At 45.2% G+C, this 144,179-nt stretch overlaps 5 protein-coding genes and 1 long non-coding RNA gene across 18 annotated transcripts in view; 3 read left to right on the top strand and 3 right to left on the bottom strand.

Moving 5' to 3' along the window:
* Positions 1-8,844, bottom strand: part of gne (glucosamine (UDP-N-acetyl)-2-epimerase/N-acetylmannosamine kinase) — a 107,774-nt gene extending 98,930 nt beyond the window's left edge. For all 3 annotated transcript variants that reach the window (XM_064337551.1, XM_064337552.1, XM_064337553.1), the window contains exon 1: positions 8,521-8,844. The gene's annotated coding sequence lies outside the window, so the exon portion shown is untranslated. The remainder of the gene's footprint in view (positions 1-8,520) is intronic.
* Positions 1-21,333, top strand: part of LOC135255849 (complexin-1-like) — a 34,482-nt gene extending 13,149 nt beyond the window's left edge. The window contains exons 3-4 of the mRNA XM_064337561.1: positions 15,158-15,336; positions 16,660-21,333. Of these exons, the coding sequence (XP_064193631.1) occupies positions 15,158-15,336; positions 16,660-16,854 (374 nt within the window). The 3' untranslated portion in view covers positions 16,855-21,333. The remainder of the gene's footprint in view (positions 1-15,157; positions 15,337-16,659) is intronic.
* Positions 21,334-75,633: 54,300 nt separating this feature from the next.
* Positions 75,634-117,076, bottom strand: LOC135255844 (polycomb group RING finger protein 3-like). Of its 2 annotated transcripts, XM_064337548.1 has the most exons (10): positions 116,918-117,076; positions 98,910-99,013; positions 97,510-97,627; positions 93,607-93,703; positions 88,953-89,008; positions 88,404-88,514; positions 86,884-86,972; positions 83,865-84,002; positions 82,074-82,154; positions 75,634-81,440 (listed from the first exon to the last, which is right to left on the bottom strand). In XM_064337548.1, the coding sequence occupies exons 2-10, from the start codon at positions 98,922-98,924 to the stop codon at positions 81,393-81,395; spliced, it is 753 nt and encodes a 250-aa protein (XP_064193618.1). In that variant the 5' UTR covers positions 98,925-99,013; positions 116,918-117,076; the 3' UTR covers positions 75,634-81,392. The 2 variants fall into 2 exon arrangements, with proteins under 2 accessions (XP_064193618.1, XP_064193617.1); XM_064337547.1 differs by lacking the exon at positions 98,910-99,013 and having other exon boundaries at positions 116,918-117,075.
* LOC135255845 (uncharacterized) lies at positions 115,572-119,363 on the top strand. Its single transcript, XR_010330293.1, has 2 exons — positions 115,572-115,822; positions 117,923-119,363. It is a non-coding gene; the product is annotated as an uncharacterized LOC135255845 (long non-coding RNA).
* A 2,685-nt stretch (positions 119,364-122,048) lies between these two features.
* Positions 122,049-127,766, top strand: xpa (xeroderma pigmentosum, complementation group A). 8 transcript variants are annotated; one of them, XM_064337546.1, is made up of 8 exons: positions 122,049-122,176; positions 122,484-122,942; positions 123,075-123,182; positions 123,815-123,920; positions 124,347-124,512; positions 125,176-125,293; positions 126,500-126,700; positions 126,805-127,766. In XM_064337546.1, exons 2-7 carry the CDS (start codon positions 122,747-122,749, stop codon positions 126,652-126,654), a joined length of 849 nt encoding a protein of 282 aa, XP_064193616.1. In that variant the 5' UTR covers positions 122,049-122,176; positions 122,484-122,746; the 3' UTR covers positions 126,655-126,700; positions 126,805-127,766. The 8 variants fall into 8 exon arrangements, 7 of the variants coding, with proteins under 7 accessions (XP_064193616.1, XP_064193611.1, XP_064193609.1 ...); XR_010330292.1 differs by having other exon boundaries at positions 122,050-122,176; positions 126,500-126,957; positions 127,017-127,766; XM_064337541.1 differs by having other exon boundaries at positions 122,050-122,176; positions 122,484-122,586; positions 122,675-122,942; positions 126,500-127,766.
* Positions 127,767-129,360: 1,594 nt separating this feature from the next.
* On the bottom strand, positions 129,361-143,280 carry LOC135255842 (nuclear cap-binding protein subunit 1). Of its 3 annotated transcripts, XM_064337536.1 has the most exons (23): positions 143,076-143,280; positions 142,088-142,176; positions 141,852-141,952; positions 141,258-141,414; positions 139,545-139,652; positions 139,317-139,438; positions 138,762-138,831; positions 138,310-138,525; positions 137,877-137,974; positions 137,391-137,454; positions 136,947-137,057; positions 136,234-136,298; positions 135,965-136,027; positions 135,382-135,456; positions 135,119-135,225; positions 134,600-134,722; positions 134,117-134,219; positions 133,138-133,231; positions 132,643-132,746; positions 132,195-132,312; positions 131,694-131,834; positions 130,234-130,347; positions 129,361-129,988 (listed from the first exon to the last, which is right to left on the bottom strand). In XM_064337536.1, exons 1-23 carry the CDS (start codon positions 143,107-143,109, stop codon positions 129,875-129,877), a joined length of 2,391 nt encoding a protein of 796 aa, XP_064193606.1. In that variant the 5' UTR covers positions 143,110-143,280; the 3' UTR covers positions 129,361-129,874. The 3 variants fall into 3 exon arrangements, with proteins under 3 accessions (XP_064193606.1, XP_064193607.1, XP_064193608.1); XM_064337537.1 differs by lacking the exons at positions 141,258-141,414; positions 141,852-141,952; positions 142,088-142,176; positions 143,076-143,280 and adding an exon at positions 140,277-140,330; XM_064337538.1 differs by lacking the exons at positions 139,317-139,438; positions 139,545-139,652; positions 141,258-141,414; ... (1 more) ...; positions 142,088-142,176; positions 143,076-143,280 and adding an exon at positions 139,181-139,201.
* Positions 143,281-144,179: the final 899 nt, after the last annotated feature.

Below are 144,179 nucleotides of genomic sequence, written 5' to 3'. Positions count from 1 at the left end.
GACGCATCAGGTTCGTATAAATTAAAGGGAAGACCACAGTCGGGAAAACTGGACCCTTACTGACCTGGAAAAGCCGGATGGTAGAAATCAATTCAGTTAAATTCAGTTTTATTCGTATGGTGCTTTTTTTTACAGAGACACTGTCACAAAGATGCTTTACAGAGGAAACAGAAAGGAAGCTTTAAGCCAAAATGAGGTCTGAACTCCACGAAAAGCAAACAACTGAAGTAACAAAAAAAACTTCCAATGGGAAGAAGAACACTCAAACGGTGGCAAGGAAAAACTCTCCAACTCGGAAGAAATCTCAGGAGGAAGCTGATTATCGAGGGGGGATCAAGAAGGGCCAATCAAAACAGTTCCATGATAACAAATTACCAGCAGCAGAGTGAGTCAAGGGTGTCGAATTCCACAGAATTAAAGCATTCTCAATTCTATCAATTCATATTAGATTATGTTCTCTCTCTAATCCCTTAAGAAATCCCATACGTATGAACGTCAGCGAAAATCTATTGCGGCGCTGTTCTCATCAGTGGCTGTCAGACTGTTCCATCCGCTGTTCTAGAATCTAACAAGTCAAAGAACAGGAAGGTTGCCGCACATTCAAGGAAATCCACCATGCGATCGGCCCAAACGAGTCTCATCGCCGTGCGTTTAACACGAGCAAACATCATTAGGCATTCTGCTCAGGGAGGCATTCTGGTTTCATTTCATTTCCTCAGTTCTGCGGTAATTTGCGGAGTTAAAAAAAAAAAAAAACGTTTTTATTTGCACGAAACGAAGAGGCTCCGTGACTTCCGTATTTACAGGTGAGGCGCTATGCCGGTAATTTAATAACAGAAACAAATAAACTGAGGAACTTTAAAGGGCGTCTAACGGTGTTCTCAGGAGAAGAAAAAAAAGAAAGAAAGTAGCGTTTACATTGAAAATAAGCAATGCTTGTGTTTGAGTTAAAGTAAAAGGTAGATACTTGATCACAGGTTCTTTGATCACTATTATTAGATGCGAGGCAAATTTTAGGGACCATGAATTACTGGATTTCAACCTCTTTTAAAGGTCAGGTTTCAGAAGGGTCACACCTCCCCCCTTTTATGCTTATTGCTGGTTGGACCAATCAAAATTGATTGGTTGGTTACTGGCAACCAATCAAAATTCCTTTTAGAATCTTTATGCAAATGAACCCAGTCGTGAGTGTCACCTGCGTCTGTGCCACATAGTCAATAACACTGACTGCATCTGGAGCGAAGAGCTAAGATATGCGTCCAGATCCAATACTTTAACGGCCCGTGGACTGAGGAATCAGCGGCACGCTTTGTACTCCTAAACAACGGGACCGTGCTATCAGGGACACCCATACCCTTCCGCGGTAATTTAGCACAAAGTATACACCGATAAACGCAACAAAAGCGGGACAAAAACCCCAATGTGTACAGGCATGGATGCGATAACTCCGTGCAGTGTGTGTGAAGGGGGCGTTCATTCGATAAGGGAGAGCATAACTGGGGTGACCGGCACTTAGAAAAACCATTTAAATCCAGCTCATATCTATAATCTGATACATGAAATATATATTTTTAAGATTTTAATAAAAAATGTTTATCTTTTTTTTTGTTGAGAAAATGCAGAGTGAGTGTTTCCTCTGAAGATTGGGAATAGCAATTGGGAGGCACTGGCTGGGAATTGCAAACAGGTGTCTTAAATATTTTATGGACCCAATCTGGGGTATAATATGGATTTTGCAAGAATATGAATCATGCCTGCTGTCAGGTCACTGGGATAATTTCAGCATTTAGGGGGTTGTGTTTATGCCTCTGTGCTGGCAAAAGCTGCATCAGTACTCAGGGTAACGAAACACAAAAAAACACTCCATACCAACCACTGCAGCACTCACACCATTTAAGGGGCAGACAGGCAGTCTCCGTTTGACAGGCAGTCAAAATTGTTATATTAAAAAATTATCAAAATGCAATTGCCATAATCTCAGCGCACCGAATGAACAAATGAAAGAATTTAACGTGATAATAAATGAGGGTCTAAAATCGGTGTAACTGTGACCATTTCATCTAAAGCACGGGCTAAAAAAAAACAGGTTTTGGACCAAAAACAGAAACAGTTAATTATTGAATTAAATTACGCACCACTGATGAGGAGGAAATGTGCTATATTTCTGCTTCACATGTGTGTGTGTGTGTGTGTGCGTGCGTGTGTGCGGGTGTGTGCATGTGTGCCTGCTTTCCTGCGTACCTGCATGTATGTGTTCGTATGTGTGTGTGTGTGTGTGCAGGAAATGTAAAGCATGAATATACAGTAGCACATGTGCGCGCGTGCGTGTGAGTGCATGTGTGAATGTGTGCCTGCGTACGTGTGTGTATGTGTGCGTGTGTGTGTGCCTGCGTGCGTGTATGTGTGTGCGTGTGTGTATGTGTGCGCGTGCGTGTGTGTGTGTGCCTGCGTGCGTGCACATGTGTGCGTGTGTGTGTGTGTGTGTGTGCCTGTGTGTGCGTGTGAGTGCGTGTGTGCGTGTGCGTGTATGTGTGTGTGCGTGTGTGTATTTGTGTGCAGGAAGTGTGCATGTCATTGAGAATCAACATGCCGTGAATAAAGCGTTTGAGTGACTAAACAGAATAAAGGGCCTCAGCTGCTGCGGCAGAGTCTGAGTCTGAGTCTGAGTCTGAGTCTGAGTCTGAGTCTGAGTCTGAGTCTGAGTCTGAGTCTGAGTCTGAGTCTGAGTCTGAGACTGAGACCGAGTCTGAGTCTGAGTCTGAGTCTGAGTCTGAGACCGAGTCTGAGTCTGAGACCGAGTCTGAGTCTGAGTCTGAGTCTGAGACCGAGTCTGAGTCTGAGTCTGAGCCTGAGCCTGAGCCCGAGCCCGAGCCCGAAGATTAGACCCGCCGGCAGCGCCAGGACGGCTATCGCCTCCTGCGCCAATCGAACCGCCCGCACCGCTCCCGTAGAACAGGACGAGGGGGGGGGACCCGCCGAAATCGCCTCTCCCGTTCCCGTCCCACGGCTCATTTCGGCTTCTTTGCCTCGGGTGCGAATTTATAACCGTCTCGTTTGGGGACTGCCCTCTGGGATCGACTCGCTCTCCTGGCCCTCGGGGATTGACTCACTGTCCTGGCCCTCAGGCTTGACTTGCGCTGCCTGCTATTTTTTTGTTTACCCCCCATCCCCCGCCCCCCATAGGTTGCTGGTGTAGATCTACAATATTCCCATCATACAGATCATGCTATCCGCAATATCACAGACCAGTGGAGAGAGAATATTATTATGAAACATATTAGTGATGCAGACATTTATATAATTCATGTTATATTATGGCCGGTTTGCGCATGATGTTTCCTCAGCTAAAACCTTTGAGGTAAATATGAAAAGGCAACACTGTTTCCGCTCATTTGAAGTGGTAAAAATAAGACACAGAAATTGTTCACATGTACAAGCCTGGGAAGGTCACAGTTTAAAAAAAAAAAAAAAAATTATCCTGCCATTTTCTCTCCGATTGTGCTCTTTGCTGAGTCTCGTCTGTCTGCTCAGGAAAGCTGACAGACACACAGACTCCTCTGATGAAACGGGTGATGTGAAGCCGCTATGTTTTGCCCTCCACAGTCCAGCAGTTCTGCTCGCTCAGACACTGAGTGGGTCGAGCAGGATCAGCTGCGTTGGTTACAGGTTACAGGCGAGTCGTTTAGGCTGCTGAAGAGATTTTTATCGTGGTAGAACTGAAGACGGATATTGAGCTTGGAAGCTACCCAAAAGGGTAATAAAAAAGTAGAAGCCTCTTCTTTGCAGTTCAAGCTGCTGTTCACACACAGATTGAATGTGTACGTTGAAAATGTTTTTTTTTTTTTTATGAGATGAGTTACAGGAACAGTAATGACTCCTGCTAATGGTGAACATGTGAGAGCCATAGTACATTAGCCTTGCTGTACTTATTACTTTATTCAACCATTGTCTTCATCAGATACTATATCCATCCATCCATCCATCCATCCATTATCTATACCTGCTCACTCTTGGTCAGGGTCAACGAGAGGTGCTGGAGCCTATCCCAGCATGCATTGGGAAAGAGGCAGGAATATAGCCTAGGCAGGTTTTCCAGTAAATCACAGCAGATACTGCCTGTGGGTAATTAAAGATTCCAATTGTGTGGTGCAGATGAATCAGAAAAAGGGAGCCTGCTTGCCATTTCTCTGAGCTGGCATTCGTTAGCAGTGCAGTTTTTAATGATCTTGATCAGCCATCGTATCCGTTACCAGGGGACTCCTCTCTCGCGGGACTGAATGAAATAAAGGCGCTATAATTACTATCGCCGCGTTCCCCACTTCCTGTCTTTTGTTCCGTCCTTCCAGCAGCGGAGCAAGGAAGAGATTCGGAGAAAAGCAACGGTGCCGCCCGCGCGCGGGGCTCATGAATTTAATTCAGATGAACGGCCCGAGCCCAAAGTCAGCCAAAGGGCTCGCGGTGCGTCGCTCGCCCGCTCCCGCTAAGAAAGAAACGAGGTGAACGAGGCTCATCAGAGGCCGCTGCGTGAAGGTGTTTCAAGGGCGGGGGAGCGGGAAGGGGGGGGTTAGTGGAGCGAAAGACCAAAGAGAGGGCATTATGCTTTCATGGATCAATGCGGTTCAGATTGCTTTGGTCTTTTTTTTTTTTTGGGCTCACGTGTCTTTTACTGGATTTTGTCCCCGATAAAGTCGTGCCAGAGAGAGGCTGTTGTGGTTATTATTTGGGGGCAACCTCCACAAAATGTTTGCCTCAGATGAAGTTGTGGACAGAATGACCATGGACCATATATTCCTAATAGCATCATTATAGTTAATAGCTGCCTTCATTTATTGTGAATTGTGTGTCTGTGTGTGTGTGTGTGTGTGTGTGTGTGTGTGTGTGGCTGAACGGTAAGTTTACAGAATTGCAGACAGTACTTTGGAAAATGTCCTAATCCTATTAATGTGAGACTTAAATCGTTTTAAACTGTGAACACTGAAGAGATCTAAGACTGGCCCACTTTCCTCAAACGCACAAGGTACAAAGCTGTGAGAAAAAATATATAAATATATAAATTTATTTCAGGAGACTGCGTCACAGCTGAAAATAGAACTTAAGAACAAAAACTTTACTGACGGAATTCCACCACGGTGAGGAGATCGCGGAACGACAGCACAGAAAGAGCGTCATTTAGAGGCACGCGCAAAACGAGCACTGCCCGGCTGTAAATATTCGGCTCACCCGCATACGCGGACACGCGCACATTATAGAACGCGAGGTAGCCGAGAGTTACACAGCGTCTGCGCGCGAGCGGCGCGGGAGGATAAAGAGTTATGATTGAAATAAAATGGCATTATCTGTCCCCGAGGAACGTATTGATTTATGACCGTCGAGTGGAGCCAGCGAGGGCGGATGATCATATAGGTAGCGGACTCTGATTGCTATTGCGATCTAATGCGAGCCGTCATGCATACTGCTGCTGGTGGTGGTGGCGCCGTGAAATGACTCGGGAGTGAATCATTAGCATTTTGGGCAGAAAATGGAACTGGCTCTTGCCTAAAGGAATTAAACAGAGACAATACCTGGAGAATAATATAATATAACACAATATAATATAATATAATATGGTTTCGTTTCTGTGAAAAATATTGATGAAAGTTCGGTTGTAACTTGGCAGCATTTTGAAATCAATAATTTGGCACACTGTCAAAGTTTTAGAGAGTTTTTGTGTTTTAGGCTGTTGATCGTATGCATTGGGAGCATGAGAAACTTGGCGCTTTTACCCACATTTTTGTGCAGAATTTAAAGTCTTATCCACTTCAGAAATTCACCATCCCGGCTGATGTAGCGGGGGTTTTGCTTTGCTTCTTTATCAAATTCTGAGCTTTAAAAACTCAAGTTTCAAAATTGTATTCAATACTTGCCTCTCTTATCAGGGCATAAATACTGAACAATGAGGTTTTCCAGCCACCGCTAAAACTCCCCGTATTCCAGATTTGCATTTCAGTAAGCAGTTCAGCACGCATAACAGATTCACATGTGCCCAGAGTTAGTGCTGAAACCAAGTACCTGGTTGTGTCCTGGGATAGATGCACAGTGCAGAGCATTTTATTACCTGGGGTAAATGAGCAAGGCTGATGCCCTTCCGACTGTACATTTTCAACATAACCGGTGAACTGAAGATGGGATTTCCTGTTGGATAATGACACAGTTACAGGATAGCTGTGTAAAAACAAGTTATGCGTATAATGGTACTTTCCTCAGTTTCATTGCGAGTTGTTTGTTATTTACTGCATATACAGTAAATGGGCCCCTGTGTCCTTTGGTGATACCACATTTTTGTATTTTTTTGTTTATAAATCTAATGTCTGCTATTGTATGTTGCTCTGGATACGAGAGTCAGTCATGTGATTGTAATGTAAATTTTGGGTTAAAAAAAAAAACCGTTGTAATTTAAACACTTTGTTGCCATGGAGTCTGGAGATTATGACACTGTTTACGGTGCCAGTTGGGAAATTTATTTTTTAATTTATACACATAGATTATAAAACGATGCGAAATAATGACACTGCGGCCGGTTGCCATGCAGTCGAGATATTTATAGCGATGCGCGCAATTCTCCGGTGGCGCCTGCGGTTCTCTGCAGAGTCGCGTACGCGCGTGCCGGAGAGAGCGCGTTCTCAGTTCGAGCGTATGAAGGCCTCATCTGCAGCCTGCGTTCTCATGGCGGACCGGCTGTGAAAAGGACAAAGGCGCACATCGCACATCGCGCTGTTCGCGATTCGGCGGGTGGCGGGCGGCGGCGGGAAACGAACGAGTTGCGTTTAGCGGGGACAAAAGTTACGGCGCGGCGGCGCGTTCACAAAGAGCGGGCCCATTGTGCCGGGAGCTGGAGGCTAAGCGCCATTCTGCACTTCTACAAGTGAGATGAGGTGACATGGTTGCTGCTGTGTTCGTCTGCCTGGGGTTATCCAAGTCTTTTGAGAGCACACACACACACACACACACACACACACAGAGTTGGGGGTAAAACTCAGGTTTAGAGGAGGGATACTCAAGTTTGGGCTTCTAGGCCAATCACGGGCTGAATTAGACCTGGGACACCCAATCAGAGGCGCCTCAGGCCAATAATTGACATTAATCAATCGATTCTGTACTGAGTAGAAGAGATCAGCAGTAGTGGTGTAGTAGTGTGTGGTCTGTAGAGTGTAAAATAGTCACTAGCTCTCCTGTAGCACTCTGTGACCTGTAGGGTCTAAAATCGTCTCCGGCTCTCCTGTAGTACTGTGTGACCTGTAGGGTGTAAAATAATCACCATCACCACACAAGCAAGTGAATTTAGCTAATGGCCACATCCCATTTGCTGCAATACTCATTGTGTAGATGTGAGTGAAACCACAAAGCCGTGTTGAAATCAAAGCCATTATATTAGCCATTACAAATTGGGGAAGAAGAAAAAAAAGAATATTTTTTTTAATGAAAAGGAGAAAAAACAAAGCTAAGATGAGCTGCAGAACTACAAAAGGAGACGTGTATGATTTTGGAATGGGGGGAATCGCTCTGACTCCATCCTGTCTCCAAACGACTGAAATTCAATTACAGCCTCAGTCCACCGGCAATCCAGAAAAAAGCAAGCGGGCTTTAGAAGAGGTCTGCTGGCTCTGAAAGCGCCTTTCTGCCGGAGCGGGATTACTTTGCGGGAGAATGTCAGAATGTGGAACTCCCAGGTGGCCGAGTGTTCCGTCCGTGCGGAGCAGGCCTGGGGGTCAGACAAACTGAAGGTCCCTGTAAGCTGCCAGCTACCCCGGCTGACCACTCCGTTGAACCCTGCCGGGCAGTTAGTCACAGCGAATCTACCTCTACCCGCGCGAGGTTGCTGGTTTGATTCCCAGGTGGGGCACAGCCATTGTGCCCTTGAGCGAAGGCACTTAAGTGGAATTGCTTCAGTAAATACACACTGCTTTATAAATGTACTGTACATGCATGTAAAAATCAAAACAGAAAATTTAAACTGAATCTGTACTAATTTGCATTGCCTGTGCATCTTTGTAATATTTAAAAAAAACTCTCTGTAAACAGGCAAGATCTAATCTAATGAATCTAAGTGGTTAACATCAACACCATCAACAGTATTGCATTGCATTATGGGCCTGCTTAGTGCTTAGAAGCTGAACAGGTATGTGCACTTGCATATTGTGATTAAGCCAGTACTAACTACAACACTTCAGGCAACCCCCCCCCCCAAAATAAAAACAAACAAAATAAAAACAACGAGCAGGAGGATGGCCAGTGATTAAAGGCTTTTCTCCATCGGGAACATAAACATAGGTTTCTATAGAACAAGAAGTCAGATTTTCACAGTGAACCTACCAGGCTTTTATTTTGAAAATTGTTAAATGAGGGGGAACCCTGAGCTCACAGTTTGGACTAATTATAACGAAGACATTCCCCTGCTATTAAACCCAGCAGCTAAGCTGCTTACTGGTGACAAAGACATGAGAAAGAACAGGAAATCCCAGAGACACAAACAGAGGTACTCACTCACTGGGACGATTAGCTTCTATTCCGGTGGTCTGTCAAACTGCCCTCTTTCCTTCTTGCCCTTTTCCTTCTTGCCCTCTTGCCCTTGTCCTCTTGTCTTCTCATACTAATAGTGATACAGCACCTACACAAGCACTTTCTGTATACCTGAACGCTTCTTCTGTCTCCTAACGAGCGGCAATCCCCGTCAGGTGCCGCCTCAAACGAGTACTTGGTGCCTTCAGGTGGGAGGGGGGCGGAGCCACAGGTGTGGAATGCTCTGTCCCTCCTCCAGCGCAGCTGGCCAGGTTGTGCCACAGGTGTGAAAACTGCAAGAACAGAAAGAAACACAAGAAGAAGAAAAAAAAAAACTTGGCTCTTCCATTGAATTTTGGCCCAAATTCACATCACAGTTTTGTCATCAATTAAATTTGACACTAAGACAATGGATGTATTTTCCTGGCACCCTTGCTTCCTTTGATTAAATATTGGAATTTGCAGTTATTGGCTTGAAATGCTTTTCCCTGATCAATAGTTCAATGTTTTGAAATCAGTGCTAGGTAAAAATCCATATAGTTATCAGATATGACAGAATTAACCTTTTTATTTCAAGGACTTTGTTAAAAGAGTGATCCAGTACAGGGTGCTCAGAAGCGCATACTTAAGTATGCTCATTTACAAGCTGCCTGTCATGTTGTGGAAATGTACTGGTTTGGATCAGGGCTGCCAGCTTGAAGATAACAGGGTCTACTCCCACTGGAACACTGTCGCTGTACCATTGAATAAGATGCTTAGTTATTGCTAAGATGTTATTGCTGTACATATCGGTACATATTTGGCTGTAAACCACGCTTGTTCACATTTGCATCTGAAAAACTCATCAAAATGTAATATAACACTGAGCAATACATTTAACTGAGCTTTCCTTAACTTTTGTATTAAGCTCTTGGGCTGCCATGACGACGTGTTTAAACTTAACATACGCTTAAACTTAAAGTTAGGCTGCCTAGAATGTACTGTACCCACTTCCTCCCCATGTTAAAATAGTGTGGCTACCTTCACAGGTGTAGCGCAATAGGCAGGCAGGTAATACTGCGTACGCGCTGCAGGTAACACCTGACTAAAGGTGACTAAGCGGTTCGAGTGCATTTGTGCCTGACACCCATCTTAGAGGGGAAATCTTCACCCTTTCCGGACCCCTTTAGGACCAATCAGTAGCTCATCTGAGGGGTCGATGTGCCCCAGAGACACAGAAAAGGCTTTAAAAATGTGCCCTCTTGTCACTCACTGGCCAGTTTTCAGACTTTAAACAGAAGACCTTGTTCCCAGTAATGAGCCTCCCAGCCAAAGATTATATAGAGCGACAAGATACCTCCTTATTTTTGACATTTAAAGTTCAGTCTCCCTACAGTTTCTGCTGAAAGATTCCAATTTGATGCGTTTTTTTTTTAAACCCATCAAGTGGTGTGGCTAAGTGCACTACTGTGGCAGTAGATATTTTGTACTGTATAATATAGCACAAGAAACACCTTATAATAATACTCTTATTTTTATGGCACCTTTCATGAACAAAAACAGGAAGAAGAAGCTTTAAGTACAAGCCCTTTCAGAAAAGGTGATTAAGTATAGAAAACAGGTTAAAAACAAGGTAAGGTAAGGTAAGCAAACAAGTTCCAACTGTGGCTTTTTAAAAAAAGGCAAGAAAATGGAAGGCTGGAGCTGACAATTCCATTATTTGTAAAAACACACAGTAATGAGAGGCTCACTTTGAAGGTCAAATTAATGGAAATGACGCAGCTAGGCACATGAGAGGGCTCCACCCACTTTGGTTTGGTAAAGCAGAGATGCAGTCTCTCGTAAGGAGTGGGTTGCCTTCTCTGTGCTGTGACAGACACCCCACGCCAGGGAAACTCGAGTCTGGCCCTGAAAGCCAGTAATACTGCTGGTTTTCATTCATCCCCCCCTCTATTCAGGGACTGATTTAAACCTGACGCTCCAGGTGAGTTAAATCTCTCCGGCCAATCTGTGGCATTAAATGATCAATTAACTATCGAGCGTCCGTGCCCTGCTCTAAGTCCCTGCCACAGAGTGATGTATTCAGCCTCCTGGCTGTCTCGCCAGTGTGCAGCTGCAGGGAACAAAAGCAGAGGGGCTGTGAAAATGGATCATGAAGACAAATGCTAATGGACACCCCCTGTTAATGCACACCCGCTGATAATGGATAGCCCATCCTCTGATAATGGACACCCCCTGATAATGGACATCCTCTGATAATATACGCCCCCTCTGCTCCTTTCAACTCTCCCTTTCTTCCCTCTGAGATTGGAATACCCCTATATCCTTCTAAGACCTGACCAATAATTTATGTCCCCTGTAGGGGGGACATAAATTAATCTCATAGCAGAACCGTATATTCTGCTGTGCTGAAACCGACACTAGAAGAGACGTTCGGTAAAAAATAAAAACTTTTTTTCTGCAGGGTCTCAGCAGGATTTAAAAACTGCACTGGCTGCACTTCCTCAGTGTTGAGTTTTTATATGGTGATTTCTGGGTTGTTTCCTCCGAGCGTCTCCTGTAATATTTCTTGTCATTTAACGTCACAGAGGAGCGCGGCACAGACTCGACACACAGGCCTCAGTCTGTGCTGAGCTGAGACACGCAGGGGGCTCAGGAGCGCGCTTTTAATAGAACTGCTTACACCAGCTCCCCTGTGGGGCTGTAAGATTACTCAGCCATTATGGAAGGACTGTTCAACTGGTGCCCCACAGACATACAGCCAGGTACAGGCACAGACCCACTCTTACACATACAGCCAGGTACAGGCACAGACCCACTCTTACACATACAGTCAGGTACAGGCACAGACCCACTCTTACACATACTGCCAGGTATAGGCATAGAGCCACTCTTACACATACAGCCAGGTATAGGCATAGAGCCACTCTTAGCCTTTCCATCCATGATAAAACAAAAAGTATTAATCGGCTACGTTGAAAACTGTGACTGAGTTTTAAGAGTGCCAATGTATCTCCTCACCAGTTTGAATTCAATGCTAATGAATGTATTTATTTTCACCAAACAAGAGCTAATCTGAATGTTTCTCTGAGATATATGTAACTCCAGGCTCAATGTAAGATTGAGAATCGGGAATCGAGGCTAAAGCAGGTGCCAAGCGGCCTTTCAAAGTGTCCTGAGCATATCCTGTTTCACTACGTCTTTAGATTCAGGCGAAAACATGCAGATTACCTGCATTACATACCACAGGCCTGAAATGAGCAGGACATACATGTACACTCGCAAATTCAGCACAGCCTGTAAAATGGCCATAGAAATAGGAGCAGTTTATTGGATTTATTGGATTGGTAATCAGTGACAATGCGTGATGTGGGTAAGCTGTATGAAGTATGCGGCATATGCTGAGTCATTGCACACTTATTTGGAGCTTTCACTGAGTGCATTAATCGATTGAATTATTTCCCATAATTGGATTTATACCCCAGTAAGTTCGTCTTTAATTATCTGAGAGCATTTTGTTTTTGCTTGAATCAGCTAAGGAGCCGTCAATGTGCATGCCTGAAAAAAGTTAATTAATTAAAATGGGGGAAAAAATAAAATAAATAAAAAACCTGGAATAGCAGCTGCCAATTAACAGTGGAACAATGAACAAATAGAGAATTTTCAGGGGGTTTTTTTTCCACAGTTAATTTTCAGCTCAGTCGTGGTGTTGTTGCTGGAGTGTCTCTGGGCTCAGTGTATTGCTTTAGTTATCATTTTAGAAAAATTAAAATAACTGTTTCATTTTGAGAATGAGGGCAACAAAAAGAATGAAAAGGACCTTTTTCGAATGACCGCAGAATTAGCCACGGACCAGAGGGTCGTCTGTTCTGCAAAACCCAGCTGGGTCTATATGGTGACATGGACTGGGAGCCTTGTGTCCATTGGCTAGCCTACACAGCTGTGTTGCTGCAGAGGAAGGTGACTTATGAAGAGAGGCTCTTCATCCTTGGTAACAGCAGGCTCAGGGGAAGGCTCTGATTGGTGTAAAAGAGAGGACTCATGAAGGAGGTTCTGCTGGCAAAACCGGGGGGCACAGGTGGAAATCTGCTGGAAAATAAATTTCACTGTGATGCCGGAAACTTATACACACACACACACAATCACTCACACACTCACACAATACACACACATTGTGCCCCCACACACACACACACACACACGCACACAACACACACATGCCCCCACCCCCCCACACACACACACGCACACAAACACACATGCCCCCCCCCCACCCCCGCCCCCACACACACACACTCCCCCACACACATGCACACACACACTCACATTCCGGGCCACGTTCCACACCATGACTAAGTCACAGCAGATTACTCCTTAATGAAATACCAGGCACTGTAAGATACAAATCTCCATAAGGTACCGGTCAGACAGTAGAAGGGTCGGGGATGGGACATGCAGTCAGCTTCGCTAATTATCCTTTACCTCCTTATGCTATCATATAACCGAGCAGGGTTCTGAAATAGCGGTTCACCCTTTTAGATCACAGCAACTAAAAAAAAAATCTTTATCTTTAACCAATCACAGTGTTGGCACTCATGGAGAAGGTGAATGTGTGTTCATTGACTGGAACAATGAGCTGCAGTCAGTGCAGATGCTAGCCAACGATTTTTAGGTCATCATTATGGTTATTGTTCCCACCGGAGCGCATTAGCAGGCATCGCTAGGTTACGTAGGTGAGTCATTAGGTCGTGGTGTTGGCCGTGTGGGCGCTGCACTCTGATTGGACGGCGAGGGAGGGCGAGACGTTGTGGGTTGGGGGGGTGCTTGGGGGGGGGGGTGGTTGATGGATAGCAGGGATTAAGATTAATGGAGTGGGATCGGCCCTCATTATAAAATCCAATTCTCACGGACCAGGGACCAGGGACCACAGGGCTGAAGGCATTCAGTCTCACTCCGGAGATCAGGGGCCTGGTAGTGGGGGGGGGGGAAAGTGGGACTGACTACCCAGGGCCCGAATGGGGGGGGGGGCCCTCGAAAATCCTGGAATGATGCGTGAGAGACATGGATCAAGAGAGGAAGGGGGCCCACAGAGACCGCTTATGTATAGCGCCCAGAATTTTGTGCTACACCCCTGCCTGAGATATTGACGGCAGGCTATAAGAGGGGTCCAGCGATGCTCCCTCAGGCACAGAGAGAGGGACTCTGGGAGCACTGGGCTGGTGTTTGGGCATGTCCTCCCGGGACGCCTCACAACCACACGCCTTTTCAGCAGGGACGTTAGCTCAGGGGGTACAGCGGTCGTCTGACACCTGACTCCTTAATTGCCCTCGACTAGCCGGCTGGGGGCCTTGTATGGCTGCCACACCACTGGTGTGTGAATGGGCGAATGAGAGGCATTCATTGTAAAGCGCTTTGTGTAGCTGCTGGAATACTCGCTATATAAATGCAGTCATTACATTACATTACAGGCATTTAGCAGACGCTTTTATCCAGAGCGACTTACACAACTTTTATACAGCATTTACATTGCATACAGCTGGATATATACTGAAGCAAGTATATAAGTATATAAGTTTAGTACCTTGCTCAAGGGTACAACGGCAGTGTATCGACGTCACAGGGAATCGAACCCGTGACCTTTACAAGACCAGTCCCTTACCCATTATACTACACCGCTGCCCATTTAACATTTAAGATCACTCCCACCGGTACAAAAGATTGACTTTCTGAGATCTGCAATAAGCAATAAGGAGCCAGTTACACACCAAATGCCACCAATACTTGAGGGTACATTCACTGAAGGGCCATTTTTGGTATGTTTTCCACAAATATATTTTATAATGCTGCTTTTTGTATTATTTTGTTGTGATATACATAAAATATGTTATGTTGTGTAACAACATAGGTTGTTGTTGTAATATACACTTTAAGTAGGAATGGATTGTGCTCATATTTCAGTTCTTTGGGTTAAAAACCTTCAGTGGATTTAGGCCACATTGCCGGGTAAATAATTATTATGCAGTAAACCTGACTCTGCACTTGACAAGATGGCCGTCTTTTCTCTGAATGTACACACCTCTGTGTTGATGGGGGAGTTGAAATAACTTGGCAGGATTCATACCAGTTACTGGAACTGGCGCATTAGAGATCAATCCCATTGCAATTCAGTCAGAAAATGAACTGAAATTGAATTAACTCATGGAAAAATCCTCAAAGAATATCACTGGCATTTTTCCAGTTAATTTCCTGAACTGACTGACTGAATTGAAATGGAACTGACTCCCTAAACCTAATTCATAATCCCAAAGCTTTTTATCCACCTGTAATGTAGGATTGCGGTTTTATAGCACCCTTTGTCAACCGCACTCTCTTTCCCCTCTTTATTTCCCCTCTCCCTCCATCTCTCACCCCTTCCTCCTTTGCTCAATCTCTCTCCTTCTCGTAACCTCTGGTCCTCTCCCTCCCTCTTTCCATCTCATCCTCTCCCTTTCTTTCTCCTCCCCTCTTCCCCTCTCTCTCCCTCTCTGCCTATCCCACCACCTTCCACTCTCTTGCCCTCTTTCTCCCCCCCTCTCTCCCTCTTCCCCTACCTCTCTCGCTCTCCCCCTCTCCCCTTCACTCTCCCTCCCTTGCTTTTGTGAAGGGGCCACCAAGGACATGGGTAAGATGTTGGGAGGGGAGGAGGACAAGGACCCCGAGGCAGAGAAGGAGAAGGAGGAGGAGAGACAGGAAGCTCTGCGACAGCAGGAGGAGGAGAGGAAGGCCAAGTACGCCAAGATGGAGGCCGAGAGAGAAACGATGCGACAGGGCATCCGGGACAAGGTGAGACGCACAGGATCTGGCACCCGCCCCCTGCAGGTGGAGGGTCAGTACTGCAGCTCACCGACTGGGCGTGTCAGTGAGCGAGAAACATTGTTTTAGCGACATAAATATCAAATTTCATATGCCCTATGAAAGTCGGGCACTGTAAATCAATGATAATGTTTTAATATTTTTACATACTTTGGATATGATGCATAGTTAAGACATTATGAATGTTGCATATGACCATTTTTACCCAACAAACAATACCTCCCTTGATATAAGCACTACGTAAAGCCCAAATAGACAGGTCATTACAACACTGCATTTATAGATCAGCAGCCAAAATCGGGAGTTATAGAAAATGATGTATGAGAATTTCTTTTCTCCCGTGTTCAAATTCCAACCTTGTGGGAATGATCTCAGAGACCTTAAAACTGTCAGAGCTCAATACAGCTACAACCCAAGTGCATGTAGGTAACAGAAGAGGTGATCAGTCCCTGAATTACCACCTGGGGTTTGGTGCTGTTTTTGAGGATGTCGGTAACGGTGCACGGTTTTTCTGTCTGTCAAAGTGAAGAGAGGACGTACCGTACAGCGTTCCTTCCCTCTCTCTGAATCCCTCTGGAGCTGAAGCAGCTCGTCTTGGGGAAACTGGGAGAACATTCCTCCTCATTACAAACGGTACAGAGCTGGAGTCCTCAGGGGTATCAGCTTTGGATTCGGAAAGGCAAGCGTGCGCACTGAAAACTACGCAACCGTGGAAACCTGAAGAGTGACGAGTTTAGCATCAAAGCGCTTTTCAGTGTCTCTCACAAACCTGCAGCAGGGTATCCTACGGAAATGTCAATCTAAACCTGCATTTCAGGAAGCTGAAGCATCCTCCAGGAACCTCCTCACTCCTCCAAGGAGCATTTAACGGATTGGAATGTCCTTAAATTCGATTGCCAGGTCACACAAAGACAAAGAGGAGATGAGGACGGATAAAATAAGCGATTGGAATGAACCCAAAGTTGCATTCCAAGATGGCTGACTTTCTTGTAGTCAAAGTGGCATTCCAAGATGGCCGACATTCTTGAAGTCAAAGTGGCATTCCAAGATGGCCGACATTCTAGTAGTCAAAGTGGCATTCCAAGATGGCCAATGGTCCTGCAGTCAAGGGACGTGTCTGAATTGGTGTACTTGCCTACTGTTGAGTATACAAGCCTTTTAGAAGTTGTACACAACTTGTATACTCAGTAGGCAAGTGTACTGATTCAGACACGGGCCAAAGAGGCCTTCCAAGATGGCCGACCGGGATTTTTATTCACTGGCTTTTTTGTGCGTTTCTTTCTCCTCTCCCAGTACGGCATCAAGAAGCGGGAAGAGGCGGAGGCGGAGGCGCAGGCCGCCATGGAGCAGGCCGCGGAGGGGAGCCTCACGCGCCCGAAAAAGGCCGTCCCGGCTGGCTGCGGCGACGAGGAGGAAGAGGAAGAGAGCATAATGGACACGGTCATGAAGTACCTCCCCGGCCCACTGCAGGACATGTTCAAAAAGTAAACCGCGTTTAAAGCAACATTAGAACGTTACTGTTGAGGTTCAGCCACCAATTCCATCCTTCCCTAAACCGCCCCCCCCTCCCCGTCCCACCCTCTCTCTCCCCACTCTCACCTCCAGAACCCTTAGAGACTTAGGACATACACATAAATGAATCCACGTTCCACTTTTTATTTGTAAATAGCCTCTGGTTTGAAAAAAAAAAGACAGTAACAATAAAAGCAAGGGGGTAATAATGGAAGGATGTATGTCAATAATACAAATATTTACAAATAACTCAAAGAGTATAAGCCATACTTTACCTTTGGAAAGGAAATCTCGGAATCATATCATGTTATCGAATGAGTTTTTGCTATTTATAATATTTATATATAGGTATATATATAAATATATACATATGTATCTACCTGACCTCCCTCTGTGTGTGACTTAATCGGTATTTACAATTACGTGTCCCTGTTCAAGCATTAATGTAACCTTTCACCACGATGTTGTAAATTGGACACTTACAGTACATACCTATATATATTTATCCAAATGATGTTTTTTTTTTTTTTTGCCAAGCATGCACGGTGATTAAATACTTGTGAAATGTGCGTCAATTCCTTTTTATTTGTTGGTGAATTACATGAGGATCGGAGGCAATAATTCTGTCTTTTAAAGTCGTTTGTCTCGTCGATGCCACTGAGCGCGATACAATAAACGCAACGTTTCATCCGCTCAGATTGAACGCGTTTAAAATGCTGCCCGCTGATTCGTCAGAACGTCCACCGTGAAACCGGTCTAGAAATGGAGTCAGCGGTTTGTTATCATAACAGCCGGAAAACAATTTTAGGATCAACGGGACCATGGCCCAGATTTAGTCTGATGGATATGTGCCGACATTAAAGTGTTATTTTGGTTCATTTCGTTCCCAAGAGTATTCACTTCAGAGTTCGCTAAACTGAATGAAATTCTATTAAAGACTGAAACGCAAAGCACCTTCTGATTAGCTTAAATCTGGCTCTCCATGTCCGTACTCCTTTTTCATGGATGTAAATATAAATTTGTGTTCTTACAGAATGTCATATCTTTTTCCTCACTAAAATGTAAAATGATGCTTTGTGCACATTTAATATAAACAGACAGTGACAATGGTGCAATATTATTATTATAATCATTATCATTATTATTATTATTGAGATTGTCCTGTGTCAGTAGGTTAATTAAAAGGGAATGCAATCCCAAATCAGCAATAACAGACAATCCTTCTCACTGTTGTATGTTTTGCTCGTTCTGTTCAAATGTTGGTGTTCACATACAGTGCTGTCTTCCTAGATTCCAGAAAATTGCTACATGCTGTTGTTGTGGGGTGGGGAGGGCTGGGGAAGTGGCGCAAGGAAGGGGGTAACAGACATAGTTAAATGTTTAAATGTTTTTCAAATTAACAAAATGTAATTAACAGACATAGTTAAATGTTTAAATGTTTTCTCAAATTAGCAAAAACTTATTAACAAACATAGTTAAATGTTTAAATGTTTTTCAAATTAGCAAGAAGTTATTAACAGACATAATTGAATGTTTAAATGTGTTTCAAATTAGCAAAAAGAAAACAAAATTTATTCAAATCAATTAAGTAGGGATGTCTCTTATTAGTTTGTGCAATATATATTATCTAACAAAATATAGAGATGCTGATTAAGATAAGAGACTCGATCAGTCACCATTTAGTCATGAATATTTGATTGTATTCCCTGATTAGAGCACATATATGCCAGTGGAAGCCATTTTCTCAATTTTCTGGCTCATTGACCACAACACATTGCCTGTGTCTCTGACCTAGTGTAAAATAATCTCTGTGGTATACAAGAAGTCACAAAAAGGAAGTGAGGTCACGTAATGCAGAAATATACTTGTAAACAATGCCACTGGCCAGTCTCTTTGAGAAAGGAGCTCTTTGGGATTTTTTTTAGTGTTTTTTATTTTCTATTTTATTTTTATATTCACAGTCGAGGCACTTTGAAAATTACCATATGTAAATTGACCAAAACAAATAAATGGCATAATGTAACTATAATATTACAATATAACCACAGATATAAAAACAAACATGCCAAATATAATGCAACACAAAAATAGGTATCTTATCCCGTCTATGAGTTATCATGTATGCTTTGCACTCATCAACAGATTGTGTTTTTGTGTTTTTGATGTTGAATTTGAACCAAACCCATTGCAAGCTGATTGACAAAACATACATAAAAATGTCATGCATTGGTATGCAGGCCATGAGTATGATGAAATATCAGTCGAATGCCTTGTGCTGTATGTGATGAAAAAATGTTTTTTCCTCCATAGTGTAAATTCCTCCTGAAGGTTTATGAAGCATGTACATTTTCTGGTTCGAGAGATCATACTACAGTTTGTCTGTTCGTGAACCTAAAATTATGTTTGTTTTGTAGTGTTATGTCTGAGAGCTAACCTCACACCAACCCTTTGGTGATCCAATTGCAACATATAATAAAGGGACAGTTCCTAACGAACACACAAAAAAAAAAAAAACAAACAGAACAAATTAATAATTGTGATATATTGACCTGTAGTCAATCGATATTTGCCCTTAACCCCTGGACCACAACCATTATACTTTGTGAGGAAGAAAGGCTATTCTTGCTTTTAATTGTTTGTCAAACTTAAGGACTGATGTTGATTGAATCCTGGCCATTATGGTGAGCTCACACTGTTGAGTTCCACATAGTTTTATTCTTCTTTTTTGTGGCTTAATTTTCCTCAAATGTCCCTACATCTCTCTCCTGTCATTGATCATTTCAGCCACCAGAGTAAACAGCTCAACTGCACATAACCTTTATTTTCATTAATCACTGATCATACTCATTTTGCTTTGAGTTTGTCATATAAAGCAGAATGAGTGGGTATTTCATCAGTAAAAGCAAAGCCGTCTAATTTAACTGAACTCATTCATCCTCCTTAAAGAACCACATCAGCCTAAGGTGATTTGATTAGACTTACGCAAGCGCGGCAGTATCCTGCCAGTTTGGTATTAAGGTTTTGATCATTTCAAGTGTTACGTTATTAGTGGCTCTTAGTCATGTCCAATATTGCCATTACTCTTTGTCAGGTGTGTGTCCTTTTTCCGATCAAGCACTTGTCATCTGAAGCCTATCCCATATTTTTTATTAAACCAAAGACTGGCGTTCTTTCAGCGTTTTGGATGTGAAATTTTATCATATTATTATTTCTCTCTACACTCGGTTTTAAACACAGAATTCTCTCAGGTATGTTTTTTGCATTGATATCATTATCCTTTCCCCTCCCAGACCATGTGCATTTTAAAAAAATTGTTTTTCATCTGAAGTAAGCATGAAATTAGCGGAATGGCCGCATAAGGCTAGTGAAATCGTGGGTACCTGACACGCACGCAAGGTAACCGGGGAAACGGGACATTTTTCTCTTGCCTTGTTGCCGGTTTTCCTGCAGAATGCCCTCGAGCCACCGGCCGTCGGTGAGTGAACTGCCCCCTCGTCTCAATGGGTCTCGCTTCCCACTACCGTTGCGTGAAAACGAGCGCACTCGCAAACTTGACCGATCTCCTCCCAGTTTTTATGAAGTTAGCGAACAATTTAATCTGAGGCGTCTACGTTTCCGTCGCTTGCTTCCTAGACGTTTATCGCAGTACGTACGCCAAGCCTTTCCGCGAAGCACACTCGTCCATAATACCACAAGCGACGGCTTAGCACAAATGTGTTTTGTGATATGAAGTAGAGTGTGATCGTGATGTTACATGCTGACATTTATTCGCCACGGTTAGGGCTTGCGTTCGTACAGACGAGTGAGCTGCATTAGCCCACAGCCATTCATTCGTTTTCACTGCAGGCTAAGACTCGGGTAAAAAATAAAAATAAAAACCCCAAATCCCAGCACTTTGGCTCAAGCTCTTCCAGTGTGACGTCTGACAAAAAGCTAATAACATAATTTTTAAAAAATCACTCTGGTGTGACCCGATTGTAACTGTCTAATGTTTCTCTGCGTTGTCTTTACATGTTTTTCCTACGTGTTGAGAAAAAAAGAAAAAAAATCTGAAATGGTGTACTTTTTCCGTCTGTAAACATTTCTGTTTTCTGTCTTTTTTTGGTGCTTGTATTCAAGAATCTGTAAAATTTTGTGAATTTTTTTGTATTGCGATATCTACTCTCTCCCTCTTTCCTTCTCTATCTCCCTTAGACTTCCTTGCAAACTTTTCTTATTTTTTAAATTTTTATTTTTTATTTCTTTTTATGTGTAAGCATGCATGGCCTGCAATGGCAGCGAGGTTGCTATGGAAACTTCCGTGTTTTTTGTCCTCCGTGTTTATACTCCTGTTCCTGGAGCTCCTTCACTGCATGTCATATCCGCCCCAGGGGATTGTGGGACAGCAATGTTCCTGAGTGGAATCACAGCACATTGAAAAATAAAGTGATTTCATACAATTAATGCACATCTTTATTTGTTGTCGTAGTTTTCATTTGTGTGTGTGTGTGTGTGTGTGTGTGTGTATAAAGAACTTGGGTTACATCTTCTCTGCAGAAACTTAATTCCCCTATTGTTATCTGAGTCCCGTAGCCTGTGATTAAACTCTTTTCCTGCTCCATGGAGCCATTTCCGTGAAAGAAAGAATCCTCAGCTCATGGTCCCAATTATATGTTCATTTCTCGCACCTTTCTGAAATCAGTACAACTTGTCTGTGCCTCTATGCAGTACTGCCGCGTTCTCAACCCTATTGTGTGACTTAATGGCAAATTGTGTGCCAGCACGTTCTTTCAACACGCACTCTCACACACACGCACTCTCAAACACACACACACACACACACACACACACACACACACACACACACACACGCACACATCAAAGGCACACAAACAGCATTAGTGTCATTGAAACGGCACTTCGTCTCCCCGACACACGCATCTCGAAGGAGGCAAAAGCATCAAAGGCTCCCGCAAACAAATGAGAGAAAAATAGATCCTTTAAGCAGGAGGGAAAAAGGCCCCTTTTAGGGGCTGTAAATTATTCCCGGTCTGCATTGCCATGTCGGAGGGGAAGACGGAAACCGAAGATCCGTATTCATCTGCGGCTTCCCATCAGCCAGCCTAAAATCCACCTGTTAGACAAACGACAGCCTACCCCTCATCGGCCCACACGTGGGCTGTGTGTCAGCAGCTGGGGGGCCTGCCAGGCTGGGGCAATAGCTGCTGGGCGTACATGCCCCCGGGGCAAGTTATACACTCTGAATGAGGCACGGACTGCATTTATATAGCGCTTTTAGCCTTTCATTCACTCACACGCCAACCGCGAAAGGCTGTCGCACACGGCACCAATCAGCTCGTTGGGAGCAATTAGGGGGTTAGGTGTCTTGCTCGGGGTCACTTCGACATGCCCAGGGCGGGGGATCGAACCGGCAACCCCGGCCTCTCATCTTTTTCTGCTCACACGCTCGCCGTCTCATTTCCGCATTAAAACGTGTGATTCCGGCAGCGCGTATATTGTGTTTTCTCACCTTTCTGAGTTTTGCAGCAAAGCAGTGCAGCGCTCATTAAAGGAAGGATGTCTTGCTGTTTAAGCTCTCCTCATCGCACACATTTTTAATGAAAGTCTTTGAGGAAACTGTGCAAAAAATTCCACGTGTAAACCTCAGGGTGCATCTCTCTGAAGCCATTTTGATGAGAAAAAAAAATCCAGGCGAGCGCTTCTGATGAATCTTAAAAATCCTTAAATTTCTGCGCGATCTTCATACTAGAAAAACCTGCTCACTGATGCACTGCTGGCCTTCCTCAGGTCATAGGCTTAAGTGCATCACGTGCGCCAGGATGGAAGATTTCCGAATAAATGCCAGTTAGCTGTACAGAGCAATGTGAGGGAGGGGGGGGGGGTCTAGGGCTGGTGCTGGATTTAGGAGGGGGGGGGCAGGTTCACCTCCCTGCTGCCTGGCTACCTTCCATTGGAAGTATTCACCCAGCCCACCCCCCCCCCCCCCCATGATCGCCATAGTAACACAAACCTGGCTTATGTGTGCACATTAGAGCAAAGGGATGCCATGCATCTTTACACAAGGCTAACCTGCAGTACCTCAGGCCTTTTTCCTGAAGCACAGTTTCCCTAAACTCCTCACTTTGGTGTGAGAGCTGGTCTCTCACACCAATCAGCCGCGTTCTCCTCCAAGCGAACGGTAAACACAATCAGCGCTGGAGTTGTAACGCTGCGGCAATGATGGGGGTTCGCGGAATCCAGCGAGCAGTCATAAGCAATAACACAAAGCAAATGGAAGCAATTAAGTTCCTCGCAGGATTAAGTGTGGAGTCTGCGGTAACGACTGCTCTTTTTAATCAAAATCAATAACAAAAAATTAGTCGGGAAACATGTTTGCAATTTAAAAAAAAAAAGAAAAAAAAGAAAATGCATTTTTTTAAAGGAAATATAATTTTCAATCAGCCAGTGCTTTTAGAAGAGGAAGATTAGAATAATTAGAAGAAGATAAACAAATCCACAGTTTTTGACATTCACATATATTGACTCATACTCATACATTTTTTTATTGCTGATCTTCGCAGTGATAACATTAGAGATATGGTAATATTGTGGTCATATCAGTAAACCTAGATTGTGGCTGAAATGATGGCTCAGCGGACATACACTGTAGAGTCAATGTATTTGATCTCCCTGTTCATGCTGTAAATTATGCTGTAAAATGTCATGTTCAAAAAGTGGCCTAATCTTAGTAATCTAATCTTCTTTTATTTTTATCTTTATTTACCAGCCAAACTCATGAGCAAGGCTGTGCAAAGACTCAGTAGTGCTGTAGACTCTCCACTCTCTGATTAATTAGCGAGTTGAAATGTTAAATGTGTGATATTTCACCAGCATTCATATATTTCTTCCATGAATGTGGAAACTTGGTTGCAGTTTGCATTTGTACTGTAATGTAATGACGTGCCATTGGCCAATATGGCCTGACAAGTGTTGATTATTCATATCAGCCCAGAATTTCCATACTGCTAATTATATATCAACCATAGCATTTTCTGTTCTTTACTGTTATAGCCTGCTACTTTTTGTAGCACTGAAAATCAACACAGTACCAATGGCATATCCAGTGAAACAGGTTATATTTTATAATTTGGAGTTTACTGCACTTTGGGACAAACTCTGTGTTTCTCATGTTTCAATGAAAGGTACACTGAGACAGCTTACCCATAAATGTTTCTGTGGACGTGAAGGTGGGCCACGCTAGATCGATATCTACTCTTACCTGGAAATACAGAGAGATCGGAGTTGCTATTGATTTGTCTCAGACAGAACAGCTCTGTCACCACAGCATCGTGGGAAAGAAGTTGCCACAATAGGTATCTAACTTAACTTGGAATAAGAGTTAGCACAAGTGCCCCAGCTGTTGAATACTGAATTTAAGCCAGTGCCGCTGTTTTTCAGAACTTGTCAGCCAAAGTCTGGCAGAGAGAATCTGACCGCTAAAGGGAATTTTTGTTAAATGCAGTGGGAGTAAGTGAAAGTGAAATGTATTGTTAAACCAAGTTACATAAAGTTAAGCACAGCAGGCCATTGTGGAGGGATTAGACTATGTATCTGTTGAGAATTATTGTAGATCTAAATTAAATTTAGTCTCACAGGAAGTGACTCAGACACAGTTCCTTTCAACTTTGGGGGAGACACACTGCAGGACCACCTACTGTCACGTAGACCAACGTCAAGTCTCACCAACATTCTGGCAATTAAATCATACAGAAATATTGGGGATGTCTTGTTTCATGTTTTCCCCTAAACCTACATTTATGAGTGAGTGGAAATATCATACTGAGCCATGGACATCAGACCACATGCTATCCACTGGCAGAGCACTGTGTTCTCATTCATGGCTGGGAATGGCTTTTTAGGCAGCTGGTGTCTGTTCAATCCCACAATGCATCAGGGGTGGACCCAGGTGGGGGTTGGTGGGGGGAACCCCCTCTCCTCCCAATACCCCAGGCCAAAACCATTATGAAACATTCCCACAACCCTTTAACAATTGAGGATAAACCAACAGAACGATTGTGTGAAATATGAGACCATATAACATCACTGGCTGAAGTTACTGAAGAAAACAATGAATCACATACACTTAAATTATTCAGTGGAACTGGAATGATAGACTAATGATCACGCCATTCGTTTCTAATCTGTGGGCCCATTTGAAAAATGGTCATTTTTCACAAATTCCATTTAATTATGAACTACTGCAGGGTCTAAATTACTCTTTTTTTTATTGTAATCATTTGCTAATTGCAGCAGAACGATAGCTGGGAAACAAGGAGACATTTAATTTATCCTGGCTCTGAACTTGAACAGAGGGTACGATCTGGCTCTGTTGCATTAGTCATAAGTGACCACGTTTGTGAGGACTTGTGTCCCACATTGAGTCTTCTGTCCCGCTTCCTGTTCTGTCTACATTGCAACGTTCAACACAATAACCTGAAGGTCATCGCTACAAGGTCATTACACAGTCAGACAGTGAGCGTCACTTGAGCACCCAATAGGGATAAAATGTACTCCATAACAGTGCTTTTCAAACTGGGTCCTGGGGACCCACTGTGTAACCTGACATGGCTAATAACTCCATTGCTTAAGGTTATTGATACCGTGTGTGTAAGTTCTAACTAAATTTTATCATTTCACTTATTCCGTCATATTTTAGGTTTGACTCGCTTGTTGAAATCAGGTGTCCCAACAGTTTCAGCAGTTAGGGCACCAGTGATTTCACCAGTCAGTCGATAAATGACTATGTTTTTTTTTTTTTTTAATAAATATTTGTCATAATTTTTTGGAAATTAAAACATTAGTTCATCTGACTGACTATAAATCCTTGGATGTAAATCTGGAAGATATAATCTTCATGACAGACATTGCTATTTCTGAGATAAAGTGCCCTTAAGAGGCTAAATCATCCTTCAGACATTAAGTGTCTAATTAAGAACAATTAAGAACAAATTACTATTCACGGTTTGTAATTATTGTGGGAACAAAAGCCAGCAAACTCAACGGGTCCCGGGGATCAAGTCTGAACACCCACGGCAACCAGCGCTAATTTCCCTTCTGTGTGTAGGCCATTAGGTTTCTTAAACAGACTACAAATCCCAGCCTACCTCTTAGTTGCATGGTTTCCATGGCGATGGCTTTAAAACAAGCCTTTCATTTCGGTGTCCTTATTGGACAGAGAACCCTGGAAACCCTGTGTGGATCCACCAATATGTATGGTAGTACTCCTCAACTTCTCATTAATGCTTTTTATGCCAGACCAGGACTATACATTCCCATAAAGTGCTGTATAACACACTCACGTTTTTTTAAGGCATACTACACAGGATTGTAGCCTAGCTGTGGTCCTATTTACTATTAAAGAAGTAACCTCTTCCGTCCTCAACCACTAACCTCCATATTTCTGGCTTTTTATATCTCTTTTTGATATTTTGTTTGTATTTTTTGTATATCTCCGTTTTTCGACAGCTGCTGCGAGGAAAAGCAATTCTGAGGCTTAAAGTGGTTTTTGAATGAGTCCTGTCGTCTTGTCGTTTCGCTTAGTCACCTTCACCATTGCAGTAAGTGGCTAGCTACAAACGCTACACTGAACCCCCCCCCCACCCCACCCCCCCACCCCCCCGCCCCCACAACATACAAAAAAAGAGTATCACACCCAGAAATTCTCTGAACACATTTGAGAAGAACAAATACAGGCAGAGGAGCACGTAATAATAACAAATGCGTGTAAAGACCAGGATTGCCAGTGGTGCCTCACAGATATGCCTTTGCGTGGTTATTTTATAGTCTTTCCAAGGTAAAAATCATGCATAGTATGCCTTTATATTGCACACCAGGCTCAATAGCCATAGTACAGCGGGACTGTCTTAGAGCCAAGATGGAGACGTCAGATCCAGAGCATTAAACTTTTTTCAGCGCATTCATTTGGCGACTCGACAGAGAGGAACAACCCCAAAACCTCGCAAATCTCTGCAAAGGAAAAGAAGAAGAAGAAAAAAGAAAAGCGGGAGGTACAATTCACGTTCCTTTTGCTGCCTCACCTCCGCTATTCCACTGTCACAAATCTCCGCAGGCCACCCGCAGTGGAATCACATCGATGTGCGCACGTATGGCTTTCCTGGAGCAGCAGAAGCAGTCACCTACTGATCCAGGTAAACCCGGAATATAGACAGAGAGGCGACACCAGCAGCAGCCACAGCAATGATTTTTGTATTTAAATCCCAGCTACACCTGCAGCTGAGACCAGCCATCCATTATCTATACCCGTTAATCCTGGGCTGGGTCGCTGGGGGTGCTGGAGCCTATCCCAGCATGCTTTGGGCGAGAGGCAGGAATACACCCTGGACAGGCCGCCAATCTATCGCAGGGCACACACACCATTCACTCACACACTCATACCCAGCTGAGAGCAAGAATGTCACAATATTACTGCTGAAACCAATATATCAGCATATAGCTGTCATCATATTTTTTAATCGAACAATGGAAAAACCCCAGTATTAATAAGTGATAGGTTGACACGTTTAAGAGTTTAAATAATCCAAAATGAATTTGAGAGGCATTTCTGTGCAGTTCAGAGTGTAATAATATTAATGCAGAAACGAGTGTATCAGCATATAGCCTTCACCAGGGTTTCATCACACAAAAAAACTCAATATTAATATATAATAGATTGGCACATTCAAGATTTAAAATAATATAAAGGAATTTGAGTAGCAATTCCTGGAAAGTGCATTACAGTTCATTGGAGCTGGCTTAACACTTCATACACAGTAGTGTGAACTAATATATGACTGGCCTTCTTATTCAGAGAGAGAGATATACTGATGCAATTCAGGTAAATTGCCTTTTCTCAAAGTCCAGGGAATCGAACAGTCTTTCAGTCACCGTCCCAATTGCCTAAACATTTCCCCAGGGAACATTTTTATGGTGAAATAATTCAGTGGAACACCATCTAGGGGTTCCTAGGGTGAAAACCTGGCTACATTTGGTCAAAAAAGTGAAAGGTTTTCCAGCCAATTTGGATGTAGCCAAAGCTATATCCGGGAAAAAACCTGAGCTACATTTGGGTTAACCTATCCTGTTTATGTCAAAATATCTGTAAACCTGGATCTCCACCCCCTCTAGATGTCTAAATTCGGGCTTTTTCTCACTGGGTACCCCGCACTGCCACCGCTCAGAGCCGAGACTTTAAAATCTGTCTTTTGTCTGAGTGCTCCAGGCTTCAGAATTAGCAAAGACACGCTGCAGAGAATAATTTCTTCACGGTGATCCGCTGTGTTAAAACTGACACGGAACAAAAGAGCGACACTAAGTATGAGCAGCCATTTGTAAGCAAGATACTCTACTCATAATCACTGTGATTCTTCTGCCGAGACGACTCATTGTATGACTGACAAAGCCGGCTCTCAGAAAAGAAAGGGGGGTGATAGGGGAACAATGGGAAGAATTAAAAAAAAATTAAAAAAAACTATCAGTAGCAAAAACTGTGTTTATTAAAGAGACGGCAATACTTTAGTACCCATCCATCCTGCTACATAAACGACATTACACTCGGAAAACATGGGAGCTGTGCAATTAGCTCTGAATAAAGACACCTCGGCACGTAAATAAATTATATAATTGCATCTCGGAGAAGCATGACTTGAATTCAATTAAGTGTTAAGGAGCTCCTTCAGTGAATTTCAAAGACTGAATATTAATTTCGGCGATAGCTGCAAAAGCATAAGCTTGGCTCGGAAGTAAAGGAACTTTGAAGCATGCCAGTGCAAAAAAATATTTGGTGTCCTATATGGAGACCTATATTCTACACTGGATGTGATGGCGCTCAGTCTCTGTAAAATGTCCTCTGTCTCTGAATTTAGTGAACACCGAGAATTCTTCTGTGACCACTGTTCACTCTGAACGGCATTCCGCTTGCTGGAATTTGCGTCCAACGTTCCGGAATGTGCGCCATAGCAACGAGCGATTTCAGAATCTGCGGACAGTCCGAAGGTTTTCAGGTCACTCTGCACTCAACGTGCTGCACGACATTTCCTCAGTGTTTGTGTGTGAAAATCTCTGCTAGGAAGAACAGCCCTGGAGTCGCTGATTTGGCCACAACCATTGAGGATAGGTTTTTAATTCACGTCACACAAGGCTGCTGTGCATCCTCATCAAGTGCACCAAGCTACAGATCGCAGTGGGATCCAGAAATCAAACAGACACACTGAATATTCATTGCACCACACATGCATATATTATCTCCTATTTGACATGAAAGAATAAGTAAAACTAAAGCTGCTGAATGAAGTTTTTTTTTTTAAACTGACTGTTTTGTTGGATGACACAGAAGCAGTATTACTGGTGTGTCAAAGGCCTCTGCTCCACTTGCATTGATGTACCACACTGAAGCACAACAAAATGGCAACGGACAGACACATTTATTGTAAACTCTTAACAAGAACTAACCCTCTTCCCTTTGTTAAGCTGCTTGGATGATTAAGAGCCGAAAGATCCTGTTTAATTACTTTCACAGTCCTCATCTGTTTTTAAGTTAGGTTTCGGTTTCCAAAAACCTGACTCACGGTCTTCATTATAGACCCCATGGTACTTTTTCCACAAACAGTAGAGGTGAAGTTAGCCCCATGTTTTAGGGAAATTACCCAGAAAAGTGAGTCTCTGTGTCAGCTGGCCACAGAATCATCACCTACATATTTTTTGACTGTGCAGTTTCTTGCAATCCACACCCGCTTCTACAGGCTTTTGCAACAGATAATCGAGCTCTCAATTTCCAACCCCTTTAAATGATGAAGTAAATGACTTAATGATGAAATAAAACTTAATTTCAAGTCAAAGTCTTATGAAATGGAAGTGTGTGTATTTAGCAGAGAATACCAACGATAAATCTGCACTGATTTTTTAATTGTTCACTGCACTGCATATCGTCCATTTGTGCAACCGCGAGGAGTCGGCGCTCTTAATATCTCGTGCTAATTATGAAAAGTGATTAGCCTTGTTTCTCATTATGCAGATGGGGGTTGTGTAACTGCCCTATAGTATGATAGCTTCCAGGTTATCAGTGTAAATGAGTTTTTTTTTTTTTTTTTGGGGGGGGGGGTATTTATCAAGAAGCATGCATCTATATTTAAAGAAAATGGATGTGCAGAAATTACAAAACCTTTGGAAGTAATTTTATAAATAGTTTTGCCACGACCCTAACAGCTCTCCATAAAGAACGAATGGCATTCCACCCTTGTGCATACGGGTGATTAATACACCAGGTTCCTTAATGACCTTCGTCCACCGTTCTCTCAGCACAGTCCTTATAAACTTATTTCCAAGGTCGACCACTTAATTCCGAACAGAACAGGTCGGAGAGAATGAGCTATGAATTAGGTAGCTTACCAGCACTGGGGCAGAAACCATTGAGTCGCCCCCCGGGTAACAAACGAAAGGTTTTTTAAAGGTTTTGTTTTGCCATGAGACTTGTTCAATATGGATGAATTGATTTGCCAGAAGACTCATTCAGTATGGATGAACTAATACCAAATGTCTACATTGGTGATGTCATTTCCACTTTTTTTCTATCGTGTTATGGAACTGACAGTTAGAGGCCAACTATGCAACTATAATCAACTATTACAATGTTTTTGTGTGTTCGTACTGCAACCTGCCTTTTGTCATTTTCTGTCATTTTTTTTAAGACCTGTGAACACCTTGTAAAAAAAAAAGCACTGAATATTAGCACTGATTAGGGAACTGGGCTTGTAACTTATAGGTTGCAGGTTTGATTCCCAAGTAGGATACTGATGCTGTGCCCTTGAGCAAGGTGCTTCATCAGGAAAGTGCTTCAGCACTTATCCAAGCAGTATAAATGAATTTACTATGCAAAAATGCAAAAGCTGTGTAAGCCACTCTGGATAAGAGCACCTGCTGTATGTATGAACTCTATTGAAAAGTCAATAACTCTCTTTCAAAAAAAGCAAAGCATTTTTCAGAGAACAGCCCTAGGTGTCCTTTAAATGTTGAATGAGGGGCGGTTCAATAATTGCTTGCCTTCGTTCAACTCAATTAATTATTGGAATGTTGGGGAACTCAATTACTTGCTCAGCCCATATTGCTGATGCATAGAATAAATCAATTTCATTTTAGCAGTAAAGATCTTCAGTAGAAATTAAGTCAGCCCAACTGGAAATTCCATCTTAAACCAGCTTAAGCTGGTCATGCTGTTTTAAGATGTGTTTTTGAAACTGCCTGCTGGTTTTAGCTGGTGGAACAGCTGGCCAGTTTGGCCACCATCTTACTCTAGCAGCTTAACCAGCTTTGACAAGATAAGGCCAGTTTAGAATCCCAGCTGGAATTTAAACTGTCAGCGGGGGAAGAATAGCGATGATAAGTCATTAAGCTCAGTTCCTTCCTCCTTATCCCGTTTCCTTAAAAACTCCTGCAAAACTTTCAGAGCGAACGTCAAATCAAGTCTGCATTTAAGGGGGAAAAACATCAAACCTGCTCGTATTCATTTCTGTTAGTGCTGAGGAATTGTTTTTGACTGTCAGTGTATGGCCTCCAAAAATGGGTCACGTCATGTCACTTAAACGGGCAAGCATAACGGGCACATCTTATACAGCATTTTTGTGCAGGAAACGAACCGGCTTTATTAATAACACGAGCAGCGTGTCGTTGCGAGGAGACAGCTGACAGATCTACTGCAGAGGATCAGCAAAGGTGCCGTTGCACGTCGAAGCCGATCGGCTCAGCAAAACCTTCCTCATTTGTTCACAATTGAAAGAGACACATTTGCGCCTCTTGGTTTTGAAAACAGACGCCGACACTCCTTCTGCGCTGACGGTGCTGATTCAACCGACGAAGCGAAAGTAACCTTTCGTTTCTTCGGGAAATTCAGCACCCCGATGTTGGGATGAGACGGCCAACTGCCACTGACGCTGATGCGGAAGCAGGTACCCTGCACTGCGGCAAAGTGCAAGTTGAGGGGGCGGAATTAAATAATTGTAAAATAGCCCCACCTGTTAAAATTTTTATTAATAGGACAGCACAGACTGTATTAGATGAACCTTTCACTTGCTGTCCAAACCACAGACTATACCAACTGCTAAAGGTGCAATCGTGTCAGTGAGCTAATATATTAAACACCAGCAAAGCTATGATAGACATGTCAGGTTTGGTACCACACCATTTAAATTCATTATCTAAATGTATTTTACATGTAGGCTAGATGTATTTTACATGTACATATTTTCACAATATATTTGAAAAGTAGCCTACGTAAATACATGATTCAAAAATATATATCATAAATATATAAGCAATATGATTACATATATCAAAATACCCGTAGTTCCCACATATTTCCATCTATAATTTTTCTGTATAGAATATGGGCCGTTCTGTCTCTGCTAAACTGTTCTCTGACAGGCAGCTAGTGAAGAGGGACAGTCCTGTAATTGGAGGCCAGGGCACTCGTTCTAGTGGAAAAACCGCCGTCAAATTAGTCAGTTTTGGAAAACAAGACCGCAACCAATTTTTAGTAGCACACTCCGCATAACAGACATATCTGATGTGGATATATTGTATATGAAATAATATCTCGATACTTTCCGACGGATGGATATTTTTCTGTCTTTGATCAAGCGCTCTTGTCACCGGTGATTTATTATCCGCTGTCAGTAACGCAGTCCTCTCTTTTTTCAGGTCTTATTCCGGGTCCAGGACAGGAACATTGTACATTGTTTCTACTGGAGGTGCTCTATGACGCGTGATTTTTTCTTCTTCTTTCCATTAAGGGTACGGTATCAAATAAAATTCGATCGATTGATCTACCCACGAAGACTTTCATCAAATGCTTTAATATATTAAGGTTTGTTCCTCCTTGAGTATATATGAATATATTTTTGAGGATGTTAATTCTCCAGTCGAGATGCACAAATCTGTGCTCGACAGCTGCCCCATCAGTGATGTCACAGAGCGGCAGTTACAGGAGCGCGTGAAGAAGGCGAATTCAAAAGGGCCTTTGTGAGGGACGCTGGGAATCTCATCCTGTTAAAGAGCAACTTCACCCTGAAATCTGTTTATAAAGATAGCACCCTGATCTGCATCTGTCCACCGATAACACTGTAGAAATGTGTCAATTACAGCCTACCAATCCCATAGATGTCAATCTATACTAGTCACCTCTCCTGTACTGGGGATATTTGCCAGATTTCACCTGTTTTTTTGCCACCAGGGTAGTCACACCTAATATTAATGTAGTAGCAATGCATTGCTGAGTCAAACAAGTTATTTAAAAAAAAATTAAAAAATCTCCTGACAGTGGAGTTTGATCAATGAAATGCCATAACATGGCATTATGGTTCAGTTTCACTTTAAGAGACTGTTCCTGCTGTGTGGGTGCAAAGCGTGTCAGATGAAAGATACGTTTGATTCCCCTTCAATGTCACTTTCCCCGTCTTCAATGAGAAATGTCTCGTCAATACTGCCTCCTGTGTGCTCAGATTGATTTTTGCTCGGAGAGCGTATCTGATCGGCCGATGGCAAAATCCACGAGATCAATCGACTCAGTGTGTTTGACCGGCCAGAAGAAAAAAAGGGGAAAAAAACCCCTGATCGACCGCTGTCTGAGTCGCACAGTTCAAATGCCTGTCTTGGCAAATCTAACTTGGGCCAATGAGACTGCCAGCAAGCCAACCAAGGCTCAGTGGGACCAGCCAATAAAAAAGCAGATAAGATCAACTGGCACAGAGGGCAAGTGTGACCGGCCAATTAGAGAGCTGATAAGACTAAGACCCCCAGAGGCCTAGCCAGGAGCAGACCTGAGCACCCCGCCTCATGTTTGAACAGAGTACACTTTGGGGACCCATGATATCTGAGGGCATAATTCGGTAAAGAGCCGTGTGACTCTGCGTGGGTCAAAGGTCGTCCTTATTTATAAGAAATCTATTGACTGATGTGAAGAGCGTACACCCGGGAGAGGACACCTGTCTTTCAGAGCTTAAATCCATCTCTTTTTTCCCCGCTACAGACAGAGGGGATGCGATTCTTTTACACGGGATATGACTGAACCCTCAGTCTAGTCTTCTGGATAAGATATGACTTGGGCTGGCCACTGAATCCCTAAACTAGCCTTTTTATATTAGATACGGTTTAGTTGATCAGTAAACTCCTAATCTGGGGTCAGGGCATGCTGATGACAGAGGTATATGTTCACCAGCACAATTTGGTAGATTGTGAATGTATGTTTCACTTTTTCCAGTCTGTTTAATTTTTCTCGAAAGGTTTTTTGCAGCCGAAAAGAAGAAGTTAGGAAAAAGCAGGTCGATGGGTTCAATAGCAAGCTAGAATGCTGAAATAATTTCAAGCTCAGATGACACCCCAACCACCTTCTGAAATGGCAGGAGTGCTATTAGACTTTCAAGTGTTTATGGGGTTCATAATAGAATCGTTTTTCTCGTTTTTTTTAATGGTGGGAAGCATTATTTTATCGGTTTTCACTTCTGAAGATCAGTTTTGCTTTTCTTTACATAATTAAACGGCTGTCGGTGAGGACTTGGGGACACGCCACAGTTGAGGACAAAAGAAAGGGGATCGCCATGGTTTCACCACTCCAGTACACCCACGACAGTGTCAAATGACAGAAAAGTCAACAAAAACAAAAACCGGTTTATACATTTTTTTTATCGCTCAAGATGTTGGGTGCTTCTTTTGAGCCTTTGACAGAATGGGGATGACTGCAACAACAATCGATCCTTTTTTTAAACAGAGATGACACGACTAGGAGGAGGAAGTGGAAACCGCAGCTGCGGTTGGATGTCACTTCAGGCGAATGACAGCCACTGCTGGAAAGCATGGCACGCGATGGGGGAACAGGAAGCAAACGCACTCAGTTTACACGGCTGGGAACCGTCACATCCTCACCTTTACCTGTCACTCAGCAGAGCTGATAATAATGCAGATTATGATAAGAAGAAGAAGAAGAACAATAATAATAATAGTCATAATAATCATAATAATAATATTGATAATACAATGCTATTAAGAAGAAAAGATGCCTTGCGCAGGTGAGTTATCCCCCTTGGCTGCTGGTTATTGTGTGTATGTGTGTGTGTGTGTGTGTGTGTGTTGTGTGCTGGTTAGTGTGTGTATGTGTGTGTGTGTGTGTGTGTGTGTGGTTGTTGTTGTGTGTGTGCATGTGGATCTATGGTTATGTGTGTGTGTGTGTGTGTGTGTTTGTTTTGTGTGTGTGCATGTGTGCTCATGCAGTATGAGTCTATCCGTGTGGTGTGTGTGTGTGTATGTGTGCTCATGTGGTATGAGTCTATCCGTGTGGTGTGTGTGTGTGTGTGTGTGCATGTGATGATTATGTGTGTGTGTGTTTGTTTTGTGTGTGTGCATGTGTGCTCATGCGGTATGAGTCTATCCGTGTGGTGTGTGTGTGTGTGTGTGCATGTGTGCTTGTGGAATGAGTCTATCCGTGTGGTGTGTGTGTGTGTGCACGCGTGTATTCATGCAGTATTTCTGTGTGCATATGTGTGACTCGAATGACTCAATTTATTTCAAATAAGCACTAAGACGAGAGGGCGTCAGAGCATGTAGGCTTGCCTTCCGTTTAAATCCTAATGAACCGGAAATATCACACATCACTGAAAATGTATTTCCCCCCCCACTGAGTCGAGTGAGACACTCTATTTTACAGAACGAGGTGACACATTGGTTCAGCATTACCGAAGCCACAGGCTCACCTGAGAAGGGAGATGAGATTAGCCTGTTTTAGGGGAGCGTCATAGAGAGTATCACCACTACAGGCAGGCTTGGCTGAGTGTTCCTCAACCCTCGCTCTGAAGTTAAAAAAGATAAATTCTCTGTTAACAAGGTGCCAACAAGTATTAAACCCTAATAGAAAAATGCGTTTTAATTACGTAATTATTTATAAACAAGAACCCGGTACTTAAGTTAGGACTTCTCTTCCCTTTTCCCAGTACTCTTTATAATTTAAGATGAACAGCATTCACAAAGCTCTCTGTCTTGGTAAAAATGTTGTCCCTGTGGTGAACGAGTCAGTCCTTTAATGAGGAATCCTGTCTGTATCTGCAAAGGGCTCCTGAAACCAAAGACAAACGCAGCTAATATGACTGGAAAAATGTAACTGGGTCTTTCTCCTTTTTAAAAAAAAATAATAATAAAAGCAATTATGAAAGAATAAAGAGTTTACAGAATTAGAATAGAACAAAGACTGTGTGTGCGTGAGGAGACCTCCCACCGACTCAAATCCCTCATTCCACGAGCGAAGCTACAGCCAGTCTTACACGGCTCTGCCAGGCTGCTGGACCCCGCCCGCAATGTAGCCTCTTTTAAACAAAATCACTTTTATTCATTTATTTCTACATTCGCTGTTAATTGGACTCTAAAAGACCACCTGTGCCTTTGGCAGCAGGGTAGAGACTGGGCACACGCCACAGAAACGGCAGTTAATGCTCACGGCTCGCATGAATGAAAAGCTGCCATCTTTCTTTCTTCCTGTTGAGAACTGCGGTGGACAGTCCCCTGCCTCTGTGTTTCTGATTGGAGGATGATTTCCATTGGAGGGTGATTCTGATAGGAGGGTGATTTTGATTGGAGGATGTTTCTGATTGAAGGGTGATTCTGATAGGAGGGTGATATTGATTGGAGGGTGATTCTGATAGGAGGATGATTTTGATTGGAGGGTGATTCTGATTGGAGGATGTTTCTCATAGGAGGGTGTTTCTGATTGGAGGGTTATTCTGATTTGAAGGCGATTTTGATTGGAGGATCATTCCCTCCTCACTGGCTATCACATAAAGCTGCCCAACAGTTGGAGGATTGAACCCAGTTCTGAGCCCCTGTTAGAGGAGTGTGTGTGTGTGTATGTGTCTCTGTCTGTCTGTCTGTCTGTCTGAAGAAGTCATTGGTGAGCACGAATCGGCTTAAATAAAAGAAAACAAAATAATTTAAATTATATATACCAGAAAAATTGCTATGCAGAACACATTATTCATGGGGTACTTATAAAAATTGCAAAGCAGAAAGCACTGTGGAGCGCATGCATTATGGGCTGGAAATACAGTCCCTGGTTGAATGGAGACACAAATAGTTGTATCCATGCGCTCCCTCTTTCTCTCTCTCTTCCTCTCTCTCCCTTTTCCCCCTCTCTCCCCCTCTCCCTCTCTCTTTCTCCCCCCTCCCCCTCTCTCTCTCTGTATAAACAAGTCTCCATCACCTCCAGGTAAAAAAACAAAACAAAATTTTTTTTTTTAAAAGTTCCAATGGTACTTCCTTTCGTCTCTGAAGAGAAGTTAAAGAGCCGGACTGATATTCCTCTCACTGCGCTGTTAGCCTGCGCTGTTAGCCTGCGCTGTTAGCCTGCGCTGTTAGCCTGCGCCGCCGCCGCCGCCGCCGCCGTGTGCCTGAACTGCGCTCCAGGTCGACGGCGAGCCCCCTTTTTATCTTTTCTTTTTTTCCCCATCTTCCCTTCTTCCTGTCAGAAGGTTTTCACGCTGCGGTCAGAGCGCTGCTTCGCTAAGGGGCGCGAGCCGTAACGAGCGCGAGCTGCGCGACCGCAGGGCCCTGTGAGATGTGATTATTTTCCCCCTCTCAGCTCCCGCCGTCTTATTTATTCATGGGCTTCTGTATGAACTTATATGAATTAAGTTTTTGTTTTTTTAGTTGTTTTTCTTTGTCGCATGTACAGTGTTTTAATTGTGATCTGCACGGCCATAACATGGGCAAAGCTGGAGGGCCTGAAAATCATAAGACATCACTGTTTTGAATGAATTCTCTCAGTGCCTTCAGAACAAACAGCTACAAGAGCTATGCAGTGTAATGCAATGCAATGCAAAGATAACCTTGAAGCATTGACAGATTTTGGTTGGTTGTTGAATGCGAACGGTTTTGCCACTGCGGCTAAACGGCTTGGACCACAGCATTGGCTAACACTTGAGCCGCAACAGGGAGAGGCTACATTACGTTACATTACAGGCATTTAGCAGACGCACTTATCCAGAGCGACTTACACAACTTTTACATAGCATTTCACACTGTATCCATTTATACAGCTGGATATATAATGAAGCAATTCCGGTTAAGTACCTTGCTCAAGGGTACAACGGCAGTGTCCTTACCCGGGAATCGAACCTGCGACCTTTCGGTTACAAGCCCAGTTCCTTACCCACTGTGCTACACTCCGTACAGGCTAGAACCCAGCCCTGCTTCAGGCTGGGCAGCCACTCAGATCAAACTACAGAGAGGAGTTCCACCAATCACAGGTCTCCCGAAGGATGCCTGAGCAAGGAAACACGAGTGCATCCTTTGCGGAAGTATTGTTTTTGAAGAACACGTGACGTTTAAATGATCGACCTATGGATCCGGCTCTCTCCATCTGCCACGTCTGTAATTTACGCGGTGTCAAACCGATGCTCGACTCAACGAGGATGTTTCATTGGCCCAATACACGTTTTCTCGATCCCTACATCCTTGTGTCCTTTCCTTCACTGGGTGGAGAGAACACGCCTTGCATTGTTGCCAGGTATTATTTCACCACCACCGTATCTGCCTGACAGTCTAAAAAAAAAAAAAAACAGCTTCCACCCTTTCAACAGCTTTTCAACCTTGTGTGACTCAGTGGCACGAAATTCGGAAAATAAAACCAAGAGCATTAAAGAGCAAAACACTGAAGTCGGAAGCACACACCTGTCGGTACTTCAGTTCGTTATTCGGGTTCTTTTGATGAAGAAATAAGGATATCACTCACCATATTCACTGCAGTTGCATATGTTTTTCTTTTGAGGAAAAAAAAAAAAGAATTTCTTCCAATGTCTTAATATTGAAAGTGTATGCACATCTTCAGACATTTCTGAGACTTTTAAGACTCTTTTTTTCAGAGAGGAGAGACAAGGGGCTGTTGAGAGGGGGCGGCTTTGGAAAGTTCAAAGTTTTCCGTGCCGTTAAATAAGTCCTCACTGACAAAAAAAAAAGACAAAAAAGTCAAACATTTGGGATGAAAACTCCGCAGAACTGATGGAATATTTGAGTACTTTCTGTTTCTGCTGAGAAAAATAGTGTGCCTGCTGTCATAATAGTGTTTTCTTGAGCATTCTGCTGAATGTTGAATTTCCTCCTGGGGGGTCGTGGAATGGCACTGAGCCCCCCACCCCCCCCAGGAGTATTATTCCCCCAGTTGCCGTGCCGATTTGGAGCGGGTAACAGCAGGGAAGAGACAGGGGGAAGCCTCCTAAAAATACACTATTTATGGAAAACACTTCAACATCCAAGTTGGCTGGATCTGCAAGTGTCTGTATGGCAAGAATGCACAACTCCAGTCCAGGAGAGCCTGTCTGCTGGTTTTTCTTCCAACTAGTTACTTTATTTTCAGTTTTCTTCTAGCTGCATAAACTATGCCGGTTCAGTCTTGTACTTGAGGAACCATAGAAATGTCAGATCAAGGTATGACTGAGATAATGAAATAACTGGGCTGAACGGTGGTGCTGTGGGTAGCATTGTCGCCTCACAGCAAGAAGGTCGTGGGCCTCTCTGTGTGGAGTTTGCATGTTCTCCCCGTGTCTGCGTGGGTTTCCTCCGGGTGCTCCGGTTTCCTCCCTCAGTTCGAAGACATGCAGGTCAGGCTAATTGGAGACTCTAAATTATCCAAAGGTATGAATGTGTGAGTGAATGGTGTGTGTGTGTGTGTGCTGCTCAGCGATAGATTGGCACCCTGTCCAGGGTGTATTCCTGCCTCTCACCCAATGCACGCTGGGATAAGAGCAGAAGTTGGCACAAAATCCCAAAACGGAGCGGCCCCTCGTCTTGCACCCCTGCGGTACGGGAACTTCTCCAGAGCTTCTCCTGGCTCCGTTCGCTCACCGGAGTGACGGATGTTAGCAGGTTTTTTTGGGGTTTATTTTTTGGCGAGAATACAGATGAGTGAATACTAATTCCCTCTCCTCCGGGGAACGACAGATTGAGCGGGAGTCTCTTCCTATCCCAGAGGACACCTCTCCTCTCTCCTGGGGACAGATCTGAGACCCGCGCCCCCCCCAGTGCATTGTGGGGCGAGGAGGCCTTTTTTTTTTTTTTTTTTCACTCGCTTTCCACAGGTGCGTATAATGAGAGCCTCGGAGCAAAGAACTTCAATTACCGATTTTTCGAGTGCCAGGAATGATGGGAAGAGGCGCTTCGATGTCAGGTCCTGCCAGCGGCGTGCGATTAGCATGTCGTGACGGAAACCTGGAACAGGCTGTGACGGGCCTGCGCGTGCCGCGCACGACTCCCAGCTCACAAACACGGGAGGGAAGTAAAAAACGCGCGTAAAAAAAGAAAATCACGACCATTTTTTTTACGCAGCGGAAAATTTCACAGTCACAGTTTAATCGTTCATCACGGTTAAATAAAAATTTCAGCCGTGATAAAATAGTCACTGTACTGAAGCTTTATTATGGGATATCATATACTGTATTTTTCAAATAGCACACGAGGCTGCTACATCTTTAAATTCAGAAGGGCGTAAAGTCTGTGCTTCAATCAAGCACAATAAGGTCAATGTCACTATGGTTTTGTTTTACTGGGAGCGTGTACTCCCTGTGGGGGGGGGGAGATGGGGGAGAGAGAGGGGGGGGTGGCATAGGGAGAGAATAAGGATGAGGAAGAGAGTAAGATAATAGTAAGGCAAGGTGGAGGGAGAGAGAAAGGGATATAGATTTGGAAAGGAGAGGGTAAGAGGGATATACATATAACATAAGAACAGAACATAACAGAGAATTTCTCCCCAGAATTCATAACAATATGCCCTGGATTCAAAAACTTTAAATGACCATCAAAAGTTTAAAATGTGATAAGACTAGTCACAAATTATGTCAATGCTTGCCATAAACAGAGGGACAACAAGTAAGTATATTTGGGCAGGCCTATATTTGCCTGTACACTGCATGTCTGGATCTCTGTTTAGGCGCTCAATTGTACATGTTTCTTTCTGTGATTTGGCATGGTATCTTGATATCTTGTCATGCCAATAAAGCATTTTGAATTTGAATTTAGAGAGAGGAGGAGGAGGAGAGAGTGTGAAATAAGGGAGAGAGAGAGAGAAGGCATTGAAGAGAGTAGGAGGATGGACAGAGTAAGAGAAGGGGGAGAAGATGAAGAGACTAAGAGAGAAGGTAGAGGAAGATGGAGAGGGGGAGGAGAGAGAAAGAGAGAGAGCGTGAGAGACTCTGCAGTCTTGTTCTTTGGCATGCAGAGTTCTGGCCCCGCCCCTCGCCTCCTCAGCAAAATTACTGAGTGAGTGGTGTCCTTCAGCCGTGGCTCTGTTTCAGTACGGCTCTGTGTCAGCACCACTGTTTCAGCACTGCTCTGTTTCAGCACCACTGTTTCAGTGCAGCTCTGTTTCAGCACCACTGTGTCAGCACTGCTCTGTTTCAGCACCACTGTGTCAGCACTGCTCTGTTTCAGCACCTCTGTGTCAGCACTGCTCTGTTTCAGCACCACTGTGTCAGCACTGCTCTGTTTCAGCACCACTGTGTCAGCACTGCTCTGTTCAGCACCACTGTGTCAGCACTGCTCTGTTTCAGCACCACTGTGTCAGCACTGCTCTGTTTCAGCACCACTGTGTCAGCACTGCTCTGTTTCAGCACCACTGTGTCAGCACTGCTCTGTTTCAGCACCACTGTGTCAGCACTGCTCTGTTTCAGCACCACTGTGTCAGCACTGCTCTGTTTCAGCAGCTCTGTTTCAGCACCACTGTGTCAGCACTGCTCTGTTTCAGCACCACTGTGTCAGCACTGCTCTGTTTCAGCACCACTGTTTCAGCACTGCTCTGTTTCAGCACCACTGTGTCAGCACTGCTCTGTTTCAGCACCACTGTTTCAGCACTGCTCTGTTTCAGCACCACTGTTTCAGTGCAGCTCTGTTGGCAAATTTGTTTTACAAAATAAGCCTGTGGAACTCATATTTATTGCAAACGTTCATTGGTTTCAAACTAGCATATTACTTCAGTGTTTTTTCTTTCTTTCTGTAGCATATACGCTATTGTGTAGGCCTATAGCCAACTGAGAAATAATGGATTTATGCGACAGCAGATTGCTGAATTGGATAAAGTCATTAGTTTGTGTGGTGGGTGGGTGGGCGACTGATGAGTATGTACAGATTCCGATGACGTCAGAGCTGACCCACGCATCGCTAACATTGATAGATGTGTGTGAATGTGTCACAAGATAATGTCATCGATCATATTCACAGAGATACAGGTGTGGCTATTTAGAGAACACATCTACGCTGGTAGTCTGCTGCACCTTTAAATAGCCTCAGGCGTAACTGCCAGAACAGAGCCAGTGAATCTGCACCCCCACCACCATCATCATCATTTTAATGAGTGTCTCTGAGATTGCTGCAATGATTGCTGGGATATCCTGCATGGGAAAAGAAAGATGGCAGATTAGATGCTGCCCAGTGAAATAAGACCCCCTCGAAATGGATGCGTCTTTGATGACTCGTGTTTGGGACGTGCTTTGAAAGGACAGATGGGTAAAATGATACCTTCACGGGCAGCCCCCCCGCCCCTTGCCACTGAGGCACAGCCAATGACTCCTGGCATCAGTAAAGATTTCATGAAGCTCTTCTGAACCTCCCTGGTAATGTGACAACAAAAGGGGTCATGACCAGAGAACTGGACATGAGGTTGCAGGGTCAAATCCCAGTTTCTACCCTTGAGTAACTGACTTATCTCGATGTAAGTCTAAGTACAAATTTCCACATATTTTATAAAATGTTCGTGCGTTGGTGTAATACTCATTGTAGAATGTTATAACCCTCGTTGCCTAACGAAATATACCGCTCTTACTATAATTACAATTTATTTCTGGAAAGTACGCCCACCACATTAAGTGCAGTAGAGCATATCAAGACTGTAGATGGATGGTAATTTTTTTTTTGTTAAACTGACGCACTCTTAAATCACAGAAAGCAGTCAGAAACAGGCAGGGATGCGCGTTTTAAAAAGCCAAGCCTTCTCCCTGCACCGTGTCAAGAGAGCGGGGATGAAGGAGATTTTTTTCGGAACAGGAAATCGTGAGGGTTGAGCAAGGGCAATGAATCATGCCATCAAATTTTTTTTTTAAATAACAAGGCTGCCTGGCGTCACATTCGCCAAGGCTCATGGGTAATGCCGTTAAGGCCTCTGTCGTCTATGCGATATGGGCAGGGCCATAAATCTGTCGCCACGGCAGCGTGTTTAGCGGAGTATAGACATCTCTCTGCGGGTCGAGATAGAGAACCGCTTCCCGTTTAAATTAAGGAGGAGATATGCTGGAGATGTCTGAACAACACAAAACACTCCACCAGACAACAACCGGTTTTGTTTTTTTTTTGTTTTTTTTTTTTAATAGGCATCTTGTTGTGATGCAGTTTTACAGCAAATCAATTTTCACTAGTGCTGGGAATGTCTATCACTGAATTAATTACTCGCATAATTAATTGAGGAAGCAAACTGCCATAAAAGACGCACAGTATGTGGGGAAAGAGGACGGCACATTGATATGAAAGACCAGGAACTCCAGGAACGCCAGGAACGCCAGGAACGCCAGGAACTCAGGAAGCAGCTCATAAGCAGGCGTGCGCTGGTACACGGATGCATTCCACTTACATTAGCATGGCTACAGATCTACAGACCAAGGTGTTCAGTTTGGGAAACATCACACAAAATGGCCACCCCTGAGAATGACAGCAGCCTGGGAAAATGTCCGGATTGGGAAAATAATGACCCGTAAATGTCTCAAATAAAATGACTTCTATTTACTTGGTATCTGGATAAACAACTTCCAGGTAAAAGTGATGTGATAAAGGTTGACCTCTAAGAGATTGCTGCTAAGCTTCTGGCTTACACTCACTAAAAAAAAAAAAACCAACAATAAAGTCTTTTACTAGTAAAACACCTTCTAATGAACACGCTAGCTGCCTTGAAGAACTGTCTGGGGAATTGAAAGGCAGACTTTCACACAGCGCAGACTGCCTAATAAATGTTATTTCTTGAGTGTGTCTGGAGTCAGTCGTGAAGAAGCAGCAATCATGACCTCTAGAACGCCGAGATCCCCAAAGCGTGCGGGAAAATGGGAGCAAGAGAACGAGTTAACCTCAGCAAATTGCCTGGTCGCCGTGGCGACGAGCAAGGCCACAGGCTTTATACCGTTAAAACAGGTGATTTTCTGATGTTATGGTTCGGAATAATTAGGTGGGGAGGGGACTACAGAGAACTGGCGATAATTAGGCAAGAGAGGCAACAGCTTCAGATGCTGAAAGACAAAATACAAAAAATTTCTAAAGGCTTGCAAAAAAAAAAAAACATCTAAAAATGGTGGCGAGGAGGTGGGAGGCAAAAAAAAAAAAAGAAGGAAAAAAAAGGGGTGGAGCCCCAGGTGGTGGGAGGGTGGAGATTGACAGCCGTAGATCAGTGAGATATTTACAGGGAGAGCGATCACTAGAGAAATGGCTCCAGGGGGAGAGACAAAAAAAAAAAAAAACACTAAAAGAGTAAATGAGCAGAAGGGCAAAGAGAGCGAAAGCGAGAGAGAGTGAGACAGAGAGAGAGAGAGAGAGAGATGACAAACGAGCGCTGATGGATTGCTCGATATCCTTACGTACTGCGGGAGGGCCGCAGAGTGGAGCTCGGCCCTGGGGGGGGCTGGAATCGCACCGTTTGAGCCGCTTTGGCTTCTCGTGTCCCACAGGAGGCCGCTTCAGCGGAAATAAAATACGAGCAGAGGCTCAGCCGACAGGTCACAGAGCCGAAATGCGATTCGTCTCCATTAGTAAGCACAATCAAAATGGAGGAGCCATTAATAAGCACAATCAAAATGGAGGAGCCGCAGGTTTGCATCGGAAGAGGCACAGGGGGATTAACTATACGGAAAAGAGGCAAGAAACTCCTCCTAACCCTAACAAACAAGTAGCTATAGCCAGTGCTTTGTCATAATTAGCACAACCTAATAATAATAAGGCAGAACACTAAAATGGCTGGCTTACCTTTTTTTCCTCCATTAATAAAATATACATTCATTAAAAATGAATAAAGTTTTTTTTTAAAGGTTCACATGGTTTCCTTGCTCTTTCTGTCCACATGGAAGCACCCTTTTGCTCAAAAAAAAAAAAAGGTTTGGAATACATATTTTAATAAGGTCTATATTTCTGTATATTACAAAAACATAATGCACGATTTATGATTTCGGCCCAGACTGAGCTCTTTAGAAAAACATTTTGTCTCTGGCTTTTCGTCCCGAATGGAACAGCCAGGCATATATCTGCAGGCCTGTCTCGTGACCGGGACGTCCCCCAAAGAGGAGCGGCCTTCACCTGCCTCCCCCCACACACCTGCAGCTTCACGGCCCCATCACCCCTGGCCCTCATATTTAATATCTAATATCTATTTCAGATGTATCGAGACAGACTGACCCCAGCTATAATTCAGACAGTTTTTTTTGTTGTAAGAGGGAGACTGAGAATGCAGTGCTTTAAGTGGTGAATGGGTTTGAGGATAGAGTTGCAGTGTACAGTCCTAATGACCCTCATATTTAATATCCAATATCTACTTCAGAGGTATCGAGAGGGACTGGCCCCGACTATAATTCAGACAGTTTTTGCGTACAGTGACTTAAAGGCAGACCGCGTTTGTCATACGTGGACCAAAGCCTGGGGTTTCTGCACGAATGATGGCGCATAGGGAAGCTGTAATGTTGTGAAGGGAGCGGGTCCTATCGCCATTAAGCCTGTTCCACATTAAAGCGTGACTCGTAACGAGAAGCACGGGCCATGTCGCGGCAATTAAGCGTGCAAGGACACGGAGAGAGGGGGGGAGGCTTTATTTAAGACTGATGAATTAAACATCCGGCCCTGTGCAGAGGAGGGAAAAGAAAACCATCAAAAATTAAAAGCCACTCAATGGATCAATGGCTCACAGGAGAGAGAGAGAGTGGGAATTCCAGGAAAGTCTCAGCTCAAGGCTGTTAGCATTACAGCGAGCCCTCTGAACTGCATTTGCACAGGATGTGCACATGAGGAACAGATCTCCGTTTAGCATTTCATCCACACATGTGCCTATTACACACTATCTAGTCTGTAGATAACCAGAGTGTTAATTTAGTCAGGAAAATGGCAAGCATGGTTGGGCTGAATGGCCTCTTGTTTCATGTTATGCTATGCTATGTTGTGTTATGTTATGCTATGTTATGCTAAGCTATGTTGTGTTACGCAATGCTATGCTGTGCTATGTTATGCTATGCTATACTGTGTTATGCTATGCTATGTTGTTATGCTATGCTATGCTATGCTATGTTGTGTTATGCTATGCCATGCTAAGCTATGTTGTTTTATGTTATGTGAGAGATGAACATCAGTTTAGCTTTTCACCCACTCCTTCTACAGACCCCAGTATTAAACCTAAATGGGTCTGTTGGGTAAATTGAAATTACCAGCCAATATGTATTTTATTTTTTTTAAATCACTGTCATCACACATTTTATAACCATATTCCCCAAAGTGGGCACGTGAAGCGATTCCTAACGCCGACGACTCTCTCCCTCCCATAATCGCCCATTAAACCTTTTTTAAAATTAGTTTTCCTCGACTGTTTTCCTTCCTCGTTCCTCGTCCCGCCTGCCTTCGAGCCCCCCCCGTGAAACAGCGTAAATCCACGGGGGGGGGGGGCTACGCGCGAGAAGCGAGGGAGTCTCCGCTTCGGTTCATTACTCTATCTCTGTAGAGCAGACGGGGTCGCGGCGGCGAGCCACGCCCTCCTGCCTGCTGAACGGCAGCCCGGCCGACGGGACGGGCCTGCGGGCCGTGGACCGGGAGAGCCACACGTCCAACGGGCCTTTACCACGCCGGGGCCCGTCCCGGATTACAAACCCAAAACCCCGCGCGACCCTGCGAGCTTTCTTTTTAACAGCTACTTTATATTATTCATAATAACCCAAGGAAAAAATAAAAAACACATTACTATGAGAGCAAGTGCATTTTATTCATCTGGAATATTTGTTTCTTTTTTTATACTGACAACAATAAAAACGTGTCTTTAAATTTGAAACTCAAAATGAAAATGTACTTTGTTTTTTTTTCATGTTTGTAAATCTGAAAAAGTAACTATACACCTTTATCTGGTCAGGGCCTGTGGATTATAGCTTGTACATGGTAAAATATCGCATTCAATAAACTACATCTCCCAGCAAGGCCATAATGTTAGCTTCTCGTAGGATCCGAAAATGGCAAGACATGAATCAGAGGGGTCATTTTTCGTAAGAATGATGTTTTATCCCACCACTTTTTTTTCCCCACCAAAAAATAATTTTCCTGGAGATTTATAAATGGACAAAAGTTAAGCTCCAGCTCTTTCAGCTCCAGTCCCACACCTATCCCCAGCCTGACAAATCCACCCATTGGCCTTCAAATGCATCTCTCATCAGGAACAGAGTCATCCTCGCCCAGCTTCCATTACGTGTTGTCATTGACATTTATGTGCTGTCATTTCCCTGTTTATTATACATGTAATGTGTAATCTAGAGCCAGAGCCAGTCAGTGCCAGACGGACCCCCCCTCTCTGGCCCTGCACACACAGAGCTTTTTCAAAACATTTTGGGAGCGTTCTAGAATGTGTTGGCAATAAAACAGTTGTAGCCTGCGCGTACACACACACACACACCAGTAGGAACTGTTCGCTAGCCACACAATAGCCTACCTACGAGTGTTGAACGATTGGCCTAATCATGGTTTTCGACTCGAGATGCGTTGTACACTACCTCCTGAGCGTGTTTTTGCCACAGTGATTCTGTAAACGTTTTTAGGCGTGCACACGCATAATTAAATTCCGTTGTACCACAAATGCTGTGCAGAATTCATTGTACAACGGATTTGAGAGCCCCATGTTCATAGGATCCCTGAGTTGGGTTCTGCTCGGGGTTTCTTCCTACTATCTGCCTTGTCACTCTTGCCCTAGGTGTGCTTATGAGATACCGTGGTCCAGATAGCATTTAGTGACTGATAAAGAATACTGTATACACTTGTCATTTTTACACATAAAAGCAGCCTTCAGAATTTAGAATTTCGGTGTCACAGTCAAATATTCCGGAACTGACCGAGCTAACTCCGGAGAACACCTGGTAATGAATTGTGCTGGCTGCTGGACTACACTTTTAACAGCAGCTGAAATCTTCTGCGTAAGATGAACTCTGAAAGGAGCACTCAGAAGGTCTAATAAGCAGCCCGTCTGATCCCTGCTGGACCCGTATAAACTCTGTTAAGAGCGGATTTAAGGTGGATACATATGCTGCGTGTAAAGGGGCAGGCTAATTTGACTAATGTTAATACAGAAAATCCTTGTACTCTCTGTGGTGCTAAGGCCTTTTGTAATTTTATCCTTATGTTTATTACCACTTTATTAGAAGCGTGTGACTCTTTGCTATTAGTCCTGCAAGCTTTTTAATGTACTAGTCTTGTCTTGTCTTATATTGTGTTTTTGGCTAAATTTGTGGTGGAAATTTAGTGGGAAGCAGAGACGGACGCACAGGATTCAGAGATGACACGGAGAGCAAAATATATTTTCTATTTTCTCTGTAAGCCCTGCTCTAAAAGCACTTGGCAGACAGACGGGCCGCACTACGTGAAAAGAATTTTTTGCCATTATACAGGCTTAAAAGAGTTTTCAAAGTGCCAGTATTACTGCGCCAAAACCATATCAAGTCGAAATGTGCTTTGATGTAAAAAAATTTAAAAAAAGAAAAGAAAAAAAAAGTCAGGCGAAATAAAAATTCAGCACTCGTTACAGAAGCTCAGTCGGAGCACAGAGACAGTCCCCCGTGCCTGTGCTGAATGCCTAATTTGGCTGCTGTGATTGTGCTATGATCACAGAATGCTAACGCTAACACTGGGAAAATTAACTGAACGGCAGAATACTTCACACAGCTCTTTACTTCACACAAGCCCTTGGTGGAAAGCCCTGCAATCTGCAGTGTAGTATAATTGGTAAGGAACTGGTCTTGTTAACCTAAAGGTCATAGGTTTGATTCCTGGGTTGGACACTGCAGTTGTACCTGTGAGCAAGGTACTTAACCTGCATTGCTTCAGTATATATCCAGCAGTATAAATGCAATGTAAATGCTATGTAAAAAGTTGTGTAAGTCGCTCTAGATAAGAGCATCTGCTAAATGTCTCTAATGTAATGTTATGTAATCTCCTTGCTAATGTGTTTTAAAGTATGTAGCCTATTCCAAATATTGAATTAGTTTTTGTCGTTTGATTCTTTTACTAGTGATTCTTATCACTAGCTCTTATGGCAGTGAAGCAATGTCAAACCTGCACTTTAGAATGTACAATTGTACCAGACAGTATCTTTCAAACCTGAACCCGCAGATCCTATGAGCATCTGTCAGAGAAACTAAAGATCCCATGACAGAGTTGCAATGGTAAAGTTGTAATTCAGAATGTACAATCACAACTACAGCACTGCCTTTGGAAATGTACACTCTCAGGGTACATTGTACAAGCATTAATCTTTTAAAAAGTATGCTCTCAGATTCCTTAAGGATCTTTCACAGAAAAAAAAAACAATCCTATGACATGTGTAGCAATGTTAAAGTTGTAAAAGCAGGACACTCACAATCCCAGCATTGCTGTTGGAAATGTACCCTCTCAGATCCGATGAGTATCTTTTATAACAATCAATAGCTCCTGTGACAGCGGAGAAAACACTTAAACCTCTAATTCTGAACATAAAAACCGTGGGAAGGTTACAGGATGCTGCTAACTGCCGGGGAAACGCTTCCCTATCGCGCAGAGTGAATAGTAGTTATAGCGGGCCTGGGGCTGCCTGCAGCACTGGAACTGCATAAACACGGGCAGCCCACGCACCCCGGCCGTCTTTTGTCCCGGCGATATCGTCCGTTCGCTCGAAAAAAAAAGAGACCGGAGGGCTCCCGTAAATTCCGTTTTGACAGAATCATAGGCTTGCGAACGACCCCACTGATCTCCGAGGGGGAAATTAAAATGGCCGTGATTAAGGCAATTATAAACCTGACAATGCACATTCATTACGGGAATGAAACTCTCCCTCTCTCGGCCTGTGTTCCGCCGATGCTGCACGCGAACGGGCAAATGCAGGAGAAAGGGTATTTAGGCATAATTAAAGCCCTTTCTGAGGTCTGTCCTTTGGGTTGGAAGCACGCCCGTCAACCAGCCTCCGCTCCACCACACACACACACACACACACATTACACACAGTCATACCTACACCCACTCATCATGAACACATATGAACAAACGCACACGCTCAAACTCACACACACACACACACACACACACACGCACACATACCTACACCCACTCGTCATGAACACATATGAACAAACATACACGCTCAAACTCACACACACACACACACACATACTCAGTCACACACACACGCACAGTACTGTCTCAGTGAGAGCTGTGTTTGCAGCCAGTGTGATTGATATTCTACACACAGGCCATTGCAGCAAAGAGGGGACCTCAGCAGAAATCCAGCACTGTGGCATTCCACACAGCACACCAGCCAAGGGATTACCTGTGCTTCAGTACAGACACCTGTACAGCACAACACTCTCACACACACACACACACACAAACACACACACTGACACACACACACACACTGAAACATGCACACACACACACACACACACTCACACCCACTGAAACATGCACACACACACACTCACACACACACCCACTGAAACATGCACACACACACACTCACACACACACCCACTGAAACATGCACACGCACACACATGCACACAATCACACTCACACACACACAATCAAACTCCAAAACACACACACACACACACACACAATCACACTCACAAACACTGACACACACACACACACTCTCACACATGCACACACACTGACACACACACTCTCATTCATGCACACACAATGACACATGCACACTCACGAACACACTCACGCACGCACACCCACATGCACACACTCTCGTACATGTACACACACTGACACATGCACACTCACTCGCACAAAAACACACACACACACACACACTAATAATCAAAGAGAACACATTCCTCAGATTATTCCCTCGTTCATTCAAAATCGTTCACATAAAAGAGTCAGACCTTGAATTTGATGTCTACAGTAACAGCGTACCCCTACAAGGCGAGCTGCCATTCTGTGCTCGAGCTCGAGCTCGCACGGCGGGCAGGTCTGTGTGAAAACACCGCAGTGGGCGTGCGTTTCTAATCTCGCCGCACAGCGTTTTGTCTTCTCAGGAGAATATATTTTACTGGAATCTTTTTAAAACCCTGGGCGTGGCGGGACATGGCTAACTTCTGCGCCAGGACCTGCACATCTCTAGTCACAGCAGGGGAAAAGCAGAAAAGGCTCAAAACGCGTGCGTGAGGTTCTTTGTGTGTTTTGGCATCTTTGTGAGGACCTTTACTGACCGAAGCACCAAAACACACACACACACAAAAGTATAAACTAGCCCGCAGCCTTTCTGCATCGTGAAATGTCGTCCGGCAAAAAACTAAAAAAGCAAATCCACACGTTCACTTTTATTTCTAAAACTACATTGAAGAAATGAATGTTAAAAGAAAGCACAGTGACAAAGGGCCGTTTAGTGGCAATACTTCAAGAAAGCTGCTCATGTGGGCATGACGAAATAAGGGTAGAAATGGCAGTCTCAATTCCGTCCATGTAACAAAAGAAAGAACAAAATGAGAGAGAGAGAGAGTAACAAATCATCACTGACAAATTATAAATAAAGTACAGATATATGATATGTATTTTGTTTATTCAATGCAATTCTGGCAACAAGTTAGTTTCTTTGGTGGTTTTTATCATTATTTCAATGTTTACACTTAAATTTATGCCCACCTGTGTGTTATATTAGGCAGGTATTTCAAATAAAACATTGATTTGAGGGAGAGGGAGAGAGATAGAGAGAATAAGAGAATGAGAGAGAGAAAGATAGAGAGAGAGAGATGGAGTGAGAGAGTATGTATTATTCAGGCAAAAGACTCATCCCTTTCACGTTATAGCGCTGATTGGGTGTAGCATGGCTTTGGTGATAATGAATGAGAGGAGGAGGAGGAGGTCTTGTTGGACTCTGAAGCCACTGACAGCGCCTCAGAACTGCACCGAGTTCTGACAGGAAGGCCCAGGAGACCGGGGAGGTAGGACAGCAAAAAATCAGACAAAGCCACTCAACGAGCCCAACATCTTAAACAAAAGAAAGGAACAATGAAGAATTTTCTAGCGCCACCAGAACGGCACCTCTGGGACAGAAGCAGAGCTCTGTGCATTGTGTCTGGTCTGCGACTGTGAAACAAACAAAACAAAAAAATCTGTGTGACGAGGGAGACTAGGTAATGCGTAAATAAATAAGGACGACCCCGCGGGTTTTTCAGAGCACAGTTTTAATGTTGCTGTCATCATATCGTCTTTGCACTTCGTCCACTTAGAATTTATCCTAAACTGTCAGAGAAGCGATGGCAAAAAAATTTTTATTAATAAATCCACGAAAGAAACAAACTGAAAAATATATTTTTTTAAAAGTCGCACTTCAAGCTTCAGCTAACCCTAAAAATAGCAGCGGTAAAAAAAAAAAACAGCTGAACACAGTGAGGACAGGCAGATTAACCCAGAACGAACAAAGCGCAATCAGCCGCGGCAGAGAGACGCGATCTCTACTCCCGGGCAGGAACAAGTGGAATCAGACGCCATTGTGTTCTAGATTGTTCTATTGTTCAGTGTTTGGTTCTAAATAAAGCCAGGCTGATCTGTAAGAGACTGGTCACACACTGAGCTTCAGCGGTAGGGAGAGCCACTCTTGGGTAAATGCGTTCTGAGACCGCAGGCTATTCCTAGCCGCAACGCTAATGGTTATTATCACTCCGCAAGCACAGGAAACTTCAAAATTATACCTTTTAGCTTTTTTCTTTTTTTTTGTGCTCGTTTTTATTAACTTCCTGTTTACAGAGAACAATTTGGCTTTAATTTGTATGCGTCAGATGTTACTGCACTCCTGTGCACATACAGGAAATAGCATTCAGTATTTTTGTAGTTTTTCCTTCTGCCAGTGGCAACACATTGTTTATTTTTTGTTGTTTTTTTTTTTTTTTTTTTTTACCAATCCAGAGACACACATGGAATCATTTATCTCGTCAATTGTTTAAATTTAAGAATTTAAGGTATTTTTTAATGTTTGTAGACTGATCCATATTTTCTTTTACATTTAAGAGAGGAAAAGAGGAGGTGATCAGTAGAATGTAACCTATTGTTATAATATCACACATGCGGGTGTCACCATAAAATGAGTGGCCCACCATTATTGCCAAAAGGGGTATTCCAAGAACAGAATTGAAGAATAAAAATTGTCCTTTACATTTCCAAAGGCAATGGTCTTTCGCCAAGACAACGCTAATCCTGTTCCTGGGCTGGTTTTCACTGGCCTCTTAACTACTGCTAATGAGCTTGCTGGAGAAAGAGTCTGGATGAGAATCCACAGCCTGGAAGAGCACCATCCCCTTTGAAGTAGTACCCATGATGCATCAGCAATGAAGGCCCTGTGCTTTTACGTTGATTGGTTCAATTTGAAATGGCGGTATCCAATCAAATTGAATTTGAATTTCCACCATTCAGAGTTAGAATCAGCCGGTTTATTTCTCTCTGCTCTGATCTGAAAATAATTCGGAAATGAATACAGGTTATTTTCCTAGAAACATAAAGATAAACGGTGCTTCAAAAAATGTGAATAACTTATTTTGAATCAAAGGTACGGTAGTGTGTTCTCGCTCTCCAAGCTAGCTGTGATGTGCAAAACATGGAAGCATTTCCAACCGCCATCAGAAAAGTAGATACACCTTTCAATTCACTTTGCTGTCCATTTCCAGTCAGTTTGCTCATACTATGGGTGCCAGTTCTACTTTAAAATAGACTAGAACAAGAGGTCCTTCTTTTGGAAGGGTATTCTGTGTGACAGTACAGTCCTGTAATGGTTCAGTTCAGTGCCATTCAAATGTGAATTTTGTCTTGTTCTATTATGTGAGCCCAATTTTCTAACATATAAAACAACTGAAAATATCTGAGGGCAATAAGCACCTCTCTTCTGTCAGGCTTTATATAGCAGCACTGAGATAAAAAGGATTCATTGGATAAACCTGAAATTTTACTTCAGGTTTGTTACACCGATATCTTTCAGGTTTTCAGAAAACTTTTTAGCTTCATTGAAATGCTAAAAAAAATTCTATTGAGAAAACCTGAAAAATATATGTGTAACAAATTGAAGTAAACTTTGAAGTTTTGAAGTAAAACTTTTTTTTTTCCAATGAAGTGTGAATGTGTAGAACAAGTTATCAAGATTACAGGAATTCCCTATGGCAAAGACTACTGGCAGCAAAAAAAAAAAAAAAAAGGCAAAGCTTTTATCAATAAATTGGAACCATATGGAGTTTCCCAACTAATCATTTCAAAATCTTTACATGTGTTTGGAATGTAGTTTGGCGACTGAAATTCTGTTTTCATCATGTAGTCGGTAAAGTGAGCAGCATTTGGCTTGCATATTTGAGAGGGGGGGGGGGGGGGGGGTAGGAAGCATTTGGATCTACCCAGTGCTGCAGTTTGAAGTATGTTTTTAAATTTTAATGAGGGATGTGCTAGTAGCATCTTATTTTCCACACACCTGGCACACAGAACTTTTTTCACCCGTTTCATTTGCTGTTGATCAACTGTGCTTAAACTGCTGTGTGAGAAAATGTAGCACAAGATCAAACCCTCGTTCAGCGAAGAGCGAGCCACACTTATTTTAGGTTCCTGAGCAAATTTAGTAGTGTAGAGTACCAAAAACAGGAGTGACCACACAGCGTGAAGTTCTGCGTGAAGCTCGCGAGGAAGAACGGCTTTCCCCTCAGGCTAAATTATCTGGGTCATCCTCAAACTTCCAGCTGCCAAAACGCGATTAAAATTAGAGCGCACTGATGCAAAATGAATAATTATGAATCCTAATGATGGTGTGGCGTAACACATCTGAAGGAAAACTTCTTTTATTAGTTATGATGTTGATATTATAAAGTGAATTACAAGTATTGATGTCCTAATTTTGGGCTCCTAAAACCTAAATTCATAGTCTAGTTTTTGTTGATGTGGACTGTCAATCTCACCCCAACAAAATGCAAATGTCGATTTTCTGTTTACTGAAGCTGAAGTTCTCTTTACCCTATTTTTAAAAATTTTTTTAATCTAAGAGAGAAAAGTTTAAACACATTAATGAAGTGATTTCATGTATGCAAATATGTCCGTTCTAAGTAAATTATGTAATAACAATGTAATTGATGTGTATAAAGCTGTTATTAAAAAGTAATTAGACAGTCTCATGGATTCCATCCACAGCTGTCTAACATAAGGTTTTAAATCGTATGATATTAAGCATTTTGACACATAGCAACATGTTGCACGTCCTATGAAAACCACATGCTATAAAAAAAAATTTGTATACAGTACCTGTTAATGACAATGGCTGTGTTGCATTATGAAGCAGTTATTAAAGCATTACATTATACTTAAACCGCACTTCCAGTAAAGTGTCACTGCACCACTTCTGTTGTGTAGATCTCAAAACATTCCGCACAGACATTCACATGGCCATTAGCTGTATTGTCATGCTCAGTTGCATTACATTATAGCACCAAAAGAAGATGCTTCATCTCTTTCAATATAATTGAGCTGACAAGCTGCCAGAGACACAGCAAGTGTTTTTATCCACTTAGATACTGGATTTTTAAAATCAGAATTTGCCTTATGCACAGCAGAATTTGCCAAAGAGACCAGTGAAGCAGAAACAGCCTGCTGTAGATTATCCCAAAGTTGTGATAACATTGCACACACACACACACACAAAAAAGAATTAAACTAAATTTAATCACCTCAGGACAAAACCTGCAAAAAAAAGTACTGCATGTAAACAAGGTAGAGAAACAACAGAAATGTTTAATGAGTTTCCACTTGGTGGGGGGGGGGTGGAAATGGCTGTCGCTGTGTGGTGTGTAAACCGCGTACAGCCAAGCAAATTATTATTTTATTTTTTTGGCAGGAACACCGTGTTAGACATCACAGTGAGCAGCAAGCTGGTAAGGGCAAAGAGCAGGACCCAAGCGTAGATTTATTGAACCTCTGGGGGAAAAAAATTTAAAAAAACATTTTTTAATTTTTATTTTTATTCTGTGCTTAGTAATATGGAGGGGGACAGTTATCAGTTTTAGAGGGGTTTTTTCCGTTCCCCCCCCCCCCCATAATAGGGATCGCAGTGGTGTGTGTGTGTGGTGGGGGCGGGCAGGGGGGGAGGTGGTGTGTGTGTGTGTGTGTGTGTGGGGCAGGGGGGAGTGGGGGGGGGTTTAAAAATCACAGTGATAGAAAAAAACAGGTGTGAAATCAGAGGCAGAATGAGGAGCTCTGGGCTGCATGTGGGTTCCCTGCCAGGCTGAGGCAGAAATCAGAGGCAGAATGAGGAGCTCTGGGCTGCGTGTGGGTTCCCTGCCAGGCTGAGGCAGCTCTGGGCTGCGTGTGGGCTCCCTGCCAGGCTGAGGCAGAAATCAGAGGCAGAATGAGGAGCTCTGGGCTGCGTGTGGGCTCCCTGCCAGGCTGAGGCAGCTCTGCTCCTAACGAAGGACTGGAGACTGAAACTGTCACAGCTAAAGAGCTGGCAGAGACCAGGATCGCTGTTCATACAGCGTGATTTATCAAAGCTTTCTTATAAATTAATAAATAAATAAAATATAAAAGCAGTCTCCACAGCAGCCCCCGGAGTCCTCAGCCCCGTCCCCCCCTCCACAATTCAGAAGCCCTTGTTATGAAGTGCTCTGTCCTCGCCCAGAGAGGCTGTGAGGTTTGAGGAGAAAACACAATTATTTTCAAACGAATATATAACAAGACAACAGGCACGGGGGGGGGGGGGGGGGAAGTAGGAGAGCCATTGCGAATGGGTGAAACTGCAAGAGCGGGGGGGGAGGGGGGATTGTGATTGTGGATCTGGGAGGGTAATGGGGTGATTGAGCTGCTGACTAAAATTGTTTTTCTTTTAATTGGTTTTAAAATGTTAGCCCTTTCTGTTGTGCCAATGAAGAGAGGAATGGCCCAGCTCCAATGAAGCAGTGTTACTTGTGTGCTATCCCAGAATGCACTGCAAAACAGAGCACGTCATTAGTCAATGACAACAAATCAGATCCAAGGTGACGGCTGTTCTTCTTTCTAAAGCTGACAAATAGCTATCCGCAAGGAGCCCGCTAATCAAGATGTACTCAAGGTCATACCCCGCATAAGTCCAGCACTGCTGCATCAGCGACATCTGTCATTACGCAGACAGGCCTGTAAATCAGAGGTTGCAGGTTTGAGCCCAAGACGAGGCACAGCCGTCGTACCCTTCAGCGAGGCACTTAGCCGGAATTGCTTCAGTAAATATCCAGCCGTATAAATGGCATATGCACAAAACAGTGCGCGTTGTTTATTCGCCCGGGATAAGAGCATTCGCTAAACACATAAAAACAGAAAAAGCCGGCGAGCGTCGCACGCGCATTAGCCGCACGAACGCAGACCCATCCATTCTGCGGCTCTCCCGCGTCTGAACCGCCGTCTCGGTCTGCTGCCGTGTCTTTAAAGTGCACTTCGCACTTACGGCGAAAACGCGCTTTAAAAAAAACGAGCCTGCCAGCCGCGGGGCGCGTTTCGGGGGTTTAATGGCCGTGGCGCCCGGCGGTGGTTAGCTGTGCCTCAGGAGGCTCTGCGATTGGCTGCTTGCACAGCGGGGGGGGGGGGTTTGGATCTGATCCACGGGGCCGGGGGAGAGTGGGGGGGGGGAGGCAGGACTCTCCACACTGCATCACCTACATTTACATTTCAGGGTTTAGCAGGCAGTCTTGCTTACCCAGAGGGAATATGCACAAGTTATATTTGCTTTGATCGGGTCGCGTTTCCCTGAACAATGCCAGCAGTCTCAGACCTTTAAACTCACACTTATTAATTTATTACATTACATTACAGTTATTTCCAGATGCTTTTATCCAAAGCCACGTACAATAATTGCATACTGAAGGTCATTGGAACAACTACAAAGCACAGGTTTGATAAGGTACAATACTCATTATGTAACAGTTATTCATAGGCATGAACACTTTAAGTCCAGTTCACACAGTAATCATAGGCTAGGTCAAACTAGGAGGCAAGACAACAAGCCACAGCATGGAGATAATTTATTTATCTTTGCTGCGCTGCAGTTGTAGGTATTTTTATTTTACTAATTTATTTATCCTTTATTTTACTAGGTAAGCCCTGTTGAGACATCCTTTTCTTCAAGGAAGAGCCGTGGCCAAGTGAGTAAGCAACAAGCAGTCGGTTTACTTACTTGGCTCAGAGCCTGATTGTATCAGTGAACTTTGACCTCTCTACTCTCCTCAGAGGCTGCTCCAGAGTCGAAGGCTAAAATCAGGAGGTGATCAAACCTTTTCTGATCGAGCCTCCAGTCTCTGTGCCCAGCCGTCCATACAGCATTAGGTCCGCTGATACAGCCCCTGTTTTTACATCTCACCTTACTGCCCATTTTTATAAAATTGCCATCCATTATAACTGATTTGCCATCAATCTTTTTTTTAGTTTTCCTTTTTTATCACACAGGGTATGAAATGCTGCAGTTTTATCATTTCCTTTTACTGTGTTTTTTATTGTTTAACTTTTACTGCACTTATTTCTTCCCCTTGTTTTATTTTGTGTTTCATTATTCGTGTTTTAATATTGCCATTTTGTATATTGCCATTTATACTGTCATTTTATTTGCGATTCTTTCCTCTCTTTTATGCAGCTGTTTTATTATATCTTTTGCTCGGTTATTTGGACCTTATTCTTTTTTCTTCTGGAAAGCACTTTGCGCTTCAGTGGTACTACATGAATAAAATGTATAATAATCATCATCATCATCATCATCAAAATGATCATAAAACATCATACGCAAAGCAAAAATGATACACCATACATTTCAGGCAAAACAAATGATACACCATACATTTCAGGCAAAACAATCACAGACATCAGTTTTTAAGGTCTCTGATATCCTCCCAAAATCACCCAGAGAGACGTAGCTCTGCTTTGTGTTCTTCTGGAGCAGCACCATGGGGAATAATAACTAAAAGCCATCTTTTCCAAATTCTGCGGAACGGTGAGATGCAGTTTTAAAAATGCATCATTTTACATTTATAATGTTATGACGGAGGCACTTCGCTCTGTGGAAGGCGGTTCCACTCCCATCTGCGGAGTATGGCTGACTAGCAGCAGAGCTTATTGGCCAGTTCAGTGCCTTGCGCCCACACCGATTCGCCCACTCGTTTTTGACGGACAAACGCGTTCTGAAACCCCACCTCCTCGTCTGGGAAACAGCAGCCTCTCTGTCTCTCTCTCTCTCTCTCTCTCTAACGCTGATGAGTCAGTGCTATGGGGGACGGAGGTGGGATCGGGATGTGATGATGGCGCGTCGGTAAAATAGCTGAGCTGGCTCCCAGCTACTCCTCATAAATCTTTAACGCCGTTCCCTTATGCAGCTGGACGTCTGCCGCAGCAGTTTTCGGGTAAAGTTGCCTCGCCCGAATGGCTGCGCGCGCCGGCACAGTCCAAACGGGATTGAAGCCTGCAACCCTCGATTAGTTTTGTCTACAGCCCACTTCCACAGCATGCCATCGCTGTCCAGCCTGCAGGCTTTATTGAGCCCCTGCGCATTTTACATTAAAAGATGGTGCCCGCATTTCTGTGCTGCTATAAATATTTTAGCAAAATGCATACCTTTGGAGCCATTTGGGAGTTGCACCTTAGCACACCTGGAGGAACATTACTATGGACAGTGGCAGCTGACTGCTGCTTATACAACTCCACCGTGACTCATTACACAGAACGCATTGCCCATGTGTGAAATGATACTAGTTTTCTGGCCTTTAGCTCAAAATGTCAGACGGCACGTTATTCTACGGCCACTCAGGACTGAGGCTGACCTTCGCCTTTCTGAGAATGAGAAACTCAGAGAAAAGACGCGTGTGTTTCAGGAGGAAAGGCAATGTGGTGATGGACTAGTCTGGGAACTGACCTCACCATTTAACGGTTATCCCATGCTAAGCTTGCAATGCTAAAATAAAGCAACAACAAATCTTACAGGCATTCAAGTAGTTCAAAAATAATTCTGCAATGCAAAAAATAAGGAAAATGAATATACAGATACATACTAAAATAATTCTATTTAAAAGGTATGAAGCTCACTTCAGGCAATAATAAGCTTCTATGCAGGGTAAATATCTCAGTTTTAAAAGCTGTGCGATGTGCATCATTGATACAATCCAACTTTGGGAGATTGTGAATTGGTTCAAAGAAAAGCTTGCTGCAGTATAAAAATGAGGAGGAATCGCAGTTTTTTTAAGTTATAGAAAGAATTTTATGAACGTGTGATTACTGCTAATATCCCACAATGGAAAAAAATCTGCTTATTTGGAAGTGATTGTTACCCTGGAGTGCTGTTCTGCTGTTTGAAACTGATTTGCATGAGAACGAGGCTGCAGTTACTCAGCTGAAAAGTGCTTCTGTGCCGTTGTTTGACTTTATTGTGAGGGAAACTTCCACGATGAGGTCACATCCTGTGAATCTGCCATCTCTGTAATAACTCTGCAGTGAGATAAAACAATCCTTTTCTTTTTTTGGGGGGGGGGGGGCGAGCTGCTATTAAATCGTCTGTATTATAATTTTGGATTCAGTTTAAATCTCAACCTGAAGAAGATTTTATTATTCTGAAAAAAGTGTAATGCAAAGCCATGAATGGATTCAAACCCGTAACCTTCAAATTATAAGAGCAGCCCCCTCACAAGATGTTAATATGAAGTTACCCACATTCTGTCCAGTTTTATTAATTTAGTAAAATTAATTATTATTCTTCTTTTACCTCGCCCTCAGGGACATCAATTATTCATAGATTAAGACTGTGGCAGAAAGTCTTTATAAAGCTTCTCTTCAGAAGAAAAATATCTGAAATAGAATGTGTTTGCAGCCCAAAACAAATGAATGCTTTTTGTGCTCTACTAAAGGCATTTTGCAGGCAGTTATCCCACAAGCAAGTGCAATAAAGCTCACCTGGTGTTCCAGCCAAGAACAATAAGAACACTCCCCTGGTGTTAAAACCAATAACACTCACCTGGTATTCTAGGTGATTAGAGGGAAACAATAGAAATTAGCAGCAGTACTGTGCTCGAGTGTCTGTTCAGAGAATCTCTGCTGGAGAGAAACTTTTTTTTTTTTTTGGAAAACAACCGAATCCTCGCAGAATTTTAAATGAGAAAACCAAACTAGAAGTTGATTGGCTGAGGGGCTCCGGCAGGAAAAACAAACCGGCCAGCGTGAGCCAATTATGTGCGCATCTGGAGCCGTCAGTGGCCGCGTGTAAACATGTCCTTCAGCGCGCGGAGTCCGGCTGGGGTGATTACCCGCGAACGCGTCAAACCGCCGTTAGCATGCTGACGGTTACGGGATTTTTTTTTTTCTTTTTGTTTTTGAATCAAAATGTGAAATAGCAAGTACCCCCCCCCCCCCCCCACCCCCCACCCCCCCAAAAAACAAAAACAAAAAATTTCAATAAAAAAATAATAATAATAATAAAGCACCCTGCTATTATTTGTGCATGCTCATAATTGTGGTTAATCTTCGCCACGCTGGCACAAGAGGATTAAATGATAGGAAATAAGATGCACACAAATGACTGACGTGGAGAAGAGGCCTGTGTGTTAGCTGGAGCTCTCATTAAAGACTGTAGTTTCTGGATTTCTTCGCCAGGGGAAACCATTAAATTGTGATGAAACAGACTACGACCAACAGCGCTTTATTGTCCCTTGTGGACACGGAATATAGTGCAATGTATTTCAAATGTGAGGATTTGTTTTTGCACCAAAAAAAGAAAATTACATTACATTACATTACAGGCATTTAGCAGACGCTCTTATCCAGAGCGACTTACACACGACTTTTACACAGGATTTTACATTGTATCCATTTATACAGCTGGATATATACTGAAGCAATTTCGTAGTACTCTCAAGGGTACACGGCATTTTCCTACCGGGAATCGAACTCACCTTCGGTTACAAGTCTAGTCTAAAAGAAAATAGATTTCACAGCAATGCATTGCAAAAAAAAAAAAAAACCCAAAACTAAACTGAAATACCCAAAGGCAATAATTTGTATATTTGCCCGTATATTGTAAAGTGTTGCAATATTTTATCTCAATATATGGCAGTATATTTAATTTCCATAAGGGGTTAACCTAAATCTAGACAGATTTAAACTGGATGCAAGATCAGGTTGTTAAAACCTGATCTTGCATCCCCCCACCCGCCAAAAATGTAATGTCTTTTAGGCATGTCTTTTGTTACACTGGTGATACATTTACATGGACTGAAACCAGTTTTTGTAACACCTTTTCCATTTTTAGCCTTGTTAAAAAATCTTTCAGGAACCAAACTGAATGTGGAAGCTTGTTTATCATGTTTCTGATTTTGGGATTCACAGTGTTTGCGGTCTTGTCTCATATTTCAGATACATCACCTCAGGGTACACAGCAAACCAGCATGAAGGACTCTCAACCCAGAAATGATTAAATATTTCAGGAGTGACATTCTCTCTTTTGGCTACAAGGCCTCAGACAGCACATTTTTAAAAGGTCTGTTTAGCATACCGTGTTCTCCATTCACAAAGAGACAAGGCCACCGGGGAATCAGGCGGTTATCTCTCTCCAGTCTGGCGATCTTTCGGTTCTGAAAAGGTAAACTCAGTGGTCCCCGCCCAGACAGCGAGCCGGATCCGAGCCGGATCCGGGCCGAAGTCAGCACTGCCGGGCCGGACTCGGCGCAGATCTGGGCCCGGAGTCTAGGTGCCAAACCTGAGATTTTATCTAGACCGATTTACCATCACGCGTGCATGGCCAGGCCCCATTTCATTTACCTGACAAAAAGAACCCAATTGCCCCTGCTCTGACACAGACATCCTGTCCTCAGGCCAGACATGATTCCTTTTTGCTGGGGTGGTAATCACGTGGTAACTCAAAAGTCAGCCATGCACCAAAGTGGTATCCCTGTTGGAAATGGAATGTACTTCAATAAATTGTTGTATAATAATCACAATATAAGTAATAATTAAAATATATGGCAGCATATATTGTAAGATGTATTGCGGTAATAATTTCCGCATGGAGCCCTGACGGTTTGAGCTGAGGACCAGCCGTTTAAAGCGCTGTGAACAGTCGGTGAGCGTTCCGCCTGCTAGCTCACCGGCACAGTGCCAAAACGCTAAAAAAAAACTGGTGGGATGAAAACTGGCGCCAGTAGCGGTCTGATAGGCGCATGCGGAGTACAGTCTGTGGAGGTCACAGTGAATGAATGAATGAATGAATGAATGAAAGTCCGTGGTTCCGCTTGCGCTCAGCAGTGTCAGTGTTAATGGATTCCCGATGCATTAGCGCAGTTAGCTCGCCAGCTCCCGCGGGGCGGTCAGAAATGCGATTCTGCGCCGCGGGGAGAGCGAGCGAGAGCAGTGAACGGGGAGCCTCAGAGCCGCCAGATGAATGAATCGATATCGGGCCGGGTGTAAATGTCACAGGCTTCCCTACGTTTGATTTAAAACGAGCCGTATTTTACATCCTTACAGCCAACTGTACAGCCGTGACACGCAGCGGCGGTGGTCTCCGTCTGCTCCGAGTCGATTCAGCGTTTTGCATTTCCGTGGAAATATAATCGATTCCGAGCGCGGAACATCTTTTCTGCAGCAGCCTGTGGTTGATGTGTGTTGCATTGACTAACATGCAACCTGCGGTGCGTTGCTTTATGTATTCTGCATTGTAAGCACGCATGTACTGCTTTCATTTACATTATAGATCACAAACAACACTTAAACAACAGTGCCGTTGGAAACATGCAGCGTCAGTTATCAATATAGAACGGCGGGGGACAAAAAATAACGGATTTCAGGCTGTTATAATGGCCTTCAATTAAAAAGTTTCGTTCGCCATTATTTGTGTAGGGGAATTCTCTTTCAAAGAGTAGTCCTTGTACAAACACATGGATAATGGCGAACGGAACTTATATAATTGTACATAATTGAACGTCATTATAATCAAGTGATCCGCCCCCCTTCCCACCCCAAACTCAGGCATTGCCTCTGATTTTAAATAGCATGCTTAGCCTACTAAATTGCAGCTTCGTATACTAGATGGAAAGATCCGGAGTGTCTCATACATATAGATATTAGGAACGTAAAAGAAATTACGTGCAAATATATTTTGCTACCGGTAAAGCTGTCAGACGGCGGACATTTTGCGAGTTAACGCCGTAGCGGTCCACCAGAGGACCGTTGCGGGAAGGCGTTCGAGATGAGGATCGGCTCGTGGGAGAAGGTATAACGGTCGAATCGGTGAAAGGTCTTGCCATTAGCACTGTAGCGCAGATATGCGGATATTTTCCCATTGGGGGGGGGGGCTTTTATTTTCTGACCACCGTTTCAGTGTCTCCCCCCTCCCCCCACTGGGGAGGTTTTTATGAACTCAGTTGCTTGCTTTTTTGGGGTTAAGGTCTGGTTACTTTAAAGCGGTGGTAACTAACCGTGTTCCTGGAGATCTACCGTCCAGTAAGTTTTCATTTCAACCCTAATTTGGCACACCTGACTCTCCTAATCGGCAGCACATCAAAGTCTCTAGCTGGTGAATGAGGTGTGCTTTGTCATTGTTGGAGTGGAACCCTACAGGACAGTAGATCTCCAGGAACAGGCCTGGTTACCGCTGCTCACAAAAGTACGGTTTAATTGCACTCCCTTTCAAAACCGGGCCTAGTCCTGCTGCACTGCAAAGTGCTATTTGGGTTACAGTGGTTTCATAATCAACAGTATAATACAGGGCTGACTCATATGAATTATGGAGATTAAGTCTCACACAAAAGCAGTTCTCTCTCCGTAGGCAAGGGAAAGTTAAAAAAGCACTTATCACAGTGCTGTAGAAAGACACTGAAAAAAAGTAATTGTGTGGTCAGCATGTGAAGAAGAAAACTATCCTTTAGACTCCAAGGGAAATGTCTGAAACATTTATGCATGAAAACAAATTAACGCACTGGATCACAGAACCTCCTATACAAGCAGCACTCTCATCCAGTGTGGTGTGAACTGGGCTTGGTAGCCTGAAGGTTGCAGGTTTGATTCCCGGGCAGGACACTGCGGTTGTACCCTTGAGCAAGGTGCTTAATCTGCATTGCTTCAGCAAATATCCAGCTGTATGAATGGATACAATGTAAAAATGAGGACGTTGTGCAAGTCGCTCTGGATAAGAGCGTCTGCTAAATGCCAGTAATGCAATGCAAACCCAGCCCAGGAAGCCAGCAGTTCACTGGCAGTGTTGTCACTGCAACGTCAGGGTCCGTGGGCTGGTGACCACGGTAACAGTTGGAGTGTTAAAGCGAGGTATAGGCTGAGATTATTATCGCCTGGTCAGAGAATGCAAAATGACTGTTAAAATGATTTGCTAAATGCCGAACGACTAAAAAAAAAAAAAATGTCTGAATCCAGTAGCTGCTGGCCATCTTGAGTTCATTTTGTGTGTGTGTGTGTGTGTGTGTGCAAAAGTCAGCACTTAACGACTGTATTGACAGGTTCTTCGGAGTCTGAGTATCACACCCATTATTAAACAGTCCACTACGCCTTTGGATGAAGCCGCATCATCAGTCACTTCTGTGAAAAAACCATTTTGTGTCTAACAGGTGGCAGACGAAGCTAGCAAAGCCAGGCGCAAGAACACCTGTCAGGTTGCCAAGTTACCAAACGTTTTACCGCTTTTAGGCTTCACTTGAGATTGCAAGTCACATAGCATAAACTTCTCAAGACTTAGTTTGCTAAATGGAAGCAGAGTTGGTGGAATATTACACTTGCTACGAAGAAAAATGTAGAAAGAAATAGAAAGTACAAAGTACAAAGAAAGTAGGTAGAAAGAAGTATCTTTGTATAATCTAATAGCTGTCTATAGTCTATAGTACCTGTCAGTGCTGTGCAAATGGTCAATTGAGACAAGTTTGATGGGATCTCCAGAGGTTAATCTCATAGTGCAAGCTCAGATCCAGACATTTTCTAAATAAGCCCAGTTAGATATTTAATTGATACCACTTGAGTGCATCGGTTATGCGCAACATTTTAAGAGCAAACACAGAGGTAGCAGGTAAACCAGGCCTTACCTGCCTAGGGCATCTGCATGCGTCCTGATCCCCAGCCTATCCTGGCAGTAAGAAGCAGGTGACAGATCTTAGGCTGTAAGCAGCATAGCTCCTTTTCTTTATATGATGACACAGCACAACGAGTTCACTCACAGGATAGAACCAAGAATGCCCAATCTTAACTGAAAAGGCCCAGTGTGAGTGCAGGTTTTTCTTTTTTAGTCCAGCACTAACACACCTGATTCTACTTAGCAAGGTCTTGGATAAAGACCATGATTAATTAGTTAATAAGTTCAATCAGGTGTGGCAGTTCTAGGCTAGAACAAAAGCCTGCATCCACACCAGCCCCTTTTGAGTGAGATTGGACACACCTGTTCTATCCTGATAGAACACAAATAGAGCAAACCAGTGATCTGACTGCTCCTGGTGTTCACAGAAAAGGCGAAGCATGCCCTGTCATATATCTGCCTTCTCAGCCTAATTGGCAGCCACGTATTGCACATGCCCCTTTGTCTTTTCTGATCATCTAATTTGTCAGTTATTCAGTTATCGGGGCGACATAGCTCAGGAGGTAAGACCGATTGTCTGGCAGTCGGAGGGTTGCCGGTTCAAACCCTGCCCTGGGCATGTCGAAATGTCCTTGAGCAAGACACCTAACCCCTAACTGCTCTGGTGAATGAGAGGCATCGATTGTAAAGCGCTATATAAATGCAGTCCATTTACCATTTAACCAGTCTGGTGGGACATTGACACCTTTTTGGGAGAATCAAAATTTCTCAGACACCAATCTCGCTCTCTCTTTTGAAGTGTGAACATTTCAGCATACGGTTTTAGACCCTGAATCTCGCCTTGCGTTTGCACTACTAAAAACATGATTTTTTTCCCTCTCTTTTTTTCTCTCTCGCAGCGTTGTTGTTGTTGCTGTTGCGGTTGCTGCTTATGAAAAGCCAGTTGGAATTTCTCTACATCCTGGCAACACCACACGGTGGGATGAGATTGGCCAAAAAATCCAGACTCATTTGTTAGTACAGTTCCCATGGAAAGGAAGTTTCCCAACTGTTCATTCAAAATTCCTCATCTGACCTCTCTAATCTTGGTAATTTATTAATACGCCAGTTTTATTGGCTGCATAATGTGTACAATACTTTGATGGGCCCCCAACTTCACTGTAACACACTTTGAGAACCACTGTGTACATGCAGTTCATTATTATTATTATTATTATTATTTAAACAGAGACACGATAATGTTGAGCTTGATGTCTGTTATGTGGCATTAAGGCTTTAAGCAGAAGGCATCCCCGCGCTCTATGAAGCAGAGCTACCTGCTGCTGCCGGAGAACGCGCGAATCCTGCTGACGAAGACGAACCGCGATTTGTTTGGAGAAGCACGCGCCTTTTAATGCGCTTTCAGTTCTGCAGATCTCACGTTTTCCGCGCGGCGGGCTCGTTGGACCAGCCGTCAGACAGGCAATTTGAAAAGATGAAACGAGGCCAGCGGTTTATCCCTGTTCGGTTTTCAAACGCCTCGCGCGGATGAAATGTCAGATAAAAACCAGCTGCCACTGCTTTCGCTGAGGCGCATTCATTGCCCTGTTACCGTACATCTTCATTTATGCTGAACCCGTAACCAGGACGACACATCCAGGCTCTTTAATTGGGTGCGAGGGTCCTTTGCATTTATATTGTTTCCTATGCCCAGGAAATAAAGGTTGTTTTTTCTAAGCCATTACCCCATTCTTATGCGTTCTCAGCACAGACAGAGACTAAACATCTTACGCCAGGCAGAGTTGGGGTTCCTGCTTGTTATATCACACAGAACGTGATTGTGTACTGAGGACATAGCAGTCTGGTTAAAATAAAATAAAAAAATACAATCTAGCCACGGCAGACTTTACTTTAAATTTAAGCAAGAATGCTTTGCACTTAACTCCGAGTGCTAAATTTAAGCAAGGATGCTTAGTGCTTCACTCCAAGTACTATATTTAAGCAAGAATGTATTGTACTTAATTCCAAATATTACATTTAAACAAGGATGCCTTGAACTATACAAGTAGGCCTACTCATTAGGCTGTAACTGTACCAATCTCCAGGGCTGTTTGCTAACCATATGCAATGCGTTTTTGTAGGTTTTTGCTACACTGTTAATTGTAAATTAGTAACTATTCTAGGCTACTTAACTCTAAATTTACAAAATAAAATTTAAGTGGAGGGTGCTCTGTACTTAACTCAAATTACACAATATTACCACCAAATTCTTTATTAAATACAAACAATTACTTGTTTTTCTATTACAGCCAGTGAAAATATACTTTTAAAAAAATAACAATAAAAACGAAACACTTCCATCAGCTGGAACCCTCGAAGAGGCTAAGTATGAATATTTAATGTACACACCAGTGGACGGTCGTATATGTGAAAACAAAAACAAACGCTGGTTGGCTCGGTATTGCGATGTTTTCAGCATCTTGAGTATAATGGAACGGACGCGCGGAGCGATCTAAAGTGGGCATTACTCCAGTAAATGGGCTGTAATTCGTCACCGCTGTCTATGGGAAGGGGCGGCGCTACCCATACCCAAGCTATCCATGGAACGCAGAGAGAGACCGAGGGGCTGCAAACGGGGAGAAAATGTCCACAATTTCTTGTGCTATAAAAAAACCCAAGAAGAAAATCGATAAGATGGCCATTCTGTTTGACAGTGAAATTTTCTCTGTTTTGGTGACGCCAACTGATATGGTTATATGGAGGAAATTTCCAAACAAGGAAAAATACGTTGCTAATGATGAAAATAATTGTTTTCTGTATGTCTGATGCGCATTGACTGCACAGATTTATAATAATTCAATATAAAGCATTACAGACTGGGCATTTTGAGGTTTTGGAAAAAAAAAATGAAAGTGACATGTAATACCAATCACACACAGGTATGCACACCTGAGGCTGATTACATGCGGGTAATCATGTGTAGGTGTGCACACCTGAGGTTGATCAGCAATCATGCACAGGCATGCTCACCTGAGGCTGACTGGTAATCATGTGGAGGTGTGCACACCTGAGGCTCACTGGTAATCAGCTCACGTGTTGCCCATTGTCTACGCACGGGCTTTGCCTTTACAAAGCGGGGCCTTTTGGGGCACAGCCACGAAATGGGTTTTTCTTCTCTTTAATCCTCTGGAACCCCCACACCACCCCACCCCTCCAAAAAGCTTTTCCTCTTGAGCTTTGTGGAAGAAATTCTCTCTCTTTTTTTTGTTGTTGCCCTATTTCAGTAGTGCCCAGACCTGAACATATTTGGTTTTATTGTTCTGTTTTGCTGAAAATAAATCAGCTTACGACCACCGCCTGCCTCCAGTTGGGTGTTCAATTACCGCCCTTGCTTGGTGTATACAGTGCAATTAATGCACGGACGGGTGGAAACAGAGTACTCCCAGCGGTTTCCCTACGGCTGGCTCAGCGGCCTGCTTCTGAACGTGGGAAGAGGCTGCAAGTCAATAACAGAAGAACACAATTTTAAAACATATATATTTTTTATAACATCGTAGAAAAAAAAAGTGTGAAACGAAGGAGTAAAGGGCTTTTACCATGGGCGCAGTGAGCCAGGTAATTGCAGAAGGAGAAGAGAGATGATGTCCAGACACTCCAGAAACAAGACACTGGGGGTCCAGCAGGTGTGTAATTTTCAACTGATGGGCAGATAGTACTTGAGAGAAAGCTTTTCCTCAAGTACATTTACAACATCGCCAATTTCCTTTCCGTCCTCCTCGTAGTAATAATCAGCGTAATTCGCATTTCAGATTTAATAGTCTTGTTGATTGATGTGCTGGAATGTTGATAGCACTGGCGATTGTCTTAAATTGGTGCTGATTACAGGAACACTCCTCCAGTTTGTAGCTCAGATAATTGCAAGTTCCCATAGGAGATCATTATTAATAAACACAGGTGGCCAAATTTATTTTCTAAAAAAAAAGAAAAAAGTAAAAGATGGAATTTACTGCAATAAACTGAGACTGGATAGATGGACAATATTCATATTGTCACTTTCAGATACTGCAGTATGTGTGTGGGTGTGTATGCGTCTGTGTGTGTGTGTTTGTGTGTGTGTGTGGGTGTGAGCGTGTGTGGGTCTGGGTGTGAGTGTGTTTGGGTGTGTGTGAATGCGTGTGTGTGTGCATATATGCGTGTGTGTGTGTGTGTGAGCGTGTGTGTGTCTGTGTGCATGTGTGTGGTGTGTATGCGTATGTATGTGTGCGCGTTTGCGTGTGCATGTGTGTGTGTATGCGTGTGTGTATGTGTGCGTGTGTGTGTGTGTGTATGTGTGTGTGTGTATGTGTGCGTGTGTGTGTGTGTACGTGTGTGTGTGTGTGTGTATGTGTGCGTGTGTGTGTGTGTGTGGATGTGTGTGTGTGTGTGTGTGTGTGTGCGTGTGTGTGTGTGTGTGTGCGTGTGTGTGTGTGTGTGTGCGGTTGTGTGTGTGTATGTGTGTGCATGTGTGTGTGTGTGTGTATGTTTGCATGTGTGTATGTGTGCGTGTGTGTATTTGTGTGTGCATGTGTGTGTGTGTGTGTGTGTGTGTGTGTGTGCCTCACGAGCGTCTGCGGTGAACCAGTCAGCCTGTCAAACTGAAGTGCGGCGTTTCTCGACCCTTGTAGAAGCACCATGCTCAGATTGCTGACGGGATCGATGCGAGCGGCGTGATGCCCTGGGCCTGGCTGGGGACTGGACTGAGTGAGGAGCCCAGCTGAGTGCCGCTGAGCCACGCCCGGTCCTCCGCAGACGGGACTGCTGTCAGCTGGGCTGAGGGATCGGCCACAGGCACGACTCACGCGTCATTAAGCACGTCTTTTCCTTCGGCGCTGCGATTCCGTCTCAAAGAGAGTTTTTCTCTGGGTCTCAAATCTCAAATCCTTCGCCGGACCCATTTATTGCAGCCAGCCGGTGCATTTCAGTCCAGACACCGCTGTTACTCGTCCCCACAGGAATAAGATATCGCAACAGAATCCAAAGGTTTTTTTTTACATTACATTATAGCCATTTATCAGACTCTCCTTTACATTGCATGCATTAATACAGCTGGATATATACTGAAGCAATGCGGGTTAAGGTTACAACCTGGGAATCGAACCCGTGACCTTTAGGTAACAAGACCAGCTCCTTACCCATTACAGTACGCTGCCATCTGTTACCTTAAAGCAAAAAACAAAAAACAAAAAAAAAAAAAGAATTTTGACCCCCACCTTCCACATCTACAGGACAGCTTTTCCATTACCCATAATGCACGACGCTCTCGGAGCAGAAGCGCTAATAAACATCCTCCCCCCCCATACCCCCCCAGGCCCCCCCGGCCCCCCCCCACCCTGCAGAGAGGATCCCAGTCGCTCAGTATCAGCAGTGGAGTGGTACTGAAGGTCAACAAAGCGTCTGCTCTGAAGATGAAAGCGGGCAGCAAGGAGGGCGCTTTCAACGCCACAAAGCAAATCCAGCTCAAATGGGCCCTCTCAAGGGGCTCAGAAAGACACTCGCCTTTTTTTCCTGTCTTTTTCTTTCATCTAGCTTTGTCCTTGGCCAGGCTACAATCAGTGAGTGCATTTACCATTAACCGTTTGGTGTTCGCAGTGTAAATATTTCCCGTAGTGTTCTGTGCAAAAAATTGGTAGTGACAGTTCACTGTTTCGACAAACTGCTATTCAAATAAAATTAGTGTCGCAAAATTTTTTTCAATTAAAAAAGATGTATCCTTGTGTATGTACATACATGTATGCATGTATGAAAGTATGTATGTATGTATGTATGTTCACAGCCATCCTTATGCATTACAGTTATCCCAGATAAAATCTATCTTGCAAATTCTGTTGAAGGCCACAGAAATCCTTATGCATTACAGTTATCCCAGATAAAATCTATCTTGCAAATTCTGTTGAAGGCCATCTCTATAATACACATGCTTCCATAGTGTTTAGATATGTAAATTAAATGTCTTCAATAGTATTGTTTTATTTAAAACGCAATTCCTAATTGTAAGGTTTTTTAAATATCGCATTCTGTAGTGAGCGGTTGCTACAGTAGGCGTTAGATAACATGACACGACTGTCTATAAACCTCTTTTCACTTGGAAGACTGACTGACTAAGTCAGAGAGGCTGAAATGGCTGCCAGTGAACGCAGAGAACAGGACATTCAGCCACCGGCGTCCTAAACGCCTCTGTGAACGAGAGCTCGCCGCGAAGACTGGGAAAGAGAAAAGGTCTGTCGGGTCAGGTAAACATCGCCCCGGTCAGGTCCGCCCGCACAGACAGCACTGAGAAGAGAGCGAGGCAGACGCGATGGCGGATGTGCGCGAATAAAAGGCATCGCTCTCTCTCTCTCCGCTCCTGCTGCTATTCAGCTGTGTGTGAACGCTGTGTTTGGAGAGAGGGAGTGAATGGGGAGTTATGACTGAATGAATGAACGGATGAGTGAATGGGGAGTTATGAATGAATGAATGAATGGATGGATGGATGGATGAGTGAATGGGGAGTTATGAAGGAATGAATGAATGAATCGTTGCATTTGTATAGCATGAACGAATGAATCGTTGCATTTATAGAGGACTTTTCCGAACGCCCAAACTGCTTTACAGTGATGAGTGGGAACTCACCTCACCCACTACCAATGTGTAGCACCCACCTGGGTGTGTTATGTGATGGAGCCGTGTGGAGCTCAGGCTCAGTGAGAGCTGTGTTCAGTACACAGTCAAAAAATGTAAATATTACCCAATACCCTGCATTTTCCCCAGGGGAATGCCGAATTGTGTGCCTGAGTTCGTAGCCATGCGTGTGCAGCCCTCCTGTCAAACTGCCGTTTCTTTTTCCCCAACGCAGTCCACCAATCAGAGGCATGCAGACTCTGAGTGGGAGGAGGAGACGAATGCAGCAGCTTGTGCAGGCAGACCACGGGAACGCGACTGACCAGAGGGGGCGCCGGTGTGCATAAACGTCCGGCTGACCGAAATCCCCTCCAAGTGGTGGGGGAAAAAACCCCATCTTACTGGCAAGAATGTGTGCTTCATTAATTAATAACGTGGGATTCCTGATTTATCTGATGAACGGTTGAATATACCGTTGCCATCGCCCAGTGAGCGATAGAAACTTATGGAAAGATGAAAGGAGGAGAAAAGACGAGTGGGGCCCCCTTGTGAAAACCGGGGCACAGTCAGCGCTTTATTAACGCAAGTGCTTTTGGCTTTCTTCTCTTTACTTCTTTATTTTCACTTTCACACACACGCACGCGCACGCACACACACACACACACACACACAAAACCCTGCTCCATAAGAACCACTCAGTGCACCTTTAAGGGAATAAAAAATGTTCTCAAAAAACAATCAATATGTCTGGCAATTAATCTGAAGCCTCGGGGTATTGAACGTGAATGAAAGTTTGCAAATCGTCTCTCAGTGTTTCATTTGCAGCGGTCTTTGCCGAAAGTAGTTGAGCGCAAGATACGCGTTGTTGGGTTAAAAAAAAAAAAAAAAAAATTCTAAAACTTTTTTTTCTGTCTGAGGCCGCAGTGTTCTGTGAAAGGCAGGGCCATGCATTTAAATCAAGCAGAGTGAACCGCAGGAAATATAAAACGTCTCTATAGATGCTGCCTCAGCGGGAGTGGGGAAATTATATTCGCGGTATTCGAAGTGGGACGCGTTTTGTAAGGATCCGGTGAATGAATCTTAAAAGCCGAAAGTCATAAAAGTTGATGATGACATAAATGAGGAATGTGTATCTGGGCTCCAGCTCCTGTGCAAACAAGCCCGAGCCGAACGCGTCCGTGTCCCCCGTGCTTCTCCACCCGTCAAATTAAAAGCCCAGAGCTCTCTCCATGTCGCGGTTCTGCCGTCTTTCAGAAGTCTGTGACTGTGGTTCATACAGGGAGCTGCCTGCAACAAGGAGGCGTAGGAGAAAAGCCCAAAATCACCGTGTGGCCTTATGTGTTCATTCATTATCCTTACCCGCTTATCCTGGGCAGGGTCCATCCATTATCTATACCCACCTATCCCGGGCATCCTGTGGGCAATTTAGAGCCTCCAATTAGCCTGACCTGCATTGTCTTTGGACTGTGGGAGTAAACCGGCCTGCCCAGAAGAAACCCACAGGGAGAACATACTAACTCCACACAGAGAGGCTCAGGCCAGATTCAGACCCAGCACCTTCTTGGCCTTAAATGTAAATCTTCGAAAGGAAGATGCTGTTAATGGTATAAATGGCTCCGTACGCTCCGAGCGGTCTTCGGTTCCAGGACTATCCAGCGTGATGTTTAAGTCTTATCACGCCCCTGTGCCGCTGAGCTAAATCGCTTTCGAGCCGGAGTCGCCAGAACGCGGCAGACGGGGGTCGATCAATAGAGAGAGCGGGGTAGAGATCAGAAAATCCATAGCTGTGGGGGAACAGCCCGGGCCTCTGTACACATGGCTCATATTTCCTAAAAGACTGATGCAGCGGATTAGGCAGCTAAAAGGAAAAAAAAAAAAATCATAAACAACGTTGATGTTCAGCAGCCCGAGGCCTCCTAGCCGTCTTTAGGTTGGGGTGCGAGGCCTATATTTGTTTTTTGTTTTTTTTTGTTTTTTTTGCGTGTTGCGAGTCATTATCCACACGGGCAATTTCCTCAGAGATGCAACGCTTGCAACGATAAGAAATCCTTTCAAATTAAAACACTAAAAAAAAATGTGAGTTGTGACACGATTCGTAGCAAACCACCCCCCCTCCCCACACACACCCCCACAGCAATTAACTTGATATCCCATCAATCCGCGCTTGGTTTGTAGTTAATAAATTGAGATGAAGGGAGCAGCCATAAAGGATGCAGCTGCACACTGCGTCTGGTGTAGCTGAGTGATTGATTCTCAAAGCAAACCAGAGTTCCACCAGCATGTAGAATCCTGACGAGCTCTATTCATAAACCGCAGGCTTTTATTCACTGGAGTTCTCATACCGATTTCTGACACGCATCTGAAGACAGAAAATGGACACGCACAAACGTGTTCTAGCAGCTTTGGTCCTGGGGGTGCCACGATGGTGCGGGTCACCCTCACACCCTTATGAAGCAAGGCCTGTCCATCCTTACCTATTACTGTAGCAAAGCAGCCGCACGTCCACACTAGGGATGCCAGACATCCGGTTTTCGACCATAATGTCCGGTTTTCAAATCATTTATACACGTCCGGTTTGCGGACCAGGCCGGACAATGTAATTCCCAGTCAGAATAACTGATGGAAGGAAATTTGTGTTAGTTTCAAAAGAATTGCCCCCCTGGTCCTGTAGAATGTTGGATCTGAGCGGGAAGAGCATTGTGGGTACGGACAGCAGGAACAGGAGGCTTATCAGAGAAAGCGGAACATTTGGACAGCTTTCATACTGTACGCAGTCCATCTGGAATACAAATAAAAACCACAGCAGCCTGGGGCTCTTTAAAAGGCATTTATTAATGAAACGAGCACTCTTAAATTTGACAAAATTCTTCCTTTTTTTTCTTTACGCATGTGAGAAAAACAAACAGCTCTGCTCTCTTTGATATTCCGCTCGGACTCCAGCGCTCCTCGTACATGGCAACGAAAATGAGTCCTCTTTCATCATATGTGCAATAAATAATCAATAAAAAAAGAAGAGAAACAACAAAAAGAAAAGACACTGGAATAAGTGCCCGTGTTTGGAATTTTAAAAATCTTCCCACACACATCACGGATCGACATTTATAAGCAAAGAGACAACACAAGATAAATTCACGGTTTTGTTTGTCTGCTTTAGTGTAATCTGAGATTCCCGGTTCCAGCGAGTGGGAACCAGAAGGACAATTTGAGACCTGAGGAAGTTGCTTTTTTTTTTCCTTTTTTTCTGAAAGTTTTCAGCTGAAATTTTCAACCATCTGAGAAAGCTTATATTGCACATTTCTTCTTTTTTAACCCACAAACTGATGTCACTGACCTGTCGACGCTTTCAAAAGACCTCATTCCCAAAAGAAGCAAACATTTGAATGTTTGCAGCACACAGAAAACAATAATACAATAACCACAATGATAAAAAAACACAAAACCACAGAATAATGCTCTAAATGTAAAAATAGTAAAGTCTGCAATTTAGTTGATAGACGTCTCTAGAAAGTTTTGCACCGACCGCAATTGAGATAGTTAGCTGTTACTGAAAACTGCAATTTCAAAACCAGATCCCCTCTATAACGAAAACGAACGTAAAACACAAAATATGAACGCAAGCTCCTTATTGGACGACAGAGTTCCAGAACATGCATGTCCAGTAAAACAGTTTCCCTTTTTTTTTTTGTTTTTTTGATTGGCAGCTGATGTATGGCTCACGGGGGCTTTGTGACAGTGAAGGCTGGTTGCTGTGGCAACACGTGTAGGCCGGCCCATCTCACAGACGCACATCCCATCGAACACCCTCAACTGCCAAAAGCACCTTGTTGCTTTTCTTTTTTTTTTTGTCAGGGTTGCTAAACTGTCACTGTCAAGCTGGTGCAGTCTATGTATGCCCTGGCTGTTGGGTCAAAATAATATTTTATCATGATAAAAAAAACTAAAATAAAAAAAGGAAAAATGTATCAAAATCCCCTCCAAAAAACTAGACACTAAGAAGGACAGTCATACTGGTTAAGGTTCCCTCTCTGGTTTATAAACTAGAAAAAAAAAGTATATTCCTGCAGTGTGTACAGTTAACATTAAAGACATCCAGGGCTGTAAACTGTAATAAGAGGACACTTTGCTTCCCAAACTACTGCTTCACTTGGCAAACGATGCTGGAGGACATTAAGTATTATCCAGACTCTACTCTATTCCACAGTATCCGGGCGGTCATGGGATAACCTGGACTTCAGAATGGCCTATCTCGATTGAAAAACTGCAAATACATCAATTATAACCTGCAAGCACCTTTCCTGGGCATATACAAGAAAATGGAAGTAGCAATAGGAGCTAATCAATCCAAGAGTCTCACACTAAGTGTCCCTATTCACTCCGATACAGCTGCCCGGTTAACTACCACTGAACACGCCAAGATTCATCATGTTCTTCAAAGATACAGCAATGATCCTCCTCTGACTAAAAAGCCTTGATACTTGATACTTTCATTCTCAATTGATCCGATTTGCGCACACACACAGATACACACACACACACACACAAAAACAAACACAAAAACAAACAAAAAAAAAAGAAAATCACATCTCTCCTGAAGACTGAGGAACGGACAGTTTAGCAAACCCCCCGAAAAGGGCGACACTGAGAAGACAAAATGGCCGAGCAAGATGGCGCGTTTCTGGAGACGAGCCTGGAAGCCCACAGCGTTCCGACCAGAGGCTGACCAGCACCGTGCTGAGTTCATGCTGTAGATATCTGAGCACCATCGACGTTGAGTTGATACCGTAAATACACGAGCACCATCGGCGTTGAGTTCATACTGTAAAATACGCGAGCACCATCGGCGTTGAGTTCATACTGTAAAATACGCGAGCACCATCGACGTTGAATTCATACTGTAAAATACGCGAGCACCATCGACGTTGAGCTCATATTGTACACACGCGAGCACCATCGGCAGCTTCTGATTCTGCCAAACGTGGGTGGGCCAACCGTCACCATGGAAACACTCTGCCCCAAAACTCCATCCCAGAGCTCAATGGACACCTGAACGGCACTCACCAGAGTACTAAATACAAAAACAAACTTAAAAAAAAGAAGAAATTTAAATATGTGCCTTTGTCCAATAACAACAGTTTTTTTTTAAAAGCCACAGATACTGTTTATACACAAACTGACACAGATCTTCCGGTTTGAAACATATAACTTGTGCTAAACACTTTAGCAAACTTTTGAGATTCTTTAGCAAAGGTGAGGATGACAAAATAAAACCCAAATATTACCAGTCATGTGACAAATGTATATTGCTTCTTTAATCATCAGCCTTGAAAAAAGATTTTTTAAAAACTGATGGACAATAACTTGGCTTTTCTGAGGATATAATCCAGGTAGCACAATAATACGTAATTCATCGTTCATAAATATTTTTTAAAATGCGTGAGAAAAATGTTAAATTCATATGGCTGTCCATCACTGCTTGCCTAGGCTGAATTAACAACGCACCTGTTAAGACGACATCTCACCTTGGTGTCTGACACCACCTGTCTCTACTCCAGTCTATATAAACTCGTATCTGGCTCTATGCGCAATGGGGATCTGAATAATCCACCGTGTTTATGTATAATCTGAAAAATAAAAAAATGAGATTTCTTACTGGATTAAAAACCCGATGCTAGTCCCAGCTAAGTATTGTATTGGTTAAGGAATACCGAAGTAAGCAAGTCCATCATGGTAACCCCATTTTGCGTCAACAGATTCTGACATCCTAACCTGACACATTGGTTTCCGTTACTTTGAATGAAATTCAAAGTTGCCCATTTCATCAACTCCTCAACATAAATGGCTGAATGTTTTCTAATCTCCGGAAACCATCCTTAATTTTAATTTAATTTAATGTATTGTTTATAGATTCATGGTGATTTGCTTCGACAATCTTTTTTTTTAAATTTAAAAAACAGGGTAAATGACGTAATCGTCTAGGTAAGATATAGAAATACGTAAAAGATAAAGTCACTGCGCGCATTTAGAGGACGGGGGGGATCAAGATAAATCTTTTAGAGAGCGTGGCAACCAATCAGGGGCTAAACATATGAGTTACTTGCATACAAAATATCTTTCAAAAAAAGCACCTTTCAAATCAGGGAATCATTCAGAAAAGAGTAAAATCATGGAAGGCAGAACTTTAACTGAGATACTCTTCCTGTTTTGTGGTAGAGTAAAAAACCTTAATTATTTTTTAGCCATGTTTGTTTCTGGGAAATGTTAGCCTTAAAGGCTAACGTGAGCTGGGTCTGACGTATGTCTGCAATTTCAAATCGTTTGCTTCCTTGTGATTCTAGACACATAAAACGTTACAATTCACTTTGGTCTTCAGAATATCTGTGTGTACAGAAAAAGAATTTTACACGGTATATAGTGAGGTTAGGGAAGGGCCCGTCAAAAAGTCTTTGCATATCTGAACAGTGTCATTTTATCAGTGAGTTAGATTTAAATTTTTCTGGAAACACCAAGTAAACAATTTAATGCCATCCCAAAACTTTTCTTAAAAGTAATATGAATTTTTTCGTTTTTACATTTTAAGGTACATATTACAACCAAAAACAAAAAACAAAAAAAGGAGACAATTTTTTTCCCCCCATTGCATGTAAATGGCTTCGGCTTATTGAGTAATAAAAATTCCTAATTTGCATTCAAACAGCGTTTCTGGATGGAAGGCAGGTGCGGGTGGAGCTGGGCAGAGCCCAGAGCCTTTGGCACCGAAGCTGGATCTCCGGTGAGAAATGGTTCGGTTCCCAGAGGCTGCCCTTTGGACCCAATGCACACTCTGCAGGATGGAAATTTAAAATGATCGCGCATTTCTTATGCATGAGGCTGTAGGTCATTTGATTTGCTGAGAGGGCTGCTATAACTGCCAAACGTGACAGGGGCGAGGACAATGAAAGGATGGATGGAGGGAGAGAGGGGGGAGGGGGGGGGAGGGAGAGAGAAAGGGAGAGAGAGGGAAGAGGGCAGGGCAGAAGGGAGGGAGGGAGAGAGAAAGAGGGAAGGAAGCAGGGAGGGGGAGAGAGAGGGAAGAAGGCAGGAAGGCAGCGATGGGGAGAGAGAGAGAGGAAGGGAAGGAGGGAGAGAGGGAGACAGAGAGAGGGAGGGAGGGAGAAAGAGAGAGAGAGATCTGCTCAGAATGATGGATAGATATGACCCTTCCCTTGCATCAGGAGTCCACTGCTAGATTTTTTTGGCGTGTCCGACCATGTAATACGCACTCGTATTCTCGAATAAAGAAGCTGGAATGTATTTAAAATGCAAATTCATCTTAGCTTGCTGCCCCCTCTCCCCCCAAACTGCAATTATAGCAATTATAGCACTTTTGGAAAACATGCCTAGAACTCTCTCAAAACCTCTCGTAATCACTTTTTATATACAATACTGATATATAGGACATAAGTTACTATGCAACAAAAAAAAATAAAAAAATGTAATTCATCATATTCACAATTGAAATTAAAAAGGATAAAGAATTCCCGGAGACAATATATAACTCATATAAACAGTTTAGAAATTATGTAATATATATATATTCTTTTTTACTCTCTCTGGCCTTTAGGGTTGTAAGTCTGGGTAATAGTGTGGGGAAAGTAAAATGTTTGATCTGCATGGGCTGTTTGTAAGCACAGTGGATATTTAACACAAGGATTGGGTTACAGCAAAGCAAGGAGAGCTTAGCATGGATAGTTGTAAAATTAATATTAATAATAATAATAATAATAATAATAATAATAATAATAATAATTCTCACGCAACTCCTTGCTTTCTGGTTCTTGTGTAAAGAAAGCACCGGTACTGTCTCTTCCACTCTAACATATGTACAAAAGTATAAATATACGCTTTCTTAAATTTTCACATATCTAGGACATAGCGGGACACAAGGCCTCCCTGTTCTCCTTGCACCCCACCCCCCATCCTCCCCACATTTGAAACATGGATTTGTGTTCCTGGTTGTGTTTTGGGTTTGTGTTCCTTGTCGTGTTTTGGTTTGTGTTCTTGGTTGTGTGTTCCTGGTCATGTTTTGGGTTTGTGTTCCTGGTTGTGTGTTCCTGGTTGTGGTTTGGTTTGTATCCCTAGTTGTGTGTTCCTGGTTGTGTTTTGGTTTGTGTTCCCGGTCATGTTTTGGGTTTGTGTTCCTGGTTGTGTGTTCCTGGTCATGTTTTGGGTTTGTGTTCCTGGTTGTGTGTTCCTGGTTGTGTTTTGGGTTTGTGTTCCTGGTTGTGTGTTCCTGGTTGTGTTTTGGGTTTGTGTTCCTGGTTGTGTGTTCCTGGTTGTGTTTTGGGTTTGTGTTTTGGGTTTGTGTTTTGGGTTTGTGTTTTGGGTTTGTGTTCCTGGTTGTGTGTTCCTGGTTGTGTTTTGGTTTGTGTTCCCGGTCGCGTTTTGCTGGTCGGGGAGAGGCAGACTTGCAGGTTGTCCTGTGGGTTTTGACGCACCATGAGTCGGGGGGGTGATAGTCTCTGCATTATGCAGTGCAGTCCTGGGCCTGGGGGCGGGGGTGTGGGGGGGGGGGTTCCAGGGGGGGGCCCGCTTCCTACAGCAAATCCATTTTGGGTCTGTAGTAGAGCAGGAGGGGGGACTTCTGTAGAGAAAGAGAAACACGCAGGGTGTAAAACACAGGGGGTCAAAACAAGGCAGTAAAGAGATACTTTCTGGCCACATAAATTCCACGATACTTAACTTGAACTACACGTCATAACGAATGACACATGGATGACACAACACCTGCCGTAACCAGCCGTGAGAGCTTGTTAGTGTGTCTGACAAACATGATACCAATGCAATAAATATGTCATATTCTTCAACCGCTACGAGTACGTATCAACCGCTTACCAATAACTAATTATAACAAACTAACCGGGACATGCATTACTACAGTGTCCAGCATTCATTATAACCTGTAATGCACTGTAATACACTGCCGTGACTGGTTATGACAGGTGTTATAGCGCCCTTATGGAGGCTCTATGCAGGCTTTATGGCAGTATAGCTGCAGTAAAGTGGCTGGGTGAATTCCCCCGCTGCTTCACTGCTTGGGTAAGCCGTCGGAAAACCACTAAGAGTGTTCAGGAGAGCGGAGAGAAGTCATTAAAGACAGGAAGCGGGGGGGATGTTATATCCTCTGTGCAGCACTGCTCTCTGGACACAGCCCAAAGCACTCTCTCTTTAGCTTTATCTCTTGATAAGACAACACCCTGTAATAAGCTGCACTTGCCTTAAATCTCCACCGGGTCACCACGACAAATTTCAGTGTGTGGTCCTTTCCCAAAATCTCTTCGTTGCATAAAATGTCGAGCTGGTGAGAGAACATATTAAAGCCATTTTAAAAAATCATATTCTCTGTCTTTCACACACACACGAACACACACGCACACAGTCACACTCTCTCACACACACTCACACACACACTCACACTCACTCACAGTAAATTACACACACAGAAACAATCTATTTAAATGTATATATGGCACATAAACATATGAATCACATATGCATTATGGGAGTGATACATTAGGCTGCTTTACTTAATCAGACTCAATGTCAGACTCCAAACCCTGATGGAGGAGGAGTTATATGCAATGAATGTTTGACGGTGCTGATGGGAAATGCAGTCTGAGGAGATGTTTAAACTACACCTCCCAGCAGCACCTCAGGAATAATGATCACAATTTCCTCATTTTAATAGGTGCCACTATTTGCTCAGCCAGCCAGGGCTCATGCTACTTAAATCAACAGTTTTGTGGAGACAATACACAGGCTCTCCAAGCACCGTGGGACTCAGACACCCTGCTGCTGAGACAACATCCATCTAAGCGCAGAGACACTTCACTTTGTTTTGTAAGTACCCAGGGGTGTAGAAAATAGGGCAACATGGAGGGGGAGGGGGATTAAAGAGAAAAGTAAAGAACTGTTGTTTTTTCTTCCCAATCTAAAATAATTCAGAGATTTTATGAGGAACAATGAGTCATGCTGCTCTATCGGGGGAACAAAGTTTTTGGACACGAAGCAGCGATTCAGTTCTCTTCCCTCTTGTGTGCGTAATGAAAAGCCTTTTAACCGTCACTGTTCACAGTCAGGAGGTCAGCGGCGAGGGGAAATCTGGACTGAGATTCGCAACAGAGCGTTTCCGACTGAAGTTCACCCGCACAGGCAGCTGCAGACAGGTCCTGCTGAATATTTAAAACCGCATTTAACGCTTAGTTACGTTCCCAAAACTCAGTCGCAGGCTGACGGGGCAGGGATTAGGGATTGTGGTGGGGTGGGGGGGGGGGGGTATCCTGTCGGATTTCTTCAGTAAATCTACAGTGACCGCGGAGAGGATGTGCAATCAGAGCACAATCAGCGACCAATCAGCACGCACATCGGTCCTGCAAGAGCGGTCGCAGTGACATCATCACAACGCTTAAGCCAAAAATGACGCACCACGATCGGGAAGGACAGAACTCATCTCTGCCGCTGTGAGGCACAGACAGGGGGACAGAGGAGAGGGTCGGTCATACCGCTGTGAGGCACAGACAGGGGGACAGAGGAGAGGGTCGGTCATACCGCTGTGAGGCACAGACAGGGGGACAGAGGAAGGGCCGGTCATACCGCTGTGAGGCACAGACAGGGGACAGGGAGAGGGTCGGTCATACCGCTGTGAGGCACAGACAGGGGGACAGAGGAGAGGGTCGGTCATACCGCTGTGAGGCACAGACAGGGGGACAGAGGAAGGGCCGGTCATACCGCTGTGAGGCACAGACAGGGGGACAGGGGAGAGGGTCGGTCATACCGCTGTGAGGCACAGACAGGGGGACAGAGGAAGGGCCGGTCATACCGCTGTGAGGCACAGACAGGGGGACAGGGGAGAGGGTCGGTCATACCGCTGTGAGGCACAGACAGGGGGACAGGGGAAGGGCCGGTCATACCGCTGTGAGGCACAGACAGGGGGACAGAGGAGAGGGTCGGTCATACACCTCTGAGGCACAGACAGGGGTCAGAGGAGAGGGTCGGTCATACACCTCACCTCGTTAAACGACGTCAGGTTGAGCTTTTTGGCGATGAACTTTTTGAGGTGCAGGACGGTGGCTTGCGCTGAGCATCGAATCCACTTCCTCTTCAGACCTCTGAGCTTACTGCTGTTACACTCCAAACAGATACTGACCTGAGAGAGAGAGAGAGAGATACTGCTTCTGAATGTCCTATTAGGACAAGGACCAACAGCCCCAATTGCGGCTCAATATGTCTCAGCCTGCCATAACCTGAGGGACACTGAGTGACCATCAAACAGAATTATAATTATCTATTTATTTATTATTTTTATTATTAATAATAATAATAATAATAATAATAATAATAATAATAATAATATTTTATTTTTTTAATTTTTTAATTTTTTTTATTTATTTATTTATTTTAATAGAATGTTCATTACTAGTATTCCACTGTAAATATGTATTTTTAATTGATTTACGATGCTTTGGCAATATGTACCTATGTATTTCCTGCCAATAAAGCAATTTGAATTTGAATTTGAATTACTGCTGTTACACTACAGATACTGACCTGTGTGTGTGTGTGTGTGAGAGAGAGAGAGGGAGAGAGAGAGAGAGAGAGAGAGAGAGAGAGAGAGAGAGAGAGAGAGAGAGAGAGATACTGGTGTTACACTCCAAACAGATACTGGCCTGTGTGAGAGAGAGAGACACAAAGAGAGGGAGAGAGAGAAAATGAGAAAGCGATAAAGAGGAAAAAAAGAGAGATACTACTGTTACACTCCACACAGACGACCTGACCTGAGCCCTGAGATTGAGAGATAGAGGAGAGCGAGCGAGCGAGAGAGCGAGAGAAAGAGAGAGAATAATACAGTGTTCCGCAGTCCTCGTTCAGTATTCCGTGCACAACCGTTATTTATCTTGCCGCACTAACATTTCCTCCTGCCGCCCCCCCCCCCACCCCCTTACTTTCAGGCGTGTGTGCGTGCGCTAGAGAAATAGCTCCCCTCTGCACCCCCCCCCCCATCCCCCCCCCAGAACTCAACTGTGTCTGAAATTGGAAACACAAGCAGGGCGGCGTGACTGGGCCACCGCCACCCGCCCTGGCTCTCTCACCGCGGAGCTGCGTCGGGCGAGCGACCGGAGGAGACTCTCACTCTACACGCCGCCGAGCGCTACGCTAACGCGCCGATTTAAAAAAAGAAACAAAGAAAAAAACAGAAACAGCGCTCCTGAGAGCTCAAAAGGGCGAGGGGAGGGCGCGCTGCAGCCGAACCGAACCAAGCCGATCGTGAGCTACATCTGAAATTTACCTGTCCCGCCTGAACACCTGGAGCTCCGCTTCGGCTTTCCTCATTTCTATTCTAAGAAGAGGAAAAAAAACCCCAAGCCTAATCTAAACCGAAAAGAAGCATTCACAACAACAACAACAACAACAAAAACCTCCACCAAGCCCTGTGTTTCTGTTGCACTGAAACTTCAAATAACTTTTTAAGAAAAAAAAAAGCATACGTTTTCCCAGAAAGCAGTGAAAGTAGGCGGGCACTCAGAGAAGACTACTTTAGCACATCCTGAGGACCCCGCTAACTGCTAAGCCACCCCACATCCCAGGAAGAGCCAACACCCGACCCTAACCCTACCAACCGCTCACTCTGTTCACTGCTGTTTGTATACGCCATTTTGTTTTATATGGAAAAGAGTTTATGTTTTTCCTAAGGCATTATTGGTCCTATTTGCCCAGTCCTAAAAGCTACTTTTTGATGTCCTTGTTTGGTAAAACGTCAGATGGTCATGCCCTAACACAAAATGAGCTATAACTTACCAACAGACCATCCAATCCTCTCAAAACCGGTGTTTACTTGTCTGTTTGTTCATCTTGTCTGTGTTTCATAATGTTTTCATAATGTCTGTTTTTGCGATGTACTTTGCAATGTGCTGTGAACCCTGTAATTGCTGCTTGCAGCTATATATTAAAAAAAACTGGGAGCCAGTTTTCATTCCTATACAGTAAACGGAACGACCAGCCTTGCATTTATATTACAACACTATATTACACTGCAGCATTCCTCAAACGAAATCCATAAAAGGCACATCACAGAGAATATGTAAATAACCCCCCCCCCCCCACACATCCCACCCTGCGTGCGATCTAAATCACACCTTCTGTTAGCGTAGCAGCCATGAGTCCATATAGATTCAAAGCAATTTGTTTACTGTTAATGACTGCACATTCATTCGGTCAAAGCTTACACACAGAAGCGTGAATGCTAAGGGAAGAGGGAACGCGGCAGGGCTAAGGTAATCACGGCTAATTCTGCTGCACGCTAGCAGCGAGTCAGTACATAAGAGACGCTCATGCGTGTGACATGCATTGAGTTGACTAATGTTCTCTGATTTTTCTCCCCCCCTCTTATTCCGTGTCACACATGGTCACGCAGCACAAACAGAACCGTGTTTGCATTATTCAGTCCAATCTCATTCAATCAGAGCTCGACGTTCGAAATAAGGTGCTGGTTTTCTCTCCCTCTCTCCGTCTCCCTCCCATATTCATAATAAATTTGACTGAATGTGCAACGACTGAGTGGTGATAAACAAAAGCAGATAAACTGAATATTTGTCCAATATACAGGCAAACTGGTAAACAGATAAAACACTTAAAGAGTTCTGCAATTCAGCAAATGACACCTTCCTCCCAAAAATGTAAAAGTTTGTGAGGAGTCTTTGCTACATTATGAAAATAAGTTTCTAAACGCAGTTATGGAGTGCTTGAGATGTACACCAAATAGTGGTGCAATCGGTCCATCCAATATCTGGGACACACACACACACACACACACAAGCCTATCCCAGCATGCATTGGTCAAGAGGCAGGAACGTAGCCTAGAGAGGTGACCAATCCATCACACGGCACAATCAACATTCACTCACACGCTCTTACCAGGGACGCTTTGCGACGCAAGAACGCGAGAAACGGCTTGTGCTGCTCGGTACGTCGTTGCGCGCTTTGCGCAATAGGCCTTAGCGTCAATAAAGATGAAGATGGCGGATCGCTACCTGCTCGTCGCTCCTGTGGTAATCCTCGTCTTCCTCCCTCTTCTCCTCCCCCGTGTCCTTGTTGGCCCCGTCCTCCGATTTGAGGTCCCCTGGGTTGCCACGGGAGACAAAAAAAGGTCAAGAGTCATCATCTTTTAAAAATGGAAAATCATTTCCTGATTGGTCCAGTGACTGCTGGCCCAGGGTCCCTGATTGGTCCAGTGATTGCTGGTCTTGTGGGAGGGCCATACTGATTTGCTTAGGAATGTGATTTTGTATTTGGCAGGGCTGCACAACCTTCAGGCAAAAAAACAACAACAAAAAAACAACCAACAAACCAGCTGCTAGCCGTCACTACCAATTTCTTTCTCAGCTCTTTCCTGTCACCATTAGAGATCATTACATTTTGGGACTAACTTACCGCCTAGATTTTCTAGTGAATCATGTTTCACAGGTTACGAAAATTTGTGATAAATCTCGTTTCTGAGAGAGAAAGAAAGAGACAGAGCGAGAGAAAGAAAGACAGAAACTGTGAGAGTGTGAGCGAGAGAGCAAGACAGAGAGTGAGAAAGAAAAACAAACAGTGTGAGAGAGAGAGCGAGGGAGAGAGAGAGAGCGAGAGAGTGAGAGAGCCAGAAAGCGAGAGAGAGACAGAGAGAGAGGCAGAGAAAGAGAGACAGAGAGACAGAGAGAGAGAGAGACAGAGAGCGAAAGAGAGACAGAGAGAGAGAGAGACAGAGAGTATTCTCTGCTAAATAACCCTCCTGTCAGCCCGCTGAGAGACGGCTGAGGTAAATGGCTGAAGGGAGCAGAGGGAGCGAGTCTTCAGAAGAGCGTGAACCTTTTAGCTCAGCGCTGCTGGGTCTCTGGGGCTGAGGGGTGGGGGGGCCAGGGGGGGGCGGGGTATTCAGACACCCCCTAATCCTCACTCTGGGACAGGCAGTGTTCTCTCCATCAGCGCCCCGATCTCGGCGGGAATAAAGGGTACGAGCGTGGTTTCCACCCTCACTCTCTCCCAAAGCCGCAGAGTATCACCCCCACTTTTAATCGATAACTCTTTCCCTTTGTTTTTGTTTTTTTTAAATAACCAGCAATCCGACCGCAGGTAATGTTCTTCTAGAGCAGAACGAACAGTGACTGTTCTTTCTTCAGATATCACAGCAACGACAAATAAATGTAAAAATGTGTAATTTAATCTGTCGTTACTGGGTGCATACTGTGAGCTCACAGCTCACAGGGCTGCAGTGTCTGGTTTGTAGTCAGGGTTTCACACTTCCACCAGAGGCATCAGCTAGTTCATTGATCTCATTTACTGCTCGGAGGGAAAAAAAGTGCAAAAAAAAACTGTCAAAGCTCTTCAGTAGCTGCAAATATAAAGAAAGACATTCATATATGAAGAAAGACAATTCATAAATTTGTGCCACAGAACCCACCGGTCCCTGGGCCCTGAGATTTCGGGTTCTGTGCCGAGGTTGGGGGGGGCGAGAGAGGGAGTGGCCCGACGGATTGATTGACAGGCGAGCGAGCGAATGGGACGCTACCGTTGTGGTGGAAGCCCAGATGGGCCTTGGCACCGCACAGCTCGGCCTTCAAGTCCCCCGGAACCTCCATCCCCAGCTTCTGGTAGAAATCCCTCTGTTTCTTCACCTCCGCTGCGGGGGGGGAGGGGCGCAAGCGTTCCGCAGTGCATTCGCAGGAAGGCAGGGGGGGGGGGGGGGTCAAACAAGAGCAGAACATCCTTTACTCAACTGGGACCCCCAAAAAAAACTGCATCTGAGCTGAGATGTCGAGAGCACAATCTGGGAATACAGGTTTTACTACATAGATTTTTCACTTGGGCAAATCAATGGCAAATCAATACAAATATTTAAAAAAGCCAATAAGTCATGTCACTATGTCAGTTAATATGTATTATATATTATAGGTGACACAACCCTGACGAAAGTGTTTTACTGGGTTGGTAATTCAGGAAGGAGTGTAAAGAATATGGGGGGGAAAAGGCCTGAATGTTTCACAGAGAAATGTGTTCATGGCCGACAGATCGATTCTGTTCTCTGAGCAGCAGGCGCAGCTCAGGGGCGCATACTGACCGTCCTGAAGACCTGGCACCAGTTTGTAGACGATGTCCTGCATTGTTCGGTCATGGCTACAAAAAACGGAAAAAGAGGAGAGAGAAAACGTGACCAAAAGATGGTGGGGGAAAAGACAAGACAAGACAAACGTTTAATGGCGTCTGGTGGCACTTTATAAAATTTAAAGAATGGTTAAGCCCGAGTATATAGCTTCAAGAGTTAAAAAAAAAACAAGCTGATGGTTCTATATTTGGCCCCGACGCCAAGTTGCAACAGTTATAAGTGACTGACACAATGAAAACAATAAACTGCCTGTTATGATTAAAAGCACAAGCACAACAATAAGGGTTTTTATACGGTTTTACGTTCCCAGAATAGCATGTAACAATAGACAAAGAGATAAACCTGCAATCCCCCAGGGATCTAACTCTGCTCTGTTGGGTGAATATAAAGCACTAGAGGATGCGTCACTATTTTTTTAAATTCAAGTCAACAAAAAACATAATTATACAGTGTTTATTTTTGTCATCTGACTCATTAGTAAACAGACTAAAATGTGGTGACACTGAGGACAGCTCCAGTGCAAACATGTCTGCTGCTTTTTAAATTTTTTAATAAATCGGTGACAGGTCAAAAAAGTGAAAATTGTCGCTTTTGTTTCCTGCGTGTTTGTGAAGTTCAGTCACCAAAAGTTTGGGAACCCTGTTGGTTGCCCATTCAGAAGGAGGAATGGACCAGCAGGCATGTTGCCCTAAAATGTAGAACCCCTTGACGTCCCCATTTGGGCCTAATGCCTAGATCAGAGGCCCTCAGTCCTGGTCCTGGATAGCCACGGGGTGTTGCTGACCCGTTTCTCAGCACTGGAGCAGCACAGTGATTGGTCGGTTAAAGCGGTTGATCACACAGCTAACTCGGGTCACCTGGCTTCTCGGGTCTGAATCGGTTGCCGATCTCAAGGAGAAAACAGAAGTCAGCTGACCCTGTGGCTCTCCTGGACCAGTTCTGAGGAAGACTGACCCAGAGCCACAGTCCTGACTATAAATCCAAATGAGCGGCAGTAGTCATAGCAACATCCTATTTCCGAGGCATAACTTCTAAGGCGGGGAAACAGTCACACACCCACATGGTGTTAACCTCTCCCAAACAGGTTTAATGGTGCAAACAAAGCCCCAAACCTGCAAAGGGCTTCATCGTGTTGGCCAGCGTCTAAAACAGCTACACAGCCCAGACGTTTCTGGGGCAAGATGCTGATGCGCCATTTAACTTGTTTAGAAACATTTTAATACAGCGCATGGGCTTGTTGTGATCTCATTAGTCAAGTCTTTCCCCTGCAGAACACAAGAGAGACAGCTATAAATAATGAAGCACAACAGAATTAAATGACCCGAACAACCCACGTCATCACCACCATCATCATCATCATCATCTGAGCACACCCAGCTCACTGACTTGCAATAATGTTTCTGGGGTGAATGAAAACTAATTTTAAAAAGTGGCGAGAAATTTCATCTACCTTTTGCGTCACAAAACAAATGCAGGAGTTAAATTAGCACAGCAGGTAAATTAGCGCGTATGCGACACCTGCCTGACACCAGTCATCCCACTCACTTCACCAAACTAACCACTCAACTCATTTACTGCTGGCACCTGGAGTCTGGCATGCATCAGACACACTATATTAAATTTTAGCCATTTAGAAGCCACGGCTACACAGTTCAAACCTTTTTTTTTTTTACATATGACCCACTTATACAGCTGGGTATTTCACTAAAGCAGTTCAGGTGAAGTCCTTGCTCAAGGGCACAACGGCAGCATCTCGCCTGAGCACTAAACCTGCAACCTCAGGGGGTTTCAAAGCCCCTGGTTTCCCGTAACCGTTATGTCGCACTGCCCCCGGTGGCAGCGAAGGGAATGGCAGCCAGAGCGAGAGGCTGAAGTGCGCGCTGTGCTCTGACGTAGCCGGGCCAAGCGGGCGGAACCGAGCCCGCGGGGTGTTGGCACGCCCTCTAGGGACGCTGGCATCGATGCTGGCACCGAGGCTGGCACCGAGGCTGGTGTCGACGCAGCACTGCTGACGGACAATGACTCAGCTCCTCCTGCAGAGACGAAGAGTCTCCGCTCCGCCATGCAGGGGTCAGAGGGGGACCTCTGGACTGGACTGGGTGAATAATTCAGCTATGCCAAAACTAGCATTATAGTACTTTACAGGCATTAAGACGATGCTCTTACACAGGGAAATTTACATAGCTTTTGTATTTTTACATGATACCTATTTATACAGCTAGACACATACTGAAGCAAGTTAGCAGGTCGAATACTTTGCTCAAGGGTACAACGGCAGTGCCCTCCCTGGGATTCGAACCTGCAACCTTCAGGTCACCAATCCCAGTTCCCTAGCAGTGAGTCAGCCAAGGTCAGCCAGTCCTATCACGGACGTCATGGATGATACAGAACTGGGCGACACCAAGAGCAAAAGGTCACCTCCGGCCAGTTTATCCGAGCCTCATAACCTCAGCACTTTCTGACAGGATGTTTAATCCCTTAACATTCCGGGTTAAAAAAGATACCGTTAACAGGCAGAGAAGATCCCGCGCTTCGGTGTCTCGGTTTGGGGGGATTACGTCAGCCTTTAGAGCCACAAATACGACAGATGGAAAAAGGAGCAGAGCGGCTCGCAGCGTGGCACCGAACGACCTTTCTGCTCTAAAAGCACAGCGATGAAGCATCGCCACGCCATTTTCAATCTCCATGTTCAAGGGGCTTGATTGCCTGCACTTAGGCACTCCAGACAGGAGGGCGAGAGCAAAGAGGGTTTTTAGCAAGAAAGGTATGACGTCACTGATGCGTGTCTCTGGGAAGAAGGGCAAAAATATGGTGTGACTGAAACAGCAATCTTGAAACTTTTCTTTGGGGGAGGGGGGTTGCGGAGGGGGGGGGGGGGCAAACACAACACACAGCACGCACCAAACTAAAACACGACATCTAACTGCATTTTGCCAACCTGATTATCATTGATTATACATTTGTTTTTTCTCCCAGCTATGGTAAATGAAAACAAACTGATGTCAAACTAATGGCAGCTGTACAACTGTCTTAACCACCATGACAAATGACTAAAAAACAATAAAAAACTATTGAAAAAAAACGATTGTACAGAACACTCCAAACTATAACATTACTTCTAACTGCATTTCGGCCCCCTGATTCCATTTCTTTTCCCGGGTATGATTTTTTTTTTAAACTAACAACAACAAAAAAAAAACTAACTGAAATCATATTTAAACTAATGGTAGCTGCACTACTGTCTTGACCATGATGACTAATTACACTTTCATAACTGTGCTTGTTGCCTATTTGTTCTTGGAACTCCAGCAGGAGTCCAACATTCATTAAGAATGCAGAATCCTTAACATGGTTATGAGCAATAATAAAAAAATTCCTGCTGTGGTATATTTAGTATTTAGTATTGCTTATTAAAGAAAGAGACAAATAAAATGGGACATGAAAAAAAGCCTTTGCCTGTGTTGGTCAGGCTTATTGTTTCTGTAGACCTTGGTTGTTCCATAACTTGCTGGCTCCACAGAATTGCTGTGTACGTTACTGCGGATGATGGCAATTCCAAGGCAGACAGCACCCTCTACAGGCAGGAGGGTGAAGTGCAAGCTTATCTTTGGGAATGACTCAGTGATGGGACATGTTGGAAAAACATGGGGGGTAGGGGGGGTGTTAACAATCCAGGTGGCCCCCGACAGGGGTGCGATTAATCAGGATGAGGCAAGAGGTTTCATAAACCTTAAAATGGGCCTCAGTCCCGAAACATGTATACGATGACATTTGACCATAAACATGTGTGCAAGAACGTTTCCAAGAACATTTCGTCATTCATCATTTTTTTTCTTATCTGTGTTTGTTCATGGCTGTTTCCTGATGCTAATCACATGAACAGGACTGGGCATCAAATCCACAAACAGCCAGCATTCATCATCTCACACACCTGGGATATGCACAAAAAAAAACAAAGGTCTGCACGTGTGTAATGAATCTCATATTGTTTTTTTTGAACAAACATTTTTTGAGAATGGGTTTGGGGCTGCAAAGAGCTGTCACTCACCCACTGGTCTGAAGCACTCAGAATGTACTCCTCTCCACAGCAGACCATGACGGGTCCCTAATCTGTGCCTCAGCCCTTCCGTCTGATGAGCTCCATTTGTTCAATGCGACACAAATGGGCGATTTGGAGCTAAAACATCGTGCCTAAGGGGATCTTTAAGATGGCTCCTTCTCGAACCCCCAAACCCCATAACCAAGCGGAGTGGTTTTTTTAAACCTCCGAAGTGCTGCAGGATCCACTCCAATGGCTCACTTTCTAACATTTCTCATTCGGACATTCGATCGATAATGCTGAGGTAAATCCTTTTTAAAAAAAAATATTTCTTTTAATATTCCGTACGAAAAAAAAGAGATGCCCTTCTGAGAAGACTCTTCATGAATACAAAAAAAGAGAAGACTCTTCATGAATACAAGCACTGATCTGGGGACAGTTTGGTCATTTTGCCCATGATAGTAAGGATAATAACAGGGAAAAACTCATGCCACTCAGGATGGCTTTTAACCAATCCAAACTCAGCAGCTGCTCCAGGCCACGCCCACTCCGGCCCGACCAGCCACTCACCCGATGTACTGCAGGGGGTGGCTCTGGTGGATGACGATCCGGCAGGCGGGGCAGGTGTTGTTCTCCTCCAGGTACTTCACCAAACAGCTCCGGCAGACTGTGGAGAGGCACAGGGAGAGGTCAGAGAGGGGGGAGAGGCAGGCACACACTCATTAAGCCTGCAAAGAGCAGGTTTTTTGGAATGTTAAAATTCCAAGTCAGTGTTCTAGAACTCCACTGCTTTCACAATTACCAGCAGTGATTGTGACATCAGCTTTAGAATGTTCAGTTCAGAACATTAAAATCACATATCTATACCTTAAAGAGTTAATTACACTCAGATTTTTTTATTGTCTTATTTTATTTCTTTCTAATCTTTATTTAACCAGAATAGGCTCATTGAGATTAAAAACTCTTTCTCAAGAGCGACTTGGTCAAGGCAGGCAGCAGGAAGTCAATTGCACAGAGTTAGAGACAGGAAACATAATACAGCAAAGTGAATTAAAATCTAGATAAATATGGTAGGCTACATGGCACCAAAGTTAGCCATTATTTTTTATTACTTCCGATTAAACAACCAATGTTCCGGAAAAGCAAAGGTTTCTTCTGGACGTGATACAGACAGCACGATTGGCTCAAACACCAGGAAACATCACAGACAGCACTCTTATCATTCACGCGGATGCACTTGTGTGCTTTTGCGCTGTAAATAGCTCTGGGTGACAGCTTCCACTGTATCAGTGTACTGAGAGGACAGGAAGTTTGTATGGGGAGAACAGGCCGTTTGTTTCACCTTAAAATAAGAAATCAATTTAGACCCAAAAAACCAGGGGCGAGATCAGTTAACTGTGGAAACAACAGACTGTGTGTGTGCCCAGGAGCAGGGTCCAAACCCCCTGACAGACAGGATCCAGCACTGAGTCAAGCCAGGTCTCTCATTACACAACCTTACATTAACAGCTCTCGCTGTGTCTGTGTGTGGAGAAAAAAATAAAAATGTTGAGGTGCACACCTACGACTGTGACAGCTGGATGTCTGGTCGTGGGAACTCCACAATAATGAGAATAAATGCATAGATTCTGTAGAAATTGGAGATGATCTCACTATCCTCAAAGCTCTAAAAGTTCATTTACTAGTAAAGGTCTCCCTCTTGTGGACAATACTGGTATCCACACTCTAAATGTTTAAGGTATGCTCTTGCTGGTGCACTAAGGTCCAATGTTCAACCTGTTTATTAAAAGTTCCACCCGATGGAAATCAGTGTGACCTCAAAATCCATAAAACATGCCTAATTGCACATCAGTTCCTTTTAAAGTATTCCACAAAATGGCAAAAATAAAAGCATTACAGCTAAGTTATGCTTTCAGCACTGAGTAAATTAACATCATTAGACAATAACATTATATCATTACTGTGGCATTACTGTTAGAACCAGACTGGAGTTAGCCTGGCCTTTCAACCAAAATGAGTCCTGTTTTGCATTCCGTAACCTTACGATAAGGGCACTCTTTCCTCTGGCCCAAACATTAAGTCGAGAGGCTCAGCACTGTGATGGGGACACTGTGCTGTGGGAGGTGCTGTTCTTTGTATGGGGCGCTGAACAGAGGCCCTGACTCGCTGCAGTCATTTAAAGACCCCGTAGCACTTTAAAAGCAGGGCTGAAAAACCCCGCGCCCTGGTCCTTCCCATGAATAGCGGCTGAATGCGCATCAGTGGGAACGCAGTGATCGTTCAGAACGTGTGCGCAGTCAGATCCAATAACAGCCAACCAATCAGATTCCAGTGCATCTGCCATAACATGGTCCTGCCCACACCCGTGAAGTATACAGCTGACCAATCACATTCCTGTACAACATCATCCTCCACACACCCGTGAATTATACAGCTGACCAATCACATTTCTGTACAACATGGTCCTGCCCACACCCGTGAAGTATACAGCTGACCAATCACATTCCTGTACAACATCATCCTCCACACACCCGTGAATTATACAGCTGACCAATCACATTTCTGTACAACATGGTCCTCCACACACCCGTGAATTATACAGCTGACCAATCACATTCCAGTACGACATGGTCCTCCACACAGCTGTAAATTATACAGCTGACCAATCGCATTCCTGTACAACATGGTCCTCCACACACCGGTGAATTATACAGCTGACCAATCACATTCCTGTACAACATGGTCCTCCACACCCCCGTGAATAATACAGCTGACCAATCACATTCCTGTACAACATGGTCCTCCACACATCCGTGAATTATACAGCTGACCAATCACATTCCTGTATAACATGGTCCTCCACACACCCGTGAATTATACAGTTGACCAATCACATTCCAGTACGACATGGTCCTCCACACAGCTGTAAATTATACAGCTGACCAATCACATTCCTGTATATCTGCCATAACATGGTCCTCCACACACTCTGGTGAATTACAAGGTGCTGTACATCCGGTGCCACCAGGACTGACCCACATCGTATTTCTCCCGGCTGCCGCGTTCAGCGTTCCAGCCGCCTGAACGTCCTGCTGCACCAACAGTGAGCCTCAGATTCCCACTCTTATTTACGAGATGCAGTTCATCCATTACAGGCCTGGTAACTTACACAATAAACTACTGCTCCCTCAAAGTTCATTCTGGTATCCATTGAGGCTCTGTTCCTGCGAGCGTTTTTGGTGATGCAGTTTAATAAGAAGACCACAGTGCACCAAATCGTCACAGTGATGTCAAAAACTACCATGGTTTTCATTTGGATTCAACTTAAATTTCTTATTAGAGATATATTAGACTGTGTTCCGTTCAGAAAAATAAGGTCTAGGCTTTCTGAGAGACTTTAGAAAGCCAGTTCAGTTTCAATTTTGTACAAGTAATGAAATTTTAAAAAATAACCGCAGATCCTCCAAAAAGAGCAAAAATACGCTACCAAGGAAGTGATGATTATTTAGAACTGTAAAACTTGGCAGTTAACAGTGAAAGTTCAAAAAGCAGAACAGCTCAGAGAGAGGAAGAAAACAGGATGTTGAGCAACGGCTGTCTTTCTGACGTGCGACCACACGGTGGCGCCACAGAGCAGCCATTCACCTCAGTTGAACCCGGTCTCCACGGACAAGCTACGTGCCCAGGGCAAGCACAGACACAACAGCACTCTCAGTTTAGCAGGCCCAGGGAGAGGAACGACAGAAAAAGCCTGCTCTCCTGGAAAATGCTGCAAAGTATTGCTGAACAAATTCCCAACAAAACTTTCTATATGAGGGGTGGGACTGCCTCAGTCTCCCTTAGACAGGTTTCAACCAGCTGAAGTCAAGCCAATCAAATGATTCCCATTTTATTATTATTATTATTTTTTACATTTTCTCTTTTATAAATTTCACTATGCAGTGCGTTCCCATTGAAATCGTTTGTGTCGCTCGAACCTTGGTTTTTAGACCGTAGCCCAGGTTTCTGCGGTGTCAGCAGTGCACCAGCAGGCGGGCTTTAAATGAGGGGGTCATGCGAGGTCAAAACGCGACAGCTTTCACTGCCGGCGTTGCCAGATCCCAGTGATAATATCCCCCCTTTACAGCTGACTTTCCCCACGCCCCAGCCTTCTCACCGACTCCCATAGACTTTCACTCTGAATGTTTCACTGCATCTTTTTCTCTTTCCTTTTCTGTGCACTTTTTATCCTGGGAAACGAATTACCATTACACACCGAAGAATTTGTTTGGATCTGGGAGATTTCGCACGCAGCTGGTGTTTTGGGTGTAAGCTTCGGGGCAGCCGCAAACCAGTACAACCAATCTCACTTTCAGTTAAGCCATGGGACTTTTCCATGCTCTACAATTTTCCTTTTTTTTTTTTTCTTTCTTTCTTTCTTTGTTTTCTACATTTATCTGTTGGCCCTAGGTGCGGGGCGAGACAGGCACTCACAGGTGTGCAGGCACTCGGTAACCGTGGTAGCGTCGATCAGGTACCCCTCGCACAGTCGACAGGTGATGTGGGCGTTGATGTCCCACAGTTGGATCTTCCGGGTCAGCATCTCGGAGTTCTGCACGGAGACAGGGGGGAGAGAGCGGCGCATTTAAGGTGTGACATCACAAACAGAATGCTCTTAACCGAACATTCTAGTGCTGATGTCACAATCGCTGCTGGCGACTGAAAGCAACAGAGTTCTAGAACACTGACTTAGAACTTTGACAAAAGGAAGGGCCAATAACGTCATTTAGCCAGCACTGCTATTCAAAGTGACTCCCAGTAAATGCATTTAGTTAAGGTTGGATGAGACGCCTTAACAGCAAACAACATCACTGCCAGCAAATCCCTGAAATCAGTGCAGGTAAAATAGGTGCTAGCAGCAACAACAGTACTAAAAACATTCTAAACTAAAAATACGAAACCTTCAGTGCTTTTTTCTGTTTTTGTGGCAACAGGTCCTGGATTGGGACTGTACTCATATAATTAGTCTAAATGTGCTTTCTGGACTGTTTGCACGGACCCGACTCCAATAATCACTAAAATGATGATAATCATCTCCTTGGTTATTACTGCCAATAATCACTAAAATGATAATAATCATCTTCTTGGCTATTATCGCCTATAATCACTAAAACGATGATCGGATCTTCACACCCATGGTGTGATTTCCTCCTGACGCAGCAGAGCAGCGCATGCAGAGCAGCGTAGGGATCAGTTCAGGAGCTCAGAAACAGGCGGGCTGGGCTCTCGCCCCAAACCGCGCGCGTGCCGTTCGCCGCGGTGCCGTCCCCCCGGCGAACGCTGCAGCTGCTCCCAGCGCGGGCGGGAGTCCAGGCCACGCCCCTGTTCTTCTGGGGCGGGGCCCTCCCCTGGCTGCAGCCATACCACGGGCGCGCTCGTAAATCACAGGCGCGATTGCGTCACCGCGTTTAGCATCCCGATGCTGAGCGCCCTGATATCGCCCTGGGACGTTCCTGGTCAAAGAGCAGGGCGTGTATACCAAACCAAGGCATCGTTTTTATGCTTCTCAAACTGTTTATTTATTCAGAATTCTACAGCCAGAGGGCTGCAAGTTTGAAAAAGTAATCTGTGTTCAGGCACAAGGGATGAAGAATGCTTAGAGAATAAACAGAGTGAAGGATTGTGGGAGAATAAACACAGAGAGTGAAGGATTGTGGGAGAATAAACACAGAGAATGAAGGATGCTGGGATTAAACATAGAGAATGAAGGATTATGGGAAAGTAAACACAGAGTGAAGGATTATGGGAGAATAAATGCAGAGAGCGACAGCAGCGTGGCAGGGCGCAGTGGAGCATTGTGGGAGAACGAAGCAGACAGCGACAGAGCAGCTTACCCCCAGTGCTGCCATATGTTTATCGTGGACGGTCCGGGAGCCACCTCTACTCCAGCAGCTGAGCAGCAGCGTTAGCTGAGCATGGCAGACCTGCCCTCATGAGGCTGAGAGAGACAGAGACAGAGAGGTCAGTAAGAGGGTCATTACCATCCTGAATATCAGCAGCAGCAGTCATAGCTGCAGTTATAGTAGTAGCTACGTTAACAGTCATAGCAACAGTTGTAGCAACAGTTATAGCAGCAGTTATAGTAGTAGTAATAGTAGTAGTTACAGTAGCAGTTATAGTAGAAGTTACAGTAGCAGTTATAGTAGAAGATACAGTAGCAATTATACTAGAAGTTACAGTAATAGTTATAGTACCAGTTATAGCAGCAGATATAGTAGCAGTTACAGTAGCAGTTACTGTAGCAGTTATAGAAGTTACAGTAGCAATTATACTAGAAGTTACAGTAGTAGTTATAGTACCAGTCATAGTAGTATTTAACAGTGGTACTGTAGCAGTTACTGTAGCAGTTATCGTAGAAGTTACAGTAGCAGTTATAGTAGAAGATACAGTAGCAATTATACTAGAAGTTACAGTAGTAGTTATAGTACCAGTCATATTAGTATTTAACAGTGGTATCAGTAGTAAGGGTCCATTTCAAGTCAGTCAAATTCAGGAATATAAAAGAACTGAAATATCTTCAAAGAATATCATGTTAACTTTTAAATTCATGAGATGAATTTAATTTAACATCCTCAGCCCGGGTGGTAGTGGCAGTGCTACTCATGGGTGAACATTTTTTAAAGAACAGCTGTGAAATGACCATTTCTGCTGAATTCTGAGGGGGAAATGAATATTTCTTCCTGTTGCTTTATTACATTAAATTATTTTCCTCATTATGCTGTATTACTAGGGGGATTATTTGGCCTGTTTTGTTATATTGGGGGGGGGGTTGTAAGCCCTCCACCCCATAAATAATTACAGCCTTGGTGGTATTAGTACAGCAAAGTAATTAGCAATATTAACAATAATAACTGCAGTAACATTAACAACAAGAACAGCCAGCACCAGATGATGCCCTTACACGGGGTGGCTTTGAAAGCGTGTGCGTCTGACATGATTAATTCCACCGGCAGTCCTGCTCTCCCACCCCCCAATTAAACCCGCTTTTAATGTGCAAGATCACTTCCCCAACACGACCTCCAAACCACAAACCAGCGCCGTGACGCCATCCGCCATGTTTCTCTGCGTCGCTCGAAACCGCTGGTCACGTGCCAGGTCTCTCTCTCTCTCTCTGCCTCTCTCTCTCTCTCTCTGCCTCTCTCTCACTCTCTCCCTCTCATTCTCTCTCTCTCTCTCTCTCTTTTTCTCTCCATCAGGATATAAATAATTATTAGTTTTTTTGAGTGACAACTGCCCTTCGGCATCTAGTATGTTCTGACCCAACCTGACCCCCCCACCCCCCCCACCCAAGAGCACTTAACCACAATGACACCCCTCCCCCTCCAACCCCAAACACAATCCCTTTCGCTGTCCAAAAACGCTAAGCTTATTCTGTCCTTGAAATGACCTTCAGCAGAAGTGCTGACAGCACACCCGGTCAGCTCCACCCATGCACACATTTAAACAGAGAAATGTCCTTTTCCCCCTGCTTACAGCGAGGTGGGCGTTCATGTTTTTAACAACAACCAAACAATAAGAATCCTTCTGAATGTAAAAGCACTGCCTGCATTATGCATGGATACGGATGCATCAGAGCTTCAATGTAGGTTCACACAATGAACACAAGTCACTCAAATGAAGGGTTGCGAAGGGTTCAACAAAAAGGCATTGTAGGAACCCCCCCAAACTTTCACCTGGTAAACGCTACCAATAAACATTGGTTTCCATGACAACAACCCATCACTGGTGGGATCACCGTGCAGTGGATCGTGATTGGTGGACTGGTGTATTAGATTCCCACAGTGTAGATGACTGTGCTCTGGGTGCAGCTAAAGCACCAGGCCTTGGTGTAATGAAGCAGCTCCCTGGCCAGGACTCACACAGACACCGTGGCACCGCCCCGCAGTTCCACTCCGAGCCACTAGAGGGGTCAGCCGGGTTTCCCATCTAACCCTGCAGGAATGACCCTTCTTTTTTTCCCCAATCGGGTACTGGCGGCCCGGACGCAGTGACCCCGCGGCTGAGGGGGCGGGACGCGTTTTGGACGACCTGCACAGCGCGGCAACGATTAGCACCTGGGGAGTACAACCTGGGCCAAACCTTTAAAAAACGTGGCCTAAAAATGGCTTTAAAACGGTGGTTTGCGGCTTGTTTCAGTAACCAAACAAACCACAACTCCAGGCATGTTTTACTGGTGGGTCTGATTTGGGAATCCATCGCTTTGTGGCACAGCCAACGCACACGAACCGTTGCAAACGCACAGAGATCCATCGCGAACTCGTGAACGCACAGAGACCCATCGCTAACACACAGAGACCCATCGCTAACGCACAGAGACCCATCGCTAACGCACAGAGACCCATCGCTAACGCACAGAGACCCATCGCTAACACACAGAGACCCATCGCTAACGCACAGAGACCCATCGCTAACACACAGAGACCCATCGCTAACACACAGAGACCCATCGCTAAGCACAGAGACCCATCGCTAACGCACAGAGACCCATCGCTAACACAGAGAGACCCATCGCTAACACAGAGAGACCCATCGCTAACACACAGAGACCCATCGCTAACACACAGAGACCCATCGCTAACACAGAGACCCATCGACGCAGGCTAAGGGATGGCGAGCGCTCACTCGAGCTCAAGGCTACACGCCCCGGTCGGGAGCAGCCCCGTCTCTGTGAGGGGAGAGTCAGCAGTAATGAGGTCCTGTTCTGTTCTCCGCTGCAGGGGACAGTCAGGGCATTTCTGTGTGCACAGTCACAGAGGCCCCAGCCCACAGGGGCTGCTCTAACCCGGAGAAACAAGGACAGCACACAGCCTGAACCTCGCTACTGAACACGCTGCTGCATGGAGGAATAACACACCCCATATAAGGGGCTTTTTCTGAGAAACTAAACATCTTAGCAACAACAAAACTAATAATAACAGGCAAAAACTAATAATAACAGTGTAGTATAATGGCTAAGGCGTTGGTCTTGTAACCTAAAGGTTGCAGGTTCAATTCCCCGGTAGGGACGTTAAGTAGCAAGGTACTTAACCTGCATTGCTCCAGTATATATCCAGATGTATAACTGGAGACAATGTAAGTTGCTCTGGATAAGGACGTCTACTAAATGCCTGTAAATCTAAAACTAACAATAATCATTCAAATCATTATGTGATAACAGAAACAGATGCCTGAAGCAGACTGAACACCGGTGGGCCCAGAAGGCCTGTGGCTGTTTTATTACACACGCAGTGCAGGCTCAGCTGAGCATTCTGAAGGTTTATACAATGACATGTCAATAACAAGTGTGCTAGGGGACGGACAAGTCTGAGCCCCAGCTCTCCACCCTGTTACAGGAGCCAGAGCAGGTTTGAGGGGTGGGGGGGGCGCAGCTCGTAGTGTGCGGTCAGTATTAATCCTGCCAGGCCCCCCCCGTTCACTCTCTCCGGAGATCCTGGGCTTTGCCCGAGTAAAAATAGAGGCTGTCATATGTCTCAGCGACTCCCACGTGCCCGTCCTGCACAGGAGGAGCATTAATCAGACGTCCCGGCCCAGCCCACAGGCCCACCCCGAAATCACTCTGCCGGGGACACACGATCCGAAGAGCACAGCTGTCGGGGGTGAACTTCTGCATGTGGGCTACGTTATTTTTTGGGGGGGGGGGTTTTGACCCACTTTTGACCAAAGCGCGTTAGTGTGGGCAGCCTCACAGAGAGAGGGAGCGAAGAAAGAAACCTTCCCTCCGGACTTCCGCAGCTACGCAAGGCTTGGGGAATGGGACATGTTCAAATAAAACCAGTTCCCTTAAAGTCTTTATCCCCTTCTAACGGCAATGCTCAAGCAGAATATGAAATCTGCCCGTTTGATTTATCTATTTTGAGTTCTTACGGCATTTCAGAAGGGATACTCCGACCTGGAGGTGCTCAGTACTAGATATAGCCTACTCACTCAGCATCTCCAGTTTAACTTGGCAGGACTGAGGTGAGTTAGAGTGACACACAAATCTGACCTTCGGTTAGCGTCTGTGTATAGCTCAGCGTTGGGCATCTTCCTTTTTCACACCATGAGTGTAACACTGTCCACTCGCTGGCTGATTTGGGTCACTGGTTCACACCGAGAGAGAGAGAGAGAGAGCGAGAGAGTGAGCGAGCAAATCCTGCGCCCTAAACGGATTAACCCACAGACACGGGTTCAAAGAAAAATCTATTGACCCGTTCAAGCCGGAGCACCCGGAGGAACAGCCCTGCCCGGCAAAGTTGGGCTCCCGAATTAGTCTCAGGTGCCAGGAGGTCTCGCAAGTACTTGCGCTTTTCACATCCACCGGGAGGCTGAGACAGCAGTGTGCTGCTCTGCAAGCCTAAATGTCAAGCCTAGCGCAAGCGTGAAAACGGTTTGAGATGCAAACTAAGGAACTGCATCCTCAAAATGCTAATATATTTTAAAAAAACAGGATACCGCACACGGAATACAGACGCATAAACAACTCTCAAGAAATAGTAAACATCCGGAGCACGGTGATGGGGACACCGTGCTGTAGGAGGTGCTGTCCTGAGGATGAGACGGCAAACCAAGGTTCTGACTCACTGCGGTCACGAAAAGATCCCGTGGAACCTGCTCAGGTTCTCAGGTGACATACCTGGCTAAGCACAGGTAAAATATAAAAAGGAAACAATGAAAAGACTCATTTTGACTCTGTACAAGCGGAGGTTTGCCAGCACAAGCCTTGCATGAATCGATGTCCTCCAGGGCAACAGAAGCAAGGAAAGCGCTGTTCCTGTCTATTCTATGGATGCAACAAAACAGTTAAACTTACCACTACAGCATGCCTACTTTCCATGAGTGGATAAAATTCAAATTCAAGCCCTGTAACTCAGTGCATGTCTTAACCTTGTTCCAGCATTCCGAACCACGAACTCACCTCCGAGCCGCCCTCCCACGGCAAATCAAAGAGAGCGAAACGCGTAACTTTCCAGAGTGAAAATGTAAAGAATCGAACGGTCCGCCGCAGAGCCCCGCCCACGCCGGGGTTACCGCTCAGAGCGCGCAGGACGGCGGCGCGTCCCACGCCATCGAACCGCGTGCGGCTTCCGCTGTGACTAAGCAACCCACAGCGCCGGAGCGTAGGCCCTCCCGCCGTGATTCACCGCCTGCTTGAGCATTCAGCGCCGCGAACGTGTGGGGGGGGGGGGGGGGATGGGGGGCGGGAGTCGGGTCTAAAGCGGGCTGGGGGGGGTAGGGGGGTGGGGGGGTGGGGGGCTGGTGGGGGGGAGGGCAGGGAGTCGGGTCCAAACCGAGCCAGACACGTCTGACAGAGCGGCAGCTCAGCAGCAGGCAGGATCCTCCAGCAGAATGCTAACGGCCTGCTCTCAGCGTCGAGGCGTCAGCACGCCAGCCGGCCAGGGCTTGTGCTCATAAAGCGTCTCTGAGGCGCTGGGGGGGGGGGGGGGGTGTGTGTGTGTGTGTGGGAGGGGGGGGGGGGGGGATGTGTAGGAGCGGTTTGGAACAAGCCCCAACGCCAGCGAAGCTCAAACCTGGTCACACAGGGCCCACAGCGGATGCAGGCTTCTTTTCCAGCGTGGAAACCAGCCATCTGAACCAGCCAATCACAGAACACAGTCTTGAGAACTTTAAAGCAATTGGTACTGCTGGACAGACCGTAGTTCCATTCCATTGCGTTACTGGCATTAAGCCAGTAAATTTTTATACACAGTATCCATTTATACAGCTGCATATTTCAAAGAAGCAATCGGGGCTGTACCTTGCTCAAGGATACAGTAATGACCTAACCTGGGAATCAAGCCTGCAATCTCTAAGCCACAAGCCCAGTCCCCTACCCATTTCCCATTATGCCACATTGCTGCCCCACGGTTGGTCTGAACCGTGACCTGAATATCCGCAGAAAGAGCCAATCAAGAGGGAGGAGCCGAAAACCGATTGCCAAAAGTCGCTGATCTGACGGAATCATCCGGAAAAGGTGTTTTCTGCGGTTAAATTCTTCTGAGAGAGAGAGCGCACAGGAAGTGCGTGTGCCCACTGTGGCAGCCGTAAGGATCCTGAGTGAGTGGGGCTTGATTCTGCTGGGGGGGGGGGGGGGGGGTTATTCTCAGAACCTGGGTGTGAGTGGGGCTTGATTCTGCTGGGGGGGGGGGGGTTATTCTCAGAACCCGGGTGCACGGAACGCTGGCCTGCATGAGCAGTGGCAGTCAGACAGACGCTCCTGATGCAGAGCCAGGGTGTGTGCAGGAGGTCTGGCCCCAAGTCGACTCCAGTCACACGTCAACTAGGCCATTTCTTCTCCAACAGCGGGGTTTACTGCATGAGAGCCGACGTCCCTAAAATCCGGCAGCTTGGCCCAGCACAGAACCAGGGGAGCATGGGTTTCATTTCATATTCCTCCATTTGGCAGTGGTGTCGTGGATGGGATGTTTTTGGAGGTGAATGAAGGGGTGGTGTGGATCCTCTGTCCTTGGAGGGGGGGGGTGGATTCTTTTTATAGCTGGGTGCCCCCTCCGACAGTCATCTGCCAGATGAATGGGACCCCCTCTCCCCCCCCCCCCCGCCCCGCTCGATAGGGACAGAACTCGAGCTGGGGACAGACAGGTGGGTTTGCTCACAGAATCAAACACCCGATCCTTTACCCCCCAGCGCTCCTGCAGTGAAACGGCAGGTCTAGTTCACACTGACGCACGGCGACCGTTTGACACGCTCAAGCTGCAGAACCGAAAGGACAAGAGAGGAAATCTCGAGGGTCAGAGCACCTGACCCGAACGGAACCACAGACAGGGAACTGACGTCACGTGTCACATGACTGAAGACTTTCAAAGCTGGTTCCCCCCCCTCCCCAACTCACAAAGCAAAGATCTGGAAGAGCTCCAGAACAGGGATTCCCAACCAACTGGGTGTAAGGCCTAGTGGGCAATGAGAGTATTGCAGAAGGCTGAGGGTCAAGTTTGGAATAAAAGAGGGGGGGGTCACTGAACAGTATTTACATATCAAGTGGGTCATGGGATGAGGAAATTTGGGAAAGCCCACTCTAGTGAACTCTGGACTTCACTAAGGTTCAACAGAGTAAGGACCGCTAGAAGCGAAGAAAAAGGGAAATACTAGACAGCTTATTCCTGCAGGTATCGACAGGACCAGCTCCTCCAGCGACACACCCCGCATCTTCGCAAACAGAGCCCGCGCCACTCTGTTACCATTCTGAAACACTTTTTCTGCCGCAGAAGCATAATAGTCAATGTTCAGGATTAAGGAGGGCAGGAGAGCAGATGAAGAAAACGCTGAAGGAACCCGCAAATCGATCGTTTAAAATAAGACAGAGGAACCACGGCTGAGCGCAAAAAGATTAGACAGACAGAAGGATCCACGAGGCAGTCGTGTCGAGAAAAACAATTACCAGCGAAGAAACAGGAGAGCGGGGGGGTAATTAGGCTAACCGCTCGCTGTTGCGCAAGCCATAATAATCGGTTTAGAGAGATTACATGAGAGGACAGACACTTTCTTGTAATTATGTTCTTCCAAATGAGCAAATCTCAACAACAAAAAAAAAACATTAGGCCTAACGGCATGAAAAATTGTTCCAACTTGTGTTGTTTCGATATCCACCGCACACACAATCCAGATTAGGTTCGGTATCTTCGTTTTGAGGAACAACGCCGCAGTCCGCTGTCCGGTTACAGCCGGCAGACGCCGACGTGGTTACGCACGCAGATCCGTTACATTCAAACGCCCGCCAAACTCTCTGCGGCGAACACAACGGCCGTTTCGCCGAACGAAAGTCCGACCGTCAAATTCAGTCAAGCGTAGCAGCTTCAGACGCGAGTCAGAGACATCACACGCCGCTCAGAGATCCCATTAAGGGGGGGGGGGGGGACTTTAAAATAACAGCACATTCACACAGGCTCTCTCAGGCACTTAAGGTGTACAAAACACACTCGCTCTTGTTTTTACTACTACAGGCCGCAACCTCTTTCTATCCTTCGCTCCGGCATGGAAACCAAAGCTTTGCTTCATAAGGGACTTGCAGTCTTAACCTAAATCACGGGTCATGCAGTCCTGGGGGGTCGCAGCGTGTGCAGGGTTAGGCCTGGGAGGTCGGGCACAGCGGTGTCAGGGTTAGGCCTGGGGGGCCACAGCGTGTGCAGGGTTAGTCCTGGGGGCCACAGCGTGTGCAGGTGGTCCTGGGGCGCAGTGTGTGCAGGGTTAGTCCTGGGGGGCCACAGCGTGTGCAGGGTTAAGCCTGGGGGGCCACAGCGTGTGCAGGGTTAGGCCTGGGGGGCCACAGTGTGTGCAGGGTTAGGCCTGGGGGGCCGCAGGGTGTGCAGGGTTAGTCCTGGGGGGCCGCAGTCTGTGCCACAACCCAGAGCTGAGTGCATCTTTAAGAAGCATTATTACATTACATTACAGGCATTTGGCAGACGCTCTTATCCAGAGCGACGTACAACAAAGTGTATAACCATAACCAGGAACAAGTGTGTCGAAAACCCTAGAGAGAAGTACCGGTCCAAGTGCAGGGAACAACCGCATAGTTCAACTTGGACCCTGAAGGTTAAACTGTTTAACACTAACACAAATGAGAACATGGTCTATGCAAAAATACAAGCTGTAGTTAAGTCAGGTGCATTAACTAAGTCACCTACGAAACAGCACAGTGTGGCCTCGCAGCTCACAGAACATACCGCTAGCTGCCTGTGAGGCGCTGATGCTCCAAACCCACACGCTGTCTGCCGCTCAGCGCATCATCCAGCCCTTGATAATCCAAAGAGATTTAGCCACTGCCGACCCAGGCTTATTAAAGCAGGGCCCACCCAGACTCATGAGTGGACTTACTGGGAGCAAGCCAGACGCAGATCAATCGTGGCCCAATGGAGCTACTGTATTTAGTTCTGTTTTGGCACCAGTACGTGTAAACATCACCGCCTGTCCTAACCCATTAAAATTCTTGGCACAAACCGAAAGGTAATAAAATAGGAATAGTGCAGCTCCAGCAACCACAAAGTGTGTCACGAGGAACCGACAGAAAAGGGTGACAGTGATTGGTGGATTTACAGGTGCCCTGAGGACAAAGCAGTATAAACCAACCACTGTTGCTGTTCTTTTTTTGGTTGTCACCAATGTACTCTGTGATTGGTTGGGGTCCACTGCTTTCTACCAATAAAGAAATGTCACACACATCTTGTCCAGATATGTGCATGCAAACTAGCATGTGACCTTCAGGATGTCCTATGATGTCACAGAACTGGTCATATTTCAAAAAATGATGCTCGTTACATTTGTTTTAATATCTAGCTATATTATAACGCAATATTGTTTATCTGTAATGTGTTCCACAAAAACTTTTGAGGCTAATTAGATCAATAATACATACCAGAGCAGACCTCAGAAGCCGTTTCAATGGCACTGAAAAGGACTGTAGGGCTACAGGTTACTAGCAGCCAAGAGAAACCCAATCAGTCAAAACACATATCAGCCCCATTGGCAAAACTGCCAGGGTGGAATCCATCCAATCAAAGCATAGACCATCCTTACAAGCAAACCAGCTGAATGCAATCCGTCCAATCATAGACGAGCAGTTTAACTCAACTGACCTGAACCCCTGCGTCCCCCCGCTCCCTTTGTACAAAGCACGAGTCCGGAGATGATGTCCCTCTCAAAGGGTTAAAAACCCAAAATCTCTGCAGAGGTTCAGCCTACTTATTTTCTGAAAGTTACACATAAAAAAAATGAGATTTAAGTCAACTTTTATGGGGTTTTTTCAGGCGTGGCTGCAAGAGTTTAAAAAAAAATCTAACTCTGATATCCAGTCCAACCGTTTTCTTTAAATTGGGCAGTGCATAAAATAAATAATAAAATATTCTACACAGATCCCATACATCTGATACCTGTGGAGAGGGGGGAGAGTTCAGGGGAAGAAGAAGAAGAAAAAAAATCTTCATCATTACATTACATCAGAATGAAGCGTTTATCCAAGACTGAAAATGTGCTTTAAATCATTCCTCATACGACGCAGATGTTGAAATTTTTTCATTTTTTTTTTATCTCAACCCATAAAAACAACCTTCAGCTCCAGTTCACACAGCTCTGGTTCTGCATGTGGTTCTCATTTCGCTGAAAAGAAAGGCTAAAATCAAATGCCCAGTGGAAGCGCAAACCAGATCCCTGCTCACTTGCATTCTGGGTAACCATTTCCACCCCCAACCCACAGCAGGTTGAGACTTTACAGCACTGATCGGTGTATTATTACACAAACAGGCCGCCAGCTCATTCATCTTCTGATTTTATTACCATGGATTAAATATAGATTTCTGAATGAATCATCCCATTAAAAAGAAGGAGGTGGTGTTTCAGTGAACCGTAAGGAGAGTAAAAATAGACAGCTGGCAATATTAGTGCATCAGTCACAAATGATAGCATTACACATCCAGCCACTGCACACAGTTCTGCCTGCCCACCCCCCCCCCCCCCCCAAAAACCCACACACAGCTCAACATTTTTTCACAGAAAAATTAAAATGCAACTGGAGGTCCCAGCCAGCACAGCGCTTTCATTGAATTATGGCTGAGATCATGCATCTCAATCAGTCAACTCATGCTAACATGACCAGCACCCCCCCCCCCCCTTCCTCATCCCAGTTCCCATTACACTTATGAGATGTTAATACCAGCAATACTAAGAAAAACATTTTCAAACTGATAGCCTATAAGCAGCCTGACAATCAGCTATTTTGGTATAGGCCTAAATGATGCAGGCTCAAAGAAGAAGATGAAAATGGTGATCGAAATGGCGCGTTTTTGCTTTTAATTTCAGGAGAAGCAAACAGGTGGAACGTGATTCCAGCTTCAGTTTAACTCTTTGAAGAGCAGGTTTTTTTTAAATGTTTTTTTCCCAAGTCTTCTAGAGTGTTCTAGAACTTTATTGCTTTCAGTTACCAGTAGTGATCGTTAGATCAGAATTAGAATGTTCAGTTAAGCACATTCTAATCAAGTATTTGCGATCTCACACCTTAAAGGGGGAAAAGGACGAAAAAATCATCCCCTGATTTAATTGGCTAAAAATGGTTCTTCACCTAAGCTGGTGTGTGGAGAGCGTTTTGGTGCAAAATGGCTGCTCTGCATCACCCAGGTTGGTGCTACACATTGGTGGTGGGTGAGGTGAGTTCCCCCCACATCACTGTAAAGCACTTTGAGTGTCCAGAAAGGTGCTATACAAATGAAATGTTTCACTCATTCATAAACTACCAGATTATGTTTGACAGATGGTTACTGTGTGCCAGAGGTAGCCTAATAAATATTGACCATTAAATAAACTGTAATATTACACATATCATGAGAACCCAATGCAGGACATTTTATACAGGCCTATTTACAGATGTTTATGTGGACCTGCCAGCATTACAATAACTTATATCGGGCCAGTCAGAGTCAGATCAATAAAAAAGGATTGATAATTAATAAAACAGGAAAAAACAGCGCATACACAACAGTCAGTCCAGGCAGCCACACTATATAAGATAACAATTAGCCAACTGATCTCATCCCATCTACATGCCTGAACACAGGAGGGGAAATGGATGCTGTGACTCTTTTATACATGGAAAGAAACAGAGATATAGAGGCTGAGGGAAAAATGAATGAGACTGAATTATTCAAAGGGGGGTTGGAATAGACAGCCATCCTAGATATGCACCAGATAACTAGATGTGCACCAGAGAGCTGCTAGATATGCACCACGTTGTCACAGACTCACTTTTCAAAGTTCACTGAGACTACAGGGGTGTCACGCAGCACTGGATTTAAAATGAGCTCCGTGTTCTAGGCATAATCTTCAGCTTGCAGCCTATAGCTCATGAAGTAGGCCATTTCCAGGACCAACCGGAAGTCCTCAGTCGAAAATTGTATGGTGTCAATCTCAGGACAGTTCGATGGCTAATTTACAATGGTTTGAAGTGGCCAACCAAATCACTCATACAACTCTCAGTTACCTTACTAGTGTTTAATTCTCCGTTCTCAAAGCTCTGGGATAAAATAAACAGTAATAATTTGGTCATTTTACACACAAGAGCCATACTATGTGATCAGTTCCCTCTGATCACCCCCTCTAAAAGGTTGCTATTAGCCACGGTCTTATCAGCTCTTGTAATTAAACTACTGTAATAATGAACGGTCCCCTACACCCTAATTCCACACAGTATCATTGTAGATGTTTTAACTCTAATAAAATCAGCTTTGTTAGCAGGCCCCACGCTGAGGGATAACTGGATTAGCAGAACAAAAACGCCTCATCTTTCACTAACTCTGACCCACTGATTACAAGCTGGTGGGAAACACGATACTAGCCATTAAGGAATTTCATCCATTTATGACACCCCCCCCCCAAGCCTGTCCCGTGGTAGGTTTGACCCGAGCCCTTATACAATGTCACAGGTACAGCGTCAGACTATTCAGCTAATACAGCTGACGTGGGAGATGCGGGTCTTACTGCAGAAAAGACATTTTCTGTGCAGAATCTGAAATGTCCAGACGCAGACACAGCGGCAGACCGCATTCCACGCAGGCGGAGGCATGGAGGGGAATAAAATTAATGAATATGCCTAAGTGGTGCTTTTTTTCACCTGGAAAAGCACCAAAAACCCCGTCTACACATCTTCAGTGTATTAACGGCAGCACCGCAACAACCAGCATTTCAGTGTCTGCAGAGACCAGCATTTCAGTGTCTGCAGCGACCAGCATTTCAGCGTCTGTACGGACCAGCATTTCAGTGTCTGTAGGAACCAGCATTTCAGTGTCTGTGGGGACCAGCATTTCAGCGTCTGTATGGACCAGCATTTCAGTGTCTGCAGGGAGCAGCATTTCAGTGTCTGCAGGGACCAGCGTTTCAGTGTCTGTAGGGACCAGCGTTTCAGTGTCTGTAGTGACCAGCTTTTCAGTGTCTTTAGGGACCAGCATTTCAGTGTCTGCAGGGACCAGCATTTCAGTGTGTCTGCGGGGATCAGCATTTCAGTGTCTGTAGCGACCAGCGTTTCAGTGTCTGCAGTGACCAGCATTTCAGTGTCTGCAGGGACCAGCGTTTCAGTGTCTGTGGGGATCAGCGTTTCAGTGTCTGTGGGGATCAGCGTTTCAGTGTCTGTAGCGACCAGCGTTTCAGTGTCTGCAGGGACAGCGGCCTGCAGTGGAGTGGGAGGCTGTGCACCAGTGCGCTGCCTTGCTGGGGTTCTAAAGCCCCTTTTAGTTTAGCTAACACAGATGCTTTTGGGCAGATGGACACTACAAGGGCCTGGTCCAGGTGTCCATTCTTTCAGCACTCTGGCAGTGTTGCCAGATGTGAAAACAATGAACCCGCCCAAATCCATTTTCCCCCCGCACAGTAACATAAAAGTGTAGCCCAAATGGGCGGGGGATTCCGCCCAATCTGGCAACACTGAACTCAGGACTTAGGCTGAACTGATTCCAGCTATTGGTCCGTCAACAAATCAATTTAAAAAATGTAGGCCAGCTTCTTTCAAGAGGGGTCGTTCGACACGGGACATTACAGAAAATCAGCATGCATTATCGGTCTGGAGAACTGAGCTGGCCGATTTAAAAGTTCTTAAATTGGTGTGAAACGTCCACTCCTTGCAGAATGAAAGCCAGACTCTGCCATAAATGTGGCATTGAGAGGCCACTCGCTCATCCTTCATTAGACATCAAACGTGTCAGATTAAAAACAGTTAACAGCTTGTTAGATTTCAATAAGTGCAATTAAGCCTTAATAGCGTAAGATAAATAGGCTATGTGATTAGAATGGTTTTCAACTGGAAATTCGAATGCTGATGTCAGGGGAGCCAGGGGAAGCTCAGCTGCCACCACCCCAAAATAGCCCAAACCCCCCACCCCCAAAAAAAGGCCTGCGCCTGAGGTCGACAAGCTCATTCACCCCCCCCCCCCCCCACCAAAACCAGCAGACACCACAGCCCCCCAGGGCTGGAGCTAAACCCACAGACACCACGGCCCTCCAGGACTGGAGTCAAACCCGCAGACACAGCGCCCCCTCCAGGACTGGAGTTAAACCTGCAGACACAGCGCCCCCTCCAGGACTGGAGTTAAACCTGCAGACACAGTGCCCCCTCCAGGACTGGAGTTAAACCTGCAGACACACCGGCCCTACAGGACTGGAGTCAAACCCGCAGACACAGCGACCCTCAAGGACTGGAGTTAAACCTGCAGACACAGCTCCCCCTCCAGGACTGGAGTTAAACCTGCAGACACAGCGGCCCTACAGGACTGGAGTCAAACCCGCAGACACAGCGACCCTCAAGGACTGGAGTTAAACCTGCAGACACAGCTCCCCCTCCAGGACTGTGAGCTTAAACCTGCGACCAGTCATCCCAAGAGACGTTTACTCAGACCGATGTTCAACATTCCTTCTCCGTGATCCATTACCCGACAGCAGCAGAATTCAGGCCCTGGAGACCATTAGTGCTGCTGGTTTTCATTCTCCCCATCAGGGACCATTACTGGACACAGGAGCAGAATTGGTGGCCAATTCAGTTCATTAATCATCAGTAGAGGAAACCGCAGTTAATCTGCCCCAGGGCCAGACTGTCAATCTATGTAACCATAGTAAAGGAACCAGAGCATAGACTGTCTTTCAGAGTCTAGCTACCTGTGGTTTAGTCGTGTCTGCAAAGTGTTGCATAAACATACATAAACGGAAACCTTTTTTTTTTTTTCAAATGTTATTTCGGGTCCAGACGCAAACTCTGCAGTAAAAGAAGAGGAACAAATCACAGGTTACACAGCCTGCAGGGTGGGGTGGAGGGGGGTGGGCGCGGATCCCAAACCATGCCGGTCACTTCCTCGTTTGGGAGAACGGACGGTTCCCCCCGAGGGTCAATGAAAAAACACTAAAGCAGAGACAGCGTTACAGCAGCACACCGTAATTTCATTCCTGTACTTTCTCAGTCTGTCGTAACAAGGCACAGCAGTGCACAGCTTTAAATGGGGCAGCAACTCAGTCTGTCGGCATGGAAACACAGGCCTACTGCATGCAAATGGTGCCGCTCGGTAATGAACGAACGTGCCACAAGTTCCAGAAGAAAAGTTTGTCTGTGTCCACGTTGAAAACGCACGCATGCACACACACACACACACACACACACACACACACACACACATCGCATGAAAAGGCCAGACTGAATTGTGGGTAGAGAGAAGCCGGCACTAACTGTGTAAGTGCTGCCATTCTTCATTTGCTATGCAAGTCAAAGAGCTTTTACTCATGATTGACTAGCATCCATTACAGAATAGGGAGCCAGGATTGTAACCAGGAGGCTGAATGTTCAAATCCTAAATTTGTGTTGTACCAAATAGCTTTTTTTTTTTTTCTTTTCTTACTTCAACTGTTGCAGTCCTTTCACATTTCTGTACATTGAAGCATTGAGTAGACACTGTTTTCCAAAGCAACTTACAAAAGTGAGCCCACTGGTCATTATCTAAATGTTTAAGGATCATGCAAAGTCATCATCATAACCAATAGCCGTAGTCCATCTAGTATCTTTTCTATCCAGGATTATTATGAAATGATTATTCACGTGAACGCTTAATAGGCCAAACGGTTAAGCTTTATCTGGATGAAAGAAAAAAATGACTGTCCTTTTGTTGCACACAGAATTGATAAAAAAAAGTTCAAAGAAGAAAATCAAAATGACAAAAATGTTTTACATCAAAGGAAATGGTAAGCCCTAGTTATGTTCCGAGAGCAGATGTCTTGAGAGATTTTGTTTCTTGCACATTTCTAAAGCACCTACTAACATCATTGACAGGTGACGCACGTAATTAATCAATCGGATATAGCTCAAGCAACACATAGGCGTGATCAAGCTTGCGTGCAGGCAGCTGTATCTTCATTTAGCAGTAAGCTGGCTATCGATAACATTCGCTTATTGTTAAAAGTTATCTGGGATACGTTCACAAGTGGTTTTAAAGCAAGCCTTCGAATGTTTTCCTGAAAGCAGGAATTGTCCGTGTGTCTTTCGTTTCACTTCCCACACTACACTTCCTTCGTTTTAATTTCCCCCTCCGAGCCCACTTCCTCTCACAACGATCTGGCCATATTTCACCCGGGTGTAGAGAGCGGAAACTTGCCAAACTGAGCAAATCTACACCCCTGCTCACGTTAATGTTATCACTTCATTGACTCAAGTTGGTCAGCTGCAACATTCATCATAAGGGGGGGGGTACACCTCACGTTTAAACCACGAGACCTCTGTGAAGTTGGAACAACCATTGTGATGTTGTCCCGTGTAGGCTATTGCATTTGGTCCAAAATATATCAAATGGTGCTAAGGTCGGGCTGGCGAAAACAAGCGACTACAGACAATATGGTGAAGTTATACTAGGCATCCTGTTTTCCAACACACGCGTGAATCGTCATATGTCTCGGTGAGAAAAAAAATATCTCCCCATGTTTGTGCACAGGGGTGCGATCTGTTACTTCAAAGTGCTCTCTGCGAGCTGCACAAATGTCAAAAGTCAGAACTGTCATCTGCGCGAGGTTGGTGGCACGCCGAGGAGCCCGCAAGAGGAGTTCAGAATCTTATCTTTCCGATGAATTCTGGCGATACGCCAGAAGCAAGTGGGGCAATAGCCAAGCGTGTTCGCACATCCCGGAGAAGTACCCCATTTTTTACACCGAGCAAACAGCGAACTGTGGTATTTACAGAGGAAGCGTTAGAATTTCAATAATCGCGCATTCCGACTGCACGGGCGAGGCACTGGGCTGGCTACATTTTAAGGTGAACTATTTTACTTCGAGGATCAGACATCGACGATTTTTAAACCCTTTTGGATGACTTTCCATATCCCAGGTTGTCTGCAGTTACACTGTTCTCAGCCACATCGTTAGTGTAGCGTTAGCTGTTCATTACAAGCAAGCTGTCTTCGTTTTCTACAGTAGACCGTCTGACAGGTTGGAGCAAATCGTTGTTGCCATGAGAAATTAACTTCAATAGTGTACTAAAGGTGAATTCTAAATGCACCCAGGAACACTATATTTTAAATCGTGACAAAAAGGCTACACTACAACGATGAACCTATCTATACCATAACTGCCTTGAATGCCCCGAGACGGTTAAAAACGGCTGGCTGTCGCAACATGTAGGTTCTCCACATTGTGGCATCTGATTTTTACAAATCAAAATCTTTTACAATTTAAAATACAAATTGGCACTGGTTATGGTACGACAGCGCACGTTATCGCACGTGCTTGTAGCTAGACCTGGACCCCCCTGGAAGACGGGAATCCCTCGAATTTTAAGACCTGTAGCGCAGAGACAGCGCCGTAGTCGGTTTCGCCATGATATACTCGCATCTTCCGCTTAAAAAACTTTCTATTTTCCGATTAATCTGTCACGTCGCCTCGACCCCACTCCGCACGTACACTACGTGACCCCAAACTTTCAAAGCTGGAAGGGGTTAATGGTGGACCTTCGATTCAGCGAACATTCCAAGCTAATAAAATATTGGGGTTCGCCGCGTGCAAACGGTAACCAGTTACGTGCGATACACACATTCGGTTAGCTTTGGTTAAACTACTGGACTGCCATGTTTACAACCACGCGATTATCAACACGTCCCCTCGCCAACAAGATCGCCACTTAAAAACACTTTTCTGGGGAAAAGATGACCCCGGTGTCGGGCCCGGCGTCGCCATACACTGAGTACCCTATACCATACAACACGAACAGCATGTACCTACGTTACGACCAAGAGAAGGAGCTACAATCAAAAAATTACCAAACCCAATTGCGGTCCCTGGCTGTAACAGACTAGCAGCTATTTTTACGGATCGCAACTGTACTGTTTCTCTTAAGTTAAAGCAGCTGACTGACCTGTTTGAGATCAGAACCCCCCGCTGGATGTTGGTCTGAATCCGAGTTAAAATCCACTTTCAGTAAAACAAAGAGGCGAAAATATCCGGGCATTCCCGAAACCAGCCGAGCAGACGGTTCCGTGGGAACTGATGAGCATGCGCTCTAGAGGCTGAGGGGAGGGGTCATTGCTGATGGGGAGCGTGAGGAGGCGGAGCAAGATAGAATTCTATGGAATGACACAGTAGGGCTCATTTGAACTGTGACAACCTGTGGTCTTGGCACGATTTACCTGGTCAATCTCGGGACACAACGCTATATGCCATTAAGCTACTTCTTTAGCCTAATTGAGCTATATGTTTTGTCACTGCTGAGCATTGTTCGTCTTTGTGAAAATGACCACCTGTAAATGATTTACTGTATCAATCAAATTTAGGATTTCTTCATTGATAAATGGTAAAATGTTAATTTGATATTTTATTTTTATGAAGGAAAGATATTAGCTGGCCATCAAGCAATATTTTAGGAACGAACAGGTGACGACAAGATTCCCTGTTCTTCCATATGAGTGATATGTGCGAGGTCATGTTTTGCAATAGAATATATTCTGCAATATATTTTGCAATACTATATATAAGTCGTGTGTGCAAAAACAGTACATTTTCCATACTTGTATGCATAGAGAGTAAAAAGTTATGTGTTTTGTGGTTTATCTCAGAGTAGGTACTGAAATCATAAAATATGTCGTAATCATTTTATGCCATGAATCTCATGAGTTTTCCCACTCAAGCACTGAATGTAAATGTTTACGTCTTTTATATGCTTTCCTGAAACACTGCCTGAAAGAATAACATCCTCCAATCAAGCAGACAATCCATACTGTTTAAGCCTTAAGTTAGGACACCCTTGCACAGGAGAGCTCTAGAGCACCCTGTGCCCCCCCCCCCCCCCCCCCTCGCCTCAGTAATGAGGTAGCTATTAGCTCCTCTCCCCAGCCTATTTGACTGCATAAGCCACATGCCTCAGGAATCTGCTGTCCGCCCCCTGGGGGCTAAAAGAGCATCTAATAGGTTTGCTGCAGCTGAGAGCTCCAGACCAGCAGAACTCAGGACCAACAGAGCTCCAGACCAGCAGAGCTCCAGACCAGCAGAGCTCCAGACCAGCGCTGGACCAGCAGATCTCAGGACCAGCAGAGCTCCAGACCAGCAGAACTCAGGACCAACAGAGCTCCAGACCAGCAGAACTCCAGACCAGCGCTGGACCAGCAGATCTCAGGACCAGCAGAGCTCCAGACCAGCAGAGCTCCAGACCAGTAGAGCTCCGGACCAGCAGAGCTCCAGACCAGCGCTGGACCAGCAGATCTCAGGACCAGCAGAGCTCCAGACCAGCAAAGATCCAAACCAGCAGAGCTCAGGACCAGCAGAACGCAAGACCAGCAGCATGGCCTCCGGTGCTGCATCTGCCCCAGCAAAGGGCAGCAACATTGTCAGCTATGGTTCTGGTTCACCTTTACAGTGCAGCGCACAAAAAAGGGTTAGGGTTAGGGTTAGAGTGTTTTGTCTTCCCTGCTGGGAAGACAAAACACTCAAGTAGTGGCAAGACATTCTTTAATAAATTAAGGAATTGATTAGGAATTGAAAATAATTATAAATAATATGTGTTCTTCTCAAAATATTGAGTTTTTGTAGGCATAGCTTTGGCCCAGATTAGTCTTGAACCTTGAAGACACAACTTGTAAATTTCACAATGAATCAAAAGTGCTGTTTCAGGAAACGTTAATGAAGAGCGCTCTCTTTAAATGAACAGCATTCTCTTTAAATGACTGCACACTCAGGGTGTGCATCATTGCGCACTCTCTGGCTATGCCGTGTCGCGGTGGCATACGCGGGTGATCGAGTGCCAGTGTTGGGCTGGTCTTTGGTTAAAGTGTTAGTCGGGTCATAATGGCTCAGCGGCAGGTGCGTGAGTGTGTGGTGTGCCTAACAGGTTTCCCATTACGGTAAATTAGTCCGTGCTGGAGGCAGATGAGTCATTTGCCTGGATAATCAGCTCCTCGCTGGTGCTGAAAAGGTGAGGCAGGATCTCTGAGCTAACCTTACCTACCTTTTTAAAAAATTAATAAATGACTAAATAAATTTGTCGGCAAATGTGGCGCTGAGCATGTCCACTTTCCACCCCAATTAGCAACGGCCAGTCATCTGCAATCACAGCCGTGTTCAGTTTACCCACGAACCCTAACTGACATTTTGGGAAAGTGCAGACGTCCCCGCGTCCCTCCTCCGAAACGTGTGGTGCGGCAAGTCGCACTCTTTCCACACACTGCAGACAACAGCAAAGCTCGCACAGAGCGGAGTCGGGGGAAGACCTTCCATACGTGGCTTTAGAATGCAGCTGTGGACTGGCTGTTCCAAATTAGGGTGGCAAGTGGATACGCTCAGCCCCACATTCACCGCCAAATTTATTTTTTTTATTTTTATTTTTAAATACATTCTATATTTTTCCGTCTACGGCACCACATACGGGTCCTTAAGGATCATGTGAAACAACTGAGTTCTGTGATTTCTTCAGTAGCACTGATTATACAATGTCCGTGACATTGCCTCTTCGTCAAAGCCACACGTTTAGTTTCACTTCAATAGTGTGGTTGAAACAGTCAAACCGTTTTTTTTTTGTTATAGCTCATTACGGAACTTTAAACTGGCATTTACTTAGATTCAAATGAGAGAAACATGGTCATGGTTTTGAGCGTGCTAAAGTATTTAGTAACCACAGGCATAGATTTAACTGGGCTTGGCATATTCAATTGAGTTTTGAAAAAAACAACAAACAATAAAAACCACAAAAAAGGGGGAAAAAAAGTACTTGGAAAAGATACACATCTGCAGTCTGTTATATAAGTCATAGCTACAGGAAGCGATGAAGTTCTGTACACCTCAGAATTGGTTGCACCACAGAAAGCTATCAGTCACTGCCATGTCTGAATCATTTTGCTTTCCACAGAAATCAGTGAGTCAGTGATATTTTGTGGTTGCTGACTGTTTCTAGTTTCACGGAGAGTGACTTTCCCATCACTGTCTGCCGATGCCATATGCTGGTGCTAGCGCAGGGAATGATGATGTGATCACTGGTGACAGCCACGCTGCCCTGAACAGAGACCTCATACGCGTGACGGCTGCACGGTCCCGGAGCGTGGGAAATTAACCCGTACGGTCATTACATTACATTACATTACAGGCATTTAGCAGACGCTCTTATCCAGAGCGACTTACACAACTTTTACATAGCATTTTTACATTGTATCCATTTATACAGCTGGATATATACTGAAGCAATTTCGGTTAAGTACCTTGCTCAAGGGCACAACGGCAGTGTCCTTACCCGGGAATCGAACCTGCGACCTTTCGGTTACAAGCCCAGTTCCTTACCCACTGTGCTATACTCCGGTCAGTGTCCAGGTTTAGTTCTCATACAGGTGTATGCATTCAATGTGCCTAACGAGGCTCGAGGCTGATTATCTTTTTTTTCTTCATTTAAAAAAAAAAAAAAAAAAATAGAAAAGACGCTTGCAATCTATATCCTGTTCCAGTCTGTTTATGGATTCTATGTATTGTATTAATAATAATGCATTCATAGTATGTGTGAATAGATGCTTTTGGTTCATCATACATCTAATGGTGACACCACAATGATAAATGCACCAGTTGCTTTAGTAAAGGTTTTGTGATTAGTGTGTTTCCATTCAGTTTGGCTCTTATTTGCTTTAAGTTTGTATGGTGCCACAAATGTTGAGTGAAGCTGCTTCCGCTCCTGTTCTGACACCAACCGCTAACAATAGCTTTGTCTGTGCACAGTGCACCTCTGTTGATGAGAGACTGCATGTGCCATCAAGTCAGGGGAATATGCACCCGCTGTTTTCACTTCTGCATTGGCAAGTAAACACAGCCGCCATCTGAGACACAATGCGCGTGTGCTTATTTGGAGGTAGTAGTGGGTGGATGGGGGGTGGGGGGGGGGGGGGGGGGTCAGGGAGGGGGAGGGAGAGAGATAGGAAGGGAGGGTGAGAGAGGGGTCTGAGAGTGGGGGAAGGGAGAGAGGGAGAGAGGGAGGGAAGGAGGGAGAGAGAGGGAAAGGAGGGTGAGAGAGGGGTCAGGGAGGGCGGAGAGAGAGAGAGGGAAGGACAGAGAAAGAGAGGGAGGAAGGAGGGTGAGAGAGGGGTCTGGGGAGAAGGGAGAGAGGGAGGAAAGGAGGGTGAGAGAGGGGTCTTGGGGGGAGGGAGAGAGGGAGGAAAGGAGGGTGAGAGAAGGGTCTGGGAGGGGGGGAAGGCGGGAAATAGAGGACGCTTTGGCGTGGGCTAAAAGGCCGATAAAGTGGGCGCGGTTCCCGTTCCTTCCCGTATTGATCTGCGGCCGGGCCTGGCGTCCCCGCGGACGGCGGGTGGGTTACTGGCGGCTCTGAGCGAGAGCAGACTCAGGCGCCACTGCCTGCCTGTTAGGGCTGCCCAGAATCCCATGATGGAGCTGGTGGTCCTGCTGCTGCAACATTTATAGAACATCTTTATCCGTGCATAGATAAATGACTGTGTGTGTGTGTGTGTGTGTATATATATATATATATAGAGAGAGAGAGAGAGAGAGAGAGGTGACAAATTCAAGGAAACAAATTCAAGGAAAAACCTGAGTAAATGAGTGGAGAAACATTACAAATGCAGATGCTTTCAGGTAATGCATGATACAATTAAGTAATTAACATCCTATCATGCTCTGTGGAATGTATAAAAATGATGAGCAGGCCCAATTGATCTCGATTTTGGATCAAGATGGCAAGAGGAAAAGATCTAAGTGACTTTGAAAGAGGGTTCATTATTGAGGCACAGATGGCAGGAGCTTCAGTCACAAAGACTGCTCAACTGGCTAGTGTTTTGATAGGAACAGTGACTGAAGTGACATCTGCATTTAGATCTATGATAAAGACATCAGTAAATAGGGTCATAAATTGTGGTCAAAAGTTTTTTATTTTTCATTTTTTTAAAAAGATTAACAACATTATATATTTTATTTAGGTAAAGTTCCATTATATACCTATGCACCTACAGCCTTATGCGTTTCTAGACTTTATACCTTACGTGTGTGCCTGTAGAATATCCACATAGTTAAATGCCTCTCGGCAGACTTCGGATGTTTTTCAGACAAATTCGAGCCAATAAAATTAGAAGCGGATCCGTGATGAAATTACGTCATCAACATCCGCCGCGAGTGCGTCGCCAAAACAAAGAGCTGAAAGGTTTGTGTGAGTTTAAAGGGTCTATAAATTGTGTTAGCTCGTGTGCTAATTATATTAAGATTTATTTTTAGCGCATAACGTTAATATTGGACGGGATCTGTCTTGCGAAACGTCCTGGACTTTGTTCTGAACAGTTTCCAATTGTGTATGATATATCGGTAAGTTAGCGGCTAACTAGCTTTGTATCAATTTGCCTCGCTAGAAGCATTTTGCATAATATAGTATAGGCTAGCTCATTTTAAAAGTAACACAAGGCTTGCTGCTTAGCTAACTTGCTAATCCCTGCGTGCTTTTTCTGTCTATCCAGGCGGCTCGTTCGGTTGATGGGACCCTGTTGCTTGCTTTGCGTGCCACGTCGTAGTGCTGTCAACACACCTGCGTTTGTTATGCTGCCAGTTCACCTGCTACCGGTAGTTAGCGAGAAGATAACATTTCCGTTAACGCACACGTTGTGATACGAGTATACCCATTCATCTTCTTATCGCGTCTGACTCATAGACCGTGGTCTGACTGCACAGAGGTCTGCCTAACTACGGGACGTCGGTTGGGGCATAGTTTTGGCGTAAAGAAATGGAGTCGTTAAACGGTACAGAGGATGCAGTTCCTGGTGTAGACAAGCCACCGGCACTCGAGGAGAACGGTCGCGGTGCCAAGACGTGCGAGCCTCTTTCTGCCGCTATGCGCGCCAAGATCGAGCGCAACAGACAGCGCGCGCTGATGCTGAGACAAGCCAGGCTCGCCAACAGACCGTACTCCGTGCCAGAAGGTAAGCCTAGCACCTCAAATACAGCGTTAATATCGTTATTTCACCCATTGGGGAATTACTCATTCATTTTGGTTAGGTCTGTATCGTTGTGTGGTATTATAACACAAAGGCTTTCCACGATTCCTTTCTCAGGAGGAACCTGTGCCAAGGTTGCTAAAACGATAGACTCGGGCGCTGGGTTTTTCATCGAGGAAGAGGAGGAAGAGGCGCAGGCGGTAAAGAAAGTGGTCCACAAGCCAGGTATGTCAGACCTCATGGGTTTTAGACTGCTTTGGGAGATGGTCACATTACAGACGGTTCATGGACAAATGTTCTGGAGGGTGATGTCATGGAGGCTCCTGAAATATCCACTTTCTGTGAAGAATGAAGGAAAATTGCTAAAAAGAAAATAAAAAAAAAAGAGGTAGATCAGGGGACATACATCTTTTCTTCTAGCAAAGTCAGTTGCTTGATGTCACTTTCTCTCAAGTTCCTGCTTAATCACTGTTCTGATAGTGCAGACAAATTGCACAAGGCTATATATTGATGTGGTTGCCAAAGGTCACTGGTCACTTGTGAGTTAAGTGTGTAACTTTGTTGTGAAGTAATGGGTTTCAGAGTGTATGTGTGCCTCATAGATGGTAGCCCTATATCTCAAATTAGCCCTTACTATTGCACAAAAAATCCTTCAAAAAAAAAATTCTCTCTTGACTGGGAACCCTATGCAGTGTGGGTCAGAAAGGCATCGGCATAAAACAAAGATGTTTTAGTTGTTTTAGTGATACGGGAAGCACTCTGTGATAATTCTTTTGAGAGATCCCTTTGTGGCTTTCATTATGGTTGACTGATGGAGACGTACAGAGTTCACCCTGGGTCCCCTTGTGCTGTTCCAGCCCCAGTGATGGAGCCAGACTACCTGATTTGTGACGACTGCAACAAGCCTTTCATGGACTCCTACCTCAGCAACAGCTTTGACCTCTCTGTGTGCGACAATTGCAGGTAGAGTTGGACTTAGTGTTTTTCCTGAGAGCATCATCAGTTACAAACCAGTGTTTTAAAAAGTAAGAATCCTACAGCACAAGGCTGCCCAACCCTGTTCCTGGAGATCTACCGTCCTGTAGGTTTTCACTCCAACTCTAACAAAGCACAGCTCATTCAACAGCTAGAGTTCGGCTGCCCAACCCTGTTCCTGGAGATCTACCGTCCTGTAGGTTTTCACTCCAACCCTAACAAAGCACATCTCATTCACCAGCTAGAGCAGGGCTGCCCAGCCCTGCACCTGGAGATCTATCGTCCTGTAGGTTTTCACTTCCACTGCCACGTTAGATCCCGTTGGAACAGCAGACGTGGGTAGTGCGGGGGGGGGGTCATCTGTCATTCCAAGACTTGATTGGCTGACGTGGATGTCAATCTGTCTTTCCTAAGGGACAACGAGGCGAAGCACAAGCTGATATCGCGGACGGAGGCCAAGAGGGAGTACCTGCTGAAAGACTGCGACCTGGACCAGAGGGAGCCCATGCTCAGGTTCGTCCTGAGGAAGAACCCCCACAACCCGCGCTGGGGGGACATGAAGCTCTACCTGAAGCTGCAGGTGAGCACGGTGAACGGGGGGGGGGGGGGGGCGATGTTGTACCCGCCCGTTTCAGAACGGTGCGTTTCTGTGGCCTGTGTAGTTATGCCTTCATTATTACATTACATTACAGGCATTTAGCAGACGCTCTTATCCAGAGCGACTTACACAACTTTTTTACATAGCATTGTACATTGTATCCATTTATACAGCTGGATATATACTGAAGAAATTTCGGTTAAGTACCTTGCTCAAGGGTACAACGGCAGTGTCCTACCCGGGAATCGAACCTGCGACCTTTCGGTTACAAGTCAAGTTCCTTACCCACTGTGCTACACTCCGTCCACTCCTTCATGCTTCCTGTGACAGCTCGTGCTTTGTGTTCGATCAGAGAGCAGGTTGCATAACTCTGACTAACACATCTCAGTGTTACTCGAGGTGAAGGGCTGTGCCTTCTGTGCCTAGATTGAATGGGGACCTTTTAAAAATTTTTCAGCTTTATCGGACTGCACAGTGTAGAGAGACAGGAAGAACGGGGAGTGAGAGCCAGGGAGGAGTGTGTGGACTGTGCTCTACATGAGTCTTACACCACAAGACCCCTCCCCCCCCCCAATGGGGCTCCTTTATGTCGGTTTTGTGTTGGCTCCCTGAGCCCCCCCCGGCCTCACCACTGTGTGCCTGCAGGTGGAGAAGCGCTCCCTGGAGGTGTGGGGGAGTCCGGAGGCGCTGGAGGAGGCCAAGGAGTCCAGGGAGGAGAACCGGGAGGTGCAGAAACAGAAGCGCTTCAACAAGAAGGTGAAAGGTGGGTTCACGACCTGAACACTGTGCGCTCACTGCGTCAGCTCTCACACACTGAGTCACACCAACACCACAACACCAACACATCAACATACCAACACCACCAACACTAACATCCATAAACATATACACACACACACACGCACAAATACCAACACCACACCAACACCACCAACACACCAACACTAACATCCATAAACATACACACACACGCACAAATACCAAGTCACATAGACACATACACATGCACTAACGCATATACACACACATCAACACACCAGCACATACACACATCAACAAACTAACACACACACACATATACACATACGCACAAACACATATATACATATACAGAAACACACACACACACACACATACAGCCCTTTCCTAGTAGAGGTCCTTACACACCACTTTCCTGCATGAAGTCCTCACTCAGTTCTTGAAAGTCTGGTGTTTTCCACCAGTTACCGCCGACACAAATGAGCTTAATTAGCTCCAAACCCCACCGCCGGGTCGCTTTTAGACCAGACCGTGGTGAAACGTTTCCTACAGGCGTTTGGAAACATTCCCTAGCTGTTGTTCCTGAGCTTATCAAACAAAAAAAATATGGACTTGATGATGAGGCTGGCTGCATGATTAAGATCGAAAGCTGGCATGAAATCTAGAGCGACGGCACCCACACATGACTGCCTGACCCAGCCATGTTTGAGCAGCGTTAGAAACCAAAGCCACAGACTCGTACAGTGTGACAGCAGCTGTCTGTTTAAGGAACTGAAACCAGCAGCGGTTAGCTGTTGATAGTACACTATGCACCAAAACACCAGTTACTTCACATGCTGTTAGCTGGTAATGCTGCCCATATATGACCGTTTTCATGGCACCATGTCAAGAATCAATCCCCTGAGCACTTAAAATTGATGAAACTGAAATTGAAGCAGCTGATTAGTTAATTCGCCTAACCTGGTTTCAGGAGTCTGAATTGGTTTTTGGATTAGCTGAAAATAAAAACCAGCCACACCCTGCGGCTCTCTGGGACCAGAGCTGGGGACCCCAACAGACCCTGTGGCTCTCCGGGACCAGGGCTGGGGAGCCCTGCACCAGTCAGACAGACAGGCCAACAGATAGGAGAAAGAGAGCAAGACAAGCAGGCAGCCAACCCCCACTCCAGTAAGTCCTTAAACTCTTTTTTTATTTCCTCTTTCTCCATCAGAGCTGCGCCGAGCCGTCAGGAGCAGCGTCTGGCAGAAGGACACCAGCGTCCACCAGCACGACTACGGCCCCGAGGAGCTGCTGGACGAGGAGGAGGACACCTACCGCAAGGTGTGCTCCACCTGCGGGCACCAGCTCACCTACGAGAAGATGTAGCTCCACCTGCAGACACCAGCTCACCTACGAGAAGATGTAGCTCCACCTGGGGTCACCAACTCACCTGTGAGAAGATGTAGCTCCACCTGGGGCCACCTGCTGACCTGCAAGATCTAGCTCCTCCAGCTCACCTGCGAGATGTAGCTCCACCTGCTCACCTGTGAGAAGATGTAGCTCCACCAGGTCAGCTGCGAGAAGATGTAGCTCCACTTGTTCACCTGTGAGAAGATGTAGCTCCACCAGCTCACATGCGTGAAAGTGTAGCTCCACCTGCTCACCTGTGAGAAGATGTAGCTCCACCAGGTCACCTGTGAGAAGATGTAGCTCCACCAGGTCACCTGTGCGAGGTGTAGCTCCACCAGGTCATCTGTGAGAAGGTGTAGCTGCACCTGCTCACCTGTGAGAAGATGCAGCTCCACCTGCTCACCTGTGAGGTGTAGCCCCGCTGGGTTCACACGGGGTTCTGAAGCGAGGTCCTGCCTTCTTTCTCTTCGCTGTCGAACACGCCAACTCCACGCAAATGACGTGTGGAACGTGGAGATCCACGTGTTCCGCAGAGCAATTCCTCCCTCCTCTGTCGCTGTCAGGCTTTCGGGTTTCGGGGTTTGGGGTTCAGGGTTTGGGGGCCGTTTATGGAAATGCTGTGAACTGAACTGAAAAGCTGACGGAGCAGTTCCATCCCAGCATTCCACTGGAGTCCACAGCCTCTCGCCGCTGGAGTGGCTGCTGGTTTAGTGTAAACTCTGAGGACCGTCTTTATTGTGTTTACAAAGGGTCACTGTCGTTTTTACTTGTGGCTTAAGTTAGCCACAGTAAGGCGATGTGCTCCAGTTCTGCGTAGCCGTGTGCAGGCGCGTGCTACATATGACTAATGGAACAATGTTACCCCTCAGGTTGGACGCTATGGAAACGGTGGCTCGTTTTTCCAGGGATTTTCAAACCAATGAAATGAACTCAGGTGTTAGCGTGTTGCCCTGAAGGCCTTTGGCTTGATGGAAATGAGCGAGTCGTTTGTATAAAAACCCAGCGCCACTTCCTGAAGGCTGAAACAGGACGAGCTGAAGTATTTGTGCAGCACTTTTGTACATCAAATAAAACAAAATAACGCAGTCTTTGCTGGTCTGAGCTTGTGGTTGTTTGACCCAATTGACACATCCCCTCTACTCAAAGCGTTTATGCAACTTCTGCAGAACTCGAGCGATCGTTTCATAAGGTCCCGCCTCTCCAGAACTTCCCTCAGCACTGAACAATTCCCACGCGCAGCCCGATTAGTGGTTTAAAGAGATTTATAATGACCGAGGAGAGAAGACTTTCTTCGCTGAAGTTCTCATTACGTGTATATTAAAGCACTTGTATTCTTTGTGTAAAATCTTTTTTTTTTTTTTACTTTAACCACTGAAGTCAGCCAAGATCTCTTTTTGCAGTGATAGGGACGGGAGTGAAAGTGGGTAAGAGACTGTAGCCCAGGGGTTCCCAAACTTTTTTCGGACGTGACCCCCAAAAGAACATTCGCAAATTTACACGACTCCAGCACCGGACCCACACACTCCTGTTGCCTAGCGATGCCTCTTTAGCCGTGATCATACTGGCAACATGTGGCCTCGTTGGTTTTATTATAGCTGGGTTGTTGGACTTTTCTTTTTTAGGCGACCCCCACATGGGGTTGCGACTCACATTTCGGGAACCCCTTTTGTAGCCAGTCGGATACAGGGAGCGATTAGTGGGCGGTTTCTGAGGGAATTTGGCCAGGACACCAGGGATAACACCTCTACGCTTTCAAAGCTCCAGGGGAGCTTCATTGACCTGTAACCAGTGTAGGCACCTCAGTTTCAAGCAGGGGAGTCCAATCTAAAAGTGAACCTGTACCACACCGACCCTAACACACCTGATTCAACTGGTTAACTGATAGTGGTTGTCTTAGTGTTGGGCAAAAACCTGTGCACACACTGACCCTTTTCGGATAAGACTGGGCACCCCTGCTTTAAAGTCTCACTGACAGGGGGGCACCTTTTACCTCAGTTTCCCCCATCACTACGCTGGACCAGTGGATTTATATTTGATCCAGAGGGAACAGTGCCCTCTGCTGGCCCATCGGTGACATGGCTCTCCGGTGTCTCCCATGCACCGCTGACCAAGTCCACACCTGCCGAGCTTCAGCTCTGACGCAAAGGGAACACGGCCTGCAGAGTTCTTTTGATGGAATCCACGCTCGGGTTCCACTCCTGGCTCTGCCACTTCCTGTACCGCGATCCCGTCTTTACCTGTAACCCCTCTGTTCTCCCCCCCCCGGCCTGATTACAGTGAGAAAGTACAGAAGGAGGGTCCGCTCTTCTTTTTAGTAAAGAAGGAGGGAAGAAAAGCTTATATTGTAAGGGCTCCTGTGCGCTCTTATGGAGGAAATGTGATAAATCTTACCTGTAAGGATCATAAAACTTTAGCTCTAAGAAAAAAGAGAGACTGCCTAATTTAGAACTTCTAAATATTACTGTCATTATCACACCTACTGTCAGTCCATCCATCCCTTTTTCTTAAACGGTGTGTTTGAGAGGCTGTGTGTGCGTGTGCAGGTGCAAAATGTGAAATGAGAGAGGGCCATTAGACGCAGGTACTAAAAAAACCTCCCTTTGTAAGATTTTCATGCAGCCCGAGTAAGGGGAGGGAGAGCTCCCCCTGCAGGAAGAACAGGCTCACGCACACACGCAGCACTGCAATGGCATATCCCAATTTAATCCACATAAAAATATTTAAAACAAAACAATCGTTTTGGGTTCATCCCTGGTGCAGCTAAAACAGGGAAGAGCTCTATCGGTGTGTGCATTCCTAATCCAAACTCATCTTCCAGTCCGCTGCTCACTCAAAGACAAGACAGGAAAAACGGGCGAGGTAAAAAAAAAAGAAAATCTTCACGGGAAAGGGACGTTCCATCCTTTCCTTGGTCGACTCGAGAAGCAGAAAACTCGTCAACAAAACGCACCGATTCGAAATGAGACCTCTAAAGCTGGGCTTTGTACTGTTTGTTTCTTTTCCAACCCCTTTTTCACGTAAGCCTGAATGCCAAAGAAAGTGTATAAAAAAATAAAAACGAGTGACTATACTGCTTAGATGAGGGGAAAAAAAAAAAAAAAAAATCTTGATGCAAGAAATGGTGGAGTCCTCGTTGCGCAGGTCGCGGGGCCGGCTCTCTGCCGCCCTCTGGTGGCCAAGGCGGGGAAGGACGCCCTCACTGCTGCAGGGCGCAGAACTGTTGGTACACGGCCAGTATGTGGTGGTCCAGCTCGGCCGTGAACAGCAGGTTCTCCAGGGTGCCCATATACTGCTGAATGGTCACATGGTGCTGCGGGGGAGAGACACGCCCACCTGTCAATCACAGCTTTCACCCCCCAGCATTATCTTCTGGTCAACAGCCACCCTGTGTCTAGTGGGCAGAGGGCTGAAAACTAGACAGAAAGCAGCAGAACGGAGTTACCGAAACGGCTCGTTTGAGAAACCAGCCGGTATTTAGCGGAAGCGACAGACTGGCACTCTTGGACTCCGGCGAGCTCTGTTCGTATGAGCGAGGACAGGCGGCGGCAGGCCTACCATGAGGAAGATCTGCTGCAGCCGCTCGATGCAGTTCTTGTACCAGGGCGTGCTGAAGTCCACGCTGCTGGTCTCGCAGCGCACCAGGTGCTCCGTCAGCATCATGATGAAGCGCTGGAGACGGCGGGAGAACGCACACAGAGCATCGTTTAACTCACTTACCGCCATCTCTCTTCCATTCCAACAACACCACCGTTTACTCACTTACCGCCATCTCTCTTCCATTCCAACAACACCACCGTTTACTCACTTACCATCGTTTACTCACTTACCACCATCGTTTACTCACTCACCGCCATCGTTTACTCACTTACCGCCATCTCTCTTCCATTCCAACAACACCACCGTTTACTCACTTACCACCATCGTTTACTCACTTACCACCATCGTTTACTCACTCACCGCCATCGTTTAACTCACTTACCGCCATCTCTCTTCCATTCCAACAACACCACCGTTTACTCACTTACCGCCATCTCTCTTCCATTCCAACAACACCACCGTTTACTCACTTACCACCATCGTTTACTCACTTACCACCATCGTTTACTCACTCACCGCCATCGCTTACTCACTTACCGCCATCTCTCTTCCATTCCAACAACACCACCGTTTACTCACTTACCGCCATTGTTTACTCACCGCCATCATTTGCTCACTTACCGCCATTGTTTACTCTCTTACCGCCATTGTTTACTCTCTTACCGCCATCGTTTACTCACTTACCACCATCGTTCACTCACTTACCGCCATCACTCTCCCATTCCAACAACACCATCGCTTAACACATAAAATCGTTTTTAACACTTAAAAACTACTTCTGAGGCAAGACGTTATGTTAAAGCGTTTGACCCCACACAGAACAGACCCTCTCAGATCTAAACAAAGCCATTACGCAGGGCTCCACGCCAACGTTTTTTCCCCGAGAGCGCACGTGCTCCGAAGATGGGAAACCTAGCAGCACCACTGATGCGCTTCTCAAATGATTTTCCCAGTTAGCACACACCAGTTTTCAGGAGTAAGCAGGTGGGAGCGCTGTAGAGCCCTGTCATGACAGTTCAAGTTAAAATCGAGAGGAAATCAGCCACATTTACTGAAGGCTGCCAGGCTCTGGAATGGTGTACAGGAAGAGACTGGAGCAACAGGATGGATAGGCTCAGACTCTGAGGCTTTGTGAATACAGGCCTGATCTTTAGGTTAGGATCTGGACAAGGGAGAAACTGGCCTAAGATCAGCACTGAGATAGCATAACATCATAACACAATGATGAGAACAGGCCATTCAGCCCAACAATGCTCGCCATTTTCCCGACTAAATTGTACCTAGAGCTTCATTTAAAAGATTCTTGAATATAGGCCCTGATTTAGGACCAGTTTTGCTCTTTTAGCTGATAATGGGTAAAATGGGGAAACGGATCCTGGACCAGCACTCCCAAGTTTCCATGGCGATGTGGCGCTCACCTGGAAGATGACCAGGAAGAGGTTCTTCTGCTCGCTCTGCGCCGACTCCACCTTCTCCTGCAGCCGCTCGATCTGCTCCTCCAGCTGACCGTCCTCTTCATCGCTGTTCTTCTCCATGTCCTCCTCGTCACCACTGTCCTTCTGCAGGAGAAACACGCACACATAGGCAGACACACACATGCACACATACACACACACACACACGCACACACACACACACACACACACACACACACACACACACACACACACACACACACACACACACACACACACACACACACACACACACAGTTAATGGCCACAGCTCCGTACAGGACTCTCTGAATAATTTGTATTAAGAGCTGTAAGTTGTGAATCTCTCTCTCTCTCTTTCTCTCTCACCCCTCTTTCTCTCTCTCTCACCCCTCTTTCTCTCTCTCTCTCTCACTCTCACCCTCACCCTCTTTAGGTGCAGTTTCTCTCTCTCTCCCCCCCCCTCTCTCTCTCTCCCTCGCTCACCCTCTTCAGTTGCTGTTTCTCCAGCTTCTCTTTGGAGTCCTCCAGCTCCTTGTTGATCTTCTGGACGTGTTTGTTCATCTTGCGGATGGTGGAGTACAGAATCTCCCACACGTACAACCTGCCCGGCACAGAGACACGCCTTACACACCCACGTCAAGCACAGAGGAGCAAAACATCTTACACACCCATCCCAAGCCAGGGAGAGAGGAACAGCGTCAGAAAGAAATTCCGACCGATTGCCCTCCCTGATGCGCACTGTCATTCCCGACCCCACGTCTGTCGGATTGGGGCATGAATGAGCCAAAAGCGTGCCGTTTGGGGAGGCAGTCACACAGCTCACATTTTTAACAAGTATCCAAATCAAATCATCTGTAATGTTTCGGCTACAACAGCAACAGGCTCACCGGGCTACAGAACCGTCCCAGCCCACGTCCCGCCGCGCCCCCACCTGGTGAAATCGTGCGCCATATCCGGCGAGAAGATCCAGTTGGCCACGGCGGCGCAGTCCACGATCTGCGTGCGGATCATCTTGTCCACCAGCACGGCGATCATCTGGGCAAACAGGGGGCACACGTGAACCCCGAGAAATCCAAAAATGAGAGCGGGGGGGGCTCCAGGGGGTCTCGGTTACTCTCTCAGGCAGTTTTTTCATTTCATTACATTTATTTGGCCGACGCTTTTATCCAAAGCGACGTAACATTAAGAGCTTCACTACACATCTAATTACTTTCATTAATACAGCAATGAGTTAAATATATTGAAATTGAAATAAAATTTTCTAATGAACACTAAGAAATGAAATTGGACACTAACTATAAACCTCATCTGAACAACAAAACAAAGCCGTGGCAGAGGGACCATGCGCCCCCCCAACCAGGGTGAAGGCCCCGCCCAATCAGGGTGGAGGCCCCACCCGCACCATGTCCCTTGGCCCCGCCCTCACCTGTGGGTGGTTACGCCAGGCCTCGTACACCACGCGCAGGATGTGCAGCTTGCCCTCGTCGCTCTCCGTCAGGACCTTCAGCACCTCGTGAAATCTGCAGAGACCGGCGCACTGAATTAGACCCTGCTTAGGGATACCAGCGCACTGAATTAGACCAGGCTTAGGGATACCAGCGCACTGAATTAGACCAGGCTTAGGGATACCAGCGCACTGAATTAGACCAGGCTTAGGGATACCAGCGCACTGAATTAGACCAGGCTTAGGGATACCAGCGCACTGAATTAGACCAGGCTTAGGGATACCCAACAGCGCACTGTTGACAGTTAGATACCAGCGACTAATTACATTAGGGATACCAGCGCACTGAATTAGACCAGGCTTAGGGATACCAGCGCACTGAATTAGGTCACCAATGCAGGCTTAGGGATACCAGCGCACTGAATTAGACACAGGTAGACTGATTAACCAGCTTAGTCGGCACATAACATCATGACGAATTGCGGCTTAGTCACACTTAGAAGGTTAGGTACATGCACTGTGCTCGTTATGGAATGATATTCTCGCAGTGCTCTAAAGTTGCTCAGTTCAGTACCGATAGTTACATCAGTATTGGAATGTTCAGTTATGAACATTCTAATTACACGACTGTGACCTCACACCTTTAAATGGTTATGGAATGTTCACTGTGCCTGAAAACTGTGGGGACACCAACACACTAAATTAGACCAGGCTTTAAAAAAACCCCATTTAAACGCATAATCACTTAAGCGTTTAAATATACCACCCAACCTGTGTTTTTTTTCGTAGACTTGGTTGTGGAGGTATGGACAAAAAGGGGAGTGGTGGTGACTGAACAAGACTCAAAGCGCACACGTTTGTCTGCCCTCCCCCATATCGACAGCGGGGGGACGCTCCAGATTTGGGAGGAAAAGGGGCAGAGGGCGTTAACACAGAGAGGAACGCGGCGGACTTGACGCACTTGGCCAGGGCGCTGAAGGAGTGGCTGAAGGACTTGGCCGCCAGGTGGAGCAGAGTCTGCAGGAACACGTCGATCTTCAGCGGGTTGAAGCTGTCCCCGCCATCTGGGGAGAGAGCAGGGAGGGAGGGAGCAGATGAGGGGCTCCAGAAATGATGCCAATAATCCAATGTAAATGCTGTGCATGTAAAAAGTTGTGCAAGCCGCTCTGGATAAGAGCACCTGCTAAATGCCTGTAATGTAATGTAACGCCGTATGAAACTGCAGAGGGTTCTACAACTACTGCTCTTCTAGAACTGCTGACACAGCAGAGCTGCAACTGGATGAGTCTCACCGTTCTCATTGTTTATTTTCATTTTCCGTTCCTAGATTGAATCGCCCTATGATGTATTCATTGAAATGAATTTAAGCTGCATACGAGGCGTGAGGGGTGACCCTGCACCCCTGCCGGTGGGCTCGGAGGCGGGCCGAAGGGGGGGCGCTCACCTGCGTCCTCCTCCTGGTTGGGGTTTGGCACGTCCTTCAGCGCCGCCAGGAGCTCCTCGTTGGAGGCGCGGTTCTTTATGGCGTTGCTCACCGCCATGGCGACCGGGTAACCCGGAAGTGAACCTGCGGGGTCAAAGTGGTCAAAGCGTTCGATTCAAACCGCGGCGACTGCGACGCATCCCAAATCCCACTACTCACCACACACACAGATCAAAAAAATCTCAACCCAGACATATTAGATACTCTGGAACACTTAAAAACGTCAAAAATACAATCACATACAATCATAATTTCGGCTGAAAGGATTACAATATCAGTTATCTAGAGCAGTAGGCCTCAACATTTTGGCCCCCAAGGCCCCCCTTGTCCACGGAAATATTCCCAGAGGGCCACAGTGTCTGTGGGTTACAATAGTTTCCATTCAACTGTCAGCCAATCAATGCCTTGAGAACAATGTGGGTGGATTTTTTTTTACAACCAATCAGCAGCTTGAATGCTCCAGAGCCAGGGAACACTTACTGCCGTTGGCTTCATCATCGTATTTGTACATGTAGATGGGATTGGCCGGGACCAACGCAGAAAAAGTGGGCGGGACTATGTCCACGATCCGCTGGTGATAGGACAGTCTGGGAGAGAGGGGGTGGGGAAGGGGAAAAGAAAACGCGCAGAGAGGAAGCTCAGCGAAGATCAGACAGGAAATCAAAGAAAGACAGGAGCTGAGCAGCAGAATTTTGAGTCCACTTTGAGACCAAGAAAGAACTGGAAAAAATTAGTCACGGTACCTCATGCATTTTTCCAAAACCTCTTTGACAAATTTTGGCTTGGGCTTATCCAGGTCCTGAGTCAAGCAGTCAGCCCTACAAAAGATAAAAAATAAATATGAAGAAACCAAAGACAACAAATGACATTCATTTTAGTCCAGGGGTGGCCAACTCCGGTCCTGGGGAGCCGCAGGGTCTGCGGGTTTTTGTTTTGACCTTAAATACAACAACCACTTACACAAAATAAACCAGGTGAGATGAGTTAACTATGTAATCAACTGCTTTAATTGATCAATTAAGTGCCGAGTAAAAACAAAAGCCAGCAGACCCTGCGGCTCTCCAGGACCTGGGTTGGCCACCCCTGTTTTAGCCATACGAGTCCTTGTCCACCACAAAGAACCCAACATTCTGGGGCAGGGTTGAGACTAATTCCGGTTATTTAAGTCAAAGTTCAGTTGAAATAATGTTAACGTAAAACACTTCATAAGCCCATCAGGAGGACACACATCAGGCAGACCATCTGGGCCTAAATTCTGACTGAAGGGCAGTTCAGATTAAAACTCTACAGACTTACAAAAAAACTGAAATATAAGATCTTACTCACCAGTCATCCCAGCTCCATCTGAACTGAAAGTTGCTCAAATGGTGCGAAAACCAATTGATAAGTCTAAAAAAAATAAAACAAAATTGATAAAAAATTTGATTACAGTACACTTAAAGCCACTTAAATCACAGGGACAGATAGATTCCTTCCAAAGATATTTAATGAGCAGGTGGAATATAACAGCCCACAGAGCAGCAGTCATACTGAACCAGCCTCACGCTTTCTCACAGGTGAGCGGGCTTTAGGAAGCAGAGAGTCATGGGTAATACCTGTCCACACAGGTCGTGTTCATGGTGTCCAGACGCATGTACATCATTTCAGTAGCTTGAGCGAGCTGGGCGGGGCCAGGGTTAAGGGTGACTCGGCAAATACAAGCAAAGGAGAAAGTACTCCACCAGACAATGGATGCAGTTCCGAAACACCCTGCCTGATAATGGATGGAGTTCTGAAGCACTGTGCCTGATAATGGATGGAGTTCTGAAGCACTGTGCCTGATAATGGATGGAGTTCTGAAGCACTGTGCCTGATAATGGATGGAGTTCTGAAGCACTGTGCCTGATAATGGATGGAGTTCTGAAGCACTGTGCCTGATAATGGATGGAGTTCTGAAACACCCTGCCTGATAATGGATGGAGTTCTGAAGCACTGTGCCTGATAATGGATGGAGTTCTGAAGCACTGTGCCTGATAATGGATGCAGTTCTGAAGCACTGTGCCTGATAATGGATGGAGTTCTGAAGCACTGTGCCTGATAATGGACGCAGTTCTGCACAAAGCTTCTTCATTAGCTAGCTGTACGGTTTCCTGGCAGTGGTAAAGAACAGGTGCTGAAAACACGCACACTGCCTGCTTCTGTTCAGAGTTTATCAAATGCTAGAGGGTGACCCTGGTCTGCGGGGGGCACCCTGGTCTGGTGGGGGACCCCGATCTTCTGGGGGTGACCATGCTATGGGCACATCTCCCCCTCACACGTTTAAGGATACGACCTGGGGCAGGGAGCCTGGCTGCAGCTTGCACAGTTCGATCAGCAGCGTGGTGTACATGACGTCAATATGAGGAGGACAGGGCAGCTGGAAGAGCTCGCCGAAGATCACCTGACCACGAGGGAACAAAACACCAGCAAAGGTCACACTGACTGAAGGCGTGAGGTCACAAATACGTCATTAGAATGTTCTTAACTGAAAATTCTAATGCTGATGTAACAATCACTACTGGGAACTGACAACAATGGAGTTCTAGAACACTGACTTAGAATTTTAACATTCCAAAAAAAAACCCTGCTCTTCAAAGGGTTGCATTTCAGCCATTCAGCCGAGAGTGACTTACACACCTCACTGCTTTTTTAATAATATACACAACCCATTAACAGAGCTGGAAATGCACTGTAGGAGTAGCGTTAGTGCTTGCTTGCTGACTGACGGGCTCACCTCCACGATGTGATAGTTGAGGGGGATCTTGTTTTTCCCTGGGTAACTCAGGAGCTGGGCAGCGCTAGGATTATAAGCAGAGAGGAAGCACAAGGCTTTAGTTAACTTCATACACACCGCCTCTTTAACCTGAAGCAACAAGTCAAGTACTGAATAATCTGTGTCCCACAGTACGCAACTGCCTCATCCGCAACCATGGTAACCCTGCTCGGCAACTGAACGTTCAAAACAGCTCCTTTTCAGTTAATGATAATGCTCGTCCCAGTTTCGTAGGCATGCACGTTCTCCAAATAGACACTGGAATTTCTAGGCGTTTCGACTTCAAGTGCATGTGATCGTGATGTTTTAGTCACCGCATGCCCTGCCGGTAAGCTCCTCAGCCAATTGGATTCTCTCGGAGGTTCAGAGTGGCAACAGCTTCTGAGCCAGCAGTAGGCTGCGATTGGTCAACTGGTCAACCAACTGCACAAGCAAAGCTGCACTCACCAGGTCTTCCTCTCTCTCCAGTGGGACTTTATAATGCAGTGGAGGTTCTCCTCTATCACGAACCGCTCCGCCGAGTGGCTGCCTGGCATTACGGGGCCCTGGGAGGGACAAACAGTGCCATCGTACTTTCAATCAACTTTCCATTTGTAATTGAGGGGATACTTACGCAAAAAGGTCTTGTTTTGGCCGATTTATTTCAGGCCTGAAAAATTCTATTTCTAGAAGTGGAACACACTCAAATATATTGCTCATACATATATAACTTGGACTCTGTGGAAAATATATTGCAATGCCAATATGTAGGATCTGGGAAAAAATGTTTTTTTGACCAATCAATAAAAAAATGGAATTAGGAAAAATCAGAAAGAATCACACCTCTGATGAAAGAGAATGTGGGCGTGGCCATGGCAGGGCCAACGGGGGCGGAGCCTACCTCAGGGGCGTCGGTGTAGTCGAACATGCGGAAGACGACGTGGGGCATGGGGTAGATGGCGTCGTCCATGTGGGGCGGGGGGGTGAAGGGGGGCAGGTTGTGCTGCAGGGCCTCACACAGCACGCTGTCAAAGGCGATGTACGGCCTCAGGATGTGCCTCTCCTGCCAGCGGTCCTTCTTCAGCTTCTGCACCTGAGCCCACAGGCAGTCCAGGTACTGGGGGGGGAGGGGGGGGTGAGGCGGGGGGGAGAGAGAGAGGGAGGGGTGAGACGGGGGGGGAAGGACAGGGAAGGGGAGAGAGAAAGAGAAGGAGAGAGGGAGAGGCAGGGAGGGAGGGAGAGAAGGAGAGGGAGAGAGAGAAAAAGAGATTATACTGCCGTGGTCCATTGTCCTACAGGTAGTCACTGAGGCACAGACAACACGATGAAAATCAATCAGAAGTGAAAACTCACCTCTTCCTGTGGGTGGGGCTTGTCAGCGGTCCACACCTGCAGCATGGTCACGTGCGTCTTCTGCCTCCTCCTGTGAAGGCAGCACAACACAGCTCTGAGCACAACGACCACAGACATACAGAGGGCCTGTCCTCTACGGACAGACTGCTAATACTACACCTTACATGCATGCCCTCTACTGGTCAAACAAGGATACTGTCATTTCTTAGGGGGAGCCGCTCGCTGTCAATTTGCCCGTTTCCGTAGCAACATCTTTGCATGAAGGCACACCAACACAAATGCACCTCAGCCTTTAAATGAAAGCCCATTTCAGCAGAGCGGCCTCTAGTGGCCAGTAAGGGACCCGATCAGGCAGCGCACACCCAAAGCTGGAGGAGAATCCGGACCGGCCGACGCAAAGCCAGGAGCCCACGGCTCACTTCAGGTATCCCTCGACCTGTCACTCAGCCATCGTCATAGCAACAAGGGGGCGGAGCCCACGGCTCACTTCAGGTATCCCTCGACCTGTCACTCAGCCATCGTCATAGCAACAAGGGGGCGGAGCCCACGGCTTACTTCAGGTATCCCTCGATCTGGTTGAGCAGCCGGTCCATCTCCACATCCTTCTTCTCGTAGAGCTCCTTCCCCACCCAGGGGAGGCAGGACAGCACCGTGTACACGTACCAGTCACAGCGCACCTGAGACACAGGTAACAGCCCGTTACACAGGTACACAGCAAGACGAAACACGCACTTTAAACACAAGCTTATAAAAGGCAGTTTATAAAAGACTCAGTATGAGCACCTGTGGAACATCTTCCTCTTGTATCACGCTGACAAAATTCTCAAACATGGCCACCATGGACGGGGCGGCGATCACATGACAATTCACCAGGTCACAGAGGAAGCGCACCTGAAAAAGAGACAAGGGAGACAAAACTCTTAACCTGTGCTCCGAACATCCTAACCTTCTACAAGTTCCCTTAGGGCTTCAGAGCAGCTGCGTCAGTGTCATCTTCTAAGACCAAACTGAAGACACATTTTCATTGGTTAGCTTTTCATGTATTTTAATTTATTCTCTGTAGATACATGTTCGAAGATTAGCTTTTAGCTGTCTTGTAATTTACGTTTCTTTTTCATTTCCTTTGTCACCATCTGCATATTGAAACCACTTTATTATTAATATATTGCCAACTTGTTCTTTATTTTTGATGTTTTGTAAAAGTGCTTTTTGTTTGAAATGTGCTATATAAATAGACAGATAAATATTATAATATTGGAGAATCATTTCTGAAAAGTCCAAGTCAAACTGAACAAACCGAAGACATGCCCATATTAGTACAACAGCAGTGCCTCACATAGGGAAATCAAACTTGCAACCTCTGCATTACAAACTTAGCTGTTAAAAAATCATACCACACTCGTAATGTCCAATGAGGCAGAAGTGAGAGAACCAGTTCCTCGTTTTTTAAATTTATATAGTAGATTAACAGCAGCCTTACCAGGTACACAGCTTCACTGTACTGGTTAGCCTTACCAGGTACACTGCTTCACTGTACAGGTTAGCCTTACCAGGTACACAGCTTCACTGTACAGGTTAGCCTTACCAGCTACACAGCTTCACTGTACAGGTTAGCCTTACCAGGTACACAGCTTCACTGTACAGGTTAGCCTTACCAGGTACACAGCTTCACTGTACAGGTTAGCCTTACCAGGTACACTGCTTCACTGTACAGGTGAGCCTTACCAGGTACACAGCTTCACTGTACAGGTGAGCCTTACCAGGTACACAGCTTCACTGTACAGGTTAGCCTACCAGGCTACACAGCTTCACTGTACAGGTTAGCCTTACCAGGTACACAGCCTTCACTGTACAGATTAGCCTTACCAGGTACACAGCCTCACTGTACAGGTTAGCCTTACCAGGTACACAGCCTCACTGTACAGGTTAGCCTTACCAGGTACACGGCTTCACTGTACAGGTTAGCCTTACCAGGTACACGCTCACTGTACAGGTTGCCTTGATCCTGAGCTGCGACTGGCTCCACTCCCTACGAGTTAGCCTTACACAGGTGTTACACGTCACTGTACAGAGCTGGCCTGGCACAGCCTCACTGTACAGGTGAGCCTTACCAGGTACACAGCCTCACTGTACAGGTTAGCCTTACCAGGTACACAGCCTCACTGTACAGGTTAGCCTTACCAGGTACACAGCCTCACTGTACAGGTGAGCCTTACCAGGTACACAGCTTCACTGTACAGGTGAGCCTTACCAGGTACACAGCTTCACTGTACAGGTGAGCCTTACCAGGTACACAGCTTCACTGTACAGGTTAGCCTTACCAGGTACACAGCTTCACTGTACAGGTTAGCCTTACCAGGTACACAGCCTCACTGTACAGGTTAGCCTTACCAGGTACACAGCCTCACTGTACAGGTTAGCCTTACCAGGTACACAGCTTCACTGTACAGGTTAGCCTTACCAGGTACACAGCCTCACTGTACAGGTTAGCCTTACCAGGTACACTGCTTCACTGTACAGGTTGGCCTTGAGTGTCTCTTTGAGCTGCCGGATCATGGCCTCCACAAACTCCCCTCCGAAGTTGTAGTTGCGGGCGTTGAGCAGGCCCACGAGGGTGGTGTACACCGTCAGCTTCTCGGGAAGAAGCCTGGCCCTGCAGAGATCGCAAAGGACATTATTATTATTATTCATAATAATAATAATAACAAATAATAGTCATAATAATACATCAATTAATAATTAATTAATTAATTAATTATTTAGTCTAGGCAAGCGTTCGGGCACATTAAGGAATGCAAATTTCTCGGGATTAACCTGCACTGCTTCCATAAACATCCAGATTTATAAATAAACTGTATGTAAACCATCTGTAAGTGGCCTAAATGCCTAAATAAAGTGCAGTGGTTCCCAAACTTTCAGTCAGGCGGCACTTTGGTAATAGGAACCTTTTTTAAGTGCCCCACACCTGCTGTCACCCCGCCCCCCCCACTGGGAAGCACTGATTTAAAGTATGTAAGGAATGTACTGCAGGTATGTAAGGTATGTACATATGCATATGTGCTTGTGTCTTGTACGCACTGTGATACTTACACAGCACACAGAATGCGCAGGATCTTGCTCTTGTAGTTAGGAAGGTCTGCCTCAAGCACACCTGCTAGACCTTCCAAGTTACTTTCCAAGGAAGAAGTACTCTGCAAAAAAGAAGTGGTAATACAAATAAAGGCAATTCTTGGATATCGTCTTTGGCAAAAACAAGTGCATGACTCACAGAAGTGGTATGTACATTACTGTTACTCAGAAACAGTTGTATTTAAACTTGGCCTTACCTTTTCTCCCACTCGGCAAATAAGGGATTCCAAACGATCCTCAATTTCAATGGGCTCAGACGTTCTCCGTCGTTTATGGGACTGACCGCCTATGAAATATTATGTGAACGTTATTGACTGCCATAATATTGAAGTAAACAGTGCAGAAATAAAGACCCCATTCTTGCAGACATCAACTTTTTTTATTATTGTTATTTTGTAATGCAAACAGATAATTCGATAGCCCACAACAGATAGGCTACCTCGCCACGTATTACCGACATTATTAGTAATACAGCACTGAATTTTCGAGCACCCTGAAACGTTGTTAACTGAAAGTTCATGTTAACTAGTTCCCCAGTACATTCAAGTTCACCAGTTTACCAACCGTTAATCAGTTCATTGGTATATACCGTTCACACAAATTATTACACAAAATCACACAAGCTTTAAAAACCCGCCATGCTTTAAATAAACAAAACCAACCAATGCAGTGCACAATAAACGTAAAGCTGTGCACAGCTGCCGCGAAATTAATGTCAGCTAGTAGTCGCTTGCCAACGCTAGTTTGCTTTTTGCAACAGTATTTTGACAGTATACCACTTCGAACAAACTTAGGCTACAGAGGAGAACTTCTGTGATATCAAATAATTCCAGGGATGCATAGTTATGCAGGACAGCCAGCGACCCAACGCTACTGTTGCACGATTGTAAAAGCACTAAATAGCTATTACTCTCAGCCATACTCAGATAGCGAACTATTATGCCGCTATGTTAGCTCACCCAAGTGTGGTTAGCTACATTTATAACTGGTTAGTTTAGCTACGTAAGTAGACTATTCATAACGAAGGCTGGGTCACGGACAGTGGCAAAAATAAATATGCTATCTAGTGAGCTAAAATGAGCAAGATAATGAAAAATTGTTTTAAAAACAAAATAATTTATTAATATTAGCGCTAGTCTAGCATCTAGCCAACGTTAGCTAGCTAGCCATTTTCAGCACACTTACCGTCATTTTCATCGCTATGCCGTCTCCTTGACATTTTTAAAAATTCTGAGCAAACAACAGATCTTGCAAAAATAAAATATTATATGAAATGTTTATTTATCACTGCTTATTTGTCAATGATACGAGATTGCGTCCGTAAAGGCAACGGCATTCATGAAACCACACTAGAAACGCCGCAATATGGCGGTGCAAGAAATTCAATTCGAGCTCTTCCGGAGGAACGGTGTTAAACCCGGAAACAGTAATGTACATAAATACAGCCGTAGACGTTGCAGTTATGCTACGGACTCCACAGGGCAATTTATTTAGCACAGTTTTTATTTTATTTTATTCTGACCTAACTACGCGATACGGAATTGTTCTTTGAATTAACCCTTTCAAATCTGTGTTTGAAATTTTGCGCACCTTTAACAAATGAAGCCTTGATCTTTAACAGAAGATCCACAGTTTAGAACAAAATTGAATTTCCAATGTTTACTGGAAACTTTGTTAAACACACCTGCTCATTGCTGCAAATAGCCTGCTCCTCCAAACAATGAAACATGTAACTGCAACTAAATATACAAAGGATGTCGACATGGTGAACAGGTTTTTAGTTTGACCAAATATTAGAATGGGCTAGATGCAGGATCTAAGTTACTTTGACCATGGTATGATTGTTGGTGCCAGTCGCTGTGGTTCCAGCATCTCATCTCGGAAACAGAGAATGGTGCGATCAACAAAAAACATCCATCCGCAATGCACACATCATCTCAAGCTGATTCCACAAACGTGACAAGAACTTCAGTTCACTCCAATGGCTTGCACAGTCCCCAGATCTCAATTCAATAGTGTACCGTTGGGATGAGGTGGAACAGGAGGTTCGCAGCATTAATGTGAGGCCAAAAACATCTGCTGGAACTGCGTGATGCTATCAAGTCAGAATGGGCCAAAATCACCAAGGAATGTTTCCAGCACCTTGTTGAATCCATGCCACAAAAGATTCAGGCTGTTCTGGAGGGAAAAGGGGGTCCTACCCAGTTCTAGATGTACCTGATAAAGTGGCCAGTGTGTGGAAGTCCATTTCAGCCAATAAGGGCATTTAGGTAGATTGCATCTTGATTT

Source organism: Anguilla rostrata, chromosome 5 (assembly GCF_018555375.3).
Source record: "Anguilla rostrata isolate EN2019 chromosome 5, ASM1855537v3, whole genome shotgun sequence".
Taxonomy (NCBI): domain Eukaryota; kingdom Metazoa; phylum Chordata; class Actinopteri; order Anguilliformes; family Anguillidae; genus Anguilla; species Anguilla rostrata.
The sequence above is the reverse complement of the archived record's forward strand: the minus strand, read 5'-3'. Positions and strand labels throughout refer to the sequence as shown.

What these genes read in the sequence shown, in the direction of transcription:
- LOC135255842 (XM_064337536.1), bottom strand. Translation starts at nt 143,109, where the DNA reads ATGTCAAGGAGACGGCATAGCGATGAAAATGACG. An exon ending in AGATGGAGCTGGGATGACTG is followed by an intron (nt 135,457 to 135,964) that starts GTGAGTAAGATC and finishes TATCTTTTGTAG; the next exon opens with GGCTGACTGCTTGACTCAGG. An exon ending in CCTGGCGTAACCACCCACAG is followed by an intron (nt 132,747 to 133,137) that starts GTGAGGGCGGGG and finishes CTGTTTGCCCAG; the next exon opens with ATGATCGCCGTGCTGGTGGA.
- LOC135255844 (XM_064337547.1), bottom strand. Translation starts at nt 117,010, where the DNA reads ATGCCCGGATATTTTCGCCTCTTTGTTTTACTGAAAGTGGATTTTAAC. An exon ending in CACCCCCTGCAGTACATCGG is followed by an intron (nt 89,009 to 93,606) that starts GTGAGTGGCTGG and finishes CGTTTTTTGTAG; the next exon opens with CCATGACCGAACAATGCAGG. An exon ending in GGTGCCAGGTCTTCAGGACG is followed by an intron (nt 88,515 to 88,952) that starts GTCAGTATGCGC and finishes CCCCCCCCGCAG; the next exon opens with CGGAGGTGAAGAAACAGAGG.
- xpa (XM_064337546.1), top strand. Translation starts at nt 122,747, where the DNA reads ATGGAGTCGTTAAACGGTACAGAGGATGCAGTTCCTGGTGTAGACAAG. An exon ending in TCTGTGTGCGACAATTGCAG is followed by an intron (nt 123,921 to 124,346) that starts GTAGAGTTGGAC and finishes GTCTTTCCTAAG; the next exon opens with GGACAACGAGGCGAAGCACA. An exon ending in CTTCAACAAGAAGGTGAAAG is followed by an intron (nt 125,294 to 126,499) that starts GTGGGTTCACGA and finishes TTTCTCCATCAG; the next exon opens with AGCTGCGCCGAGCCGTCAGG.